At 38.6% G+C, this 144179-nt stretch overlaps 2 protein-coding genes across 3 annotated transcripts; one reads left to right on the forward strand and one right to left on the reverse strand.

Moving 5' to 3' along the window:
- Window positions 1-364: 364 nt before the first annotated feature.
- Window positions 365-70757, forward strand: HLTF (helicase like transcription factor). 2 transcript variants are annotated; one of them, XM_059920135.1, is made up of 25 exons: window positions 365-602; window positions 1812-2019; window positions 16157-16323; window positions 17542-17675; window positions 18227-18324; window positions 20269-20343; window positions 20501-20692; window positions 24058-24153; window positions 27458-27533; window positions 28843-28933; window positions 30514-30593; window positions 30679-30723; window positions 31769-31858; window positions 45561-45658; window positions 49615-49758; window positions 51168-51306; window positions 52279-52414; window positions 54651-54830; window positions 59406-59530; window positions 60015-60193; window positions 61503-61628; window positions 61945-62057; window positions 62393-62573; window positions 65995-66075; window positions 68448-70757. In XM_059920135.1, the coding sequence occupies exons 1-25, from the start codon at window positions 583-585 to the stop codon at window positions 68598-68600; spliced, it is 3027 nt and encodes a 1008-aa protein (XP_059776118.1). In that variant the 5' UTR covers window positions 365-582; the 3' UTR covers window positions 68601-70757. The 2 variants fall into 2 exon arrangements, with proteins under 2 accessions (XP_059776118.1, XP_059776119.1); XM_059920136.1 differs by having other exon boundaries at window positions 31772-31858.
- Window positions 70758-77689: 6932 nt separating this feature from the next.
- GYG1 (glycogenin 1) lies at window positions 77690-114960 on the reverse strand. The gene is made up of 7 exons (XM_059920137.1): window positions 114743-114960; window positions 112115-112250; window positions 110094-110268; window positions 109633-109795; window positions 94222-94348; window positions 80858-81077; window positions 77690-78553 (listed from the first exon to the last, which is right to left on the reverse strand). Exons 1-7 carry the CDS (start codon window positions 114747-114749, stop codon window positions 78380-78382), a joined length of 1002 nt encoding a protein of 333 aa, XP_059776120.1. The 5' UTR covers window positions 114750-114960; the 3' UTR covers window positions 77690-78379.
- Between the last annotated feature and the right edge of the window lie 29219 nt (window positions 114961-144179).

The raw sequence follows: 144179 nt of genomic DNA on the forward strand, positions 1-144179 counted from the left end.
ACTACATGTCACATAAGATCAAGGGAAAATTAGAGGTAGGATGGTGGTAGGACCTGAAGAATGGGGCCGAGGCTTAGGGCCTGAGGGAAACAGCGGAAAGGAGAGGCGTCGCCCTTTCTTTGAGACCGGGAATCAAACAGGAACGTGTACAACCTGAGCACTGCAGCCGGGCTCCTCGAACCGCGTGGCTTTCCCTCGCCCCTGCCTTGGGGGCGGGGAAGAACCCGGATGGAACCGCCCCTGCAGCCGGGACCCCCTCCTCCCGTCTTTGAATCGCTGAGCGGGGCGGAGTTGCTCACCCTTCTGTGCTCTGCTTGGTTGGTCTCCGTAGGCCCCTCCTCGGGATTGGGCGTTCCGGGTGCCAGTCACAAAGCGTCGCTGGCCTCTCACATTGCTGCGGGAAGGAGACGGCGTCGACGTCTGGCTCGGCTCGCGGCGTCCTACCTTGCTGAAGCTTGCTCTTGCTTCGGCCCTCGGAACCTGTCCCAGGCTTTTCGGCCCCGGGGCCTGGAAGGAGGCTTATCCAGGCGGCTCGAGAACGATTCCGGGCGCCTAAGTTCCTCTCGTCACCCACTCAGCGCCATGTCCTGGATGTTCAAGAGGTGAAGGGGGTGAAGGGGGTGAAGGGGGCGGAGGGGGTGGGGCGCCGGGGGTAACGGCGTGGCCGCGTCCCCAGATGAACCTGACCTTCCCCGCGTTTCCTTCGCCTTCCCCTTGCAAGCTGCGCAGCTGGTGTTCATCCCGCTGGCGGCTCCTATAGCCGCGGGAGAAATAAATGCAGAGTCGTGGCTGGCGAGGGGAGGCTCCTCAGGCGAGTCTCGTGCCAGGGCCTTGGGGAAATATCTGTCAAGGGCTGTAGGAGGCCTGGGGCTCTACGCTCCACTCCTTAGCCGGGGTCTCTTCTCGCCCTGTGCTTTATTCCACAAAACACCCGTGAGATACCCACTGTGCGCCGGGCATTGTGCTCGGCCGAAAGGGCCGTGTAAGACAGCCCCTGTCCCCAAGCACCTCACAATTGATGTGCATGCACAGACGTGCAAATACATATCTGCAGAGGAGTCAAAAGCAGGACGCGTGACGTGCAAGGAGAACGCAGGGGAAATAGCTTCTCTCCGTTCTTAGCAAAGTAGAAGCTTCCTGGAAGCCTCCCAGCCGACTTCCTCTTACTTTTCATTGTACAAATTGGTTTACATACCCGTTCCGGAAACAATTCTCCATCGGGGGGTTGAGGTTACCCTTAAACCAACGGTAGTGGGGGGCTTGAGGTCAGCTTCGCACGATGGCACCGTTTGGATACCTGAATAAAATAAGGGTTCTATTCGAAGGGAATTAAAGTAGTGGTTGCTGGATGTATTATTTGTAAAGTTATAAATGGCTTCGTGTAAAAAAGTTCAATATTTTCAAGTCTCTTCTAGCTCAAGATGTATTGTTGAAATTTTGGTGTATAATTAGTTACAGACATCACATATATTTCAGTTTAAGTAGGTGATGCAGACTAGGAAAGAGATTTGTGAACCCTTATTGGGGTTTTCACTTTGAATACCTGAGGGTAGAAGACACATTATTGAACAGGTAGGGTTTCTAGAAACCTCCGCCACTCCAGTTCTTGCTTTAACCAGAGGAATGCGATTAATCTTTATACAGCACCTCCCACATAAGATTTAATTTGTTGAAGTAAAATGTGAGAAAACAATTGGCCTTTAAATATAGTATGGTCTTTGAGAAATATTTGGTTAAATATTGTATTGTTTTTCTGTGTGTGTGGTTTTTTTGTTGTTGTTGTTTTTTGTTTTTTTTTGTTTTTTTAATAGAGATCCTGTTTGGAAGTACTTGCAGACTGTCCAGTACGGAGTCCATAGAAATTTTCCACGCCTCTCATATCCAACTTTCTTTCCTCGTTTTGAATTCCAAGATATTATTCCTCCAGATGATTTCCTAACGAGCGATGAAGAGCTAGATTCAGTTTTATTTGGAACTTTGAGAGGTCACGTAGTTGGACTACGCTATTACACAGGAGTAGTGAGTATAACATTAAATATTAAGTTAATGTGATATGATATGTTATTAACCTAGAAAATAAGGATTAGAAGGTGATATGTGCAGTAAATATTTACTTTAAGTAATTGAAATATATCTGGGCAAGAGATGAATACCTAATTATTAATATTCTTTTACTTTTATATCATGGTTATAATATACAAAGCATTGTTTCCTGTATGGTCTCATTTGATCATTACAGTGTCTCTGAGGTAGATAGGACATCTATTATCCCCTTGTAGAACTGAAGCTCAGGAAGGTTAAATGATTTGCTCAAAAAGCACAGATACTATGTGGTACATTTGCAAAATGATTTCCAAGTCAGTCCATTGCTTTCTCCTCTCCTGTCCCTTAGCACATTTCTACACTTTAATATTTTTAATTTAGGAAGATCAGTTCATACTAGATAAGGGAATTGTCTATTTTTAGGTACTTTTTTTTCTTCCTGTGTTTTATCTTTTTGTATCTCTATTCTCTGCATTGTGTGTGTGTGTGAGAGAGAGAACAGAGACAAAGATAGAGAAAGCAGTTGTCTTTGTCATGGTTGTCTTGTATGCCTCTGTGTTATCTGGGTGATATATCTCTAGTTTTATTTTTTTAATTATGAAAAATTTCAAACATGCATAGAAGTAGAATAATACAGTAAACTTGCATATACCCATGATCCAGATTCAGTAGTTAACAAGTTTTTTGCACATTAGCTTCATCCCTTTTTCTCTTTTTCTTCGGTATTAAATATTGCAACTGTATCACTTTACAACATTTAAGTGTGTATCTCTAAAAAAATTCAGGCATTTTCTTACATCGTTGTACTTAACAAAATTAATAATAATTTGCTATTACATCCAATAACTAATACATAATCCGTTTTCTTAATTGTTTAAAAATGCCTTTTTATTGTTAATTTTTTTGAATCAGGATCAAAATAAGTTAATAATAGTACCTTTGGTTGTTATGTTAGTCACCTCCCTGCCCTTTGTTTCATGTCATTGATTTATTGCAGAAACTGCATATATTGTTCTATGGAAAGTTGGATTTACCAGTTCTTCCATTCCCCCATATTTTTCTTATGGCGAAGCTTCTCAAATCATTTTTTGGTTGTCTGAAGTATATTTTGTGGGAGATTCCTTGGGAAAGAATTGTCTAGTGTTTTATTCTCTCATATTTTCTTTGTAATATTAGAGCTTCTCAGATCATTTTATGGTTGTCTGAAATGTGTTGGAGTGTGTTGTCTAGGAGATTCCTTAGGAAGGAACAATATTTCCTGAGTTTTGTATGCTTGTACTTGTGGTACTTACATGCTTCAAGGACAGTTTGGTTGAATATAAAATCCTTGACCCATATTTTCTCTCCACAATATCTTGGTGTTGTATAAAATGTTGCTGGTTAAAATTCTGTTGCCAATATGATTTCTCTCCCATGTAGATCAATTGGAATTATTTTGCTTGGATAACTAAAGGATATTTTTCCTTATTTTGAAAGTCCAAAAGTTTCATTAGGCAATGTCTTAGTGTTGACTGTTCTGTAACTTCGTTTTCTTCTTTTTCAGAAAACTTTAATTATGGTTTTAAATGTTTGTTTTGTTTCTGAGCTTGTTTTTCTTCAAAGGACTCCATTCTACTCTCTCTGTATTACATCTCCTCTGCATATACGTATGCCATATGTAAATGCCTATTACTTCCTCTGAAATCCTTTTTATCATATTTTTTCACTTTTCTGTTTTTCATCATTTATTTCCCTTACCATGTTTTTTACAAGATCTGTTCACTTTTGTGTTCTTTCTACTTTATTCTTTAATTCTGAAATAGTTTTTCTTTTCTAATTTTTTCCTGAAATCTGTCAGTTCTCAGTTCATATATCCATCTGTTCTCTAGCTCTCATATTCATTTCGGAACTCTCCTATTTTGGATTTGTGAAATTTTTTCAAAACGTAACATTGTTTTTAAATTATTTTAAACCATTGTGAAATATTAGATCATGCTTGTTATTGATCTTAGAACTATCACTATTTGTTGATCTTAGAATAATTTCTGTGACACTGGTAAGCTAATACAAATGTGATGAGCTGATTAAAACTAATCATTAATTTTTTAATTTTACAAAATGTATATTATTTATTTTATAAGTAATACACATTTATTATTTTAAAATGGCTAAAAGAAAAAGTATCAACTCTACCTGAATCCAGAATCACTGTTATAATGACAACTTTTGTTGTTATGTCTTCCACGCTTTACTCTAAGAAAATATATATGTGACTTTAAATCATATTATATATTAATAAAAATGAGGATCATATTATGCCTATTATAGTAATCACCTTTTTGAAAGTAAAATATTAGGAATATCTATTCATGTCATTACAGATCTTTATTGTACTTTTTTCTTGTTGGTGGATGTTTTGGAGTTCATAACTGGTAGAAATATAGTAATAAAAATTGAGGTATTTATCTTTGCATACTTTTTATTATTTTCAACTGTTTTTTTTTTTTTTAAGAGAGAAGTAGCTTGGTTTTGCTCAAGCAGAGTTTGTATTTATTTATTTATTTATTTATTTATTTTTGGCTGTGCTGGGTCTTCGTTTCTGTGCGAGGGCTTTCTCTAGTTGTGGCAAGTGGGGGCCACTCTTCATCGCGGTGCACGGGCCTCTCACTAGCGCGGCCTCTCTTGTTGCGGAGCACAGGCTCCAGATGCGCAGGCTCAGTAGTTGTGGCTCGTGGGACCAGTTGCTCCACGGCATGTGGGATCCTCCCAGACCAGGGCTCGAACCCGTGTCCCCTGCATTAGCAGGCAGATTCTCAACCACTGCGCCACCAGGGAAGCCCTATTTTCAACTTTTTTCCGCTTTATTGAGATGTGATTTATATATATATTTATAAATGCAAGTATTTTAAGTATATGATTCTAAGAGTTTTAACAAAGATATATACCTGATAATCACCATGCCATCAGCATATAGATCATTTCCGTCACTTCTGAAAGTTCTCTTGTATTCTGTTGCAGTCCTTCATCCCTGCCTCTGCCTGAAGAACCACCAGTCTGATTTCTATCACTGTAGATTAGTTTAGCTTATTCTAGAGTTTCATATACTTTTTTTTTTTGGCTGTGCCATGCGGCATGCAGAAATGTGGGATCTTAGTTCCCTGACTAGGGATCGAACCCGTACCCCCTGTGGTGGAAGCACGGAGTCCTAAGCACTGGACTGCCAGGGAATTCCCTAGAGCTTCATATACATTGAATCATATAGTATGTACTTTTTAAGTCTAGCTTCATTCAAACTCAGCATAATTCAGATACTTCTTGAGTAAATTTTGGCAATTCATATTTTTAAAGAAAAGTATCCATTTATATTTTCAAACTTATTGCCACGGAGTTTACATAGTAGTCATATACACGTAAAAATATTTTAACTATGTTTATGGTTATATTCCTGTTTTCATTGTTTGTGTTATGTATTTGTGTCTATTCTTATTTTTTATTGATAAGCCTTGATAGAGATTTATCTGTTTCATCTTTTCAAGTAATCTTTCTTGGATTTTTCATGATTATCATCTTTCTTTTTTTAAAAAAGTTTTAAATTTAATTTTTTTTTTTTTATATAGCAGGTTCTTATTAGTCATCAATTTTATACACATCAGTGTATACTTGTCAATCCCAATCGCCCAATTCAGCACACCACCATCCCTACCCCACCGCAGCTTTCGCCCCTTGGTGTCCGTATGTTTGTTCTCTACATCTGTGTCTCAACTTCTGCCCTGTAAAACGGTTCATCTGTACCATTTTTCTAGGTTCGACATACATGTGTTAATATACGATATTTGTTTTTCTCATTCTGACTTACTTCACTCTGTATGACTGTCTCTAGATCCATCCACGTCTCAAAAAATAACTCAGTTTTGTTCCTTTTTATGGCTGAGTAATATTCCATTGTATATATGTACCACATCTTCTTTATTCATTCGTCTGTCAGTGGGCATTTAGGTTGCTTCCATGACCTGGCTATTGTAAATAGTGCTGCAGTGAACACTGGGGTGCATGTGTCTTTTTGAATTATGGTTTTCTCTGGGTATATGCCCAGTAGTGGGATTGCTGGGTCATATGGTAGTTCTATTTTTAGTTTTTTGAGGAACCTCCATACTGTTCTCCATAGTGGCTGTATCAATTTACATTTCCACCAACAGTGCAAGAGGGTTCCCTTTTCTCCACACCCTCTCCAGCATTTGTTTGTAGATTTTCTGATGAAGCCCATTCTAACTGGTGTGAGGTGATACCTCACTGAAGTTTTGATTTGCATTTCTCTAATAATTAGTGATATTGAGCAGCTTTTCCTGTGCTTCTTGGACATGTGTATGTCTTCTTTGGAGAAATGTCTGTTAAGGTCTTCTGCCCATTTTTTGATTGGGTTGTTTGTTTCTTTAATATTGAGCTGCATGAGTTGTTTTTATATTTTGGAGATTAATCCTTTGTCCGTTGATTCCTTTGCAAATATTTTCTCCCATTCTGAGGGTTGTCTTTTCGTCTTGTTTATGGTTTCCTTTGCTTTGCAAAAGCTTTTATGTTTCATTAGGTCCCATTTATTTATTTTTGTTTTTATTTCTACTACTCTAGGAGGTGGATCAAAAAAGATCTTGTTGTGATTTATGTCAAAGAGTGGTCTTCCTATGTTTTCCTCTAAGAGTTTTATAGTGTCCGGTCTTACATTTACGTCTAGAACCCATTTTGAGTTTATTTCTGTGTATGGTGTCAGGGAGTGTTCTAATTTCATTCTTTTACATGCAGCTGTCCAGTTTTCGCAGCACCACTTATTGAAGAGACTGTCTTTTCTCCATTGTATATCCTTGCCTCCTTTGTCATAGATTAGTTTACCATACGTGCGTGGGTTTATCTCTGGGCTTTCTATCTTGTTCCATTGATCTATGTTTCTGTTTTTGTGCCAGTACCATATTGTCTTGGTTACGGTAGCTTTATATTATAGTCTGAAGTCAGGGAGTCTTATTCCTCCAGCTTGGTTTTTTCCCTCAAGACTACTTTGGCTATTCGGGGTCTTTTGCGTCTCCATACAAATTTTAAGATTTTTTGTTCTAGTTCCGTAAAAAATGCCATTGGTAATTTGATAGGGATTGCATTGAATCTGTAGATTGCTTTCAGTAGTATAGTCATTTTCACAATGTTGATTCTTCCAGTCGAAGAACATGGTATATCTCTCCATCTGCTGGTATTATCTTTAATTTCTTTCATCAGTGTCTTATAGTTGTCTGCATACAGGTCTTTTTCTCCCTAGGTAGGTTTATACCTAGGTATTTTATTCTTTTTGTTGCATTGGTAAATGGGAGTGTTTCCTTAATTTCTCTTTCAGATTTTTCATCATTAGCGTATAGGAATGCAAGAGATTTCTGTGCCTTAATCTTGTATCCTGCAACTTTAACAAATTCATTGATTAACTCTAGTAGTTTTCTGGTGGCATTTTTAGGATTCTCTATGTATAGTAACATGTCATCTGCAAACAGAGACAGTTTGACTTCTTCGTATCCAATTTGTATTCCTTTTATTTCTTTTTCTTCTCTGATTGCTGTGCCTAGGGCTTCCAGAACTATGTTGAATAATAGTGGTGAGAGTGGACATCCTAGTCTTGTTCCTGATCTTAGAGGAAATGCTTTCAGTTTTTCACCATTGAGAATGATGTTTGCTGTGGGTTTGTTGTATATGGCCTTTATTATGTTGAGGTAGGTTCCCTCTATGCCCACTTTCTGGAGAGTTTTTATCATAAATGGGTGTTGAATTTTGTCAAAAGCTTTTTCTGCATCTATTGAGATGATCATATGGTTTTTATTCTTCACTTTGTTAATATGGTGTATCACATTGATTGATTTCCATATATTGAAGAATCCTTGCATCCCTGGGATAAATCCCACTTGATCATGGTGTATGATCCTTTTAATGTGTTGTTGGATTCTGTTTGCTAGTATTTTGTTGAGGAATTTTTGCATCTATGTTCATGAGTTATATTGGTCTGTAATTTTCTTTTTTTGTAGTATCGTTGTCTGGTTTTGGTATCAGGGTGATGGTGGCCTCATAGAATGAGTTTGGGAGTGTTCCTTCCTCTGCAATTTTTTGGAAGAGTTTGAGAAGGATGGGTGTTAGCTGTTCTCTAAATGTTTGATAGAATTCACCTGTGAAGCCATCTGGTCCTGGGCTTTTGTTTGTTGGAAGATTTTTAATCACAGTTTCAATTTCATTACTTGTGATTGGTCTGTTCATAGTTTCTATTTCTTCCTGGTTCAGTCTTGGAAGGTTATACCTTTCTAAGAATTTGTCCATTTCTTCCAGGTTGTCCAATTTATTGGCATAGAGTTGCTTGTAGTAGTCTCTTAGGATGCTTTGTATTTCTGCGGTGCCTGTTTTAACTTCTCCTTTTTCATTTCTAATTTTATTGATTTGAGTCCTCCCTCTTTTTCTTGATGAGTCTGGCTAATAGTTTATCAATTTTGTTTATCTTCTCAGAGAACCAGCTTTTAGTTTTATTGATCTTTGCTATTGTTTTCTTTGTTTCTATTTCATTTATTTCTGCTCTGATCTTTATGATTTCTTTCCTTCTGCTAACTTTGGGTTTTGTTTGTTCTTCTTTCTCTAGTTCCTTTAGGTGTAAGGTTAGATTGTATATTTGAGATTTTTTTTTCTTTCTTGAGGTAGGCTCATATAGCTGTAAACTTCCCTCTTAGAACTACTTTTGCTGCATACCTTAGGTTTTGGATCATTGTGTTTTCATTGTCATTTGTCTCTAGGTATTTTTTGATTTCCTCTTTGATTTCTTCAGTGATCTCTTGGTTATTTAGTAACGTATTAGTTAGCTTCCATGTGTTTGTGTTTTTTACGTTTTTTTCCCTGTAATTGATTTCTAATCTCATAGTGTTGTGGTCAGAAAAGATGCTTGATATGATTTCAGTTTTCTTAAATTTACTGAGGCTTGATTTGTGACCCAAGATGTGATCTATCCTGGAGAACGTTCCATGCACACTTGAGAAGAAAGTGTAATCTGCTGTTTTTGGATGGAATGTCCTATAAATATCAATTAAATCTATCTGGTCTATTGTGTCATTTAAAGCTTCTTTTTCCTAATTTATTTTCATTTTGGATGATCTGTCCACTGGTGTAAGTGAGGTGTTAAAGTCCCCCACTATTACTGTGTTACTGTCGATTTCCTCTTTTATAGCTGTTAGCAGTTGCCTTATGTATTGAGGTGCTCCTATGTTGGGTGCATATATATTTATAATTGTTATGTCTTCTTCTTGGATTGATTTCTTGATCATTATGTAGTGTCCTTCATTGTCTCTTGTAGCATTCTTTATTTTAAAGTCTATTTGATATGAGTATTGCTACTCCAGCTTTCTTTTGATTTCCATTTGCGTGGAATATCTTCTTCCATCTCCATCCTCTCACTTTCAGTCTGTATGTGTCCCTAGGTCTGAAGTGGGTCTCTTGTAGACAGTATGTATATGGGTCTTGTTTTTGTATCCATTCAGCAAGCCTGAATGTCTTTTGGTTGGAGCATTTAATCCATTCACATTTAAGGTAATTATCGATATGTATGTTCCTATGACCATTTTCTTAATTGTTTTTGTTTTTGTAGGGTAATTGGGTTTGTTTTTGTAGGTCCTTTTCTTCTCTTGTGTTTTCTGCCTAGAGAAGTTCCTTTAGCATTTGTTGTAGAGCTGGTTTGGTGGTGCTGAATTCTCTTAGCTTTTGCTTGTCTGTAAAGCTTTTGATTCCTCCATCGAATCTGAATGAGATCCTTGCCAGGTAGAGTAATCTTGGTTGTAGGTTCTTCCCTTTCATCACTTTAAGTATATCATGCCACTCCCTTCTGGCTTGTACAGTTTCTGCTGAGAAATCAGCTGTTAACCTTATGGGAGTTCCCTTGTATGTTATTTGTCATTTTTCCCTTGCTGCTTTCAATAATTTTTCTTTGTCTTTAATTTTTGCCAATTTGATTACTATGTGTCTCGGCGTGTTTCTCCTTGGGTTTATCCTGTATGGGACTCGCTGCGCTTCCTGGACTTGGGTGGCTATTTCCTGTCCCATGTTAGGGAAGTTTTCGACTATAATCTCTTCACATATTTTCTCTGGTCTCCTTTCTCTCTCTCTTCTCCTTCTGGGACCCCTATAATGCGAATGTTGTTGTGTTTAATGTTGTCCCAGAGGTCTCTTAGTCTGTCTTCATTTCTTTCCATTCTTTTTTCTTTATTCTGTTCAGCAGCAGTGAATTCCACCATTCTGTCTTCCAGGTCACTTATCCGTTCTTCTGCCTCAGTTATTCTGCTATTGATTCCTTCTAGTGTAGTTTTTATTTCAGTTATTTTATTGTTCATCTCTGTTTGTTTGTTCTTTAATTCTTCTAGGTCTTTGTTAAACATTTCTTGCATCTTCTCGATCTTTGCCTCCATTCTTTTTCTGAGGTCCTGGATCATCTTCACTCTCATTATTCTGAATTCTTTTTCTGGAAGGTTGCCTATCTCCACTTCATTTAGTTGTTTTTCTGGGGTTTTATCTTGTTCCTTCATCTGGTATATAGCCCTCTGCCTTTTCATCTTTCTGTGAATGTGGTTTTTGTGCCACAGGCTGCAGGATTGTAGTTCTTCTTGCTTCTGCTGTCTGCTCTCTGGTGGATGAGGCTATCTAAGAGGCTTGATGGGAGGGACTGGTGGTGGGTAGAGCTGACTGTTGCTCTGGTAGGCAGAGCTCAGTAAAACTTTAATCCACTTGACTGTTGATGGGTGGGGCTGGGTTCCCTCCCTGTTGGTCGTTTGGCCTGAGGCAACCTAAAACTGGAGCCTACCTGGGCTCTTTGGTGGTGCTAATGACAGACTCTGGGAGGGTTCATGCCAAGGAGTACTTCCCAGAACTTCTGCTGCCAGTGTCCTTGTCCCCACGGTGAGCCATAGCCACCCCCCGCCTCTGCAGGAGACCCTCCAACACTAGCAGGTAGGTCTGGTTCAGTCTCCTATGTGGTCACTGCTCCTTCCCCCTGGGTCCTGATGCGCACACTACTTTGTGTGTGCCCTCCAAGAGTGGGGTCTCTGTTTCCCCCAGTCCTGTCGAAGTCCTGCAATCAATTCCCACTAGGCTTCAAAGTCTGATTCTCTAGGAATTCCTCCTCCCGTTGCCGGACCCCCTGTTTGGGAAGCCTGACGGGGGGCTCAGAACCTTCACTCCAGTGGGTGGACTTCTGTGGTATAAGTGTTCTCCAGTCTGTGAGTCACCCACCCAGCAGTTATGGGATTTGATTTTACTGTGATTGTGCCCCTCCTACCATCTCCTTTGTCTTTGGATGTGGGGTGTCTTTTTTGGTGAGTTCCAGTGTCTTCCTCTCGATGATTGTCCAGCAGCTAATTGTGATTCTGGTGTTCTCACAAGAGGGAGTGAGAGCACGTCCTTCTACTCCACCATCTTGGTTCCTCCCAGAACAACAATCTGTCATCTTTCTTTGGTCATTGATTTCTCTTTTACATTCTGTTATCCTATTTTCCTTAGGTCCATTTTATTTTATTTTATTTTTGCATTCTTGATTCGAACACTTAATTTTAATGTTAATAATAAAAGATTTTAATCTTTTAAACGTTCTTCAAAGTACGACATTGGCTGTATCTCCTATGATTTGTTATATAGTATTGGCATTATTCATTTTTAACTTTTTTAAAATGTTTTCAATTTGCTTATGTTTACATTTTTTATTTCTTGACCCATGAAAATCTTTATTTTATAATAAAGTAGATTATTTCTTTTCCATTCTATTCTAAAAGTATTGTTATAATTAGTCCTATTTCTGTCTTTTTGTTGTCATCTTAATCTTGTTTTACTAATATATCCTTTTTTGTCGTGTGCTTGGATCATGTTTTCTTTGTTTTTATAGTCTCCACATTTTGCCCTACTTTTTTTGGTTATATATTTTCTGGAATTTGCATATCTGGTTTAAAGAAGATCATGCTATAAGCATTGGCATGGGGGAGATGGTCTAGTAGAGAACAGAGCTATGCCTCACAGGATATCTTCAAAGAGGAATTATTAGAAATATTAGAATTATTAGAGAGGAATATTTGTCTGATAATCTGGTTGGTCAGGCTGTAGTCTCTTGAGTCAGTAAACAGATGCTGGGAGAGGTTTAAAGCAGCTTTCCTGTGTATTTTTCAGGCAGTTAAAAAAATTTAGGTAATTCACGTACCATAAATTTTATCATTTTTAAGTGTACAATTCAGTGGTTTTTAGATATTCACAAGGTTGTAAAACCATCTGCACTGTCTGATTCCAAAACATTTTCATCATTCCCAAAACCCTGTACCCATTAGTAATCACTCCATATTACTCTCTCCCCTTAGCCCATGGCATCCATCAATTTATGTTCTGTTTCTATGGATTCACTTACTCTAGACATTTCATGTAAATGGAATCATACAATATGTGGCCCTTGGGTCTGGCCTTCATTTCCGCCTTCTTTTGCGTTAAATATTTCCTAGTGTACCATAGTAGTTCCCTGGTTGTTTCTTTATTATATATTTTGAGTTGTTTTCTTAGTAGTTGCCCTTGGGAATTGCTAACATCTTAATTCATAAGAATCTAGTTTGGATTTATGGCAACTTAATTTCAATTGTTTATAAAAACCTTGCTTTGAGATAGTTCCGTTGTCTTCCTTCCTACTCCTTTATGCTGTTATCATACAAATTCTTTACATACATTGTATGTTCATCAGTACAGGTTTATAATGATTATGTCCTTTTAAATCAGATAGGAGGGAAAAGTTACAACCAAAAAATTTCATATTGTCTTTTATATTTACCTGTGTAATCACCTTTACCTGTGCTTTTTATTTCTTCATGTAGGTTCAAGTTACTGTCTAGTGCCTTTGATTTCAGCCTGAAGGTCTTCTTTTAATATTTCTTGTAGAGTAGGTCAGCTAGTGATGGATTCTGTCAGTTTTTGTTTATCTGGGAATTTCTTAATTTCTTCTTTATTTTTGAAGGATAGTTTTGCCAGTTACAGAATTCTTGGTTGAATTTTTTTCTTTTAGCACTTTGAGAAGTTGTCCCACTGTATTCTGGTCTCCATGGTTTCTGGTGAAAAGTCAGATGTTAATCTTATTGAGGATCCCCTGTATGTAATGAGTTGTTTCTCTCAGTTGCTTTCAGTGTTCTTTCCACAGTTTGAATTTGATGTGTCTGGGTTTGAATGTCTGTGAATATTTTTTACTTGGAGTTTGTTGAGCTTCTTAAATATGTAGATTAATGTTTTTTCATCAAATTTAGGAAGTTTTTGGCTATTATTTCTTCAAATATTCTCTCTACCTCTTTTTCTCCTCTCCTTCTGAGACTCTCATCATGTGTGTGTTGGTATGCTTGCTGTTATCCCGCAGGATCTGTTCATCTTTCTTCATTCTTGTTTCTTTCTGTTCCTCAAACTATAACTGTTCCTCAGACGTTATAGTCTCAGTTGACCTGTCATCAACTTCATTGATTCTTTCTTCTACCTGCTCATATCTGCTGTTTGAGCCTCTCTAGTGAATCTTAGACTTTAGTTAACTATGTAAATTTTGACTCCAGAATTTCTATTTGGCGAGACATAGTTCTCATGCTTTCTTTTAGTTCTGCAGACATGGTTTGCTTTAGATCTTTGAACATATTTAAAATTAAAACTTAAGTTTTTTTCTAGTAGGTCAAGCATTTGTGCTTCCTTATGGGTAGATGATTGATAGCTTTATTCCTTTGTGTGAGCTGTACTTTCTCGTTTCTTTGCATGTCTCTCTTGTTGTTGAAAAGTAGACGTTTTAAATAATATAGCAACTCTAAATCATATGATCCTGCAGTCCCACTCCTGGGCATATATCCAGAGAAAACTGTAATTCGAAAAGATCTGTGCACACCAATGTTTACTGCAGCACTATTTACAATAGCCAAGACATGGAAGCAACCTAAGTGTCCATCAACAGATGGATGGATAAAGAAGATGTGGTAATCTATACAATGGAATATTACTCAGCCATAGAAAAGAATGAGATAATGCCCTTTGCAGCAACATGGATGGACCTAAAGATTATCATACTAAGTGAAGTAAGCCAGACAGAGAACGACAAATATCATATGATATCACTTATATGTGGAACCTAAAAAAAATGATACAAATGAACTTATTTACAAAACAGAAATAGATCCACAGACATAGAAAACAAACTTACGGTTACCAAAGGGGAAACGGGGGGATGGATAACCAAGAAGGACCTACTGTATAGAACAGGAAACTATACGCAATATTTTGTAATAACCTATAAGTGAAAAGAATCTGAAAAAGAATAGATTTTATATATATCTATAAATTATATGTGTATATATGTATATGTGTATGTATTTATATACATGTATAACTGAATCACTGTGCTGTACACCTGAAACTAACACAGTAGTATAAATCAACTATACTTCAACTAAAAAATACTATATGTGATGATGAATGTGAAGTAAAAAAAAATAATTTGGCAGCTCTAGAAATCAGAGTCTTCCTTCTCCCCTGGATTGGTTGTTGCTGATTTTGGTTATTGTTGTTTGTTTAGTAACTTTTGCTAAATTAACCCTGTGAAAGTCTTTGTTGTGTCTGGCCACTGATATCTGTATTTGGTTACCTTAGTGGTCAGCTAATGATTGAACTAGAACCAGTAAATTTCCCAGTCTTTACTGAGAGGATCTGTGTGCATTTGGGGCACTCTTTCAACACTCAGCCTGGCAGTTGACAGCTCTGCCTTAGCCTTTATTTCCTGCCTGTTCAGAGCTTCAAGTTTAGCCAGAGGTGAGAGCTTAGGACCTTCTCAGGTCTTTCCTGAACATATTCACAGCCCTGGGCGTGCATACAGCCCTGTGCTTGCATTTGGCCTTCTAGATCTCCAGGAATATATTGGAGCTTTGAACATCTTATTCTCCGCTTTTTCCTTTTAAGCCCTTTGGTTATTGTTTTGTTTGCCCTAGCTGTTACCCACTGCCTGTAAAATTGTTTTTGACAAACACCCACCGAAGGGAGAACGTTTTAGGTACTGAGTAAGCTCAGAGGTCAAATAGAAACAGCTTTGAAAGTGGGGGTCTTCTAGGGAACCACCATACAGGTCAAATATTGACAATTCTATAGGAATAAATCTTAGAAAGATTCTGCTCCAGTGTGCTCACTCTGGTAACTGCTAGGCTGTACTAAGAAGTGCAGCAGGTTGTTATTTTTAAATGCTATCATGTAACTGAGAGCTGGAGATGAGACTAGGGCACTGATATTCAGCTGTTTTCTTGAATTAAGACCCCCCAGGTTTCTACAACCCTTTGGTTAGTTTCCAGAGTTCTGAAAAAGTTGAATCAAACAGCTTTTGCCAGTTTTTTCATTGCTTTTATGGAAGAGAATTTTTGGAAGTCCTTACTCTTCCATTTTCAATTATGTCACCCTCAGGCAATTTTTAATTAAGTGGAATCAGATAATGGCATGAGTTGAAGGCTGGATGTATTTTCTTATTCCAGTTCCATTCTGACTTATAAATAATGCCTTTTAACCCTTTGAGATTCTGGAGAATTTAGGCTTAGGAGCTGGCCTGCCTGGATTCAGATCCTAGCTCTGCTACTTATTAACTTTATGACCTTGGGCAAGTTACTTAACTTTTCTGTGCTTTAGTGTCTTCATCTGTAAAATGGAGATAATGATAACACCTACCAAAAGGGTTGTGACAGTTTTAAAAGTCAGTCTATGTAATGTACTTAGAACAATGTGTGGCACATAGTAAGCACTCAAGAGATTACCTGTTTTCGAAGTTATAATGTTGAATAATTTTAGATAATGTGTATCTGTTAGTTTTGATTGTATCTTTTATATATCAAGGATTTGTTAACTTCCAATGAATGTAAATTAGGAAAATATTGTAAAAGAATTATTATAAAATATGTTCTTTAATATTTCTATAGAAATATGAGTCCAAGAAAATGTGCATTTCTTATATGTGGTGTTATTCAGTAAGCATTAAAAAATGAATGGAAATCCCAGATAAAGTATGAAGAAAGGTATCATTATATGTTTATTATTTATAATAATATCTGTTTATTATTTTTATTAGGTTAATAATAATGAAATGGTTGCATTACAACGAGAGCCCGATAACCCTTATGATAAGAATGCAATTAAAGTAAACAATGTGAATGGAAATCAGGTCGGCCATATAAAGAAAGATCTTGCAGCTGCCTTGGCCTATATCATGGACAACAAATTGGCTCAAGTTGAAGGGTAATGCACTTTTGGAGTTCAGTTTTAATAATTGTGAGTTGTAGTGATCTTTGAATGTAAGGGTATGTAAAGTTGCCCTGACAACTTTTGTCACTATACCTTTAGTATGCATTCAGTAAATGTTTTAATTCTTCTTTCATCTGCCTGCACTACCCTAGCCATCAAATAGCTATTCCCTCACTTTCCTGGTAAATTATTACCATGGAGAAAAATAGACTTTGGTTCAAATATTAGAAAGTCCACACCATCTTTTAAGAAAAAAGCCTTTTTAAAAAGCCTTTTAGTAGTGCATTGATTTGACAAATTTGGAAGTGTTTGTTTAAATCAGGTTGTAAGCTGATAGAATGTGATCAGATGTAGATGAGTTTGGTTTTGCCTACACAGAGTTTAATTTTTTTTTCAGTTATTTCCGATATTCAAATATCTGGACATTCTACATTTTATGCGTATTAATTTTTCCCTAATTATAAAAAATTATTTATAAATATTTCTCTTGATAAATGGAAGATCTGGTAATGCAGGATACTCATTTCCACATGACATCATTTGATTGGAGATAAGTAGCAGCTGTTGCATTATCTAGGCATATACCTTCTTAGTTCTACTACCTGTTCCTTTTTTAAAACTCCCAGTCTCTTTGGTTACATTTTCTCTTTTATGCGTTTGTGTCTGTGACCTCAATTTTAGTATAGGTTGTTTAGGATATTAAAAGGTGAGTTTGGAAGATAAATACTTAGAAGTGTCTTCTCACTTATTTACTTGTTTTCTCCTTTCTCAGTTCATCAAGTTTTTCAGATATTGAGAGTAAACTTTCAGTGAATCCTGGATCAGAAATAGTTCTTGGAAATCCTTCCCCATTCTCCAAGAATGGGTTGCTACACTCAGTGGTTCTGTTAGTGGAAGCTCTGCCTTCTGAATTAAACTTGCTATTTTACTTATCTTATGATCTTCGTAATAGGCTAACTATGTATTTAAACACTTTTATCTCACCTGAGTTTCTTCTGGAATTCTGGTCCTAAAAACTGCCTTTTCTTCTCATTATTGTTGGTCCCAGTCCGTGTCCTTTTTCTTTCTAGTCTGCTCAGTTAGTTCCTTTCTATTTTACTTGCATGCAGAATTTGAATGTGGCAGTTATTTAACAAGATTTTTAATGAAACTTAAATGTAAAAAAATAACACTTCTAATTTCTCATTTTTTTTTCCTTCTTAATTATAATAGGGTAGTTCCTTTTGGTGCAAACAATGCTTTTACCATGCCTTTGCATATGACTTTTTGGGGAAAAGAAGAAAATAGAAAAGCAGTTTTAGATCAGTTGAAGAAACATGGATTTAAATTGGGTCCTGCACCAAAAAGTAAGTTCAGGGTTTAACCTACTATTATTCTGATATTGTTAAGATGCTGGAATTGTAAAACATTTATTCTCTTAAGTAATACCTTGAGTTTGGGTGGCTAAATTAATTATTGCTGAAGGCTCCAAGTTCTTTTTTTAGTAATCTTTTTAAGGAAATCCTTGAATTTTTTTTCTCTTTATTTTGAAATAACTATAGATTCACAGGAGGTTGCACACATACACAGAAGAATGTACAAGGAGGTCCCTCCCCTAACTTCCCCCAGTGATAATATCTGGAAATCCCTGATTTTAAACATTCTCTTTAATAAGTTACAGACAAAAAGAATCTCCCAATAGAGAATGAAAAAGAATGCTTTTTAAAAGTTTGTTTAAATAATGTGGAATTCTTTTAATGTATTTTTTGAATAACCTAGCAGATTTAGTTTTAAAATTTTTAAAACACATATTAAGGGAATTTTTAATTCAGCTTATTAGACAAGCTTTAAAAGCTATTTACTAAAAGATAATTTATTTCATTTGGTGATTTTATTCTTTTCATTTTGTAAATTATAGCTTTAGGATTCAGTTTGGAAAGTGGTTGGGGCTCTGGAAGAGCGGGACCAAGCTATAGTATGCCAGTTCATGCTGCAGTACAGATGACAACTGAACAGGTGCACTTCTGTTATTTCATAACTAAAAGTGAATAGTGAATTTTAAATGCTGAAGGTTGATGTTTAAAAATATAAGATAAATATGCATCTGCTAGTATTAGTGATGTTTATATTGTTATGGAACATGTAGAATAAATAAAATATATTGCAAATATTTATGTAGAAAGAAAGCAGTGATAAGGAATATATCCACATACATGCATTCATATATACATTGAAACACACACCTTGCTGTATACACCTGTGATGTTTTACTCTGTTTTGATGTTTTTGTATTATTTGAAATTTTTAAAATAGCCATAATTTTTAAAAAGTTGAAGCTTGAAACTTACTCCTTTCAGGAAGGTTGCAAATGCAGTGCTAAAAAAAATAGTTCCGGGGGCTTCCCTGGTGGCGCAGTGGTTGAGAATCTGCCTGCCAATGCAGGGGACACGGGTTCGAGCCCTGGTCTGGGAAGATCTCACATGGCATGGAGCAACTAGGCCCGTGAGCCACAACTACTGAGCCTGCGCGTCTAGAGCCTGTGCTGCGCAACAAGAGAGGCCGCGATGGTGAGAGGCCCGCGCACCGCGATGAAGAGTGGCCCCCCGCTTGCCGCAACTAGAGAAAGCCCTCGCACAGAAACGAAGACCCAACACAGCCAAAAATAAATAAATTAATTAATTAAAAAAAATAGAACTAGTTCCGAATCTCTGGCCTTAGTCTATTTCTTACTTTGTCTGCTTTGTGATCCAGGATACTGTTATGCTGGGTTAGTTTGGGGAAAAAAGGGTATAAAGTAAATTAATGCAGATCAATCTTACCAATTACATCAAAATTTTTTTTGTCTCTACTCATCAGTGTTAGCCTTTTTATATTCTAATTGTAGTTACTGTATTTTCCCTGCTCATTGCTAGAAGGGCTTGAGCCTGTGTCTGTCATTCTTTTTTTTTTTTTTTAATTAATTTTATTTTTGTCTGCGTTGGGTCTTCGTTGTTGCGCGCAGGCTTGCTCTAGTTGAGACAAGCGGGGGCTAGTCTTCTATGCGGTGCGCAGGCTTCTCATTGCAGTGGCTTCCCTTTGTTGTGGAGCGCGGGCTCCAGGCACGCAGGCTCAGTAGTCGTGGTTCGCGGGCTCTAGAGCACAGTCTCAGTATCTGTGGCACAAAGGCCCAGCTGCTCCACGGCGTGTGGTATCCTCCCGGACCAGGGCTTGAACCCATGTCCCCTGCATTGGCAGGCAGATTCTTAACAACTGCGCCACCAGGGAAGCTCTTGAGCTTGTGTCTGGTGGGTAAACCCCAGATTACCTCTCCTCACTTTTTAGATTTGGCCTGATTTCTTCTGGGCTGTTGATATGTATTTATTTGCTAATTTACAAAAGTAATTATATATATGTTACTGTACGATTGGACTAGATCAATTTAAAGAACCAACTAAAGATTAGCATAAGATTGAAATTATCCTAATATTTTGTAACACATAGCAAATTTCTGATTGCAGTAATAATCAATGAAATGTCATTTACTTGAAAAAGTCAAATATACTTGGTAGGATCTGTCAAAATGGTTTCAATACAGCTAATAGAATCACAGAATTTCAATGGCAGAAGGAACCTTAGAGACACTCTAAATCTAGTTCATCCCATTTGTTTTGCAGTAATAAGATACAGGGCCATATAGGTTAAGTGTCTTGCCCAAAGTTATATAAAGATTTTTTTGTGACAGAGCTGTGACTGAAACCCAGGACTTAAAACTCTATCCTATATTCTTTAGACTGTAACAGTTACCTAAAGGATCTATTTATTCTGCCATTATTGAGCAGTGTAGTATCTCAAAGAATTAATTTATTTTATGTACCTTTTGGTATTCGACTCTTAATTAAATGACCTGAAATCTCTGAATTAAGTGCAATTATTATTTTAATTGGTTTGTTTCATAATGTTTCTTGTTGCTGTTTGTTGTAGCTTAAGACAGAGTTTGACAAATTGTTTGAAGATTTAAAGGAAGATGATAAAACTCAGGAGATGGAACCAGCTGAGGTACTGAGCCAGTATTTTCTATTTAAACTATTTGGAATTTTAAAATACGGTATTAATCTATACATCTTTCATCACAAGGTCAACTTTTCCAGATTCTGCATGGGGTAAAAGAAGGGGCTTATTGTATTTCTGTTTATGACATTTCTTTTATTTATAGGCTATTGAAACACCATTGCTTCCGCATCAAAAACAAGCTCTAGCTTGGATGGTTTCACGGGAAAACAGTAAAGAACTTCCACCATTCTGGGAACAGCGAAGTGACTTATACTATAACACAATAACAAATTTTTCTGAAAAGGACCGACCAGAAAATGTTCATGGAGGAATTTTAGCTGATGATATGGGTTTGGTAATTATATTTTTCCTTGAGTTAATAACATTTTATTTTGTAACTAAGATTTTATATGAAGTAATTTTGAAGTAGATAGAGATGGGAATATGTTGGTGCCAGTTTGGGACTAGATATCACTGTGAGTGTAGAACATAATTTTTCCTGTGGTTTTCACTTAAAATAATGCTGAGGTTTTTTTTTTTCTTTTCTTTTCTTTTGGCTTGTTTGCCTAAGGTACAATTAAAATAATTGGCAGTAATGATATAAACATGTGTTTTTCAATTTTCTTTTGAAATTCAGGGTAGCTTTCATGGGTTTTCTTAAAGAAAATATATGATTCCTTACACCAGCAGTTTTTATACTTTTTGGTCTCAGCAACCCTTTATGTTCTTAAAAATTATTGAGCATCCCAAAGAGTGTTTGTCTTTGTGGGTTATCTCTATTACTATATCTATTAATATTTATGGTACTAGATACTAAAATTTTTTATTATTTTTAAAATAACAGTTAAAAAACTCATTATGTGTTAACAGAAATAGCGTATTTTTCAAAGAAAAGAACTCCAAGACAAAAGCAATTTGGATGAGAAGACTGGCACTGTTTTACATTTTTGCAAGTCTCTTTAATGTCTGGCCTAATAATTGACAGCTGAATTCTCATATCTGTTCTTTCATTCATTCTGTGTGATACGTTGTTTTTGTTGAAGAATACAAAGAAAATTAGTCCTCACGCAGATATGTATTTGAAAGGGAGTATTTTAAAAGCCTTTTTAGATAACTAGATTTTCTTTGCTACAAGAAAATTAAGCAAATATTAGTTTATTAAAGGTTAATAATTATAATGTGGAACTTTTTTGTTTTGGCTGCACCATGAGGGATCTTAGCTCCCTGACTGGGGATCAAACCAGTGCTCCCTGCATTGGGAACACAGAGTCATAACCCCTGGACTGCCAGGAAAGTTCCTATAACGTGGAACTTAAAAAATCATATCAATGAACTTTTTATACTTTGTTCCATTAAAATCCATTGGTGTAGCTTGCACGTTGAATGGATATTTTACCCATGCATGATTTTGTAACATTAGGTATTGCTCATTTGGAATATATTGGTTCACTGAGTTACACAGATCTGCCAAATGTTGATGCATTTCATTATACAATGTAAAAAAATTTACATTCATTGATACTACTGCTGATCTTATTAGAAAGGCATTTATATTTGGGAAGCTTTTCTGCTCATAGTGTTGGATACAAGTTTTCTAACATAATTTTTGCTTGAAAGCTCAAATTTTATCATTAACAACAAACACTGTCAGTTGTTTCCTTTGGCGTTGATAGGCTCATTTTATTCATTTTTTTCAAGAAAATGTGTGCCACTCAGTCATGAATAACTAGTTATCAGTCATTCTTTCAAGTTAAGTGGTGGTACTTGAAAGTGACGATGCATGGTAGCTAGTTCAGCTTGTAATTCAGTCTCACAAGTGATTTTTCTCTAGATAACCTTCATATTTTGGTATGCAAAAGAAGTATTTTGTGTACTTCCCATCTTGTTACACAGAATATTTAAAACGTGTGTACTTAAGAGGTGAGATTTGGTAAAATGAATGTGTACTGCTTTATCAAGAACATTCTTTTTGCGGGCTTCTTAGTTGCGAAGCGCCGGCTCCTTAGTTGCAGCACGTGGACGCCTTAGTTGTGGCAGGCAGGCTCCTTAGTTGCAGCAGGTGGGCTCCTTAGTTGCAGCAGGCAGACTCCTTGATTGTGGCATGTGAACTCTTAGTTGCGGCATGCATGTGCGATCTAGTTCCCTGACCAGGAATTGAAGCCAGCCCCTAGCATTGGGAGTGCGGAGTCTTATCCACTGCGCCACCAGGGAAGTCCCTCAAGAACATTCTTAAAGAGCATTCTTAAAGTGAAACTGTTTCTTTGGTTTGTCTTTTTTTTTTTTTTCTTAACTGGATGTGGCGGTTAAAAATACAGTGACCACTAATATAATGTAGTGCCAACTGCTTTGTGTCATGCTAAGGCAGCAGCAGTTTTACCCACCATTGCTTTTTGTGGAATTACTACAGATATCAACACAAGTAAGGTCTTAGTAGAATTATTAAAACAGTTTTGACTGCACATACTCCTGAAAGGGTCCTGGGGAGCTCCTAGGACCTGTGGACCACACCTTGAAAACTGCTGCTTCACAATGCTTTCAACTTGAAAGAGGTTTATTTCTATGTTGGTAATTATAAATTCAGCTATGGAAAATAATGAAAATTTTCATGTTTCTGTTTTTAAAAACTGCACAAGAAATATCTTGTCCTGTATGCTTTATTGGTAAGGTATATAGTCTTTAAGTCTTGGAAATATCTTTAAATGAAATTTAATAAAGTAATTATCTTATGTCCATACTGGGATTACTAATCATTTTAAGTTAGCTCTGAATTACATGGCAAGCAAGTAGTTGTAGTTTTGTGATAAAGTTATTAGTTCAGGGTTAAATGTGACATTTAAATGGCAGTCATTCAATAAAGTGACATTTCCTTAAAAACATACGTTTATGGAAAACTTATACACTTGTACTGCTAGCTGCTCCAGCTTAATTCATAGTAGTCAAAAACTGGAAACAATCTAAATGTCCACCAACAGGTGAGTGCACAAATAAGTGTGCCATGTATGCATATATGATGGAATATTACTCAGCAATAAAAAAACAATGAATTGCTAATAAGCATTTCTTTATATTACTCCATTCTTCTTAAGGAACAACGTACACCAGCTCAGGTCACCACATGCTCTGAATCAGGACTGGGCCTAAAATTGTATTGAGCAGAAGAAACTAAACAAAGAAGAGTACATTGAGTAATTCCATTTATATCAAGTTCAAAGGCAGGCAAAATTAATATATAGTGATAGAGACAAATCAGCCATTGTCTGGTACAGAGGTGGGGATATGGACTGCAGAGGAATACAGGGCAACTTCTTGGTGATAAAATTTTTCTGTATCTTAATTGTGTGGTGGTTACGCCAGTGTATACAGTTGTCAAACCTATCAAACCATACACTTTAAGTCTGTGAATTTTGTTGTATGAAAATTATACCTCAATTAAAAAAGGATTAAAAAAATAAAATGACATTTCTCAAAGATGCTTACAGGATTTTACACAGTAAATTATTTAATAACTCCTAATAATACGGCATGGTAAAGCATTTACTAACTTAATGAATGAAATAACTTCATTAATATGTATATTATTTAGTATAATAATTAGCATACTTCTGTGGCCCTGAATGCTGTTTGATATTTTCTTACTTGATTTAAAAATTAGTTTCGGAATGTTGTCTGGTCAACTGGGTTTCAGAATCTGACCATTTTTCTTTGTAAAACATTTTAAAGGGCAAAACTCTGACAGCCATTGCAGTGATTCTTACCAACTTCCATGATGGCAAATCTCTTCCTATTGAAAGAATTAAGAAAAATCAGCTGAAGAAGGTAAAGTATTAGTGTGTTTTTTCTAAAGTCTCTGGTTTATTGTAAAACCTTTTAATTTTGTCATTAAAAAAATTATTGCCAAAAAATTGATAATATCCAGTTTTTAGAGATACGATGAATGGCCTTTCTCGTGTGTTGCTGATAAGAATGAAAGTTTATGCTACATTCTTGAAGGCAATTTGGTAATGTGTATCAAAAGCCTTAAAAGTGTTTATAATCTTTGATTCAACAATGCCATTTCAAAGAAACTATCTAAAGAAGTTATCAGAAATGCATTTTTTCCAAAGAGAAAAATACAAGTTTATTTCCCCAGCATTATTTTAAAGGCAGAAAAGAAATACCTGTCAATAAGTTAACAGTTAAATTATGATACAACCATAAAATTTAATATTATGCAACTACAAAGTACTATTTTTGAAGAATACTTTCATGATCTTTTTTAGTTAAAAGGCCAGATATGCCTCTGTGTATAGAGTTTGAGTCTTCATTTTGTAAATACATATTTATATACGTCTAAGTGTAGTCACACATACTGTATGTGCCAAAATGTTAATAGTGATAATTATGTCCTAATGATGAGAGAATGGGTGACTATTCTTGATGCTTAATTTGTGTATATTTTTATATATAGCATATATATACATAATACATGTATATTCAGTTTCTAAGAATTAATAATGAATTAGTTTTGTAGGGAAAATAAATGTTATAAGAATGAAACGGTTATTCTTCATTCTCAGCTGAAAATCCAAAGAACTTAAAGTAGGAAATAACTAGGTGCAAGGTGTATGCAAAATATCTATTTTTTGGACTTTACTGTTCTTCTTATTTTTTACTTTTCAAAGATGCTGCATATCACTTTCCTGCAACTGTTTGTTAAGATTCTATTTTATTAATTTGTGCGCTTAGTTGCATTTCCTTCTTTGTACTTTTAGTGGGAGTTTAACTCTGTTGTTAATGTCTAAGATTCAGTTCCCTACCCTGAATAGTCCAGTGCTTTCCACGTCCGTCCTTTTCTTTCTACATTTAGTTATTAAAACTGAAGAATAGCACCTAAGACTACTTACAGCTTCATTGTCAATTACCAATTAAAAAATTATCTATTTTCAATAAGGCTTTCCCTTTTTCTCCAAGATCAGCCATGCATTTAACATGTTATGTAGTAGGAAGGTTTTAGGATATTTAGTTTGCTATATTAGTTGAAATTGAGGCTGAAAATGTGATTTCCAGCTAAGCATTTATTGCAACAGAAATTTCATTATGTCAGATAGATTTGGATATTCCAAGCTTACAGAGTGAAATGTTATTAAATTTCATGAGATTGGAGCATAGTATGATTTGATAGGTTGGACTTTATATGTATATCTTTGAACTCTGTGAAGAAAAGGCTTACTAAGAGTCATTTAATATGAAATGAATAATGTAAAGGACATCCTTTGTAGATAAACTTTTGAATTATTTTTTGCATACTATTTAATATAATATAAATGATTGTACTGATTATTGAATACTGGGTAGAATGATGAAAGGCATTTTTTTTTTTAAGTGACAGACCTTTTTTTTTTAATAAATTTATTTATTTATTTATTTGTTTTTGGCTGCATTGGGTCTTCGTTGCTGCGTGCGGGCTTTCTTTAGTTGCGCCGAGCAGGGGCTTACTCTTCGTTGCAGTGTACGGTCTTCTCATTGCAGTGGCTTCTCTTGTTGCAGAGCACGGGTTCTAGGTGCACGGGTTTCAGTAGCTGTGGCTCGCGGGCTCTAGAGTGCAGGCTCAGTAGTTGTGGTGCACGGGATTAGTTGCTCCACAGCATGTGGGATCTTCCCGGACCAGGGCTCGAACCCATGTCCCCTGCATTCGCAGGCAGATTCTCAACCACTGAGCCACCAGGGAAGCCATGAAAGGCATTTTTAGCATCAGTTTCTTGAAGCTAATGCTTTAAAAAGTTAATTATCTAAATAACTTCTAGTTACATATCTCGAAAAATGGTACATCTTGGATTTTTAATTTATTTTAGACTCATACCATTGGAAGAGGATGGATTTTCTTTTCAACCACATTTTTAGTAAAACATAAACTCTAATGAGATTTTGTAAGATGTTTAAATTTCTATTTTTTTAAAAACTAAAGTAAAATATCCTTTATTGGCCCTAATTCTAGGCAAAAATTACATTGTACTCCTGCTAACCAATCCCGAACACCACTCTGAGGTTTTGATTCAAAATATGACCTACCTTTCACAATATGACCTACCTTTCTTTTTATTTTTTTATTTTATTTTATTATTATTATTTTTTATAAATTTATTTATTTATTAATTTTTGGCTGCTTTGGGTTTTTGTTGCGCACAGGCTTTCTCTAGTTGCGGCGGGGCTACTCTTCCTTTTGGCGTGCGGGCTTCTTATCGCGGTGGCTTCTCTTGTTGTGGAGCACGGGCTCTAGGCACGCAGGCTTCAGAAGCTGTGGCGCATGGGCTTAGTTGCTCCCCAGCATGTAGGATCTTCCTGGACCAGGGCTCGAACCCATGTCCCCTGCATTGGCAGGCAGATTCTTAACCACTGGACCATCAGGGAAGCCCCTACCTTTCTTTTTACACTGGAAGAATTAATTTAATTACACCCAATTTTATTTGTCATTCCTACCTACAGAATCAAGTCGAGACTTAAAAGTAAGATTGGAGGAACCCTGCCCTACTAGGCTCAGTTGAAAATATTTCACAGAGAAGTATAAAATTTTACTTTTATAGAAGTTCTTGTGCTCATGTGCACACAGTTGCACTTTGAAACAAAGGAGAACACATGAAGGGAAAAAGACAAAGTCAGAATTGGCAGGGAAAATCCCTGATAGAGTAAGGGAGGAGGCATTCTGAAACCTGACTATTTCATCTACCCATTCTGGGAATTCCAGAAAAAAAGGATGTCAATGGCAGCCTCATTTAAGATCTATTAGGGACTCTTGGTTTGAAAGTTTGTAGTCTTAGAATTCCTTTTAATTCTAAACTAAATCCCATTTTGTGAATGTTTCTCACAGTAACTAATATGCCATTTATAATTGAGGTTTGCTTTTTTGTATTCCTTTTGAAAAGGTTAAGACAGACTAGTTTTCTTTTTTGAGATACCTGTGAAAAAATTTTTCATCAATTTGTACATTTTTCCTCTTAATGCACCTCCTTCCATTGCTCCAGAATAGGGTAGCAATTTAAGTAGTCTTTATTATGTAAAGTAAAGCAATATAAAATAGTATGCATTTTTAAGTTTACTTAAAACTGACAGCAGTACTATGTAAGAAATATGCCTTTTCATCCAGGAATGTAATGTTTACGATGAATCTATGAAACTTGGAGGGAACAATACCAGTGAAAAGGCAGATGGACTAATCAAAGGTAAACTTTAATTTTGAACATGACCCCATGTTTGATTTAGATTTTTCCAATTTAATGATGTAATTCCAGCTCTGGCTTAGTACTATACAAAAATTTCAGATCTCTTTCTAAGGAATCTCATGAGGACTGGTAGGAAAAAGTTCATTAAGGAAGCGATGCGATGATAGAATTGGCTTGGTAGCACATTAGAGGAGGAAAAGCATTTTTGGTTGAGGAAAAAAAACCCATGAAAGGGCGGTTAAAGTCAAGACAAAACACAGAGTATATTGCTCTGGGACCTCAGAGTAGTTTATGGTATTTATAATGTAAATGAATAACAGCAGAATATGCATGAATATGCATGAATAAACAGCAGATAAAAATAGAAAGATAGGTTAGAGCCAAATTAGCAGAGGAGAAATGAAAAGGGATCTATGGATTTAACAGTTATGTGGCTGGATTTAGCAGTCAGTGACTTTCATAAAATTAATTTCTTAAGATTGCTTAGAACAGAGCAAGACTGAAAATATTTTAAAATAAGACTAGTAGATAAAGAATTGTTAATAACAACTATGTGCTGTTATGAATTTTGCTGTGTTTCAGATAGGAGAAAAATAGTTGGAGAGAGAGGCAGAATTGAGGGCTTTCGGGGGGCGTCGTTTAAGAAGGAAATCCATGGATAGGAAAAGATTTTGTATACAATGGAGAGAATAATTTGGTGGCCTGTGGGAGGAAATGAGATCCAGAAAATAGGTACATGAGTTAGCATTAGACGGAAAGGAAGTAAGGTTGAGGAAAAATATAGATAATTGAGAGAATAAAAAGGTAGGAAAATTGATAATTTATAGAAGATGACATCTGATTTTCTTTGTAAAGTGAAGTAGGTCATCTGGGAGTAAAAGGAGTTTAAAATCTAGCAGAGGATCCAGTGTAGTACAGATCATCCAGGTGAGTGGGTAGGGAGGATGTGTGATAGGTAAAAGAGTTGCTAAGTGATACAAGGTGACCCTAACCCTAATACCACCTGTTTATTGTTCATTTTTTTTTCCAGCAGCTCTTAGCTGCCTTGGTATAGCAGGAAATTCAGCCAGTGTAGGAATTGGCTAGATGACTACAGGGGAAAGACTGGGCACAAAAAAATTGAAGGTACTTTTCAGTGAGAAAATACTAGATTAGGAAATTGTAGAGTACAGCTGGCTGATTGAAAGAATAGGAATGAAGATATTAAGAGTTGAGCTACTGAGTTGGAAAACCAAGGTTTTAAGGATACTGCTAGTCTAAGACAATTTACTAATACTCTGTATATTTGTCCTTTTTTTTGAAATGGAAGGATCTAGATGTAGTGGAGAACCCAGTATTTCAGATGTCAAGGGAAAGAATAAATATCCCAAGTCAGAATTCTCTAGCTCCCGCCCCAAAAGGTAAACTCTGTTATGGTTTAATTTTATGTAATATGTTTAAACTCCTTCTCCGTTTTCTTACATATGGGAGAGAGCTATGACCATTATCTCAGTTGCAGAGTTCTTTCACATACATTTCTTTAATTTGAAACTGCTAAAGTCACTGTGACTTAGGTAGACTGTTCTCATTTTACAGGTGAAAAAAAATAATATTAATATATAAAAGAGGTGAATTGGTAATTTTTAATAATCACTTATCTTTCTACTATTTTCCTATTTCACATAGGAAATGAGATCTAGCTCTTGGGTTTTTTGTTTTTGTTAAGACTTTAGAAGAATTTTCTTTATGAATTTGAGGAGTTGAGAACTGATGTATATTTATCGGATGGTTTGACAAAAGCATTCTTTGCTCATCTGAGTTCTTTCTCACTTTACCTTTAGTGGAAATAAGACATGATAAAGTTATTTATGAAGAGTATTATATTAATGTAGACTGGAGGGAGAATTTGAATAACACATAATGCCCCTCTGCTCTCCATTTGAATCTGTTAACTTTATAAATTTTATTTACTCTCTGAGGTAGATCTAAATACTTGGCTTTTGTGTTTTATTGTCCACCATCAATATCTGCAGGCATGACCTCAAATCTGAGTCCCTCTTAGCTATTCCACCAATAGAGATTTCAAAACTGGGGCTTTGTTAATTGTTCTCTATCTTTAGTACCTGTCTGAACTGAGCACAAAACCAGGACTCATCAGTTTCTCTCTCATCTAGATATCAAATCTTATAACTCTGAACTGACCATGAGTGTTGGTAACAGGGCACTGTTAGGTAGCCCAGATCAGATTAAAGGGTGTGGAAATAATGATGATATGGGAAAAACAACCACCAACACACATACTAAAACTAATACATATATACTTACTGTGCAACAGGCACTATTTTAGAGGCTTTGCATGTGGTAACACATTTTATCCTACAAAATGGATTGTATCTTTATTCCTGTTTTCCAAGTGAGGAAACTGAAGCTTAGAAGAATATTAGGTGACTTGCCTAAAGTCACATAGCAAATAAATGGTGGAATGGACATTTGAATCTAAGCAGTCTCTCTCCAGGGTCCATTGTTCGTAGGCACTTAACCACCATATTGTACTGTTTCTACACAGAATTTATAAAAATTTTCATTGTGAAAGAATTATATTTTTGCCTCTTAGCTGCCTATTTCATTATATTGGAGGGTTATCTTTGATAATCAGTCACTTCTTTTTTGTTCTAGTTTTAATATAAGTGTTTGAATTGAATTACCAAATACTGAACAAAGTGTTGAAGGGATTACTATCTTAGAATGGTTTACTTTCTCAAATTTATTTTAATAATAGTGATACTGCATTTTGTATAGTGAATGCTTTTGGCTACGAAAGCAAAATGCTTTCAGCAAATTTGACTTTCATTTGTCAAATAAAAAATTTTTTCCCCTGATATTTTTTCAAAAAATAAACCGGGGCAAGACAAAAAGCATTTGTATTACATTTATTAAACATAAGTTTTTATATCCCGTTTTGTTTTGGATTGATAAAAAATTTGTGTATACTTAATTTTAGGAGAAAAACTGCGGTACAGTACACTGAAAGCAGCGATTCAGAGGAAATTGAGACAAATGAATTGCCACAGAAAATGAAAGGTAATAGAAATGAGTTTGATTTGATAATGTGTCCTGTGTTTTAATTTCCTAGTGTGACCAACGTTATATTTGGTTTTGCTTTTAGGCAAAGTGAAAAATACACAGTCAGAGACTAAAATCAGAGAAAAAGGTATGTATATCTCAATATCCCCTTTTTTTTTTTTAATATGTATGTATTTATTTGGTTGTGCTGGGTCTTAGTTGTGGCAGGAGGGCTCCTTAGTTGAGGCATGCATGTGGGATGTAGTTCCTTAAGCAGGGATGGAACCTGGGCCCCCTGCATTGGGAGCATGGAGTCTTAACCACTGCACCACCAGGGAAGTCCCTTTCTCAGCATCCCTAATCTACACTTAAAGATTATTAAAGTAAAACCTCACTGATTTGTATCTGTCTGGCTTGGAATTCTTTAATAATAGGTCGTGAACTTGACTGCTTTTTACAGTTGAACTATTTATGCTTATCAAGGGTGTTAAATGAATGAAGCAAATTGAAAGAACAGTTTCAAATTAAAATTTAAGAGAATATATTTAAACCAACTTTAGACAAAACAAAGTACTTTCTACTAATAAAATGACTTCAATAAAACCTTTTTTGTATATGTATAAATTGTAGTTACTAAAGTAGGGTGAGACTGCCTTGTCAATATAGTACTACTATTACTGTTACTTAGCATTATACAGATTTACAAATATTCAGTGAGTATCTTTACTTTTTCCTTTATCTTTAAAACATACAGTTTACTTTGTTTTTCTCTTAATCTGATCGTGTTGTATTCCTAATAAGTTAAGAAATTGTATTGCATTTGGAAAATAACTCATCATCATTGACTGATCTGAAAATTTGGCAGCATCTTCATTAAAAGTTAAACACCTGTTTCATTGAAAAGATTCTCCTTCCACCTGGGAGCTGGATCACTTTGCTGCTTCTACTTTCACATCTCTTCCTCAAGAGAAGCAACAATGAATCATGAATGACTACATTTCTTCTTTGAGCTGGAAAGACAGTGTCAAAAGAGGCAATTTTGGTTACTAGAAATTATTTTTATTTAATAATATGAGCTCTTAAGAAAGTATGGAAGTGGTATTATATTTCCTATCCTTAGAAAGTACCTGTACTTAAGTACAGGAGAGAATTAGTTTTCAGATATCTTAATGATTCTGTGGTTTTCACTTCAGCAGGATCATCTAAGGTTAAAGAAGATGCAGAGTTTGCATGTGCACTTACTTCATCTACCCCTGCAACCAAAAAGAAAATGTTGAAAAAGAGTGAGTAAATCTGCTGGGTTTTTACCTTTTGTTTGGTTTGTTTTTTCTGTTTTTCAAAGAAAAAAATTTTAAATGACAAAAGTTATAAAACCATATTACAAGAAGTTAAGAAAGTAGAGAAAAGAAAAAAGACAATCTCATTTTTAAAAGTGCACTTTGATGTATTTTCCTATTCTGTTTTAGTTAGGTTAAAAAATATGATGGGAATAGGTCCCTTACTCATCTGAGTAGCATAGATATTTTTTTCTAATAAAGGCACAGAGCAATTTATGGCTGCTTTAAAACTTAATTTAATTTGGATTAATTAGAATTATTATAAAGATTTAATTTTTGGTATGAGAAGAATATGCTTTTCAATTAAAAATGTAAGTGATCTTTATTATTACTTCATATTTTGTAATACACAGGGAAATGACACTGCTTAAGAGTCTGAATATTTGAAATGGAAAGAGATTGAACTGTGGTTAAGGTGATCTGGGACAAGTTATTATATTGCTGCACCTTAGTATCCTCTGTTTTACATGTTAGAGATACAGCAGACAAAAGTCTATTTTCACAGAGCTTATGTCTAATGATGGGGGGGGAATATAAAATAAACAAATAAACACATAATTAAAATCAAAAAAATTTTTTTAATTGAAGTATAGTTGCTGTATAATATTGCCTGTTACAGGTGTACAATGTAGTGATTCACAATTTTTAAGGGTAATACTCCACTTACAGTTATTATAAAATATTGGCTGTATTCCTCATGTTGTACAGTATATCCTTGTAGCTTATCTTATACCTAATAGATTGTACCTCTTACTCCCCTACTCCTACACTGCCCCTTCCCTATTCCTTCTCCCCACTGGTAGCCACTAGTTCTCTACATCTGTGAGTTTGCCTCTTTTTTTCTATATTCACTAGTTTGTTGTATTTTTTAGATCCCACATATAAGTGATATCATATACAGTATTTGTCTTCTCTCTCTGACTTATTTCACTTAGCCTAATGCCTTCCAAGTCCATTTATGATGCTGCAAATGGCAAAATTTTGTTCTTTTTTTTTTTTTTTTTTGAAAACAGTTGTTTTATTTATTTAAAAACATTTTTTTTGGCCACACCACGTGGCTTGTGGGATCATAGCTCCCCAATCAGGGATTGAACCTGGGCCACAGCAGTGAAAGCGCTAAGTCCTAACCACTGGACTGCCAGGGAATTCCCAAAATTTCATTCTTTTTAACAGATAATATTCCATTGTATGTATATGCTACATCTTCTTTATCCATTTGATCTGCTGATGGACACTTAAGTTGCTTCCATATCTTGGCAATTGTGAATAATGCTGCTGTGAACATTGGGGGTGCACGTATTTCTTAGAATTAGTGTTTTTATCTTTTCTGGATGTATACCCAAGAGTGGAATTGCTGGGTCATATGGTAGTTCTATTTTTAGTTTTTTGAGAAACTTCCATACAGTTTTCCACAGTGGCTGCACCAATTTACATTCCCACCAATAGTGTACGAGGGTTCCCTTTTCTCTACATCCTCACCAACATTTGTTATTTGTGTTCTTTTTGATGATAGCCAGGCTGACAAGTGTGAGGTGATATCTCGCGGTTTTGATTTGCATTTCCCTGATGATTGGCGATGTTGAGCATGTTTTCATGTGCCTGTGGCCATCTACATTTCCTTTTTGGAAAAATGTCTATTCAGGTCTTCTGCCCATTTTTTAATCGAGTTGTTTGTGTTTTTGATATTGAGTTGTATGAGCTGTTTATGTATGTTGGATATTAGTCCATAATCAGTCATATCATTTGCAAGTATATTCTCCCATTTAGTAGGTTGTTTTTTTTGTTTTGTTGATGGTTTACTTTGCTGTGCAAAAGCTTTTAAGTTTAATTAGGTCCCATTTGTTTATTTTTGCTTTTATTTACTTTAGGAGATGGATCCAAAAAACACTGCTGTGATTTATGTCAAAGAGTGTTCTGCCTGTTTTCCTCTAGGGGTTTCATAGTATCTGGTCTTACATTTAAGTCTTCAGTCTATTTTGAGTTTATTTTTGTATGTGGTGTTAGAGAATGTTTTACTTTTTCATTCTTGAACATGTAGCTGTCCAGTTTTCCCAGCACCACTTATTGAAGAGACTGTCTTTTCTCCATTGTATATTCTTGCCTTTTTTTTATTGTAGATTAATTGATCATAAGTGTGTGGGTTTATTTCTGGGCTTTCTATCCTGTTCCATTGATCTATGTGTATGTTTTTCTGCCAGTACTATACTATACTTTGATTACTGTAGCTTTGTGGTATAGTCTGAAGTCAGAGAGCATGATTCCTCCAGCTCTGTGAAAATCACTGCTGCTGAACAGAAAACAAGAAAAAATGAAAAGAAATGAGGACACTTTAAGAGACCTCTGGGAAAACACCAAGCACACTAATATTCGCATTATAGGGGTCCCAGAAGGAGACGAGAGAGAGAAAAGGCCTGGGATGTAATAGCTGAAAACTTCCCTAACCTGGGAAAGGAAACAGTCATCCAAATTGAGGAAGCACAGAGAGTCTCATACAGGATGAATCCAAAGAGGGACATGCCAAGACATTTTGTAATTAAAATGGCAAAAATTAAAGGTAAAGAGAGAATATTAAATGCAGCAAGGGAAAAGCAAAAAATAACATACAAGGAGGGACTTGCCTGGTGGCACAGTGGTCAGGACCACTTGCCAATGCAGGAGACACAGGTTCGATCCCTGGTCTGGGAAGATCCCACGTGCTGTGGATCACCTAAGCCCCTGCGCCACAACTACTAAGCCTGCGCTCTAGAGCCCGCGCACCATAACTACTGAAGCCAGTGCACTCTAGAGCCCACGCACCACAGCTGCTGAGCCCATGCACCGCAACTACTAAAGTCCGCGTGCTATAGGGCCCGAGTGCCGAAACTACTTAAGCCCATGTGCCTAGAGCCCATGCTCTGCAGTAAGGGAAGCCACCACAATGAGAAGCCCGCGCACTGCAACGAAGAGTAGCCCCTGCTTGCTGCAACTAGAGAAAGCCTGCGAGCAGCAACAAAGACCCAACACAGCCAATAACAAAACAAAAAAACATACAAGGGAACTCCCTTAAGGCTATCAGCTGATTTTTCTTTTTAATAAATTTATTTATTTATTTATTTATTTTTGGCTACGTTGGGTCTTCGTTGCTGTGCACAGGCTTTCTCTAGTTGGGGCGAGCAGGGGCTACTCTTCGTTGCGGTTCACGGGCTTCTCATTGCAGTGGCTTCTCTTTGTGGAGCATGGGCTCTAGGTGCGTGTGCTTCAGTAGTTGTGGCACTCGGGCTCAGTAGTTGTGGCTCTTGGGCTCTAGAACGCAGGCTCAGTAGTTGCGGTGCATGGGCTTAGTTGCTCCGCAGCATGTGGGATCTTCCCAGACCAGGGCTGGAACCCATGTCGCCTGCATTGGCAGGCAGATTCTTAACCACTGTGCCACCAGGGAAGTCCCTGTCAGCTTATTTTTCAGCAGAAACTCTTCAGGCCAGAAGGGAATGGCATGATATATTTAAGTGATGAAAGGGAACAGGCTATAACCAAGAATACTCTACCCAGCAAGAGTCTTCTTTAGATTTGATGGGAGAAGTCAGAAGCTTTACAGACAAAAAAAGTTAAAAGAGTTCAGCACCACCAAATCAGCTTTACAACAATTGTTAAAGGAACTTTTCTAGGCAAAAAAGGAAATGCCACAACTAGAAACAAGAAAATTACAAAATGAAAAAGCTCACCAGTAAAGGCAAACATACAGTAAAGGCAGGAATCATCCTCATACAAAGCTAGTAGAGAGGTTAAAAGACAAAAGTAGTAAAATCATCTATCTCCACGATAAGCTGTTAAGGGATACACAAAACAGGTGTAAAATACGATCTCAAAAACAGTCATCATGAGGGGATTTTTAAAATGCATTTGAAATTAAGAGGTTAGCAGCTTAAAACAATCATGTATATATATAGACTGCTATACAAAACCTCATGGTAACTGCAAACCAAAAATCTGTAAAAGATACACACACAAAAAAGAAAAAGGAGTGCAAACATAACACTAAAGATAGTCATCACATAACAAGAAAAGAAAAGGAGAAAGGGGAAAAAAGACCTACATAAAGAAATCCAAAACAATTAACAAAACGGCAATAAGAAGATATATATCAATAATTACCTTAAATGTAAATGGACTAAATGTTCCAATCAAAACTCATAGAGTGGCTGAATGAGTACAAAAACAAGACCCATGTATATGCTGTCTACAAGAGACTCACTTCAGATATAGGGACACATACTGAAAATTAGGGGATGGGAAAAGGTATTCCATGCTAGTAGAAATCAAAAGCTCAAGTAGCAATATTTATATCGGACAAAATAGACTTTAAAATAAAGATTGTTACAAGAGACAAAGAAGAACACTACATAGTGATAAAGGAATCAATCCAAGAAGAAGGTAAAATAACTGTAAATGTATATGCACCCAACATAGGAGCACCTAAATATTTAAGGTATAATTTTAATTAGGAAGTGCTGTGAAGAAAATAAAGGAGGATAGTGAAATAAAGATTGACTGATGTATAATTGATTAACTTTGTTATAAAGCAGAAGCTAACACACCATTGTAAGGCAATTATACTTCAATAAAGATGTTTAAAAAAAAAAAAAAAAAAGATTTACTGAAGGTGCCTGTTTAAGAAGGTGATATTTGAGCTAACAAAGAAGGATGAGAAAGAGTTAACTTTGGTATAAAAATCAGACAATTAGGAATAGAAAAAATAGGTTTTAGATTACTATTGACCCTAACTTTAGAAATTTTAAGAAATGTGGGACTTCTCTGGTGGTCCAGTGGTTAAGACTCTGCACTTCCAATGTAGGGGGCATGGGTTCGATCTCAGGTCAGGGAAGTTCTGCATGCTGTGTGGTGTGGCCAAAAAAAAAAAAAAAATTTTATATATATATATATATATATATATATATATATATACACACACACACACACACATATATGTATATACATATATATGTAAAAGAAAAAGGAAATGTGGAATTTTCAACTGAGATAGAATGAAGTCACAGAAAAAAGTCCCCTTCTGTTGCAGACCCATAGCTGTAATACAAGAGAGTAACTTGAAAAATCATAGCCGTGATAGAACCAAAAAACCATATTTCTGGAAGAGAAGCAGAATAGAAACAAAAATCAGTGAGTGGGGATGGAAGCCATATCTTGTGGTAGATAGTGATTTCTTAAACTTAAGACATAAAAAGTCATAAGGAAAAGATTGATTAAATTATGCTGCATTTTAAATTTCTGTGCATCAAAAGGCACCATAAACAAAGTGAAGAATGATAAGGCTTAAGAAAAATTTATGATAAGTGTAACTTAAAAAGGATTAGTATCTGGAATATGTAAAGAACCCTTTACAAATCAACTAGAAAAAGACAGCCCAGGAGACCTTCAAGATGGCAGAGGAGTGAGACGTGGAGATCGCCTTCCTTCCCACAAATACATCAGAAATATATCTACATGTGGAACAACTCCTACAGAACACCTACTGAATGCTGGCAGAAGACCTCAGACTTCCCAAAAGTCAAGAGACTCCCCAGGTACCTGGGTACGGCAAAAGAAAACAGAAAAAACAGAGACAAAAGAATAGGGATGGGACCTGCACCTCAGGGAGGGAGCTGTGAAGGAGGAAAAGTTTCCACACACTAGGAAGCCCCTTCGCGGGCGGAGATGGGGTGGGCAGAGGGGACGCTTCGGAGCCATGGAGGAGAGCGCAGCAACAGGGGGGCGGAGGGCAAAGCGGAGAGATTCCTGCACAGAGGATCGGTGCCAACCAGCACTCACCAGCCCGAGAGGCTTGTCTGCTCACCTGCCAGGGAAGGTGGGGGCTGGGAGCTGAGGCTCAAGCTTCGGAGATCAGATCCCAGGGAGAGGAGAGGGGTTGGCTGCATGAACACAGCCTGAAGGGGGCTAGTGCGCCACAGCTAGCTGGGAGGGAGTCCGGGAAAAAGTCTGGACCTGTCTAAGAGGCAAGAGACCATTATTTTGGGGTGCGCGAGGAGAGGGGATTCAGAGCACCACGTAAACAAGCTCCAGAGACGGTCGCTAGCCGCGGCTATCAGCCTGGACACCAGAGACAGGCATGAAACACTAAGGCTGCTGCTGCCTCCACCAAGAAGCCTGTGTGCAAGCACACGTCACTATCCACACCTCCCCTCCCGGGAGCCTGTGCAGCCCGCCACTGCCAGGGTCCCGTGATCCAGGGACAACTTCCCTGGGAGAACACAAGGCGTGCCTCAGGCTGTTGCAACGTCATGCTGGCCTCTGCCACCGCAGGCTGGCCCCGCATTCCGTACCCCTCCCTCCCCCCGGCCTGAGTGAGCCAGAGCCCCCTAATCAGCTGCTCCTTTAACCCCGTCCTGTCTGAGTGAAGAACAGACGCCCTCAGGAGACCTACACGCAGAGGCGGGGCCAAATCCAAAGCTGAACCCCGGGAGCTGTGCAAACAAAGAAGAGAAAGGGAAATCTCTCCCAGCAGCCTCAGGAGCAGCAGATTAAATCTCCACAGTCACCTCGATGGACCCTGCATCTGTGGAATACCTGAATAGACAACGAGTCATCCCAAAATTGAGGCAGTGGACTTTGGGAGCAACGATAATATATGTTTTTCCTTTTTCTCTTTTTGTGAGTGTGTATGTGTATGCCTCTTTCTGTGATTTTTTCTGTATAGCTTTGCTTTTACCATTTGTCCTAGGGTTCTGTCTGTCTGTTTTTTGTTTGTTTCTTTTGTTTTTATTTATTTATATTTTTAATAATTATTTTTTATTTTAATAACTTTATTTTATTTTATATTATTTTTTTCTTTCTTTCTTTTTTTCCCCCTTTGCTTCTGAGCCGTGTGGCTGACAGGGTCTTGGTGCTCTGGCCAGGTGTCAGGCCTGTGCCTCTGAGGAGAGAGAGCCGAGTTCAGGACATTGGTCCACCAGAGACCTCCCGGCTGCATGTAATATCAAACGGCAAAAGCTCTCCCAGAGATCTCCATCTCAAAGCTAAGACCTAGCTCCACTCAACAACCAGCAAGCTACAGTGCTGGACACCCCATGCCAAACAACTAGCAAGACAGGAACACAATCCCACCCATTAGCAGAGAGGCTGCCTAAAATCATAAGGTCACAGACACCCCAAAACACACCACCAGACATGGTCCTGCCCACCAGAAAGACAAGATCCAGCCTCATTCACCAGAACACAGGCACCAGTCCCCTCCACCAGGAAGTCTACACAACCCAGTGAACCAACCTTAGCCACTGGGGGCAGACACCAAAAACAACGGGAACTACGAACCTGCAGCCTGCGAAAAGCAGACTCCAAACACAGTAAGTTAAGGAAAATGAGAAGACAGAGAACACACAGCAGATGAAGAAGCAAGGTAAAAACCCACCAGACCAAACAAATGAAGAGGAAATAGGCAGTCTACCTGAAAAAGAATTCAGAGTAATGATAGTAAAGATGATCCAGAATCTTGGAACTAGAATGGAGAAAATACAAGAAACGTTTAACAAGGACCTAGAAGAACTAAAGAGCAAACAAACAGTGATGAACAACACAATAAATGAAATTAAAAATTCTCTAGAAAGGATCAATAGCAGAATAACTGAGGCAGAAGAATGGATAAGTGACCTGGAAGATAAAATAATGGAAATAACTACCACAGAGCAGAATAAAGAAAAAAGAACTGAGGACAGTCTCAGTGACCTCTGGGACAACATTAAATGTACCAACATTCGAATTATAGGGGTCTAGAAAAAGAAGAGAAAAAGAAAGGAACTGAGAAAATATTTGAAGAGATTATAGTTGAAAACTTCCGTAATATGGGAGAGGAAATAGTTAATCAAGTCCAGGAAGCACAGAGGGTCCCATACAGGATAAATTCAAGGAGAAACATGCCTTAAGACACATATTAATCACATGTAATAAGGCACATATATGTTAAGACACATATATTAAGACACATATTAATCAAACTATCAAAGATTAACTACAAAGAAAAAATATTAAAAGCAAGGGAAAAACAACAAATAACATACAAGGGAATCCCCATAAGATTAACAGCTGATCTTTCAGCAGAAACGCTGCAAGCCAGAAGGGAGTGGCAGGACATATTTAAAGTGATGAAAGGGAAAAATCTACAACCAAAATTACTCTACCCAGCAAGGATCTCATTCAGATTCAATGGAGAAATTAAAACTTTTACAGACAAGCAAAAGCTAAGAGAATTCAGCACCAGCAAACCAGCTTTACAACAAATGCTAAAGGAATTTCTCTAGGCAGGGAACACAAGAGAAGGAAAAGACCTATGATAACAAACCCAAAACAATTAAGAAAATGGTAATAGGAACATACATATCAATAATTACCTTAAATATAAATGGATTAATGCTCCCACCAAAAGACATAGACTGGCTGAATGGTTACAAAAACAAGACCCGTATATATGCTGTCTACAAGAGACCCACTTCAGACCTAGGGAAACATACAGACTGAAAGTGAGGGAATGGAAAAAGATATTCCACGCAAATGGAAATCAAAGCTGGAGTAGCAATTCTCATATCAGGCAAAATAGACTTTAAACTAAAGACTATTACAAGAGACAAAGAAGGACACTACATAATGATCAAGGGATCAATCCAAGAAAAAGATATAACAATTGTAAATATTTATGCACCCAGCATAGGAGCACCTCAATACATAAGGCAAATGCTAACAGCCATAAAAGGGGAAATCGACAGTAACACAATCGTAGGGAACTTTAACACCCCACTTTCACCAATGGACAGATCATCCAAAATGAAAATAAATAAGGAAACACAAGCATTAAAAGGACACATTAAAGAAGATGGACTTAATTGATATTTATAGGACATTTCCATCCAAAAACAACAGAATACACTTTCTTCTCAAGTGCTCATGGAACATTCTCCAGGATAGATCATATCTTGGGTCACAAATCAAGCCTTGGTAAATTTAAGAAAATTGAAATCGTATCAAGTATCTTTTCCGACCACAATGCTATGAGACTAGATATCAATTACAGGAAAGAATCTGTAAAAAATACAAACACGTGGAGGCTAAACAGTACACTACTTAATAACCAAGAGATCACTGAAGAAATCAAAAAATACCTAGAGACAAATGACAATGAAAACATGATGACCCAAAACATATGGGTTACAGCAAAAGCAGTTCTAAGAGGGAAGTTTATAGCAATACAATCCTACCTCAAGAAACAAGAAACATCTCAAATAAACAACCTAACCTTACACCTAAAGCAATTAGAGAAAGAAGAACAAAAACCCCCAAATTTAGCAGAAGGAAAGAAATCATAAAGATCAGGTCAAAAATAAATGAAAAACAAAGAAAACAATAGCAAAGATCAATAAAACTAAAAGCTGGTTCTTTGAGAAGATAAATAAAATTGATAAACCATTAGCCAGATTCATCAAGACAAAAGGGCGAAGACTCAAATCAATAGAATTAGAAATGAAAAAGGAGAAGTAACAACTGACACTGCAGAAATACAAAGGATCATGAGAGATTACTACAAGCAACTATATGCGAATAAAATGGACAACCTGGAAGAAATGGACACATTCTTAGAAAAGCACAACCTTCTGAGACTGAAGAAATAGAAAATATAAACAGACCAATCACAAGCACTGAAATTGAGACCGTGATTAAAAATCTTCCAGCAAACAAAAGCCCAGGACAGGATGGCTTCACAGACAAGTTCTATCAGACATGTAGAGAAAAGCTAACACCTGTCCTTCTCAAACTCTTCCAAAATATAGCAGAGGGAGGAACACTCCCTAAGTCATTCTCCGAGACCACCATCACCCTGATACCAAAACCAGACAAAGTTGTCACAAGGAAAGAAAACTACAGGCCAATATCACTGATGAATATACATGCAAAATCCTCAACAAAATACTAGCAAACAGAATCCAACAGCATATTAAAAGGATCATACACCATGATCAAGTGGGGTTTATTCCAGGAATGCAAGGATTCTTCAATATATGCAAATCAATCAATGTGATACCTATATTAACAGAGTGAAGGAGAAGAACCTTATGATCATCTTAATAGATGCAGAAAAAGCTTTTGACAAAATTCAACACCCATTTATTATAAAAGTCCTCCAGAAAGTAGGCATAGAGGGGACTTATCTCAACATAATAAAGCCCATGTATGACACACTGACAGTCAACATCATTCTCAATGGTGAATAACTGAAACCATTTCCACTAAGATCAGGAAGAAGACAAGGTTGCCCACTCTCACCACTATTATTCAACATAGTTTTGGAAGTTTTAGCCACAGCAATCAGAGAAGAAAAAGAAATAAAAGGAATGCAAATCAGAAAAGAAGTAAAGCTGTCACTGTTTGCAGATGACATGATACTATACATAGAGAATCCTAAAGACGCTACCAGAAAACTACTAGAGCTAATCAATGAATTTGGTAAATAGGAGGATACAAAATTAATGCACAGAAATCTCTTGCATTCCTATACACCAATGATGAAAAATCTGAAAGAGAAATTAAGGAAACACTCCCGTTTACCGTTGCAACAAAAAGAATAAAATACCTAGGAATAAACCTACCTAAGGAGACAAAACACCTATATGGAGAAAACTATAAGACACTGATGAAGGAAATAAAAGGTGATACAAACAGATGGAGAGATATACCATGTTCTTGGATTGGAAGAATCAAAATTGTGAAAATGACTATACTACCCAAAGCAATCTACAGATTCAATGCAATCCCTATCACACTACCAATGGAACTTTTCACAGAACTAGAGCAAAAACTTTCACAATTTGTATGGAAACACAAAAGACCCCGAATAGGCAAAGCAATCTTGAGAAAGAAAAACGGAGCTGGAGGAATCAGGCTTTCTGACTTCAGAGTATACTACAAAGCTACAGTAATCAAGACAGTATGGTACTGGCACAAAAACAGAAATATAGATCAATGGAACAGGATAGAAAGCCTAGAGTTAAACCCACGCATATATGGTCACCTTATTTTTGATGAAGGAGGCAAGAATATACAATGCAAAAAAGACAACCTCTTCAATAAGTGGTGCTGGGAAAACTGGACAGCTACATGGAAAACAATGAAATCAGAACACTCCCTAACACCATACACAGAATAAACTCAAAATGGATTAAAGACCTAAATGTAAGGCCAGACACTATAAAACTCTTAGAGGAAAACATAGGCAGAACACTCTATGACATAAATCACAGCAAGATTCTTTTTGACCCACCACCTAGAGAAATGGAAATAAAAACAAAAAGAAACAAATGGGACCTAATGAAACTTAAAATCTTTTGCACAGCAAAGGAAACCATAAACAAGATGAAAAGACAATCCTCAGAATGGGAGAAAATAATTAGTCCTTTGTGAGTTGCAAATGAAGCAACTGACAAAGGACTAATCTCCAAAATTTACAAGCAGCTCATGCAGCTCAACATCAAAAAGCAAACAACCCAATCCAAAAATGGGCAGAAGGCCTAAACAGACATTTCTCCAAAGAAGATATACAGATAGCCTACAAACACATGAAAGAATGCTCAACATCACTAATCATTAGAGAAATGCAAATCAAAACTACAGTGAGGTATCACCTCACACCAGTCAGAATGGCCATCATCAAAAAATCTATAAACAAAAAATGCTGGAGAGGGTGTGGAGAAAAGGGAACCCTCTTGCACTGTTGCTGGGAATGTAAATTGATACAGCCATTATGGAGTACAGTATGGAGGTTCCTTAAAAAACTAAAAATAGAACTACCATACGACCCAGCATTCCCAGTACTGGGCATATACTCTGAGAAAACTATAATTCAAAAAGAGTCATGTACCACAATGTTCATTGCAGCTCTGTTTACAGTAGCTAGGACATGGAAGCAAGCTAAGTGTCCATCGACAGATGAATGGGTAACGAAGATGTGGCACATATATACAATGGAATATTACTCAGCCAGCGAAAGAAACGAAATTGAGTTATTTGTAGTGAGGTGGATGGACCTAGAGATTGTCATACAGAGTGAAGTAAGTCAGAAAGAGAAAAACAAATACCATATGCTAACACATATATATGGAATATAAAAAAAAATGGTTATGAAGAACCTAGGGGCAGGAGAGGAATAATGACACAGATGTAGAGAATGGACTTGAGGACACGGGGAGGGGGAAGGGTAAGCTGGGACGAAGTGAGAGAGTGGCGTGGACTAATATATACTACCGAATGTAAAATAGATAGCTAGTGGGAAGCAGCCACATGGCACAGGGAGATCAGCTCGGTGCTTTGTGACCACCTAGAGGGGTGGGATAGGGAGGGTGGGAGGGAGACACAAGAGCGAGGAAATATGGGGATATATGTATATGTATAGCTGATTCACTTTGTTATAAAGCAGAAACTAACACACCATTGTAAAGCAATTATACTCCAATAAAGATTTTTTTAAAAAAATTTAAAAAAAGAAAAAAGCCCAATAGGGGACTAGACACTAAGAATATAAATGTACAGTCCATGGAAAGAAAAGCTAAATAACCAATAAACATAGGAAAAGATAGGCAGACTGAATCATAGGGTAAATGCACATTAAAGGATCAGTGAAATTATGTCTCATCCATCATATTTACAAATATTAAAAAATCTCAGGGAATCCCTTGGTGGTCCAGTGGTTAGGACTTTGTGCTCTCACTGCCAAGGGCCCAGGTTTAATCCCTGGTCTGGGAACTAAGATACCACAAGCTGCGTGGTGCAGCCAAAAAAAAATATCTCACAGTGTCAAATATAGGCAAGTTGTGTAGCAACAGGAATGCACAGTGGATGGAAGTGTAAATTACCATGGAGAGCAAGTAGGCCAAATATAATGAAGCCCAAAGATACATGAGCTAGAACTGTCTTGATATCTGCTAGGAGATATGAAAAAATAGTTTTCATTACCACATTATTTTAGTGAAATATTGGAAATAATGTAAGTACTGTCCAATAGAGGAATGGAAAATAAAATTGTAGTGTGTCCTTCCATAGAGTGAGTGTTGTCCTCACAATATGGCAGGTGGCCTTCCCCCAGAGGGGGTGATCAGAGAGGGAAGCCAACTAGAGAGAGGTAGAGAGCAGCTGAGACAGAAGCTGTATCTTTTATAACTTTTATAATCTCGGAAGTGATAACTATCATTTCTATTGAGTGTGGGAGGGACTACACAAGGTTGTGACTGTCAGGAAGTAGATATCATTGGGGCCCATCTTGGAGTCTGGCTACCATATTAACTGTAATACAAATTCAGAAAACTGCATAAAACAAATGTTAACTTTAATAACTATGAATAACCTAACGAGTATTAGGAGATATTCCACACTTCCTCTCTATGCCCCTTCCCAGTCACAATCCTCTGCCTTCCCCCATAAATAATCACTCTCTGGATTTTCAGTTGTATGAAGTGGCGGGGTAATATCTAGTTCCTCTTACTTCATTATGACTAGAAACAGAAGTCTTTCATTTTAATTCTTCCTCATTTCTCTTCATAGAGGCACATTTTTGTCATATCTGTATTGACTTTGTGTATGTTTGAGGAAAAAAGAAACAGCTGAAGTATGTATCTTCTTTCAGGAGCATCTGCAGTGGAGAGTTCAAAGAAAAGTGATACTGAAGAGAGACCAAGAACAACACTGATCATCTGTCCACTTTCTGTGTTAAGCAACTGGATTGTAAGTCTTCACAGCCCTTTAAAAACATGTAATTTATATTTGTCTGACACTATTAAAAAGAGTCTTTCATTGCAAGAAATATGCTTGGTCAGCACTTTATATTTAAATTGAAGTAATTGTTAAGTGAATTGGGATTATATTTGCTGAATTGAAGTAATTTTTCTTTGAAAATTTATAGTAGAGAAAGAAACATTGTCAGTTGCTGTCATAAGATTTGGCTTGTACTTCTGCCTCTTCCATTTCTGTCCCCCAAAGTGTATAATTTAAGAATACACCTTATTTATGAACTGTCGGAACCTCTTTTTTAAGAACACCACTAATGGTAACTTTTGTTTTTATAACAGCTTATAACATTTAGTGAGCTCCTATGTGCTCAGTTTTTCCCTAAACTCTTCTCATAGATTTTCTCATTTAATCTTCCCAACTATTATTCTCATTTTCCAGGTGACCAAATTGAAACACAGAGAAATTAAGTAACTTGCCTAAGGTCATCCAGCCAATAATTGATGGAGCTGAGATATAGTCTCCAACATTCTGACTCTAGAGCCTATGCTTTTAAGGCTACCACCAGAAAATATTGTCTTTTTTTTTTTTTTTTCTTCTTCCTCCAGATTGCTTTTCTGTTCTAAAACATTGCATTGGAATGGAACCTCTTTATGTGTTATGTGTAGGAGCAGCTTGGTTCTATTTCCTTTCCAGTTTGAGCTTCAAGCTGCATGTTATAATGAAATAATGACTCTATTGGAAGCATTGTGAACATAAAGACCACTGGATGTGAACTTCCATTCTTGCCATCTCCAAGGTTATCTGCATCTCTCCTGGCCTTTCCTCCTCTAATCTCAGAGGTGGAAGAGGTCCTACTCCTTGTAAGAGCAATACCTTAGTCTATACATTAGATTCCTTCTCTTTCTGCCTTTTCATTTTGTATGTTATTTTTCCCCTTGCCTGGTTATTCAGTCTCTCTCCACTGGCTCTTTCGTGAAACATACTCAGATCTTTTACATTTTTAAATACTTTCTCTTGATTATGTCTCACCTTTAAGTTGCTACTCTTCTTGCATTCACTGTCATAACTCTTGGGGTTCAATTTCCACTTTATGCTTTTTTTTTCTAACTCCTTAGCTCATTGTAACTTGCCTTCTGCCACCAGTTCTCTAAATTTCCTTGGAAAAAATTAGTAGTTATTGTCTAATTGTCAAATTCTGTGACCTCTTTCATATCTTCTTGACTTTTATGTAGCTTTGCCTTCTTTGGCTCTTATCTTCTTATTATAAGTTTTTGGTGTTATTTATTATTTTTCTTAATTACACTGTCTTCTCATTAGTGTCATTTTTCCTCTTAGGACCAGGATGAGTTTTAGTTCTCTTTTGCTCTTTTTTTTTTTTATTCCAACAAAGCTATGCTATTTCTTTTGATGTGTGGTCCATTGCTGGAAAGACAGTACATGGGTACTTGAATAGCAGTTTCAGGGTGAGGTTTACAAGTATTAATGGAGGTATAAACAAAAGAACAGTGATTTTTTAACTGCTTGGGGCCATGGATATGTATTTTTAAGATCGGTAATTAGTATTTCATTATAATTTTATATTTGGAAAAAAACCAAAAGTTTAGTATATAAACTTAAGAAAGGAAACCTTGGCAAAATCATGCCTACTGAGGTTATGGAAAAACTGACTTTTAAAGGAATGAGTGATGGTTGAGCATATAGGGGTAAGAATTAGAATTTTGCAATCTCTCGACAAGCTGCTCTCTTCCAAGCCCCCCGGTAACATAACCTAGCACCGTAATAAACAAGCTAGAAGTGCCTTATCTTCCCTTCTTTGTCTTCAAACATGGGAAAGAATCCAGTTAAAGGAGGAAGATACCAATCCCACTTACACCGCATAATTTTTCTGGATATTTGGACAGATTATTCATCCTCCCAATGGAAAATTAAATAATAATACCTATTTCATTCTCACAGACACACACACACACGCAACCAGCACAGTGACTAGAAACTCAACACTATAGTTCTCTTTCTCCAAAAGAGTTAATTTTCTTTTATGTCAAGTCTGATCTTTCCACAAATGTTCTCTCTTTCATTTCAAGGTAACCTGTTGATTCAGTTTTCTCATACTGTTCTCTTTCTCCTTTCGTTTTCCACCAGATTTCTTGAAAAATTCTCTGCATTTTCACCTTTACTCTTTCATGTTTTATCCTCTTTTCTGTATTTTTGCCTTTATTGTTTCAGATTTCATTCTCTCTTTAGCCCACGGTAAGTCTGGTTTTTGCTCCCACCCTCCATAGAAACTCTTTTTGAAGGCCTTCAAAGACTTCATTGTTGCCATGTCCAGTGAGTTCCCTTTTTCTTTTCCTCTGCCCTGACTTTGTTTCCCTTTTATTACTTTTTGTTATGTGTTATTTTGTAAATCTTTAATCCTTTTGGTAAAGAGAGGGAATGAACATAAATTACAAATTAAAAAATTGATCTTGTATTCATGCTAGAAACTTTGATATTCTTCGGGCCCCTGCCCAAGATTTTGTCTGCTATCCCAATTTTCTGACCAGTTTTTCTCTACCTCTTCCTTCCATGCTTCCTATGTAGTCTGCCTTTTTCTCACTTAAAGCTTTTTTTTTCTTTTTGTATTATGAAAATTTGTAATGAGATCTCCATTAGTCATCTAGATTCAAGAATCAAAAGTTTACCACATTTGCTTTATTATTTTCTTTGCTGGAATATTTAAAATCATCTCTCAGATGTCATGTCTTATCTCCCAATAGAAGCATAAGCTGTGCTTTTTAAATATTGCTCCCTGCAGGCTTTTCCCCTAACTGGTTTCCTCATTGTATTTGTTCTCCTTAGAAAATCTTATTCATTCCTGTAGCTTCATGTACTGTCTACTGATAACTTTAAAGTCTGTATCTACACCTGCATTACAGGCCAGTATTTAAATTTTTGTAGTATATTTCTCCAGTCAGATGTTCTATGGTGACCAAAAATTTTAAATGTCTAAAATAGTAATACTCATTATCTCTTTCTCATCTTTATGCCTGCTTTCCCTTCTTTTTTTAAACTTCTCTGTATCTTTATCACACAGTTCTTCTGGTAGTTATTTTAAGTATCAGAGTCTTCTTTTGTCTTCTCCCTTTTCTTCATATCCCATATTTAATTAGTTCTCAAGTCCCATCAGTCACTGTCTTTCACACCAGTCCTTTCCATTCTGTTCTTACTTTTGCCAGTCTTGTATAGGTCTTCATCATCTTTATCATTTTTCATCTAATAGTTTCCCAGCTGTGTCTCCTTAGTACCTTCTGTCTCTTTCTAATCTTTTTTTTTTTTTTTTCCTGCTCAGAATCTCCCAGATCTACTGTTTTCTTGAGTTAAAAAAACCAAAGCAGACAAAAAATTCTCAAGTTTTTAAAACTGATCATGTTGTCAAGGAGGACAGGGACCAGGTCTTATTTTTCTCGTTAGCTGTACCACCTTTCTGGTTGATACCTGGCAAACAGTAGGCCTATAATAAATGAACGAAAGTAGATACTGTGCTTGAATCTCTACCTACATTCATGAAAATATTGCCTACTGTTCTTTCAGTGTTTAATTTTGATAATATTCAGTCACTAAATGGAAGCATTCAAGACCCTTTTTGTAAAATACTAAACTAAAAAAAACTTACTGTTTTAAAAAAGCTTGGTTGCTTTTTCCTTCTAAAAATGAAGCAGCTGCCCACTGGTAGGGACAGGCAAAATTTATATAATGTATTATTATTGTATATATGTCAGTTTCCCTGGCAATAAAATAACTAGTATTGTTATTATCATTGTTGTGGTTTTAGTTTAGATTGCATGAAACTTGTTTTTATGCAATTGTAGTAGTTTGATTTGTGACACTACTGCCAAGACAGTACATTTTATACACATATTGAACCTGACACTAACCTACTTATTATTAAAATATTTCTAATTTTCTTTTAGGACCAGTTTGGACAACATATAAAATCAGATGTGCACTTGAATTTTTATGTTTATTATGGTCCTGATCGTGTTAGAGACCCAGCCTTGCTTTCGAAACAGGATATTGTTTTGACTACATATAATATTTTAACTCATGACTATGGAGTAAGTATGTTGACACCCAGAGATTTTCGGAAGTTGAATTTAAGTAATTGCTTCAGGTTTCTAAAGTGTTCTAAAATTCAGGCTTTATACTCTTCCCTTAATATATAGGAAGTAAATAGGAAATTTTTTTAAATAAAATATTTTATTAAAATTAATTTTACCTATATCTTGTTACTTTTTAAAGTGTGGCTACTGGAAAATTTAATATGACATCCGTGGCTTGCATGACATTCCTATTCGACAGTGCTGCTCTAGACCCTTTTTCCAGAAGCATTCATGTGCATACATATCCACATAATTTTGTATATAATTTCAGGAACTGGTAGGAGTGCCCTAAATCCCATCCATGGGTTCTAGCCCCAAATTAAGGATCTCTAAATCAGGAGTTTCACAGGTTTCTTCAGGTGCGGCATTTACCACACTATCTGCACAGATTTACCACACTGTACAGATGGGGAAACTTGAGCATCAGGCTGTCCTCCCAGCCCAGCAGCTGAGCCCAGGGACCCCGTCTGCTGGGCTGTGGGGCTGCCTGGCCCTCCTGTACTGGTGTGGAGGGCTGGCACTGGGGGTCACCTCTTGGAGGGTGATGCTGCAGCTCTGCCTCTCTAGTCCCCCCAAGAGGAAATTGTTTTTTAATATATTGCCAAAAAAAAAAAAAAAAAGAACAAGGTTCAACTTCCTTTAGATAATAATTTAGGAATATTTTATATTTAGAACACTTAAATTTTAAAATCTGAATTGTAATTAAGCGTATATAGCAATTTGCAAATGAATTCTTACTTTTTCTGATATTCTAGAATATTGTTTTCTGTCATAGTGATTTGATAATTGTTTATCTCAATTTAAAAATAAGCTTTTTTGTATCTGAAATTTGTTTCTCAGTTCATTTAGAATTCTAATTGTTGTTTGCCTATAATTCCAGTTGTTAAGTTAAAATGTTTTCCAAAATACTTTACTATAAAAATTTTAGTCTTTAGGTAAGAACATTAACTTTTACATAAAAGTAATTATGTTATATTCAAATAATTCTTTTTACTGACGATTTTTATATCATCATATGTTTGAATCTGAGGCAGAATAAGAATAGCTCAGTGTTTTGGACCAAGGTCTCATCAGAGAGCTAGATTACCTGGGTTTGAATGCTAGCTCTGCACTTCATAGCTGTGGTACTTTGAGCAACATACGTCACACCTTGGTGCTTCAATTTTCTCATCTGTAAAATAGGAGTAATAATACTTCTTAAGTTTGTGAACGTTTAATAATTTAATATATGTAGTGCTTAAAGCAGTACCTACCACATAGTAAGTGATGATATTAAAGAATAACAACTCATATTACTTATCAAATTACATAAAGTATTATTTTACTTTCCTGTGTTTTTAATTCATATGAAACATTTATTTCAGACTAAAGCTGATAGTCCGCTACATAGCATAAGGTGGCTAAGAGTGATCCTGGACGAAGGACATGCCATACGAAATCCAAATGCTCAGCAGACAAAAGCTGTACTTGATTTAGAAGCAGAAAGAAGATGGGTATTGACAGGTAATGATAGCATATACTTTAAAAAAAATGAATTCCCAAATATGTATGGTTAAGTTATGAGGTAACTTTGTAAACTTCAAGTGGATATAAAGTCTCTCCCAAAAATCAATTATAGAAATCATTTAATAAAACATTTTGACTTTTTTTTATAGCTGCCCATGATATAGCAACATTTGAATTATAGTTCATTTATGGAACAGTCACTAGACTTATTTTTGAACTTTGGAACTCTAGACACTTTAATCCTCCAATTAGAATCTTGATTTCTCTGCTTCCCATCATGGAGTTTGTTTGCTACTCATGAACCTGTACTGGAAGATGGGGACGAGAATATAAACTCAGATTAGTTTTTTTCTTCTTGCTAGTGCTGCTGATTTAAAAATCAAATAAGCAAATGTTCTTGATAAGGAGAAAGTTGAGTTTACGGGGTCTGTGGTCTTTTTGTTAGTATGGCAAGTGAGAGCTAAAAATCAGAGCCAGACTGTATTTTGAGATTGTGTATATGTTTAACAAAGGATTATAGTCACAGCTTAATAGTTAGTGGGTCTGCTTAGAACGAAGTGCCCATTTTCTTTTTTTATTTTATTTATTTATTTATTTATTTATTTTTGGCTGTGTTGGGTCTTCGTTTCTGTGCGAGGGCTTTCTCCAGTTGCGGCAAGCGGGGGCCGCTCTTCATCGCGGTGCGTGGGCCTCTCACTATCGTGACCTCTCTTGTTGCGGAGCACAGGCTCCACACGCACAGGCTCGGTAGTTGTGGCTCATGGGCCTAGTTGCTCCGCGGCATGTGGGATCTTCCCAGACCAGGGCTCGAACCCGTGTCCCCTGCATCGGCAGGCAGATTCTCAACCACTGCGCCACCAGGGAAGCCCTAGTGCCCATTTTCAAGTGTTGTCTCCGTTGATCGGGCTGGTGGATATTTTGATTGTGTACTCTGGCTATAGAGTTATAACAGTTTTCTGTTCTTTTTAGGCACTCCAATTCAGAATTCTTTAAAGGACTTGTGGTCTCTTCTTTCCTTCTTAAAACTTAAACCATTTCTTGATAGAGAATGGTGGCATAGAACAATACAGCGTCCTGTCACAATGGGAGATGAAGGAGGACTTAGGTAAGTAATTTCAGGACAACTGATTAATATTAGCTACAAATAATTATTAGCAGCTTGAAGCAGTTGCCACTTTCATTACTATTTTAACCTGACTGTTGGCTTTCCTCTCCAAAAAGTGTTTACAGCTTAATGTCTTTGACTCTCAAAAATCTGATGATTCTTGTTTGGGGGATAAAAATTTCTACCTACCACTAAAAGGTTAACCCTCCTTTCCCCTGATTTTAGTCAAAACTGTGAAGGAAGGCAGAGCTATATGGTCTTTGTGTGTTGCTCTTACCCTCAAAACCACCATTAATAAATTAAGCAGTGACAGGAAAAACATTATACGCTCAGAGAATCCAATATGCACTAAATTTTCATAACTTATCTTGTATAGCAGTGGTCCCCAACCTTTTTGGCACCAGGGACCAGTTTCATGGAAGACAGTTTTTCCACGGATGGGGGCAGGGTGGGGGATGGTTTTAGGATGATTCAGGCGCATTACATTTTTTGTGCACTTTATTTCTATTATCATTACATTGTACTATATACTGAAATAATTATACAACTCACCATAATGCAGAATCAGTGGGAGCCCTGAGCTTGTTTTCACTTGCTACTCACTGATAGGGTCTTGATATGAGTCTGCAGGCAATTGATTTATTATGGTGTCTGTGCAGTCAAACCTCTCTGCTAATGATAATCTGTATTTGCAGCCACTCCCCAGCGCTAGCATTACTGCCTCAGCTCCACCTCAGATCATCAGGCATTAGATTCTCATAAGGAGCACGCAGCCTAGATACCTCGCACACGCAGTTCACAGTAGGGTTCGCGCTCCTATGAGAATCTAATGCCGCCGCCGATCTGACAGGAGGCGGAGCTCAGGCGGTAATGCGAGTGATGGGGAGCGGCTGTAAATACAGATGAAGCTTTGCTTGCTCATCTGCTGCCCACCTTCTGCTGTGGGGCCTGGTTCCTAACAGGCCACGGACAGGTACCGGTCCATGGCCTGGGGGTTGGGGACCCCTGTTGTATAGCTTTATATAGTGATAGCCGAATGATGTGGTAATACAGTGGCATTAACAAGAGTTTTACAAGACAGAAAGTTGTTTCTGGTGGAGATAGATAAAAACTCAACTTCTCATAAATATCAACTTGCTGATAGCCATTTTGAAGGTACTAGGCTAATGTTCAAATTTTTTGCCTGGAGCAGTGGTTTTCAGACAGAGGGTTTAGGATTCATTAGCATTTGTGAAATCATAAAGATGGCAGCTAGCATTATAGCTGTTCATTAAAGAAAATGAAATAGAGTAGAAGATTTAGGAAAATAGCAGAGTGCATCACACACAGTATTGTTTTGTGAAATGTTTGTTTCTGTTATATGTATATGTGTTTCTGTATGTTTGATGGATGGAGTAAAATACGTTTCTTACTGTGGGTTACAGTGAAAAAGATTCAAAAGCCACTAACCTAGTTTGCAGTACTGTCTACTTGATTCCTCAGAACCAACTATTTAAATTCTGATTTAAGAAATTGTATTTATAGTTCATTGTTAGGAAAAAATCTTTTTTTAAAGAGTTGCTTCCTTTTTTTTTCTGATATTGAGAAGAGATTTTAAAGGTTGTAGAATCTAGAAGGCATTTATCCCTCTTCTGAATTGTCACATCATGTTTTAATTTTTATTTTTGGCACTCATTACTTTATAAAAATTACTTATTTATGTACCTTGATTTTCATATTACTGGAGAAATTTTTTGAAGATAAGATCTTACTCATTGTATGTATTTATGATGTTTAGTATAATGCCTTGCGCTTAATAGGTACTTTTTAAGAATTTGAGTGTCAAACTTTGGGTGGTGTAGTTGACAGAATTGAGAAGTAAAAAGAGGGTTAGTGATTAGAAAAACGGGGAGAAGAGCTTCAGAAAAATAAGGACAGGATAAAAGATTAAACTGTGACTGGTACTGAATTGAGGTCAAATTTAAATGTATTTTGTTGCTATAAATTTCTCTTTGTAGAATATGTCTGCCATTATAAGATTGGATAAAACCTCAAACAAGCATTTTTTTAAAAAAAATCTTTAAGGTTAAGATTTTTTTTAGATTTAGATTTAGATTTTAGATTTTTTTTCTTTAAGGTTAAAATCTCTAAGGTTATAGAACGGTAATAGATTAAGATATTCTTTTTTTGTTCTCATTGAATTATTAACTTATGAAGAAATAAAAAGTTATGTGATTATTTCTTTTATTTTGATTAGGCGTTTACAGTCCCTAATTAAAAATATTACACTTAGAAGAACAAAGACAAGCAAAATTAGAGGAAAACCTGTTTTGGAGTTACCAGAACGTAAAGTATTTATTCAGCACATTACACTTTCAGATGAAGAGAGGAAGATTTACCAGTCTGTGAAAAATGAAGGCAGAGCTACTATTGGAAGGTATGGAGAAAGAAAGTCATTTTAGAAATTAGTTTTTATTGTCTTTGTTAACTTTAATTGAATAGCATTTTTTAGGTATGTTAGCAATAAAGTCTTATTAAGTGCACTGAAGTATAATTTGTTTTTTTTAACTATTTACTTTTTAACAAATTAATAGTTCAACTGAGTGAAATAATATTATAATTCACCAGGTAAGTAATTCCTTAAGTTAGGAAAAACGTTTACGTGAAATGGCAAGTCTTGGATTGCTAGTCAGAAGACCTTGCTTGCTTCTATTCCTGGTTCTATGTCATGGGAGAAGATTAAAAACATTGAGAGAAGTATATCTAGAGAAAATAAACCTATTAAGGACTAAAACTTGGGGGAACGTTCCACATTAAAGACATAGGAAAATAAAGAGGAGCCACTGGAAGAGATTCTGTCAAGGGGAGATGTATGAAGAAAGTAGAGAAACTGTTACAGAATTCCAGTAAAGACTGTAATCAAGAAAGAATATATGGTCAGTAGTGTCACATAGTGCAGAGACTTAGTAAAGGCTATTTACAGTAATTTGGTGATTCAGAAGTTACCGGTATAAACTCCCAGAATGGTTTCACTAGAATGATGAGATATGTAGCCAAATTGTAGGAGTAAAGGGATTGCAAAGAAGTAGCCAGCTGTAGGGGTAGACCATTTTTTCACGAAGTTTGTCTTTAAAAGGAAGAAGACTGGTAGATAGGATTGACAGTTGGCTGCTGGATCAATTGTTTGATGGTTTTATTTGTGTAATTGCTTTGAGAGTAAGAGAACATGGAAGAGACTACAGATAGAAAAGAGAATAAAACAAATTGGTGGAGAAAAATAAAGCCTACTATGGAGGTAAATAATATCAAGAGTACAATCAGTGAACTATGAGACAAGATATGTACAGAGTAAGGCAGTGGGAAGTTGAGGAAGGTAGACTGGATTTGCAGCCATTGCAAAAAGTAAGGTTTTTAGAGGGGTAGACAGGCTCCACGTGGTATTGGATCTATGTAAAAGTTAAATCAGTAGGACTTTCCAACCACACATGGAAATCTGGAACTAGGAGCTGATGAAGTGTAGATTAAAGGTATTGGGGATTGGTAGGTGAGAAATTCTAGTCTAAGCAAGAGCATGTTTGATGTGAACGCATGAAGGAACCAGAATGAGTAGGAGACAAGTGAAGGCAGGACAGGGTTGAGAATATAGGGGAATCTTCAAAACATAAGAACTTCAGTGAGGTACAAAGCAGGTTTAATAGGAATTAGGAATATTGAGAAAGATTGTTCTAAGCAAGCGATTTCAGAGTTCAAAATCTTGCAGTGGTGATTCAAATTTCCTTCATATTCATTCTTTCAACCAAAATTTATTAAGTGCCTGTGCGCCAGGCACTGTTGTACACATTGGGATACAGCAGAGTAAAGCAGAAAAAAATCTCTACCCTCAAGGAGTTTATATTTCAGTGGGAGGTAACAGATTAAAAAATTAAGTTTTATGGAAAAGAAGTAAAGCAGAGAAAGGAGGTAAGGGAGCACTGAAGCTGTTTTTATAGGGTATTCAGGGAAGATGATTTCACTGAGAAGGTGATATGTGGGAAAAGATTTAAAGGAGATTGGGGTTGGGGGGCATTTCTGGCAGAGGGGAACAGCAAGTGTAAAGGCCCTGAGCTGGGAGCATACCTGGGGAGCTTGAGCAACAGAGAGGCAGGTGTGGCTGGATAATGTGAGCAAGGCGGAAAATAGTGATGATGTCAGAGAGCTGTTGGAGTGGGGGTGGATGACAGTTACGTCACGCATTGTGGCATATTTGAAGAACTTTGGCTTCTACTGTTTATGAGATTTGGGAACCTTTGAAGGAAGGGTTTTGAACCACGAGTGACTTAATTTTACTTACATTTTTAAAGGATCACTGGCTGCTGTGTTAAGACTTACATTGTAGAGTCAAGGCATAAGTAGGGAGAACAGTAGCAAAAATCAAAGCAAGAGATGATGGTGTTTTTTTTTTTTACTACAGTAGTAGTGATGAAGGGGGTGAGAAATGCCCGGATTCTGTTACATTTTGAAGGTAGAGCCAACAGAACTTGCTGATTGATACAGTATGGGGTGTGAGAGAGAGGAGTGAAAGATAACTGCAAGGTTTTTCACATGAGTGGCTAGAAGGATGGAATTGCCATTTGCAGAATAGGTCTATAGGGAGGAGCAGAGTTTTTTCAGGGAAGATGAGAAACTCAGCTTTGGACACATTGATTGTGTGATGCCTGTGTGATTTCCAAGTGGAGATGTCACATAGTCAGTTGGATATGAGATTAGAGTTCATGGGAATGCTCTTGGTTTGATATAAATTTGAAAGTCACCTGTGTGTAAATGTTAATTTTAGCCGGGAGACTGGATAAGATCACCAAGAGAGTGAGTGAAGTTAGAGAAGAGTTCTAACAAGATAGGAGTAGCTGGTGAGGTAGGAGGAAACTTCTACTTCGGTATCTGGCACTCAAAAGAAATTTCTTAAACTGAAATATTCATTTTCAGTGTAAGAAGTGATGCCAGGGAATAATTAGACTATTGGTAAATGTTATTCTGTTTGAAAAGGTTGAAAAAGAGTAACTTTATTGAAACTGTGTTCTCAGAGAAAAAATGTTATTTAAAAAAATCTTAATAGGTAATACATTTACTAACATTTATTGAGCACTTACTACATGTTATGCATTCATCTAAGAGTTTTATGTGTATTAATTCACAACAATCCTATTAAGTCAGTACAGGGATTACCTACATTTTACAGATGAAGGATCCGAGGCACAGAGCAGTTAGGTGACTTACACTGTGTCACACAGCTAATGAATGACAGAGGTGGTGTTTAAATTCAGGTAGTTTGGTTCTAGAATTTGTAAGTTCAGTCTTTATATTGCCTATTCCTTGCATTCTTGAATACTGAGAAGCATTTGTTGCCATAATACTACTCTTACTAATAATATCAGCAGATACATATCATTTACCATAGTCCAGCACTATTCTAAATGCTTTGCATGTACTAACTTTTTTAATACAACAGTCCTGTGAGGTATGTATTATGCCACTGTTACAGCTGAGGAAGCTCAAGACACAGGTTGAGAAACCTGCCCAAGTTTTCACAGTTAAATTGACAGAGCCAGATTTTGAATTCAGACAGTCTAGCTCTAGAGTCTGTCCTCTTAACCATTAGGCTATATTTCTCCTATTGCCTTAATACTTAAATATCAGATTGCCTTGCTATATAATTTTTGGATCACCCATTCTTTCTTCAGAACCTGTATTGTCTTTGTTCTACTGTGTTTTATATTGAATAGTTCCATGGAAAACCTTGATTTTTATTTTATTCTTTAAAGTCCAGCAATTTCACCAGGATCTCTGTTGATTTCTTTATGGAACATGTGGTACCATTTAAATCTGTAGATTCCAGTCTTCCCCTGCACCCCCTTTTGGGAAAGTTTTCTTAAATACTGTTTCCTGTTCCATTATTTCATTTCTCTCTGTGTATGCTGGATATTCTTTTTTTTTCCAGAGGTATCATTTTATTCTAATCACTTACATCTTTCTGTTTAATTTTGCTTTTCTCAATCCTGTTTCCCACATTCTTTCTTATGTTTTTATCAGTGGCTAGTCCCTTTTATGCTGGCTTCCCTGTGGCCTCCTCGGATAATTTACTTTTCTCTTTCATACTTTTTAGCTGTACCAGCTCATCTTTGGTCTCTGTTTTGTTTTACCTTTTCAAGTTTTGTCTCAGCTTTAAGCTGTTGGTGTTTTTTAGGAGGAACTGTTTTATTGAGTGGTGTTAAATCATGGCAGCATTCTTGGTCATAATTTTTATTTGCTCTATGGCAACATTTTTCTGGTGAGTTTTCTTTCACTGCCATTTGTTCTCTCCCTTGCTCTTTGCTGATTGTTACTCATATATGGATGTCTTGAGTTCTTTCTGGACTAGCTATTTGCAAGAGATTGATATGAAGGGACAGGAATCATAGCTGTATCCTCGACTAGCAGGAAATATATCCTTATTTAATTATGACTCAGGGTTACATGTGAGTTCTTTCAGATTTTACTTGTGCTCATAAAACAGAGATCAGAAACTTTAGGGTTCCTTACGATATGGAATGCTGTGGTTATAGTCTTTTCTGAAAACACAGTAGGGCCACGTGTTTCCTTATTCCGCTTGCCTTCCCTCCGTCTTGGTATAAACTTGTCCAGGGACGTTCAAGCCATGAGCCACGCACATAAGAGATGGTGATTTTCTCCTTAGGGCATGCTGTCTATTTTGAAGAATTGTGCTCTGGCAGGTCTGCTTGAGATCTGCAGTCATATCTCTCAGTATCTTCCTTTTTGACTTCTACTGCAGTTGGCAGCCATTTCTCATATACTTTGCTTTATTGTTACAAATCTCTCCTGGTTTCATTAAAGATAGAGTTTACTTTTCTGTTTTCCATTCATGTTTTGAAGTGATTTCCAGGGAAGAAGCAAACAATGCCATTTTTGTTGCACTGTTTTAGAATAGGAAAGATTATTGTTTAGAGGCCTTCATAATATTTAACGTTTTTACCTCTAGGTATTTTAACGAAGGGACTGTCCTTGCACACTATGCAGACGTCCTGGGTCTTTTGCTTAGATTGCGGCAGATTTGTTGTCATACTCACCTTCTTACAAACGCAGTGTCTTCCTGTGGTCCCTCAGGTAGGTAAATGTGGTTGGTTTACACATCATATTTATTAGAGATATTTAAATAAGAATGAGAAGTTTTTCATATGGCCTAAATTTAGTTTATTTGTCAAATGGACATTGATTTTAGAATAGGACTCAACTAGAAATATACTCAAGAACCTCTCAACAATGAAATGGAATGTTAATGAGGTTTCCAAGGATTTCCAGTGATAGTCTTAGAAGAAAGGTTCAAATTGGATCAGCCTTTTATTCTATGGTAGTACCCGCAGATGGTGTTACAATGATGTTTCTGTGTAAGGTATGTTATGTGAAGCTTCTGAATTTTTCTTAAAATTTCAAATTTAAATCATGCCTTTTGCCTGTGATAAAAATAAATAAATAAATAAAAAGACTTAAGACTACCCAAGCAAAACTTTTCCCTATATAAGGAAGATTAAGATTGTCTAGTCATATTACGAGTCTTGCTCTGAAATTAATTTTTCAGCCTTTTCTCTAGGAAATGATACACCTGAAGAACTACGAAAGAAGTTAATAAGGAAGATGAAGTTAATTCTGAGCTCAGGTTCTGATGAAGAATGTGCAATTTGCTTGGATTCTTTAACGGTTCCTGTCATAACACATTGTGCACACGTCTTTTGTAAACCCTGCATTTGCCAAGTCATTCAGAATGAGCAGGTTAGTTTTATGCTGAGTACAAATTCAGTGTTTGATGGAGTAGTGTTGCAGTGTTGAGTGTAATGAAAACCCAAGTCCAACAGAGACTATAAAGAGTTTTGCACTTGGATTTCCTAGTGCACCTTTTATATATAGTTAATTTTATCAGTGTTTTAATAGATATGTTTCGTATAATTAAGCCCTTTTAATATAAAAAGACATTTTTTGGAGGGATATTTCACAGTCAATATTTTAGTTCTACTAACTCTTTAGATCATCTTTGTCTAAGAAATAGATTGATAATGTGAGACACAAAGGTAATTTAAAATTTTCTAGTAAAACAGATGAAGTTAATTCTTATAATGCATTTTTATTTATCCAGTATATCTAAAATATAGAAAATTAATGAGATACCTTACATGATTTTTTAAAACTTAAAGTGTTCAAAATTCAGTGGTATTGTGCACTTACAACACATCTCAATTTGTCTTTACCACATTTCAACAGCTTAATTGCCATGCATGGCTGTTGGCTACTATAGCTAGGTAGGTCTAGATTCGTGTGAAGTGGAATAATCCTTTAAGCAATCCTTCTGAGGTATAATTTTTTACAACTTTTTATTGAGATATAATATACATATAACGGAAAATGCACATGTCATGATTGTATAGCTCAGTGAATTATGAAGTAAACAAATCCATATAACTACTACCCAGATCTTCCTGTGTTCCCTCCCAATCATTACTCTCTCCCTCCTCTCTAAAGGTAACTCTACTATACTGACTTATAACATTGTTTTAGGTTCAGAATCTTTTTTACTGTAATAGTATTTGGTATGTAGTTATTTTAGGTATAATCTTATTAGTATGCCTTGGTACAAAATGGACGCAACAGATAACTGCTTTGAATGAACCTGATAGGACTTATCAGATCTGGACTGGCTTTATAGGCTATTAAGAAGGAAATTATTCTTTTTTCTTCTAAAGAATAGTTCTATGCTATATTGTAATTAGGTTCAAGAAACTTATTCATGGTTTCTTTACTTGTCTGAAAATAGTATAATATTTATTGTTTCAAGCTCTTGCTGCTAGTCAGGATCACCTACTTTTGCTCTCTTTTTTACCAATCCCACTTACTACATTAGAACATTATATCTGCCTGGAGTTCAGCATGTACACATTTATCTCAAATGGATGAATGTAATAAAAGGTTTAATAAAATGCTGGCTATTAGGGAAATAGAATTTACCATGCCTTTTAAAATTTTTAGGCAAATTTATATTTCTGTTCCTTTGTTAAATGTCACTCATACTTTGTTCTTTCTTATATAGCCACATGCTAAATGCCCTTTATGCAGAAATGATATACATGGAGACAATTTATTAGAATGTCCTCCAGAAGAATTGGCATGTGACACTGAGAAAAAGCCTAATATGGAGTGGACATCCAGTTCGAAGGTAAATATACATGTGCAAATGTTTGAGTATTTGTTTTATGTTTATATAAAGAAATACCATATTTAGAAATAGTAATTCTGCTTTTAATCCTGTCATTTGAGTATTATACTCTGTCGGTGGTTACTGGCTTTTTGTTTCTTTCTGCTGGTGAATTTGAGAGGCGAGAGAAAGCGTTCAGATTATGATAGTATTTTTTTAGTCTCAATTTTTTAAAAAATTGGTGGTCTTTTACATTTGTATTTTAGGGAGATAATATGGTAGGACCTTTCTCTTCCAATTCAAAATGGAATCTAATGGGTGTCCTAATTTTTTTCAGATTAACGCTCTAATGCATGCATTGATTGATTTAAGAAAGAAGAACCCCAACATAAAAAGTTTAGTTGTTTCTCAGTTTACAACATTTCTGTCTTTAATAGAAACACCACTCAGGTAAGTTCAACAGTGTTTCTGACTTGGAGCAAAAGGATTTTATATAAATGTTTTAATTTGGATAGCAAAAAATCATTATGTATGTTTTACTCATTTCATCTATGTAAAATAACAGTCAGTAACAATAAAGAATACTTCTGAGAACTTAGAATTTTAAAGATTAAGTCCTGAGTTCATAGGAAAAAGGTTGACTGCAGGGCCTGACATACTAGTAGATGATTAGTAAATATTTGTCAGCAGAAATGAGTGAAAGAATTGGTTGAATGAAAAGATTACAATTACTTAACATGTTTTTATAGTGTAGTGTTACTTGTCTCTTTTGTCCCCTCCATTAGAGCCTCTGGATTTGTGTTTACTCGTTTGGATGGTTCTATGGCCCAAAAGAAAAGAGTTGAATCAATTCAGTGTTTTCAAAACACTGAAGCAGGATCTCCAACTATAATGCTTCTATCCTTAAAAGCAGGTGGAGTTGGTTTGAATCTTTCTGCAGCTTCTCGAGTATTTTTAATGGATCCAGTAAGTAGTTTTGTGGACTTTTTGGTATGTTACTACTTCTTTAAAAAAATAAAAATAAAAACAAAAAACTATTTGGTAAATACCTTTATAGTTGTAACTGATTGTGAAAATTCTTAGGCAAACTTTAGAAATAGACAATAACTTAGTAAATGTGTTTTAAGGGCTTTCTCTTAAGTGCTTTACATGTATCGACTGAAATTCTCACAACATCTCTATGAGATGGATCTTGTTACTATCCGTATTTTACATGTGAGGAAACTGAAACATTAGAGAAATGAAATAGCTTGCCCTATCACACAGTTAGTAATATACAAATCAGGATCGGGGTCCATGTTTATAAGTATTATGCTGTGCTTTTCTACTGCTCTTCTATATACAGAATAAGTTTCTATTAACTCTAATGCTTTAGGGAAGTGTTTTCATTGATTTGGCCCATGAATAATGAAATCTTACTTTGTGTCAGGGAATCTTACTGGCACAGGGAATCTGGATATAAACAAGATAGACAAAGTAGCCACCATCATGGTGCTAATAGTCTCAAGCTTTAACATGCATAAGAATTAGGAAATGCAATTTGACCTCTGTCTTCAGATTTAGGAGTTCTTGGATGAGACCCAGGAAACTGCATTTTTATATAGACCATAGGTGATTCTAGGTGCACATGGTCCAGCATCACAGTTTTAGAAACAAATACCATTAATGGAACGCTTTGGGTAAACTTCAGTGTCTAATACAGTGTAATTACTGTGCGCAATACAGGTCTAGGGGTAGAGTGGGAGTTGAAATTCACTCTGAAGTTGACACATCAAACTGTGTGACTTAGAGGTGCATCCACATAGGAGCACTTTTTTTCTGATTGCACAAAGGGGCTTTTTGGACTGGAAGCACTCTGAACTAATTCAGTTTCTAATTTGCATTGGGTACCGTTTGGGCTAGAGGCAACCCTGTGCTGTTTCTGTGCATTCACAGATCTAAAGTTTGTGGTTTTAGCTTGCTGCCTGAAACTCAGAAAATTCATAACATAAAGAAATTTTACTAAGATACAAATTTTGAGTTATTCTGGTTAGGCTATCTAGTTGAAGCATGTACCTGTTACCAAGGCTTTTTTTCCTCACCTGAGGGTAACCTTTCCAGTAATATTACAACCAGAGCCGTACTTAGGCATTCATGGGTTTCATGTTAATGCCATCGGGATGGCAGTGGTCTGTCGTATTTTCTTGCCTTAGTTCTGTGGATGAAGTTTTAAATCTTTGCTAGAGTTTTAGTATTACGGTTATTATAAAAAATATGCATTGTAACTGCAGGTTAAGTTACATGTTAGCTAACCGGATGATAATTCTAGAAGCTGATTTTTGGAACAGATTCCCAAATTATTATTTTTTGGTTATAATCTTAGTACTTCATAAGGAGGAGGTTGTTAATACAAAATACAGTAATTAGTATTGTAAAGTTGACCAGAGACTAAACTCTTTAACAGTTATACTTATAGAAAACTTACGGAATGTTTTAGCAGTTTCATAGTAAGTTGGTTGTTTTTCATTGAACATTTCAAGTTTTCAGATATTGTTTCTAACTTTAAAACAAAAGCCAGGTCCTAGAAAAATAAGATTCAGTTAAAAAAAAAAACAAGAAAAAACAACATTGCTCATGAAGATTTTTACCTCTTTGTCGAGGATTATATAAATGTTAAGATTTATTTGATGTATTTTGATGTTTCATTATGAGCTTTTTTTCTTTTTTCATTATGAGCTTTGATAAAGTTAATTGCTTCCTTCATCACTACATATGAGAATGGGAGCTATCAGTTTTATATTATCATAAAGTAAATTTTATTATACATTTAGTCATACTTGATGTATACTGCCGTCTCACCATGAGGTTCCTAGACAAAAGACAGCAGAGAGGAACATTTTATCTGAGCTCTTAGTATAATGGTTTCAAAATGGGTCCAATTGTAAAATACAAAATATTCACAGAATATGACGTCAGTTTTAGAAACTCATAAGCTAAATAAGTCCTTTAAATCTAACTTTTATACTGAAAAACAATCCCCAAATCAAATTACAGCAAGTTAATAGTAGAATCTCCTTTTCTCTCCATCTCAAGGGAACTTTATTTTTTATTTTTATTTTTAAAATTTTTTTTGGCTGCGTTGGGTCTTCGTTGCTGTGCATGGGCTTTCTCTAGTTGCTGCGAGTGGGGGCCACTCTTCGCTGCGGTGCACGGGCCCCTCACTGCAGTGGCCTCTCCTGCTGCAGAGCACAGTCTCCAGGCACGTGGGCCTCAGTAGTTGTGGCTCGTGGGTTCCAGTGCACAGGCTCAGTAGTTGTGGCGCACGGGCTTAGTTGCTCCGCGGCATGTAGGATCTTCCTGGATCAGGGCTCGAAGCCCTGTCCCCTGCATTGGCAGGCAGATTGTTAACCACTGCGCCACCAGGGAAGTCCCTCAAGGGAACTTTAAAAAGAAGAAAGTAACTGCCTAAGTTGTACTATAAACTTGTCATCTACATATGAATTTATGATTTTGTTTCTATTTTCAGTTGGTACTTTGCTGTATAAATGTTCCTTTTCTCCAAAACACCCTGTTTTCAGCTTCAAGAGTCATCCCATAGTTTAGTTTAAAACTTAATGATCCCTACCCTGACAATTCATGATATTATTTCAAAACCACTTGACTCCTATCTTTCTAGACTGAAAAGCTCTATATCTTTTTTGCTTATCTTCCCTTTTCAGTGCTTCATTGTTTGATTCTTCACCTTAAGACAGTCCCCATGATAATGCCAATGTTAGTTAGCTAATGTTACTTTTTTAGTTCAATTTTGAAGTCAAACTGATTTCAAGTATAGATACTGAAAACTGTATGGCAGAGTCTTAAATAATTTTTAGGACTTCTCATTACTCCTGAAATCTTTTTTTGTGCTTTTACATAATGAAAGGAGGAAAATGAAAGAAAGAGAACCAAACACCAGCAGAAAGGGAGAAAACTTTTTCATAAATGGACTCAATTACCTATCTTTTCTGATGTAAACTAAGTAATTTAAGAGAGCGTATAAACTTCCTCTGTTAAGCAGACATAGTTTGATTGTAAATTGGGTGGAGGGGGAATGAGAAAGACATTATTTGATTAATCAGCAATCATTTATACTGTGTGCTTTCTAGGTATCAGGCCCTGTATTAGATACTAGAAGCGGTGTAGTGAAATGACAGGGGAGAGAATACCTGCCTATCATAGTAGTGATTGGGGGAGGTAGTCAGGGGCTGTGTGGACTTTTTTGTCCCGAGAGCATTTATAATGTCATGATCTGAATTCATTCAGAAAGATTTCAGTCAGTAAAAGGTGAATGAATAATACTGCAACAAAAGGACTTGTGCAGAACACTCACAGATCAGGGTGGTAATTATTCAACTCATGTTCTTATTAGGCCTGGAATCCAGCTGCTGAAGATCAGTGCTTTGACAGATGCCATAGACTTGGCCAGAAGCAAGAAGTTATTATCACGAAAGTGAGTTTTTAAGACATCTATTTTAAAATTAGGTTGATAAGGTTTTCAAAATTATACAAATAAGGCATGAATATATTGTAAAAGATTGAAATAGAATTATGCAGCGCAAACGATGAAGATCATCTTTATTCTGCTGTTTAGAAGGAAGCTACCCTACCATCAATAGTTTAACATGCTAGTCAAAGTTTTTCTCTGTTTACATACATTCATACTTATGTATATGTGTAAATTTCGAAAATTTATTTTAGGATAAATGGGATCATACTTTATTATTTTGCAGTCTGTGTTTTTCCCCCCTGAACAGTATATGTTGGAGACTACCCTGTAAGAACATACAGATCAAACTTACTATTATTCTATCATGGTAGACAGGTAACATAATTACATCTAATTTATTTAACCAGTTCAATTTTTGCTAATAAAAACACTTCTATAATGAGCATTATATTATATGCATCTTTGTGCATATGTACAAGTACAGTACTTCTTCAGGATAGGTTAAGAAAACTAGAATTCTGGATTTAGAATCTTATTAGATAACTGTCAAGTTGTTTTCAAAACAGGCTTTATATGATATATGAGAATGATGTAAATTTATGCTTATGAGATGGTCAAAAAGTGACCTTCTAATACTCATTTACCTAAGACCTTTTGCATATTTGACATATCTCTTGTTAATATTTTTTTCTTGCTTGTATCTTTTGCCCAGTTTTCATAAAGTACAAATATAGTTTTATAGTATAAAGGACTTCTTTATAAATTCTGATTTTAAATGTTTTATGCATGTTGGAAATTTTTTATTCCAGGCTTTTGCTTATCTTTGAACTTTATGTGCTTTTTGTCATGAAAAAGTTTAGAAATTTTTATCATTTAAAACATATCAGCCTTTTTCTTTGTATCTTATGGATTTTGAGGTCTTTCTTAGAACAGAAGGCTTTTACCTTCAAACTTTAAGAATGAATCTCCTGTAAATTATGTAAACTGGGAGTAGTACTTTACAAAAATATCAATAAAAATTGCCGTACTGAAAATTTGGTGGGAAAAAAAAAGAATATCCTGTACTTCTGATTCTTTTGAAATATTTTACCTTTTGTTTATGATTCATGATATGGATCTAACTTTATTTTTTTCAAATGAAGAATCATTTGCTCCATTACCATGTTTTTGGAAAAGTCCATGCTGTTTTTCTACTGATTTGAAATGTCACTTTATCATAAACTAATTCATGGGTCTCTTTCTGGACTCTGTTCTGTCCATTGATCTCTTTTCCTATTCCCAGGACAATATTTCTTTAATAATTACTATGGTTTTATAAAGTATGCTTTGATATCTAGTAGAGCAAAGTGCTCTCATTACCCTTCTTTTTGAAAATTGTGTTGGTTATTAATATTATTATTTACTCTTGAATTGAACTTTGGATTTGGGTTACCAAATCCCATTTAAGAAATCTTGTTTGGGATTTATTGAATTTATGATTAATTGGAGAACTGTCTTCTTTATAAATACAGAGTGTTCCCATATAAGAACTTAGATAGTATCACTCTCCGTTTTTTTAGGTCTTTTATGTATTTTGGTAACATTTTATAACACAGCTTGTATTACAGTAACTGGGACCTCTTGTACGGTGTTGAATAGTAGTAGTCACAGTAATCATTCTTGACTTGTTCCTATCTTTGTTGGGAATACTTTTATTGTTTTACATTTAATATGTTACTCTTGGTAAGTTTCTAGTAGATATCCTTAAATAAGGTTGAGGACATTTATTTCTGGGTTAATGAGGATTTTTTTTTCAAGTCAAGGTTTTTATCAGGAATAAACGTTGAATTTTATCAAATGCTTCTTTAGCATCTATTGAGATGATCACTTTTTTTTTTCTCTTAAATTTTTAATGTTATAAATTATATACCAGATGAAGGCTTGTTCTTTCATTTCTGGGAAAATCTTATTTGGCTTTTTAAATATGTTACATTTATTTTGCTAATATTCCAGCTTCAGAGTTGCCTATAAAGTTTGCTTTTTGTGTGTGTTGCTCTTATCTTGATGATGGAGTTATAATATGTAACTTATGTCCTTACAGGTGTATTCTTTATACAGGAAAACTATATTGAGTGATAAGGGAAAATGGTGCTCATCTCTAGCTATCATATCATGTTCTAAATATTCTCACTGTATATTGAGAAAAAAGGGGGAGTGAAACAGTTTCTAATAGATTATCATTGACCATTTTTGAAAGCTACGTAATACTGTAAGAAAGCAGGTTCTTTTAAAGTATCATTTTCATCATGTCTCGATTTTTTTTTTTTAATTAAAGAATTCAAGTATTGTGACCTAAAAAGTACTTAACCAATTTAACTTTGTTTTTCTTTTTAAAGTTCATTGTGAAGGATTCTGTTGAAGAAAATATGCTGAAAATACAAAACACAAAGAGAGAACTTGCAGCTGGAGCCTTTGGAACTAAAAAAACAGATGCTAGTGAAATGAAACAAGCTAAAATTAATGAAATCAGAACTTTAATTGATTTATAATTTGTGGGACTTGGTAAGGTCAGTTTAATTAGATATATACAGAAGTTTTGGAAATGTGAAAAATAGTTTTAGAAATGAGTTCTAGAGTATATCTTCTAAAAGGAGCATATCGTTTTATATTAGTGAAGAGGTATTACTAATACATAATCTCCTTCTATATATGAACCTATTTTTAATGATATTTCAAATAGCAATAAGTTCTGTTATATACTGTGGCCTAAAATAATTTTTTGAGACAAAAAGTTACTTTTATTCCACTTTTCATATTATCTATGCTGAGTATTTTCATATATCTTCCAAGTACTCAGCTTTTTCATATTTCAAATAAGGTCAAACCTTTTATACTTCTGACCAAACAGTTATTTTCTGTGTTGGACACATTTGGTTATTCACCAAAGTCTCCCATTTGCGAAGCTGTGGATTCGCAGTCCACGTAAACGATTAATATGTGCACAGACGATACAAGAGATGGATTTTATTGGACCTTCAAAAACCATATTTGCATTCCAGAACCTTAAATGAGAGACCAAAGTCCAGGTTAGCAAGTTACTTGGTTTTTTTGTTTGTTTGGCTTTGTTCATGTATGTGTATGTATGTGTTTTGTTTTTGTTTGTTTGTTTTACAGTGTCATTGAGATAAAATTCACATAAGTGATTTGCAATTTTATGTTCATGAAAAAAATTGGGGATTGCGTTAGAGCACTATTTTCTCCGTTTTAGTCAGGTGGTACCATTCTTTTTGTTTAAATGTAACTTGATGTATTAGTGTGTAAATACAGTCTGTGGGGGTGAGAAGGAACCAGTTCTGCCCAATTTGATTTGAATATTTAAATTATGGAATTGCTGAATAGATATTTCTATATATAGATAATTCTTATTTATGTAGCTTTTTTAAAAAAAATAACTATAAATTTTTATAATTCAGAGGACTACTATATGTGAGAGGCATGATAATCTGGATGGAAGTTGGGCTGGATGACCTCCAAAATTGTTTCCACTTTTAAAGACATCTTAATCCCTGAATGGAAAATTTTCTTTGTTATTGTGTTTAGAATCAGAATTTGATTTTGGAACTTAAGTAATGCACCCTTACATCTATCTGTAGAATTAGTCATCTTTTTCCTACTTTTGTTAATAATCAAACTCACGGTAGTTGCCACAGAATCCTGGATGACTCTTTTAGTCACATTTAAAACAAACTATAAATTTATCAGTCAGGTTAGGTAGTCAGTGCTATTTTTTTCCTTAAGGGAATCTTTTTTTTTTTTTAATCCAAAGAAAGAAGAAATTAATTACTATAATAGGAGAAGCTTCATGTTTGATGATACAAATTTAAGAACCTTATATTTTACTTACAGTGTTGGAAGTGACTTGACTGAAAGATAAGAGGAGATTGGAGGCAGCGTTGTATTCTAGGGCACACATCTTAGATTTAGCACATACCTTATCAGCAGCAAAATCTTTCCTTCTCTGTGCCCTGTCCTTTGCTCCAAAGGAACAGTGGATTAGACAGCAGGAATCTTCCCAGTCCCTTTTCTGTTCGGCAGCAGGTGAGGTAGAGGGCTGATGCAAAGGACAAACAGACCTTTCTGCAGGGATGAGAGTGGAATAATAACTTGAGGTTGGTCCACTAGCATAAGAAGCAATAGGGAAGTGCTTTACCTTGCAGGACTAGCATTACACAAAAAATCAGGTTGATCAGGATCTCATAAAATATGATATGTGGGTTCTCTATATACCAGTACTCCAGTGAGATTAAGTATAAGAAGAGTGTGCAGCAAAAACACAACCTACTCTTCTTGCTTACAAAGGCAGAGCCTTGCAAACTCACTGTAAAGGTGAAGACTTTGCTTGCTTCTTTACCCCAAACATTTACAGACTTGTGTTTTTAAACACATTCATAATGATAAATTTGGCAAGTCATTTAAAAAATACCTTTCTGGTTTTGTATAGTTCCATTAAGTGGTGTTTGTTTGTTAAATAAAAAACAACAAATTCATCCTAAGAAAATATATAAACTACTGGAATGAAAAGTTCACATTATGTTTATGCTGTTAACTCTGTTTCATTACTACGTAGAATAATAGCTTTAGAAATATCTTGAAAATATTGTATTCCCACTTGTGGTTCAAACTGGATTTTGTTTTAAATTTAAAATTAATAAAAGTGAAAAATTACTAGCTTCCTCAGTGCTGTAATTTTAATGAGTACTTTTTCTTTAAAGAACATTTAATCTTTCTTTATAAATCTCACACGTCTGTTAAGATGTCTATATTATATAATTATTTTTTACTGAGTACATAATAGTACTATGAGCAGCTGAGAATAATTGACTCATATTCCTACCTCTTTTTAATTTTACTAAATTTCAATTTAACTGGTTGACTCCTTGTTTAGAAATCAGTGTATATATTTTAAAATTTTATGTTAAATGTCTTGATCTTCTTAAACATTGGTTTCGATTATTTTTATTTCCCCATCTGCCAGAAAAAAAGGAGTTGTGATCATAGCTATGTATAGTGGTATACTAGATAACACTCTCGATTATAGACTTTGTCCTAATTACAGCTCCAGGATTGGAAATAATCAAGAAAATAATCATCTTATGTTTAAAACCAGTGAGTACCAATAAAATTATACTCAGGCAGTGCATGTTTTCTGTTGGCATTCATTGGTGTGTTTTTTATTCATTTTATTTATATGCTTGCCAAAGTTCTGTTCATTAGTATTTGGAAGGAAGATTCATTAAAAACATGAGGACAAATGATATGTTTGGCTTATTAATAAGAATTCAAGTGCTTAACCTTAAGTTTTCAACTGTATTAACTTTAAAATATTTGCAAAAGGTGAAATACAACAGCTTTCCTTCATTTATTTTAATTCACCCATAAGTATGTAGTAACTTCCTTACAAGTTCTACGTTCTGGAATTTGGTACCTCATTTTTATGGTACTTATGAATAAAAAGACCCCAAAATTCTGATAGCTGTGAATAATGGTTGGGATGCTTCCCTACAGTAATGTCTACTTCAAAGGGGAAACGGTTGATTAGAAATCCTGTAAGCAGAGGTAATGTTTTCTTCCATGTTAATATATTCATAGTTATTGTGTGATAATAAGGGAGAACGGTCTTCTAGATGAAGCCATAATAATTTACTGCTTTTGAAAGGGTAGATGATATCTTATTCCCAGTCAGATCTTTTAATGGTTAAAATGGGATTTAAAAAAAAAAATCTCTTTTCCAGCTCCCTACGCAACCTTCTTGATCAAGAATTTTCTGACAAATTTAAACCTTTAAATTCTACCTTTAAATATGAAAATTGATTTCTACATGAAAATAATACAGTTCTAATAATGTATGTCATTCAAATGTACATGGAACAGGACACCTCCATTAACCTGAACCAAGTTATAATAACTAGGCTACACTGGGACTTCATTTAGAAGGACAGCAAATACCAAAATGACTTCTTAGATTGGTAGATAAAACAAATTCTAGGGCATGTCTTTGCACTTTTGAAAAACGCAAAAATAGTGCATCTAGACTATTCCAAGAGGGTATTTAATGTGATAGATGTGATATTAAAAGTCATCAGAGAGATTATATATTAAAACATGTGCTCTATTTGCTAAAGCAGAGATACGACTAGTGTTTTAGGAAAGTTTCCAGTAAGTCTGCCATCTTTCAACATTCTAGTTTATTAGAAAGGCAGATAAAATTAACTAGGATACAGTTTCCTGAATGTTTAAACGAATTTACCCTTTTTGTTAGGGTAGGCAAGGGCTATTCCCTAATAGTACATTGTAGGATTTAAAAAATGTTTTCTTGGCACTGGTATCAATATATTGATAAAGGTAAGTTAAATGTTTCATGAGAAATGGTCTAGTGAAGGACACTTCATATGTTTCTTGCAGGTACAGGTGAAAGCAAGAATTAAGATAAACATTGATTTTATGCATGAATCATAGACCTTGATCAAGTTTGGAGCTAATCCCCAAAGGCATGGATCTGCCCTTTGTGTAGGCAAATCTGACTTACAGTCAAAGGCTATTATATCCACCATTTTTCATGGGATTAAAAAATAAGGATATATTGATCACCTCCACAAATGTATGTTCTTGTAATCTGAGTTAATGTTGCCTATTTACACATCCTACAAAGTGACCCTTGGTATTTTAGGCTCCCTGGAACAGATTTTGCAGTATAATTGTGCAACTTTGCATGGAAAAGTTAATACTTCACCTTAATTAAGGAGTATCCTTGGAAGATCAGGGAAGGAAAAGGAATCTATCTGTTAGTCTAATTCAGTGACTTCTCAGCCTCTTTTATGCATATTATATGCTTTTTCCTATGGTAAATTTGTCAACTCTTTCCTTCCAAAAGTTAACAGCCTTTACTAAATACTATTTAAAATAAATTACGTAAGCCTTTTCAGTTTAGAGCTTTTCTCTCTTACGTTGTATAAAAAATAGGGACACAAAAAGTTAACACCAGATGATATGTTTAATTCTCCTCCCCACCCCCCAGTCTGATGCTTTGATATCTTTCCTCAATTTAAAAAAAAAGGCTTTGAGTCTTGTGATCTCTTGTGATACAGATGGAGAGTTCCAAAATACACTTACTTGTTCAGATTGCATATTACCTGGCCACAACAATAAGGCGATATTAGGTATCTGAAGACTAGGTTTCTGTTCATCTCAACCAGGGGCCCAGAAGCCAAAGAAGGCTTCTGACCACCTAACATAACAGATTTCAGTAAATCCATATACTTGACTCAGTAGAAAAGAACTAGTGTTCAAAGGCCCTGTTATTGAACATTTGCCTCTTTTCCTATTTTTGTTTTAGGCAGACAGTAGTGAGCAGTGGTAGCTGATAGACTGGACATCAAGAAACTTCAAAAACTTAAAAGTGAACACAGAATAAGTAAATCACAAGAGTTGAGTGGCTTAGTATAGGTGTCTGGAGCCCTTACCTCTAAAGGGATGTTGACCCTGAATACATCACGGTATCGCAGCATAGTCATATAACAGAAGTTTTCCCTCTTCTGGGCCAATGAAACAACTGTGAAAACAGGATAATTCAGTCTAGGTTTTTTTTGTTTTTTTTCCTGTATAGGCTTTTAAGATACAAAGTCTATATGTTGTGAAGCTGAACTGTGTCCAAGCCAAAATTCAGGACAATTCCATCCTTGAATTTTCTTACCCGTTTTTATATTACAATTTCAGGCAGCCTATTTAGGAAAGCATTTGTAAAAGGTATTTCCCACGTTCTATTTCAAGGCCATTGTCCTTATCCTCAGAGCAAGCAAACTGAAAGCTTTTCTATTATTTGTGTTACTTCCTAGATTTCTGGCATTTATATTTCTGGTTATATACAGAGGTTACTCTGATCTCTGCCCATTTCTCTGATCTCATTGTCTGTTTTGATCATTCATTTATTTAAGGCAGAGCATAGTTTTAGAGTTAGAGCATACACAAATCTGAATTAAAGTCCTTTGCAGATTATTTACCTTTCTTATTTGATTATCTGCAAAATGAGAATACTGTATATACATTATAGGACTGACATGAAAATTAAGCTATAAATACCTAATAAATATTGTCTTTCCTCTTTTTGCTTTCTTACAGATTTTCACTTAAAGGAGATTGAATTTCAGCATCAGAAACTCAGAGAAATAAGTTACCAAATAACATACCCAAGTATAAAAATAGTAATCTATTTGTAATAATAAGCAGAGGGAAAAAAAGCAAACTGTGGCAGACTATTTTATTTAAGGAGAAGCCAAGTCTTACTTAGCTTAATGCCCCAAGTTTCATTGACATTAAACGGTAGACATTATACAATTATATTTATAGATGTTATTTATGAGAATGTTTCCTACATCACTCCAGGAGCCGAGTTTGTCCTCTGGAAAGCCTTTACTGATCAGCAGTTGAGTCCCCTGCTGTGTAACCCCCACCTCACCTTTCCATGCGTCTTCTGCTAAAAACCCTGACTCCCTGTTGTATGTAGTGTAAACACTTTCTGAATGTATCAAGTGGTTCTCAAATGTCATTTGGGTCGCAGTCATTGCTTGACAGTTACTTGGAGTAGAGATACTGTGACCTCAACCAAGGCCCATTGATTCATAATCTATAGTGATGAGACCCAAGAAACTGTACTTACAAGGTGTCCAGTGTTTTTCAGGAGCAGCCAGGTTGGAGATGCAGTTGCTCAAGCCTCTAGTTTCAGTTACTCCTTTTTCCTCTCTCTTCATATCCAATCCATCAGCAGCTTCACTGCCTTCACCCTGGTGGAAGGTATGTTGGATTACCACTGTCTTTCTCCAAGACCACTACAGTAAACTAACTTGCCTTCCCATCAACTCTTGTTCTCATTTAAGCTATTTTCCACCAGCTGCAGAACCAGTGTTTTTAAAATGTAAATCACAAAGGTAAGACAATTAGACTCTCTTTAAGAAGGACTGGCAATGAGTTGAACAAACTGTATTAAAATTCATTAATTCATAATGATACTAGAATAAACCCCATCAAAACCACCTTTGGAGGATACTGTTAAACCAGTTCCTTATTTTATATACTAACTAGTGAGTGAAGGGAAAGAATCAAGCATTTATCCTGCCCTTTTAATAGAAACAACCTCAGGGTAACCAAATTACTGATGGATGGAAGTATATAGAAATATTTCAGCTAATAAATGAGAGTATCACCACTTTGCAACCCCAGTGAGATACTGTATCTAGGCAATGATCATCAATGGCAGTTAATATCATAAGATAACTGGAGGTTTGGAAGTACCTAACAATATATAAAGTATTGCCCCCCCCCCCCAAAAAAAATCACACCTTAATCTGACTGGCCCTCTAAATCAGTTTATGAGAAATACAAAATACAAGGAAACATGTCAAATTGCAATCAGTAAAGTGAAGAATGTGGGAGACAGGACAAATCATCTGGTTTCTTCAGTAAATAAATTGCAAGGCAACAACAAACAAGAAGGGAGGGTTAGGAAACACAACGGAATCAGATGTATATCAACCAATTGCACTGTATGGGCCTTACTTGGATCTTAATAAGATCAAAGTGGAAATAAAACACAAAATAATGGAGGACATTTGGAATTAATAGTTTCTTGGTGAGATAATTTTCTGAAGTCCTTATGTTTTAAAGATATATGGGAATATTTCATATGAAATCTTTTATCTGGGATTTGCTTCCAAATAGTCTAGTAGGGGAAGAGTTGGTGGGGATACAGATGAAACAATTGTTGAAATTGGGTGATGGGGGTTCTTTATACTATTCTGCTTACCTTTGTATGTCTCTATAAGTCCCCATTAATAAAAAGTTAAATATAAATTACATTAATAAAACTTCAATCAATTGCTGTTGAATTTAAAATAAAATCCAAAGCCCCATACCTTCACCTATGAAGCCACTGCATACCTCTCCATCCTGTTTTATAAGCCTTTATTTCCACCAAGTTCTCGCCTGCTCGCACAATTTCCTCTGAAGGGAATATTCTTCGTTCTCCTCACTCCCTGTTGGCTACCTCAGAGCCTCTCTTTCTGGCTTAATCATCATCTTGTAGGAGGTCTTTCCTGACTGCCCTAAAGCTGGACTTTCTGTTGTCAGTGTACTTTATTTAGCATAATTTGCAATTATACATGTTCATTTCTCTTTCAGTCTGTTTCCTACTGGAACATAAGGAACTATGTCTGTCTTGTACACTCCTATATTTCTAATGTCCATCACATGTGTGATATGGTCAGTACTTAAGTGCTTGTTCAATGAATTATTGTGTTGTCTGTCTTAAATATATATGTCAACTCAAATTGTGTTTGATGTGAAACTAAGATGACTGAATTAATGCTTTGGTAGATGTAATTTCTGGAATACGCTCAAGTATTTCCTTGAAATCAGATACATCTTTATGACCATTGAGACTGTGAAAGCAACGGAGGGCTGAAGTGAACTTTAAAATTAGGCACAAATCGATTGTCCAGAAATAAAGACTCTATTTGTATGACTTGCAAATTACACTATAATGAATTTAATTTCAGTTTAGCCAGATTTTTCTATGCACTGGATTCTCATTGGAAGAGTTCAGCTCATACCTCTCAATGCAGAGATTCTTGGACTAGGAGTATCTTGAGGGGTCTTTGTACCATGGCACCTGACACGCAGAGGCACTTAAATCTCTGGTAGTGCTTCATGTACTTTGAAGATCACAGCAACTCATTTTCCACAGTCCAAATAATCGTAGCTTATTTTATCTTCAGAAATCGTTTGTCATTTAACAGTTTACAATTTTAGGTTAAGTCCTCAGGTTCTTCTTAAGCTCTTCTGGTAGCCAGCCTCCAAGGTGGCCCCCCCCCCCCATACATTCTTGCCCTCCAGGTTTCCATACCCTGTATATTCATTCACACCCTTATTGAATAGGGCTGACCTGTGTAACCAATAGGCTATTGTGGAAATAAAAGAAGGTGATCTTGAAGATTAAAAGCCACTGCGGCTTCTGGCCAGTTAAACCTCTAACGTTTCTTGTCATGGTCTCTCTTGCTTTCTTCAAGAGAATGACTTCTGATTACTCACTTCAGTTTTAAAACGACATTTTAGATCATACCCTTCACTAGCTTGCCATCCTTGCAACCTAGAATCACCTGTACATTGAATAAATATGCTTTATACTTCTATCATTCTAAGCCATGGATAAAAATGCTAGAAGACATTGGGTCTGGTACTGATTGATTGTAACAGTCCTGAAAGATTGAGTATGTTTAGAGACTGACAATGAACCTATGATGATTTTAAGGTTACAATATTCTAAGATTTGAATACCCACTTCATACAGAACTGTGGGTGACAGATTAATTTGATCTCCCTTTCCTCCATCTATTAGATCCATCATCATCACTGGAGAACACTAGATGCAGATATCTCTTGATATCTAGAAACCAACTTTTAAAACATATATTTCAGTGTCAAGTTTTACACTGGTTTTTAAAACACAAATTCTACAAATTATGAAAAATTCCCTAATACTTTTTTTTCAAGGGGAGTGGGTGCCCTTAATTGAATTAGACAACCAAGATATGTCAATAAATCTTTATTTTTCATACAAGGTGCCACTGTAGGTAACCATCACACTGCTGTTTTCAGATATACAGAACTGAACAAAAGCATTTTAGCATGCCGCCTTACTGTACATAGAAAACTGGTGAACATCTTCAGACACTAAGACTAGGAAATAAAATGGGTTAACACCATTTGTTGATATGCTTATGAATCACTCAGCAGTGTTATTATAGGTTGTCTTTACCTGAAAGCAGAATTACAATCACTCTGGCAGCCTCTGGGCGATTCTAAAATGCAGGTCTAGTGAAGGGTACAACAAGCAAGCAAGAGACAGGTACTGTGTCCCACTCTGAAGGGAGACTGGTTTGGAGCCTGGCTTGGCACATTTTAAGAGTTGATACAGCCATCTTAAAAGCTTAAGATTTGAGTTTCCCTTACCACGTATGTTGGCAATCAGCATAATTGAGAATTTCTGGAATACAAGCTGAGGGTTAAAAAGCAGAACTGTCGTTCATATAACAGATTTGCTACTTAACTTTTGCCCAGTTCTCACCAGTTGTCCTGCAAAACCCTCCACCCACATCTGATGGATTTTAATGAAAGCCTCTAGCAACTGTAACAGACCTTTCTTAACCCAGCTCTAGATACTAAGTATCAGTAACAAGTGCCTGTGAAGTGGATGTGTCCACGGAAAAGGGCAGTGTTTCTACTGGAGGTAAGTGTCAAGCTTCCTCTTGATGTTGTCAAAGGAATCTGCTCCCATGTAATCAGCCTGGCCCTGTTCCCACCGCTCCTTCCGTTCTTCTGAGGATACAAAAGGCTGTGCCGTAGCTGGGATCTCCCCAAGGGACAGCTGTGATACGGCTCCTGAGACATTTTCCTAGAAAGGGGAGAATAATCAGAGACTCCTTTAGAGCTGAAAGACCATTTTAAAGAATGCAATAAACTGAAGAAGGTGAGAAGAACCAGGATGAATTATCATGCAAGGTAGCAAAAACTGAAAAGTATTACATGAAACAAAATGAGACACAGAAATACAAGGATCATGATATTTTTCCTAACAAAATGAAGACTTCTTGACTCGGTGAAAACATAGGGAGAACAAATTAATTGGGTAGGGTTAATGTTTAAGTTCTGCATACCTTTCTACAGAAGCCACAAGAGAAAGCCAGTGTATAGACCAAGTCTGAAAGCTGCAACAGTTCATTAGAAAGTGTAAGATGGATGGACAAGGGAACACAAGTCTCACGATAAGTTCTTGATCTGTGTGGGCTCAGAAAGGTTGAGAACTTAAACGAAATGGTACCTCAGAAGCTACACTTCAGAAAGAACCTAAGCAGAGAGCCGCACCACATACACAGCTGTCACATTATAGAAGCGAGGGCTAAACGGTTTGAGCCATACACCAAATTTATCTTCCTGTTCAAGCTTATTACCAAGTAGTATCTATTCCTGCAGCTTCTGTTAATTAGCTTAGTTTTGAGTAAGTCTTCATTTCCCATCTTCACCTTCCCTTGATTCATAACCCTCAGTCCTCGGGTTGTGGAAGGAACAAGGTAAATGTGCAGGAAATGGAGCAAACCTACTCTGCATTAAATTCGATTCTCATTACACACAGGTAGGCAGTTAACTTCAATAGTATCATAAAAGAACATCAAAGTTAGCCTTCAGAAAGCTCTCAGGTGTGATAGTACTGGAAATCTTAGAGAAAAAGGCAGGCAAATGAATACACACAGGTATTGTTTTTAACAGAGAAAATGGTAGAACAAAATGTTTGATTAGCTGTTTTTGTTGCTATATAGATGTGTAGGTATAAGTATATATGTATGTATTTAAATATCCTGGAATTCCAAGGTGTCTGGGTAGATTCCACGGGATGATACTAGAGCTGAGGCAACGTCAGGTCCTTCCCTCGAACTAGTCCTGCCTCTGCCTTCCGCGTGCCGCTGGAACGACACCAGGAGCCTCTTGCAGAGTCCTCTGCTCACAGCGCTCCTCGTAAGGACAGCAGTCTCTCAGACCTGGGCGCGAGTCCCAGTTCTGCTGCTGACTAAGGGAAGGTACGTGACTGCTTTAAGCCTCAGTTAACTTTAATATATAAAAAGGGGATGTTAACAAAAATAATACTTACTTGACAGAGTGCTTATAAGGGTTAAATAAGAATAGACATCTTAAGCATTTACTATGTACCAGGCAATGTTCCAAGTACTGTATAAGTATTATTTCCTGGTCCATATAAAGCAATTAGTGTAAGAATGTAAGTGTTAGTTATTTTTCCCTTTCTCCTTTTTATATTTTGGCACAAGTGCTCATAAGTGAAATGGCTAAAATCTATACCATAGCAAAGAAAAGGATCTCTTATAACCTTATAGTCTCTTGTAATTATAGCAAGGTAATTAACTGATCTGTTAAGACTTGATTATAATTTACCCATTCGGTTTTATTCTTTCTATCTTAATATGTAACATAAAAGTTTAATTTCTCATCCTCTTCCAAGTCTTCCAAAAGAACAAACCTCAGAGGAAGACCTTTAAAGTCAGAATTGTTACTGTAAATGTTAATGTCATCTTCCTCTTACAGAGAGATTTATTTTTCAAGATCCAGTATAACCAGAGGAGTAAAACATGGCAAATCAAAATAATCCTAGAAAAGTATTTGCTGTATGTTCATGTTATTGTGATTTTCACTTGGAATATATTCTTCTACACGGATGGCAAAAATAAAATAGGTATATTTAAATACTTGCAGTTTCTAAAACATGAAATGGGGCGTTCTTTGTTTTTGTAAACCACTATTTTTTGGGGAATAATCTTACAATCTTAGGACAATGGGCTAAGAATTTTATAGTTATAACATATGGGTATATATATATATATATATATATATATATATATATATATAATATCTATCTATCTATCTATCTATCTATCTATCTCTCTATCCATCTAAACCTCTAAAAACCTTTCCTGTGCTCCCAGGTCTAATGAAATTTGCCACAAAATCTACTTCTGCTCTGATCTTTGCTGGTAATATTTCTCCACTCTAAGATGGACATCGTTTTCTTTCCACAAAGTCTTACTTTATCTCTTTGTTCAAAATACCACTGAATATTCCATCTCTACTAGTATACCAAGTTTTAAAAAATACAGCATCAAATTACCTGAAGGAAAAAAACAGAACCTACCACGTGTACGTATGAGCGGGTGTCTTTGACAAGGCCAAACTGCTGAAGCAGAGGTAAAACGCTGGTAGTGAAGATGTCCCACCACAGGTTGAGAAACTCTGGATGAGTCACAGTGGGATCATGGGACTCACTTCTGACACTTTTTGTTTGAGGATCGTAAGTATAATTCCACGGTTTGATTCGTCCTAGGAAATGCACAACTTTGGCATTTGCACCAAATCTGCCAAGAGAGCACAAGTTGAGACGGTTAGTGCATTCTGAGCTCTGACAGTTCACCGTCCATCCTGCAGCGGTGGTTGGAAAAAAAAGCTGAGCTCACTGAAACAAGTTTAGACTTCTAAAATTATTCAATTATATGTTAAATATACACAAAATCCCAAAGTAGCAGTGGGTCAGCGCAACAACCCAACACTGATCCACCGTGGATACCAGAGGTACAGCCACTGGTTAAACCGTTTGATATTACCTAGTAAAACTGAAAATGCTCACACTCTACAACCCAGAAGGAAGCTCAGCTCCTAGGCACATACCCTACAGAAACTCTTACATGTGTGCAGCAGGAAACATAATCAAAATGTTCACAGCAGTAGCACCGTTTGAAATAGTCATAAACTGGAAACAACTGAAATGACTACACTTTAGATTACTGTTCAGCAAGCGTTCATGCCTTTTCCCAGTCTCTACAGGGGGAGTACACTTTCCTGCCTGACTGATATTTGCATGTTTGCATGACTTGCTTTCACCAATGAAATGTGGGCAGGGTGACAGTGTGCCTTAAAATAGCGTTGCTTGTTTCTGTTCAGCCTCCCTGAGAAGCTACAACTTCTGCCAGCGGAAGAATGTACCCTGGGTAGCCTGCTGGTTCCAGAAGAATGAGACAGTCACAACAGATGTGGATCAAACCTGTGGCCTAGCTCCAAACTCAGCTGAGATGATCAGAGCTGTCCCAGACTATTCAATAACATATGAGCAAGAAATACATGCTGATTGTTGAATGTCACTGAAATTTGATGGTTATCCATTCTGTTTTTGTTTTAAGGACAACTTCTGGTATATTCGTATCATAGAATACAATATAGCAGTGAAAATGAATGAACTGTAGCTACCCAGATCACATAGCAAAAGGATGACTTTTTAAAATATGTTGAAAAAAAGAAATTATACAAATACAAATTCAAATAGAAATACATACATATGAATCTACTTACATAAGGACAAAACAAAAAAAAAAGTACTGTTTAAAGAGTAGAAAACTGTAATCAATGTAAATCTCATGATATTGGTTATCTTGGGAGGAAAGGGGAAGCTGTGATGGGAAAGATGAAAAGGGGCTTCAAAGATACCGGTTATGTTCCATTCCTGAACTTGGGTGGTGAAGGTGTTTTAAAAACTGAACATTTTTGTATATCCTCTTGTATATACACTATATTTCACTAAATACACAACACATTTTTTATATTATCTCATAATATAAAAAGAGTAAGACTTAAGAATGGTCCTGTTCTGGCTGGGAGGAAATCTATACATGTAAAATGAAATAATGGTAAAGGTGAATACAAGTGCCAAAAGGAAGATGGGAACAGTGAGTGCCCTAGGAATTCAGAAGCAAGGAGGTCACTGAAAGCTAAGGTCAGTGGGGCAGGAGGTGCTGAGATAGAGGATGTGACTGAGATAGAGGTAGAAGCAAGGAGGTCACTGAAAGCTAAGGTCAGTGGGGCAGGAGGTGCTGAGATAGAGGATGTGACTGAGATAGAGGTAGATAGAAGCAAGGAGGTCACTGAAAGCTAAGGTCAGTGGGGCAGGAGGTGCTGAGATAGAGGATGTGTAAAATTTGTCCAACAGATAGGAGCTGGGTAGCTGGTGCTAATACAGGGAATTGTAGGCAGGGGGATGCAGGTATCAGGTGAGCATGTGTGTACCAGACCGAGTGTCCTCCAATGAGAGCCAAAGAGGAAGCTTTGATAGGGAAAGGTAAAATGGGACAGATCCTTGGGTGTTGGGCTCAAGTGTCAGATTTTAAGTGGAGTTATCCTATAGGCAACCGAAATATTTGAGCATGACGTACAGATCAAAACAATGCAAACTCTATTCATGTAACTTTTCTTATCTCCTAAAGGTTTTTCTGTTTTTTGTTTTGTTTTTAATGTCACAGACCTGTTATATAGCTATCATTATCTGACAGTTTACTATGTTTGGGGCCCAAATTCTTTCAGTACACATTTGGGAATAATAGTCCTGCCAGGTAAATTTTACTAATGTGTTAAATGGAGGCTCCTAGAGGCTAAGTGAGTTGCCCAGAGCCATACGACTATTTAGTGGCAGAGATGGGATTCGGCACAGTTTTGCCCCTCTCTTAAACCTAAGCTGTTACCATCCTACCATGCTGCTACTCCAAAACCATGCAAGAAAAAGAGAGCTTACTGTAAATTTCCTCCTAAGGATAACTAACTATCCTCCAGTGCATTTCTTTTGAAGATGAAGTGGATACTTGATATCCCCAAGCTTACTCTCTATTTTATACACGTGGTATATTTTACATGCACACACATACTTGTGCACATATACACACAAGAACTCTCAGTGTTATCCTTAAAAGGATAAATCATAATGCTCAAATCTGTGCATAGAGAGGGCTGTCAATTAAATAAGCAACTGTTACGTGTAAGGCACTATGCTGTGGTCAGTGTGCAACCCTGAGAGGCTTTATCCAAACATGGAGATGAGGCATCTACATAAAAATAAGAAACGGTAGCACAAGCACGGCAACAAGTCGGGGCCAGCAGGGCAGTGCTGACATGAAGGGCTATGGACATTCCAAAGCAATTACTGCAGGTGGAGGTTTTCACAAGAGGCTTCAGACGAGGCTGAGGAAGATGAGCAGGATTAAGAGAAGGGCCTTCAACAAACGTTCCAACGGTGATGGGGGAACCCAGCCCAGAGACCTGATACCTGCGTGCTGGTGGGGCGGGGGGGGGGGGGGGACGGGCGGGGACAACAGGCCCTGCCTCTTCCTAGTGGTACACGTAAGCCTAAAACCAGAACAGAGCACATGTGAAAGAGGAGGTGCCCCTTCCAGCCCCGCAGACACCCACTCCTCCTGCCCTGACTTCCCTGCCTGGAGCAATAACACTTGTTTGCGTCTCCTTTATTAACTGACCAGTAAGTCTCAACCCATGACCTGCCGAGCCTAATTTAAACGTCACACGCAGTCATTACGTGAGAGCCATGAGAGGTAGCAACACTAATTAAGATAAAACATGAACATAGCATGAACTTTACTCCCTTCCAGCCCACTCCCCTGACAGTTCACAACCGCTTAAGCAGTGGGCATCGGAACAGCTAACCTGTCTTGAGTACTCACATGTGCCAGGCACTGGTTAACATCTGCATGGTTTACCTCAGTCAATCTCCAGAAACAACTATGCGAGGAAACCCAGGCAGGAAGAAGTTAACTTGTCTAGGATCACGTGGCTGGTGAGTGGCAAGGCTGGGATTCCACCCAAGCAGGCTGGCTCCAGAGCCAAGGTTCTCGTCCACAACTAGGCTGTACTTGTGAGACACTCCCAGAATTATAAGGACATCATCTGAGAGTGTCATTTGTTACTCCACGGATTAACTCCCTGCCTACAGACGGTCAATATCAAAGTTGGAAATGAGCCCTGGAAACACCCCCAGTACAGTCAAGGACAGAGAAGCAGAAAGTAATTAATAGGAAAGAAAGCTACAAAGCAAACAACTTAGCACTGTCTGAAGACTGTTCTCAGAGGGATACCGTTGGCACAAAGTTTAGGGGGGAAGGGGGGAAACAAGAGCAAGAAACAGGTGGTGGTGCATCTTAGGACCCACAATTGGACTGTGCTGGGCAGTGTCTAAGGGCCTTCCCAGAGTGAATGCAGAGGAAGGGCACACGGTCCAATCCACAGTAGAATGCCACCGCAAAGCGGCCAACACGCCCGCACCGCAAGACGGCCCGGTCTCTGCGGGAGGCGGTAACGCACACCTCAGCCTCTGGCTCTGTCTGTGCCCCGAAGTGGCTCAGGGGCCTCTGCCACCTCCCTGGGTACTGGCCTCGTGCCGGGCGCATTCCTCCCCACATGGCCCGTGGCCTTCTCCTTGCATGTCAACAGGAACACCACTGCGGACGGTCCACACCCTGCATTTCCCTGTGGCTCAGGCCTGGGCTCTACCTTCATGAATCCATGATGCCTGAGTGCTTCTTTAATGCTAAATCACTGTCACCTTCTGTGGCCAGGGGAAGGAAGGACCCCCTTTCTCAAAATTACCTTCTTTACCTATTCCACCCTAACAATGTGAAAAATTCTATCAATTGGATAGTCCTTTCATCGACCGAGCAGTCTTGGTTTTAAGAAAGTTCTTTTTTTTTTTTTTAACATCTTTATTGGAGTGTAATTGCTTTACAATGGTGTGTTAGTTTCTGCTTTATAACAAAGTGAATCAGTTATACATATACATATGTTCCCATATCTCCTCCCTCTTGCGTCTCCCTCCCATCCTCCCTATCCCACCCCTCTAGGTGGTCACAAAGCACCAAGCTGATCTCCCTGTGCTATGCGGCTGCTTCCCACTAGCTATCTATTTTACATTTGGTAGTGTATATATGTCCACGCCACTCTCTCACTTTGTCCCAGCTTACCCTTCCCCCTCCCCGTGTCCTCAAGTCCATTCTCTAGTAGGTCTGTGTCTTTATTCCTGTCCTGCCCCTAGGTTCTTCATGACCTTTTTTTTCTTTTTTTTCTTAGATTCCATATATATGTGTTAGCATAAGTCTGTGAGAGGTAGAAACTGAGGTCTCAAAGGGTTCTAAATGTGGGTAGAACTGCCCTTTCTGCTCAAAGGCAAGGAATTCCTTGGGTGCCAGTAAGATGGGGGGAGGGTGGGGAGGGTTAAGAGGTCAGCAGAACTGTGGCAGGCTGCACGATGTGATGTCCCTTCCCGACAGCTCCCCAAATCCCAGCAACAAAACAAATCGCAAAATGCACAGAGTGAGAGGTTTCTCGAGAAAATGACTGGGGCCAGGGTACTGAGGGGCAGACCAGGAAGAGCTCGAGGATTCAGGAGGCTGACGGCAGAGAGGTGCACGAGGGAGGGAGTCAGGAAGATGCTGGGGGCTTAGAGGCATCAAGCAGAGGCTTCAGATGTCACGGGTTCAGGCTACGGTCAGCCCTATTTCTGCAGAGTAAGGAACAGGAACCTGTTTTTTAGGTACTGAGGCGTTACCTGAACCTAAGTGCCATCGACCTGACAGACCTGCGGGAATGAACAGGGGTGGGAAAAAAACAAGTTTCAGAGCAAGGACGCTTTATGAGAAGAGCAGGCCTGGTGAGTCACTGCATGTGAAGGTTTTGGTCAGCCCAAGGGCCCTTTGAGGCTGGGAAGAAAGGCAGCTGCTGAGTGGGAACCACGGAGCTCAGACAGAAAGGTAGGAGGAACTGAAGACAGACTCGGCAGCTGTGCAAAAGGCAGACACCCAGTAGGGCACCCCTGGTGATCGCCTAAGACTGCCCTGGGCTCCATACCAGGGGCAGCCTTATTAGGCCTAACAACACTGGCCGCCACGTATGAAGGTTTATGAGTTACACAGTTTATCTAACTACGCTGTCACTATACAAACAGAATGGTGTTTATTTACACAACAAAGTAGCCTGAACATCCTGCTCCATTAGCTTTCATAATAAAACACTTTGTTTGCCAAAAAGATGAGCAAAAGGTCTTAGTTTTTCCATCTAGAGTTTCCATTAACCTAGATATGGATTTCATGTAATTATTTTTGTCACAATCATGTTCCCTGAGGGATGTTTTTTAAAATCATTTTCTATCACTTCAATCAATTTATTTTTTAGTCATTTATGAAAAATACAAAATAACCATGTCAAAATGAAATAAGTAAGAGCACAGGTCATAAGTAAAAGGGAAAATTACTTCTTGCTTAAAAGAATAATTTAGCCTAAATGCAAACCGGGGGTGGAGCTGTTTCTCAGAGAAGGGTAACCCAGGATATGACTCTGGTGGTATCTCTCTCTCTCATCAAAGGCACGACAGTCAGAACTTATGTCACCTTTTTAGTCAAAAGCAAAGCGGCCGATGAACAAGAAGGGGAAATGCTGACGTCAGAAGATTAAGTTCGACTGACCTCAACTCTCAGCAAGGATAACCGGAAGATTCACTGACTCACTGCCTGATTTATCCACCAAATTTTACCAGCCAGGAAAAAAGAAGTCGGGTACATATCACAATTGTCTCTAAATTACTAAGAGCCATTCATTCTGACCCACTAATGGGGATTTGTCTCAGCTTGCATACATCTCTTAAAATAAGTGCTCTAATTTTAACTTGATAGAATCTCAAAAGTGACGTCCAGATCACAAGACATAGTTTGAACCCAAGCCAGCAATAATAGTGCTTATGTTAGCCGTTAAAATAATCCTTGTGACCTGGTGTTACCAAAAGATCAGATAGAATTTTCATGACTAGTTTACCAGTTGAGAAATGCAGCCGGTAACGTGTGGATGAGACTACAGAACCGGTCAGAGCAGAAAAGGAACTAATCCACAACAGTGCACACAGGAGCAGTTTTAGTTCTCACGAAGCTCTCTGTGTGCAATGTTCAATCAGGTACCAAGGAAGAGAGATGCAGCACTACTGGTGCGACCCTTCCCTGGGAAACATGGCAGCCATGCCAAACATCCTCTGCCCATTTCAGTGACTCATGTTCTCTGATCCGCGGCCACTCACTCTCGTACCTTCTCAGGCTCCCTTTTATACACGAACCTTTCCCCACAGCCAATCAGCCACCTCTCCTCTCTCACCAGAAAATTCCTCTTCTTACCCACTCACAGTCTAAATCAAGAGTCATAAACCCAAGTGCTCAAGGGGTGGGCTGGTCATGCAGAGAGTGGACCTGGTGAGGGGGGTCCCTGGGGCAAGTGCTTTTCCTATCAGCAGAAGACAGCTGCTACCTAGCAGCAAACAACGGTGGCCTCCAGGGACCCACCTGGTTTTTCCTTGCCTTTCAAGCTAAATAACCCTCCCAACTGTGTCCTGGAAATCACAAAAACAACAGTACTCAAACCCAGACTTTAATAACCTCAACTTGGACCTAGTCAACTATGCCAACCTACCAGGTTGGCCTCTGGTCACAGAGTAGCAGGGAAAGCCTCATGATGCCAGGCCACTAGGGAGACTTTCCCAGGGGTGGTGTGTCGTCCTTAGTCTCTCCGGGCTGACTGCTCGCTCATTCATTCACTCATTCATTCAACCAAAAAAATACAGCCACCTACCTGCATCTGTGCCCACACAACCAACCTAGCTCTTACCTGAAGCCAGCCTCTCCACTTGTGCACTAGGACGCATCCCCTTTCACCTAGTCGAGGACGTCACTCAGCAAGTCTCCCTCCAGATTTCTGCATTACTAGTGCTCTCTCCCTCCCTCCTTGATCATTCCCATCAATACAACAAACATGCTGTAACTTCTCCCATCTTTAAATAACCACCCCCTCTCTTGATCCTACACCCCCATCCAGCTACCAACCCACTTCCCTTCTCCCTTTTAAAGAAAATGCTTCAGAAGAGTTCCAATTCTCCATTCTCTTGGACCTGCTGCAATCAGGCTTTGTCCTCCACCGCTCCACCAGGAATGCCCCTGCCCAAGTCACCGCTGACCTCCACATTCTAGGTCCAGGGCCACCTCTCAGCTGTCCTCTTACCTGACCTATCACAGCATCTGACACAGAGGGATCGCTTCCCCTTCCTGAAACGTTTTCTTGCTTGGCTTGTGCAACACCTCACTTTGCTGGGTTTCCTCCTGCCTTGCTGTTCTCGGTCTCTTGTTCCTGTTGCTCCACATTTCCCTGTCGCAGGGCCCAGTCTCCAGGACTCTTTTCTATCATAACCACTCTCTTGGTTATATCATCTTGTCTCCCGGCTATAAATATCACTTATATGCTGACACTTCCATAGCTAAGTCTCACCCAGTCTCTCTCCTGAACTCCCAACTCCTGTAGCTACTTACCTCTTCCACATTTTCACCAGGATGTTTAATACGCACCTCAAACTTAATACACCTGATACATCTCTGGTCGGTCCCTGCCCCTGCGAACCTGCTTTGCTCACAATCTTCCCCATCTCAGGAAACGGCAGCTCCTTTATTCCACCCGCTTAGGTCCCATACTTGTAACAATCATCTTTGACATTCTTCTCCCACATCCCACCAAAGGTCTGACTTTTCAAAAGAGCTTGGAAATCTGCATTTCATGTGAAATTGCCTCATTTTTAAGCATAAACAACTGAGAAAATAAAGAAAGAAAACTATGCAAGGAAAACGAAATATATCTGTGGGACAAATAGAGTCTGCGGCCCACCAGCTTGAGACCTCTGTGGAGGGTGCGTCTTCCACTCAATCCCCACGCCTTTTCCCCTCCCACGAACTCCCTCTCCTGCTGAGATGGCATTTCTCAACCCGACTCCTGCCCATGAGATGTCACTCCTCATGCCCTCTGTGCCTATTGTCAGACCAGCCTCTGAAGGCTGGGATGGCTCTGACGTGGACGCTTCCCCCTTCGTGATGAGGACCCAGGTCGGGAAGCAGAATAGGCAGCATCAGTAAGATCTGAGGACAGGTGATCTGATACATGCTTAGAGGTGAAGTCACAATGAACCAATGGCCATGCTGAGAAATGGGGCGCCTGGGGCCTGACAAGCATCACTAACACCCAGAAAGAGGAAGAAGACATCCGTGAAACCACAGACTTGATTCTTCAACACTCAAACCATGATGGGACGCAATCAACCTGCATTTGCCAGGCTGATTAGACTACAACGTCCTCATTCATTTTTGTGGTCCTCAGTGAGCAGAGATGTGAGGCACCCTCTACATGCTTCAGGTTGAATGAACAGTGGCTGGACCAACAAATGGCTGAAAAAATAAAAGCTACACAAACTACAACTCCTCAGGCCTTTAGGTGAAGACGTAGGAGTGTGAAAAGAAATGAACACAGAAAATGTATGGCTTCAATGACAATAGTCCCAAAGAGAGATTAAGCCAAGGGTGTCTCAGGGATCAAGGAAAAACAATCAAATCAGAAACACACAAGAACAACAGAAATTAGGACACTAAAGGTTCAATTTCGCTTTTGGAAAATATTGATTTTAAAGAGGTTTGATAAGGTCTAGTGAATAAGCCACATTCCTGGGAAAGAAATAATAGATATGAATATCCTCAGGAACGTTTAAAGCAGTAAACAAATGGAAAAAATATATTTTGGGTTTCTAGATCTAGTGTCTGAGATTCTACCAAGCCAGGTCTCAGATCATATTTAAACTCAAGTAAAAGAGTAAGTTAAAATATTTATTTGGAAATTATTTGGTAAATCAAGCTTTGTAGTCAATCAATTTGACCAATTAATTTGTATGGCCATTTGAGGCAATACCAGAGAATTCTTTACCTTTGCTTTAGGCCCATTTATATAGCATGATATGACATAAACAGCTTTTAGTCAGTGGATTTAACAGAAAGTAAAAATGGAACTAAATGGCTGATTTCAAAAAGACTAATGAGATTCTGCCTAACATTATGCACAAGCCAAATTCTATGCTACATGGATAAAACAGGCCCTCCAGATGGAGAAAACATAAACAAATGAATATTAACTAAGAAGCTGCTATTTCCCAAACATTATGCTAGGCACTTTCAGAAATATTACTTCATTAACAAATGCATTTATGAGCTTGTTTCTCAACGCATATATTACTAACTAACTGAAAAGTTACTAAGCCAAGCATTTTAGTTCTCAAATTAGGCTGTGTTAAACAGGATCTTCTATTACAGAAAATATTACTAATTTTGTTTTTCAGAAGCTATGTTTGAGTATCCACTCAAAGTGCTAAAACTAATAAGTGTGTTTTCCTTTGTGTTTTGTTCTGTCCAAGTGGTATGCAGAGAAAGGCTTTAGATATGCTATGTCCGTGGCTCCAATTCATGTTAAATTTGATTCATGTCAGGCCATCCTTTAGCAGAAACTTCAGGTAACAGCAAGAGGCTACGCCGGTCTAAGATATCCAAGGAGCTAAGATTCTGGGGCATCTAAATACTGTCCTGGTGATCTCATGGCACATGGCTGCTAGAAGTTGGTGAGGCAAATTCTCGACTCCTTCTGCGAAGCCTCTAAACCACTCCTTGGTCTCGTTCTACCTGCCACCACCTGTGCTATCCTGGGGGAGGCCAGCACACCACAGAGCCACTCGGTCCTGGAGGCCGCCAAGGTTACCCTGAGCCCCACAGGGGGACTGTGAATTCACGCTGAGGTCCCAGCAGTGCACAGGGCTCTTGGTTGAATAGCCATGGCAGCCCAAATGTTCATGCTTAAAATTTTTGGTTAACTTGAATTTTATGTTAACTCGAAACAAAAAAGAAATGTAACTGTCTGCCTTTTCAGCCCTTCCCAACTGTAAAAGAAATGTAAGGAAAAATGTCTCTGGAGACAGATATCTGCAAGAAAAACAAAAGGAGTCTCTGGCAAAGGGAAGGGAAACCGAGTTCTGTGATCTCGTTTCCATATTCCTAAATAGGCAGCAATGGGGTGAGGCCAAGGCATCGCTTTGAGAAGCTTCATCACCAAACTGTAAGAGCTGACACCCCCCAGGGCGAGCTGCACAGAGGCAGCATTAACTCCCGTCAGGCCACACGCCAGCTGACGTGTAGCTAATGCTGGAGCTGCTCCTGACCTCCCAGTGCGTCATCTCCACTACGGTTACATGGCAGTACACCAAGCAGATTTCCAAAATACGCACTCATTTCTTAAGCCAGGAAGAAGAAACCATCCTAACCATTTCGCTGGGAAATTCACTTAGAGGATATAGAAACTGGGTTCCTGAGAGAGGGGGCCGAGGTTCCAGCAAATAAGTCTGTCTTGCCCCCAAATAACTTAACTCTGCTCCACCTGCTTCTTGCTCTTTGTCAAAATAAAATAAAGGCAAGCAGGGTCTGTGCAAACCAGGCTATCACTAAAGGGACAATATGTTCAACTTCGGTAGTAAGGTGAAAATCAGAGGGAGTCCCAATGAACCACAGGGGAAATGGGGCCACATTACATGAAAAACACGAATCTTTAAACTCTATGTCAACGCTGTTTGGGAACTGAGCCCAACAGGGAGGATGTCAGATTCACGTCTCCCCAACAGAGTCGTCTCAGCACACAAGCTCGCCGGGCAGACTGGAGTGGAATGAGGGGTAGAAATGCTCACACCACTAATGAGTCTACCTCCTTTGCACGTTCACCTTTTTGCTTGCTCAGCTGAATCTAGTCAATTAAATTAAGCAACTGCCCTCTTATAGACTAATTCAGTTCTAGAAGGTCAAGCTACCACGGTCTGCAGGAAGGCTGTTCAAACTGGCAGGGTTAGTTATGAGGCAATAAGGATCATAAAGAATTTCAGGCCCATAGAGACTATTACACTTAGTGAAGTAAGTCAGACAGAGAAAAACAAATACTCTATGTTATCACCCATATGTGGACTCTAAAAAAATAATACAAATGAATCTATATCCAAAAGAGAAACAGACTCACAGACACAGAAAACAAACTTATGGCTACCAAAGGGGAAAGGGGAGGTGGAGGGACAAATAGGAATTTAGGATTAACAGATACAAACTACTACACATCAAAAAGATTAGCAACAAGGATATAGTGTATAGCACAGGGGATTATACTATCTTGTAATAACCTATATTGGAGTATAATCTGAAAAAAAAGTAACTGAATCACTCTGCTGTACACCTGAAACTGAAAAAAAAAGAAAAAAAGAGTCAGGCCACAATTCCAAGCAAGACAGGCTTGTACTTTAAAAGGCCGAGGACCAGAGGAGAAAATAATGCTTCTCCTATTCCATCCCCTGATAGCGAATCCCGTTCTGCTTGCTTTACACAGACCACAGCTGGTATGTTTGAGAGTTTGCCTGTTTTGTTCTGGAAAGGGAAGAGAATCAAGAGGCTGTAACATGTCAGAGACATATGCCAAGACAACTGGGAGGGAGGAAAGAACACAAGATACTTGTCCTCTTTATCTGGGGGATGTTGACAGAGTCTGCCCACAAAAGAACTGAAAAGGAAACATTTCTGCCACAAAAAGCCAGGCATGCTCGTTAACGGTGGGGCAAGGCTTCTGGAGAGGACTTTGGATAATGAAATAAGAGGAGTGAGAGGCCCTTTGTTTTCTGCTCACTCGGCCGTGTGCCCATGCGGGATGGAGATCAGAGAGCCCAGCCCAACACAGCGAACAGCGTCGCTGCTCACGGCTGTCTCTCAGGATCCATCTGACAGGTTGGCCTCCGCTCACGAAACCTGAATCATCTTCTTGGTTCCACACAAATGAGTCAGAGGCTAAAGGACAGGGCCCAGGCCCTCACAGTGAGACAAGCGCTGTTACTAGGCTCTATCAGTTGCTGAATTAGAAATGCACCAGGAACGGTGCAAAATAAGCATGCTGCCAAAACCAACATACATCCACCGAGCATTTTATGCGTTTGAACTCACTCCATCCTGACAACCCGACGAGGAAGGGACTATTTCCCGCCTCATTTTGCATACCAGCAGACCTGAGGCCCAGAGCCTAAGCCACACGGTAGGGAAATGGTAGAGTGAGGACACGTGCCTTGCCTCTCTGGCTGAGGGATCACTCGTATTGCTAGACCACCTCCCAAACACAGAGGACCCATCACTTGCTACCTACTAAGGGTAGGCCAGGCTCTCTTCTTACCTCTTCACATGAATGCCTCACAATAACCTCTGGAGGACACTGAGGCAGAGGGTTCAGCGACAAGCCCAATGTCCACTACCCTGCAAGTTCAGTAACTAGTGAGCACCCAGGAAGTGGCTTCTTCAGGATGTCAAGTGAGGCAGCCCAGCTCCACAGGCCCTGCTACTGACCTTGACACCACACTGCTGCTAGCATCTTGTGTCATCCGCACCACAACCACAGAGGGAGCTGATCACACCCTCCTCTTACAGAGCTGAGGCTCAGCAGGTGGCATGAGGCAGAGGCTGAATTTGTCCCCAGTCAGTGTTCTTGATCACGACACACAGATGATTCATCAGAGGGCCAGGCCCCCCAGGAACCGAGGGGAACCTTGTCCCACAGGCAGCTAAGTGCCCTCTGGGTTACTCCGAACATAAAATGATGAATAACATCACGGCCTCTTCCCATTACAGTCAAGTTTCTTACAAGAGAAAAGACTTCCCCCAAAGCCTTCACCTGTTATTGCCCAAAGAATGACGAGGCACCCCAAAAATCTTAAAACCCCAGCCCCCTGCCCTCACCGCCCCCCAAGACAGTTAAACCCTTTGCACTTACGCTTTAAATGCTGGGAGGTAGGAGTATATAGAAACGCTGCTTAGGTTATAAATAAATGGCAGGTGTTTTCTGATATCTGCTGTTGCCCAGCTGCTAAAAAACGTGTTCAGTAAACCCTGGTCCCCACCTGGAAGAAAAAAATGCATTACAGGCACAGACTTCAAGGACAGGTCAACAATTTTATAGGAATATATAACTGGACCTTTACAAACAGGTACTAATTCCTTTTTTTTTGGCCACGCCACACGACTTGTGGGATTTTAGTTCCCTGACCAGGGACTGAACTGGGCCCTCAGCAGTGAGAACACGGACTCCTAACCACTGGACCACCAGAGAATTCCCACTAATTCTATTTTTAAAATAATAAATTCCATGTTAGACCTCCTAAGGATATTTTAGCGGGTGGCCATTTCCCTAAGTTAATTCATTAATTGAACAAATATTGATTGAGCAGCTACTACGTGCCAGACACGGCACCAGGCACTGGACAGTCAACCATGACAGCGACACGGTCATCATGTCTATGACGGTCTGGGGGGAGTGGGGGTGGCAGGCATTGCTATCAGCGAATCCAGTCAACAACACCATCGCAAACGGGGATGAGGGCAGTGAAGGAAAGTACCGGCTGCTACGAGGCACGTCCAAGTGGCCTGAGGCCAGGTCTGATGGGCCGGGAAGGCTTCCACAAGGAAGCTGTATTTAGGCCGAGATCTGAGGGGGGCACAGGAGGGCTTGACAAATGCAGGTGGAGAGAAGGAGGGCAGACAGTGCTCCAGGCCGAACACACAGCACCACACACCTGAGGTGGGCAGAACATGCAGCTACAGAAGGAAGACCTGGAAGGCGGCCTGGGTAAGTGGACTGCAGAGCGGGGCGGGGGTCGCCTGGCACCAGGCGAGTCTCTGAGAGGCAGGCACCGACTAGACCACACTGGCTCAGATTTCACACTTCATCCCCAGTTAAAGATTGTAGACTTTATGTTAAGAGCAATGGGACAGAAAAAGAAGTCAAAAGCCAAAGAGGGCCAACTGGGATAACTCAGTCTGGGATACACTCTGGAATTGTTTCTGGAGCCCCCAGCGTCGATGGAAGGCTGATGGACGGCAGGCCACGTCACCCCGGCACACCCTCCGGCTGCCGACCACGCCTCCGGGCAGATGGAGGTCGGTCCTCACTGGGCCAGGGTCAGGGTCGGCCACTACCACACTGCACAATGCTTGCTCAGACCTGGGGGAAAGTGAGGACCACGGCCATTCATTCCAAAGAAGTAAAAACAATAAAAATCTGAACAGCTAAGTATCTGACCTCAATCATAAATATACAAGTAACCAAACAGTCACTAAGCCACCTCAAAACACATTCCCCCATGTAGCCCACGTGCTTCCCGTCTTTGGCTTACAAGATTTCAGGAAACACGCACAGAACCAGTCTCCTGTGCAGCGGAACAACAACTCGGGATTGCGGGTGTGTGTACGTGTGTGTACATGTGTGTACATGTGTGTACATGTGTGTAGGGGGGTGGGTGACAGGCAAGGAGAATCCTGCTCTTTCAAACTATGAGGCTGGTATAACTGCACAGTTACTTCCCTCCTTGGTCTGCTCCGCCCTGAGACCGAGTTTCCTTTCTAAACATACAGCAGGTCCAACTGGCTGTCATTATTATTTGGTTTTTCTTGGTTTTGAAAGAGACTTTAAAAATCTGGAGAGGTATTTAGTGTTTGGAACTAAGCAGTAAGATTGGGGCATTAGGTTTAAAGTCCAAATGTGCCTTACCTATCCTCTGTGTAGCCCATCCTTTCCAAATACCCTCGATCAACTCTATGGATCAAAGGCATTCACTGAACAAATGTCCATGGGGTGACCCTTCTGTAAAAGGAGGCTCTGACAGGTCCACATTCCTCAAGGGACAAAGAGCTCAACAGAGGATCAAGGTTTCACCCTTGAAAATTCTGAAGGACAATAAAGATGGCATCAGGATATGCTTTACTTGTTCAGCTATATAGAAGATTCCAGCTACACAGACAAATTAACGTATTTTGAGACATAGGATATTAAAGCCAAAACACAATACCACTCATCAGAGGCTTACTTTGGATTCTATGAAGTCCTCCAGATGTGGGCACAGACACTGATGGCTGAGGTACAGAAGCCTAAAGTCCTACTATAATAATTTCCTTTTACACATAAACATCAAAATAATGGTTGAGGAACTGTTCATAGCAGCTTTATATGTAATAATGCAAAACTGGAAAGAGCCGAAGTGTCCCTCCACAGGTTTATGAGTGTGACACCTCCATACAACTGAATATTACTCAGCAACAAAGAGGAACAAATTACTGATACCGCAGCAGCTTACATGGATCTCAAGAGAATTATGCTGAGTGAAGAACTCCCTTCCTGCAAGGTTACATACTGTTAAGATTCCATTCGTACAACATCCTTCACATGACCATATTATGAAGACAGAGAACGGATCTGTGGTTGCCAGCAGTGAGGGAGGCGGAGAGGGAGAGTGGAGGCCACGGCTACAAAAGGATAGCAAGAGGGACCCCTGTGATGGAACAGTTCTGTACCTTGAGGTGGTGGTGGTCACACCAATGTACACATGTGAAAAAATTGCATGGAAAACATATACACACACACAGACACCAATGAATACATGTAAAACTGGTGAAGTCTGAATACGATTGGTGGGCTGTACCAATGTATCAATTCCTGTTGGGGAATTACAGTTATACAAGATGTTACCATTGGGGGAAACTGGGTGAAGGGTATATGGGGTCTCTCTATACTGTTTTTTACAACTGCATGTAAATCTACAATTCTCTCAAAATAAAAAGTTTCTTTTAAAAGTCTGAGGATTAATGTAGCTAAAATGCAAAATACCATCAAGAACTGTTAGTCATTAGATTCCAGATTCCACAAGGACAGAGATTATGGCTCTTTTTGCTTACCACTGTAATTCTAGCAGATAGCAGAATGCCTTACAAATGGGTAAGTTATTTGTAGAATGAATGCAAGAACCGTGAAGATGTTTGTTAACAGCAGAAAAGTTGAAAACTTTAATATTCCACCACAGAGGAATGGTTAGTACACTGTGATACTCATTACTCACTGAATATTATTCAGCCACTAAAACCAGTGGTTTTAAAGACCATCAGCCCACTGCATAATATACAGATATACAATGACATATATCATGATTATAACTAAGAACAAAAACATTCCTACTGGAAGAAAATAAACAACAGTAATTGTGTGAGGGGACTGGTGTTAACAGATGTTCCCTCCCCCTGACTTTTCCTTAATATTGTTATGCTATTTTTGTAATTCTAAAATATTAATAATACAATTGGGGCAAGAATGAGAATTGTGCCAAGACCGTTTCTTTCCAAACATCTGCACTTATTTATTTTCATTATGAAATATCTTATCAAAAGAAAAATGTAAGTGTAGGTTATAAAGCATACTAATAATAACACTAAATATCCCCAATATCCAACTGAAAAACTCAAACATTACCAATACTGTTTCAATTCTCTGTGCGGGCTCCGTAATCCCATCTCAGAGCCCCCCACCCCAGAAGTAACTACTTATCATGAATTTTGTCTGTAATTATCTTGATTTCCTTTATCACATGTGTGTATCTCCAGACAATATATGTATTTTCACTTGTTTTTGAACTTTGTAAAACTGGGCATCATACTATGTATTTTTTTCTACTACTTGTTTTTTCCTGCCACATTTAAAGACCTTTTGAAAATTAAGCATTTCCCCTTAAAATGACTACCGACCTCATGTAAGGCAGTGAAGAAATCTAATTCCATGATGGTTGGAATAGTAGTTGTAAAGCAGAACTTCCCAGTCTGACAGGGTGAGCCTGGGAAACAGGAGTCAGAGCTGCTGATCCCTCGGAGCCCCTGGCTGGCCAGCCACAAAAAGCTGTTCCCTTTCACCCTCAGGTACCCTACAAATAGCATCAGTCCCTCAGCCGTGGGCCACGGCAGGGCTGAGCAGCACTGGTAAGACAGGAAACCAGCAAGAAGTGGAAGAGGCAGGGCGGGAGACGTGTGAATCACTGGTACACATTCCACTGGCAAGTCCTTCAACGCTCAACAAGGACCCTGCCTCGGCAGGGCACAGAACATACAGACCATGAAACTTCCATGGCCACTGACCTCCATCATTATGTGACTACGAAGGATCACCATTTAGCCAAAACTTGTGGATTAAAAATAGAATTAAATACCACCTAGAAGTCTGTGGCTTCTTAAATAATGTTCGAATTCAGCATTCTAACCGTCTTTTTCCAAATACACAATTCTACATCTCAAGGTCAGGCAAAACAACGTTTTCGTTTCACTAAAAAAAATCTGTGTGGTGTTATCAATCTCCTCTCTTTAAAAGTCCCTAAATTAGAGCACAATTTAAAGCAGAATGCAAATCTAAGCACATCTGTGCTACAAAACATACAAGGATGTCATGAAGGCCGCTGCGTTTTCACTACGAAAACCCCAGGACTTTTGTCTAGTACATTCTAGTCAGGCTTCCAGAGGCAACTTTATTTATCTTGACAGGTTAAGACACTTTTAATCTCAATCAGCTCAGAACCAACGAGCAGGATAGCAGACATGACAGCCGCTGTGATCCCGCAGGCGAGGGTGTGGCAACACAGGTGAGAGACAGAAAGGAAATGGAACAAGAGACACATGGCACCTGTTTTGCAACCAAAAGCAAATATCAGATTCCGTATCTTCCTTCCCTCAGGCTGGCCAAGTGCTAGTAATAACCTTACAACCACCTGGTATTTTCCAGGTCTTTTGACCAGAGTCATGAACCTGGTAAACATGGACATATCACAGTATTTATCAGAAACTGTGGCCATTATTTTATGAGACAGAAATGGAGTTGAGTGCTGTTTTTTAAATTTGTGCACTTGTTCAATGCTTACGTAGTTTGTGTGCTTTTCCACAGTTTGTTGGCAGCTGGCTTGCCTACTGTGGATAGCAGGGAGGGTGGGTCAACTTTGGTTTAAACATGAACCCTAGTTTCTCAGCCCCAAGGAAATGGTCCCCTCAAAGCAAAGTTTACGATCCAGGAGCAGGGGAATCACCTGGGAGCCTGATAGAAATGCAGAATGGTAAGCCCCACCCCAGACCTACAGAATCAGAATCCACATTTGAATCCCCAGGTGATTTGTTTGCATATTAAACTCTGACAAGCACTGGTCTAGAGTCTTTTAGAGAATGACTCCTTTTTTATTTCATTATATCAGAGAATATAACTCTCAGAAATGTCATTTATACAGAAAATGTCTGAGGATATATAAATTAGGTGTAGGCATTATAGGATGATGACTAAGACAGGTTCCAGCTCTCAAATGGTTCTCAATCTAATCGGGGGTAGAGGAGCATAAACCAAGCAAAAGTAATTTAAAGCAAAATGTGCTTAATACTATAAGAGAGGTATAGACAAGTGCTGAAATGAAAATGTGACTCACACCTTAACACTGACTTCCTATAATATGGTTGGCAAGTACCATCACTCCGGCCTCTAGACAGCATGCCAAGTATACTAAGTTACAGTTCGTGAATGGCCCAGCGCTTGGGGATATTTCCATGAGGTTTACTAAGGATCATCAGATTAAGCCCAGGTGCCTCATGGAAATCCAGGTACTTGGAGCTCTGGTCTCAGCAACACTGCATCTCACTGGCCTCAATCCATTTAAGCCAAGAACAACTGATTTAGTTTACCATTTCATGTTACAGCTTTTGTTTCTCACCTTTAAAAATACATTTTTAATAATCAAGCTATTAAATAATAATATAGATGCAAGGGAACACTTGTTTGTGGTTTAAATTTCACTTTCTCAGTTTAAGGCAGGTCCTCCTAGTCTAGAGTCTCTTAGCACTCTGAATTTTTCAGAATCATGATTACATAATTAATTGTACGGTCTCATAAAATATATACAAGCTTTATAGAGGCAGGGATACAATCTGTATTATTTACCAGTCTATTCCTGGCCCTTAAACTTAGTATCTTCACCAGAGTAGGAGCTCAAATGATTTTTTTAAATACTACAGGAATGGATTATAGAAATAAAGACACGAGTAATCATTTCTAAGAATACTTCCAGACCCACAAAACAATATGAGACTATCAACTGTGCTGCTGATTTAAAAAGACAAAGTAACTCAAGAGACAGAGAGAACAAACTAATGGCTGCCAGTGGGGAGAGGGAAAGGGAGGGGAGCAAGATAGGGGTAGGGGATTAAGAGGTACAAACTACTATGTATTAAATAAATAAACTGCAAGGATATACTGTACAGCACAAGGAATACAGCCAATATTTTATGATAACTATAAGTGGAGTATAACCTTTAAAAATTGTGAATCACTATGTTGTACACCTAATACTTACATAATATTGTAAATCAACTATATCTCATTAATAAAATAAAATGCATCCAATAGTTTAACAATTAAAAAAAGACAAAATATTTCTAGACATTACAGTTTAGCAGGGAGGAACAGCAGCTGTAGAGATAGAAGACATAAGCTTCCGTGTCTTCATCTCTAAAATGAGGAATTTATCAGCTGCTGTCTCTACTTATTCAGGGGAATGAATTTTAAGTAATTAATCTGTAATAAACCCAGTGTAATAGAGATTTTCCTGTATCCCGTATCATTCTCTGATACATTTTCGTGACTGTTGCAGTGTGGGGTAACTGCGAGAGAAGGGACAAAACGACACTCACATAACCCAGCCACAGCATCAAGAAAGACTGTCTGGTCTAGACCTGGCTCTGCCACCAGCTCAGGGATACTGGGCAAGCGGCTGTCCTAACTGTTTCAACACTGGGTGCCCAGTAGTAGCTATACACCAGGCCTTCAATAAATATGTTGAATTAATATATTAATAAGTAAATGAATGACTACTTCACAGAACTGTTGAGGAATAAATGAAGAAGTAAAATGACCAGCCTAAGAGCCTATAACACTTTAGTTCTTCCCACGATCTCTATTTCTCACAAGGTTCATGATCTCTGCTGGTTACAAGGCTAGAAATAAACAGATGGCTAAAAAAAAAAAATAAATACTCAAGGGTACGAGATAAAAATAGCTCTTAAAACTTGTGTGTACTCATTTATTTTGCTACTACATGTTATGATTTTTGCTTTTCATCTTTACTTATTCAAGATACTACCCAAGCTATCAATTAAATGATAGAAACCCAAGAGAAGAGAGTAATTTTCAAAGCAATTGATAAAATAGTTTAAGGGCCACAAGCAGTCTAGTGTGTGGGCAGCTGGGAAAGCCTACCATGAACACCTGTCAGAGTGGAACCTATCAAGTCAGGGAACCAGGTGAGACACACCTAAATGTCTAAGCTCATTTGGTTTGAACAAGACAAGTACTATCTGGGAATACCTCTCTCCTTCATTCCTTTTTTGGGCAAGTCCAGCTTGAATCCAAACTAATTGCAAAGATTAGAGGAGGTAGCACTGGGGTCAATTTTACACTTTAATAGATAGCACCACCAAATATTTTCTGTTAAAAATTATTTTAAAACTTTATTGTACTCTCCTGGTTTATTACATTTCCAAGCACAGGAAAAAAATGTTCAGTTTAAGGGTCTCAGTGACCACTTAGAGTTAGAATACGTAACACACAGTTTTAATGACCTCACAGCGGATCTTAGATTCTGCTGAAAGAAAACCATACCTAATATTCTGCAGAAAACGATACCTAATATTCTATCACCAATTTACTCTGTCCTATTTTTTTTGAAAACTCAACTATAGACCAAAATTTCATTACTCCAGAAAAAAAAAGTTTCGAGTATTTAGGTTACACTAATGAATTCCAAGATTTTTAAAAAATGGTTACTTCAAGTTGGAAAATATGAATTCCTCTTTTTTACTTAGGTTTTTAAAACTAACATATGCAAATGAAATTTAATAGACAGCAATTTTCAAGCACTAAACTCTTCAACTGTACAGGCACCTTTAATTTAGGATACCCTGGAGTCACGGGGCGAAAGGAAATAAATCTCAACTTGCATTCAGATTGATTTCTTCAAATGAAGAATCAAGTGGATCAGTTTTGTTGCACATGAGTATGTGGAGACAAGACTGCTGACTAGTACCTACGAAATCTTGACCTCTTGCCTTCTCACTGCTAAATCCTGAAGTTGACCTTATCTTGTCAGTCTATAAAACGTTAGTGTATATATTTCCCAATAGCTATTGTACAACTTTTCAGGAAACATGTAACTTCGGTTATGAAATAAGTGCCAAGATAGTTTGCAAATATTAACAGTATAGGAACTTAGACACTTCATTGTGGGAAATTAAATGCCAGCCATAAATTAGGTATGAAGTCACTAGTTTGAAATTCTGACACTCTAGATATTGAGGAAGAAAAAAGAGATGTCAAGGTACCTAGCATGATCTGCCACATTAGGATTATTCTCTTGGCCAGAGGCGAGGGTGGGGTGTGATTAGAGGGCTGGTGATTAGAAGCCTGACAAGCCACATTCTTTCACATTAGAAGGGTTGCAGAAGCAGCTGCAAATACTCAGCCATCGGAAGCCCGGTGGCTTGTCAGCGGACACCAGGTCCCATCAGTTCTTGTTGCATGTATGCAGGAGATTAAGCAGGACTTGCAAGACATTCAGACTGAGATACAGTCATCTGCGAACAGGTTTTCTTTAGTATCAGTCTAAAAATGCTGGGACTTAAGACCCCTGTTCAGTAAAACTGGGGGTGGGAGATGGTGGGGAGATACTGTGCATATGAGAAAATGTACGGTAAGGAGAAAGGAAACACCTGAAAGTGCTCGTCTCTGTGCCTTTGGCATGACATCTAAACAAGATAGGGCACTGCATTGACAGTTTGAAGCAAAGCAAGCAAAGCACCAGAAAAGGATGTCGCTTACAAAGAAATATTTTATTAAGTATAAGTCCAACAAGTCTTTATGTCACACAGATATGGATTCAATAGGATAGTAAATCCCTTCAAAGAGCAGCAAGCTCCCATGGTACGCAGCGCGCTTTCTCTGATGAGTAGGTAAAGCTTCTCCGGAACACATCAAGTGAAAAAAAACCTTTCATTTAAGAGCTGCTGCTTTATTTTTCAGTTGAATTTAAACGCTATATTGAGAATAACCAAAAGTTCCTATCTGCATAGTTGAATTTTCAACTCCTTCAACTAAGCATTTCTACTAACAGAAAAAATTCCAATCCTTAGCCACCAACGAGCCAGTAAATGGAATACCTTACAGAAGGGCCAGCTCCTGGAAACCCGGCTGCTGAATAATGAATGTGCTAGCAGGCACAGACTCTCCCAGTGGTTTCAGATTCTGGCTGAAATAGCAGGAAGTGCTTTCTAGTTAAGCACTTTTCACATGTTCTTGCTTCTTAACAACGAATTCATCAACTCCTCTAGTACCTCTTGGTTCTAGAACAAGGTACACGATCCAGGTTGGTCTCTACCAGCTAATTAATTAGTTCTATATTCTGAAATTGTAACCTGGGTACTTGATCACGGCACACTCCTGTTTGGTATCCAAACTCTTATCTTGCAACAATAAAATCGAATTCTCCTTAGGCAATTACAATCGTGTGGATTTTAGGCAGCTGGATCTACTTTAGAATGTGATTCACTTACTGGAGCTGAGAATTTACACGGAATTTCTGGCAGGATTATACTACCTTCCTTTAAATTTAACGAGAGGAGGTGAAGAAAGCCACACTCTGACAGGAAGGTTAGTGGACTTCCGCTAAAAATACTCCTACCTCCCTTCTATGCAAAGGTAACTATTTTCATGGGAGCAGCAGAAATAAGGAATACATGTTTTGAGCTCAAATACCAATATAGCTTTCACCCCTTATACGAAAGGAAAATAGGAGCTAAAAAACAGTCAGGAAAGTGAAGAAGTTACATTTGGCCGTAATCACAGTGAACACTCAACACATTACTTCTTAAGGTTGCTTAAAGTAAGCATGCATTTCTTGCCGGATGCTACCATTCATTACGGTTCAGACAGTCCTGCTCACCGCTTTAGGGCATGGAAGGACTTGACAGGGAGCAGATGTTCTCACTACTGACATCTTGAGCCAGATAAGTCTTTGGTGCAGGGGCTGTCCGTGCACTGTAGGATGTTCAGCAGTATCCCTGGCCTCCACCCGCTAGATGCCAGTACAGCCCTCCCCACTCACGTGTGACCACCAAAAAAGTCTCCAGACATTGCCAAAAGTCCCCTGGGGGACCAAATGACCCCAGGTTTAGCACTACTGCTGTAGAGTACAAACTAACGGAACAGTGAAGCAAGACTGAGACTTAAATTTCCTTGTTCTTTTCAATGACATTTCAAATAGCTGCATATCCCAAATCGTCAAAACACTAAACAGAATTCAATTTCTGTGAACAGCAACAACACAATTTCATGTATAACTAAAAATGTTTTAACCTCCAATCTCTTAATTTCAGCAATCTGACAAACTTTTAGATGTACTCTTTTAATTCAAAAAGTGTAAATTTGAAATTTTGATTTTTAACTTTACAACTAGTTAATGGAAATGAATCTTCATATCTGTACCCAGGGCTGAACCTTGGGTCATCTGAGGATGGCTGTTCCTGCTAGTTTTGAAAGATTTACTCACTTCAAATCTCATATCTGCTCTTGGAGAGGGAAGGGAAAGGAAAGAAGCCCCCGGTACCTGGCATCTGCTCAGGGCTCTGGCCCACCCCCATGCTCCTCACCTGGGCTTCTGTCACAATGTCAAGTATCTAATAGTGAGTCACTGCTGAGAGGGCATCTCCTTAGTGCAAATCCTTCTTCCTAGATACAACTGGGTCTTTTCTTGACTCAAAAAATTCATCAACATTAATTTTTAAAAGAGCTTATTTTGCATACTAACCACCAGTATTGTCTCGTTGTGTGTGATTTACTGTTGTTGTTAAAAAAAAGTGGCTTATTCACAGTTTCAATTTCATTGCTTGTGATTGGTCTGTTCATATTTTCTATTTCTTCCTGGTTCAGTCTTGGAAGATTATACCTTTCTAAGAATTGGTCCATTTCTTCCAGGTTGTCCATTTGATTGGCACAGAGTTGCTTGTAGTAGTCTCTTATGATGCTTTGTATTTCTGCAGTGTCCATTGTAATTTCTCCTTTTTTATTTCTAATTCTATTGATTTCAGTCCTCTCTTTTTCTTGATGAGTCTAGCTAAAGGTTTATCAATTTTGTTTATCTTCTCAAAGAACCAGTTTTTAGTTTTATTGATCTGTGTTACTGTTTTCTTTGTTTCTATTTTATTTATTTCTGCTCTGATCTTTATGATTTTTTTTCCTTCTACTAACTCTGGGTTTTGTTTGTTCTTCTTGCTCTAGTTTCTTTAGGTGTAAGGTTAGATTGTTTATTTGAGATTTTACTTTTTTCTTGAGGTAGGCTTGTATTGCTATAAAATTCCCTCTTAGAACTGCTTTTGCTGCATCCAATAGGTTTTGGATCATCATGTTTTTGTTGCAATTTGTCTCTAGGTATTTTTTGATTTCCTCTTTGACTTCTCCAGTGATCTCTTGGTTATTTAGTAACGTATTGCTAAATAAGGTATAAGTTTCCAAGACTGAACCAGGAAGAAATAGAAAATATGAACAGACCAATCACAAGTAATGAAATTGAAACTGTGATTAAAAATCTTCCAATAAACAAAAGTCCAGGACCAGATGGCTTCACAGATGAATTCTATCAAACATTTAGAGAAGAGCTAAAACCCATCCTTCTCAAACTCTTCCAAAAAACTGCAGAGAAAGGAACACTCCCAAACTCATTCTATGGGCCACCATCACCCTGATACCAAAACCAGACAAAGATACTACAAAAAAAGATAATTACAGACCAATATCACTGATGAATATAGATGCAAAAATCCTCAACAAAATACTAGCAAACAGAATCCAACAACACATTAAAAGGAGCATACACCATGAACAAGTGGGATTTATCCCAGGGATGCAAGGATTCTTCAATATATGCAAATCAATCATTGTGACACCATATTAACAAACTGAAGGATAAAAACCATATGATCATCTCAATAGATGCAGAAAAAGCTTTTGACAAAATTCAACACCCATTCATGATAAAAACTCTACAGAAAGTGGGTACAGAGGGAACCTACCTCAACATAATAAAGGCCATATATGACAAACCCACAGCAAATATCATTATCAATGGTGAAAAACTGAAGGCATTTCCTCTAAGATCAGGAACAAGACAAGGATGTCCACTCTCGCCACTATTATTCAATATAGTTTTGGAACTCCTAGCCATGGCAATCAGAGAAGAAAAAGAAATAAAAGGAATACAAATCAGAAAAGAAGAAGTAAAACTGTCACTGTTTGCAGATGACATGATACTATACATAGAGAATCCTAAAGATGCCACCAGGAAACTACTAGAGCTAATCAATGAATTCGGTAAAGCTGCAGGATACAAAATTAATGCACAGAAATCTCTTGCATTCCTATACACTAACAATGAAAGATCAGAAGGAGAAATTAAGGAAACAATCCCATTCACCACTGCAACAAAAAAGAATAAAATACCTAGGAATAAACCTACCTAAGGAGGTAAAAGACTTGTACTCAGAAAACTATAAGACACTGATGAAAGAAATTAAAGATGACACAAACAGATGGAGAGATATGCCATGTTCTTGGATTAGAAGAATCAATATTGTGAAAATGACTATACTACTCAAAGCGATCTACAGATTCAATGCAATCCCTATCAAATTACCAGTGGCATTTTTTACAGAACTAGAACAAAAAATCTTAAAGCTTGTATGGAGACACAAAAGACCCCGAATAGCCACAGCAGTCTTGAGGGAAAAAAACCGAGCTGGAGGAATCAGACTCCCTGACTTCAGACTATACTACAAAGCTACAGTAATCAAGACAATATGGTACTGGCACAAAAACAGAAATATAGATCAATGGAACAGGATAGAAAGCCCAGAGATAAACCAATGCACCTATGGTCAACTAATCTATGACAAAGGAGGCAAGGATATACAATGGAGAAAAGACAGTCTCTTCAATACGGGGTGCTGGGAAAACTGGACAGCTACATGGAAAAGAATGAAATTAGAACACTCCCTAACACCATACACAAAAATAAACTCAAAATGGATTTGAGACCTAAATGTAAGACCAGACACCATAAAACTCTTAGAGGAAAACATAGGAAGAACATTCTTTGACTCAAATCACAGCAAGATCTTTTTGGATCCACCTCCTAGAGTAATGGAAATAAAAACAAAAATAAACAAATGGGACCTAATGAAACTTGAAAGCTTTTGCAAAGCAAAGGAAACTACAATCAAGACAAAAAGACAACTCTCAGAATGGGAGAAAATATTTGCAAATGAATCAACAGACAAAGGATTAATCTCCAAAATATATAAACAGCTCATGCAGCTCAATATTAAAAAAACAAACAACCCAATCCAAAAATGGGCAGAAGACCTAAATAGACATTTCTACAAAGAAGACATACAGATGGCCAAGAAGCACAGGAAAACCTGCGCAACATCACTAATTATTAGAGAAACGCAAATCAAAACTACATTGAGGTATCACCTCACACCAGTTAGAATGGGCATCATCAGAAAATCTACAAACAACAAATACTGGAGAGGGTGTGGGAAAAAGGGAACCTTCTTGCACTGTTGGTGGGAATGTAAATTGATACAGCCACTATGGAGAACAGTATGGAGGTTCCTTAAGAAACTAAAAATAGAATTACCATTTGACCCCTCAATCTCACTACTGGGCATATACCCAGAGAAAACCATAATTCAAAAAGACACATGCACCCCAATGTTCATTGCAGCACTATTTACAATAGCCAGGTCACGGAAGCAACCTAAATGCCCATCGACAGATGAATGGATAAAGAAGATATGGTACATACATATATACAATGGAATATTACTCAGCCATGAAAAGGAATGAAATTGGGTCATTTGTAGAGATGTGGATGGATCTAGACTGTCATACAGAGTGAAGTAAGTCAGAAAGAGAAAAACAAATATTGTATATTAACACATATATGTGGAACATAGAAAAATGGTACAGATGAACCGGTTTGCAGGACAGAAAGAGAGATACAGATGTAGAGAACAAACATGGACACCAAGGTGGGAAAGTGGCGGGGTTGGTGGTGGTGGTGGTGGGATGAATTGGGAGATTGGGACTGACATATATACACTAATATGTATAAAACAGATAACTAATAAGAACCTGCTGTATAAAAAATAAATGAAATAAAATTCAAAAATTCAAAAAAGAGGGCTTCCCTGGTGGCGCAGTGGTTGAGAATCTGCCTGCCAATGCAGGGGACACGGGTTCGAGCCTTGGTCTGGGAAGATCCCACGTGCCGCAGAGCAACTAGGCCCGTGAGCCACAACTACTGAGCCTGCGCGTCTGGAGCCTGTGCTCTGCAACAAGAGAGGCCGCGATAGTGAGAGGCCTGCGCACCGCGATGAAGAGTGGACCCCGCTTGCCGCAACTAGAGAAAGCCCTCACACAGAAACGAAGACCCAACATAGCCAAAAATAAATAAATTTAAAAAAAAAAAAGTTAAAAAAAAAAAAATGTTAAAAAAAAAATTCAAAAAAGAAAAAGTGGCTTATTATTTATTATTTTAGAGACTGGCATAAAACAGAGGCATACCTACTAATCAATTTACCCAAATTCTCCAAAGGATGGGAGGCCCTAAATCACAAATAGTCAGAACCTTTCTATATAAACATATAGCTATAGATACACTTAGGCGTTAAGGAAAATGGATGGTGACTTTGCCAATGTTCTACTCCTTAGCCTTGCAGACACCACTCTACGTGATGCACTGCCTTATAGAGAGTGACAATTCGGAGACAAAGATTATTCACAGAGTCTTTCTATCTTCTTTTTCAATGCCTCCCGAAAGAATGAGAGCCTAGGTTTATTCCTCAAATTTCCATGGAGACAATACTGGGTCCTCCTGTTAGCGCTTGTACTTAAGTTTACTCAGGTTTAAAGATAGTTGTTGAACTTTTTGAATTGTGTAATAGTCTTTTGAATTCTTGAATAATTATGGTTCATTTATCATACTCTAATTTAGACACAGGAAGGCCAATGAAAGGCAAGTCTTTGAAACAGCCTATGTACCATGTACCTATAGGAAAAAGATACACACACACAACACACAACACTATTTCCCAGAACAACACAACTTCAAATGCTTGCCACATCTCATGTATCGCTATCTTCCAGACACAAGGAACCATAGCAACTCCCAGAGAAGAGCAGCCCCTGGAAGATACTCACAGCTTGTCAGATATAAAGAAAACAGATACATACCATCAAAACTACCTTGCTCGGAAGCAAGGTGCAACAGCTGATTGTATGTTTCAACTGAAGGCTGATAAACAAAGACTCCAGAATTGAAGCAGTCAGGCCACCCTGGGTCTGGTGCCGCCGACAATTCTTCTCTCTCAAAAAGATCATCGATATTTGCTAGGACCTGATTCAAGGGCAAGGGGGCAGGGAGAAGGGAAAGCATTTCAGAACTGTTCTGCTGCGGCATACCCTTCTTAAGTTCTCCGTAAGTTATCCAACACAAAAGATGCAGTCTGTTGCTGGTCTTAACTATTCAGATGACAGCTGTGAGGCAGCCGGGTCCTACTCTCCTTCAACACCTGACACTTTTTACAACAGTGGTTTTATCTGAACTTTACTGTCAAGTCTTGACAGCATTCTTCAAATGCCTAACTGGTCTCAGTTACTATATCCATCTTTCCAGCCATCAAAGCCATACTCACCAGAGTATCTGCATCCATGAATACACATTTTGAATACTGTGTAAGTGACCAGCAGTGGAGTTTAGTTAACGTGACGCCCAACTCAGGCCTCTTCATTAAGGTTAGATGAGCAGAATCACCACTGTCCAAGACATCTACCATGATGACTTCATCAAAGATAGTCTCTAAAGTTTTCCTGTCAAAAATAAAATCCAGAAAACAGCTCTCATCATCTCTTCAGAACAAGTGACCCATTTAACATAAGACGGCGTTCTATTTAGCTTATCAATTGCGAGAGAATCTGTTACTTTGGTATATTGCCATCTCTTAAATATGTCCTAATTTACTTCAGGACAAACTGTGTTAATTTGCATGTGCAGTTAACGTCACTAAAACAATAAGAACTGCTTACTGTGAGGATGAACCTCTTGTCTTAAAACATTATCACAGAAGTTTTCTATGTTTTACTGTACCTCTGAATACCAGGCAAATTGTGAAATAGCTTGTAAAAATGTGACTGATGTTTGGTAATACATCTTTTCAACAGCCTATGCTTTAACAATAATATTTTATTACAACGGGTTCTTGCTGACCACTGAATACTTTTACAAATGATGCTGAGTTAAGGGCATATAATATCTGCACTGAAGCCTATAACTAATAATTTTTGCCAAAGCAGTTGACAGAGAACTGCCTGAAGCTGTGTCCTAAAAGAAGTTAAATGACTCAGTTATTCGGTTTCCATTTTTTAGCATCGCATACAACCAGCATTTATTATGTGCTTTGCACTCCTGGCATGAGAGACTCACTTTAGTTTGTGAGGTACAACATTTCTCCCTGCCCCAAATTAACTAAAGATATATTTTAGAAAGCAAGCCTGAGGTGAGGTTAAGTGGGGTGTACTTAGGTAAGACACTAAACTCAGCACAAGGAAAAACATATGATAAAGACAGGCCATCACTGAAAGTTTATAAAAATATCAAGCATGCAGAACAAAACTGGTAATGTATTATCTGTCTCCAAAGCTGTACAAACATATGTTCTAGTTCACACAGTAAACTTGATCTCTGAAAGAAATGGTGGCACCATTTACCACAGTAAAGGGGGCTTGCTTTCTAAGACTATATCCACCTCCTTACACGATTCTCACTAAATAGACTACAGATTAGGACATACACCTAAGAGACAGTTTTGGGGGGGCATTTTCCTAAATTACCCTTTAGGAATAAGGTTCTTAGCGTGAGAGATATATGTATGTATGTATAATGCTTCTTTTTCAGAGGTCCTTGGCATGGGCTTACATTTTTTGAAAAAAGTCACAAAAAGAGCATTTTCAACTTCTAAAAGGGATAGGAGAATGCAAAAATAAACACAATACAGAGCTGTTAGTGTGCCCAGATATTCTTAAGTAAGTTAGTATTAGAATCAAGGTAGTTCATTCAGATACTTCAAAATTTAATTCCAACCAATTAACATGAACTAACCCAGGCAAAGAACAGCTTGTGCCCCTCAGGGTGCTCTCCTAGCAGGACCCCTAATTCTGAGAGCCCTCTGGCAAATATTCTAGTCTATTAAATTGTAAATAAAGATCTTTAGGTTACTAATGTCAGTTGGGGTGGAGAAAACCGCTACTTTCTTTCAAAGTCACAGGAGGTTTCCCCCATTAGAAACAGGAACAAAGTAGTCCCTGCTGCATCTGGGGAAAGGCATGCAAGTGAAGCGTGAGGACATGAAGGGCATGGCTGGACTGAGTCACTCACTCGGATTACCCCGAGAGGACCTGCCTAAGGGAGAGCCCTACTCCTGGTTGGAATCAGTAAGGGCAAGGGCCAGAACACCACCTCCCAGAGGGAGCTTGGTTGGAACATCTCCCAGGAGCCAGGAAGAGGTTTTAGACCCAGGAATCCTTCACTCAGCAACTCTCATGTTTCTCCACCAGCACGCAACCCCTGGAAAGGGTATGGCCTCAATGCCCACCGATGCCAGAAACAGGGGAGAGGGATGTCCGAGCCCCACCAACAGCGGGGCAGCGAGGTCCTCACCTCATGGAGTCCGAGACCTGTGGGGTGACGAGCACGGCCAGCCTCCTGGTGGTCCTGTGCTGTTTCAGAGACGAGCCCAGGACCAGGGCTCCTTTGGCGTAGGCATCGTTTGTGGTCAGTGTCACAAAGGCCTGATCTTAATACAAGGAAAACGAACACACATTCATTATACTATCCTACCTAGAAAACACTACCCCAGGACCCTTTTCAATCAATAATTTGGCAGAATCAGCTCCTCTGAGATCAACTTGCTGTATTAATAAAAGAGCAGCCTCTTGTGGGGGGTTAGGGTGAGAGGGAGAACCCAGTGTCCACTATAAGAATGGCTCAAGACCATTCTTTAGCAGGCAATCTTTGGCAACCTTCAAGAGGCTGACAAAGCTGTAAAAATTCAATCCAATTTAGAGTCCAGACATGCTAAATTCTCAGACTAAACAGCAGCTTAACACCCAGAGGGTGAACCTCAGGCAGTTAACAGGTAGTGAAGAAGAGATCAAGAAGTGCATTTTCTGTTTCTCCTACAAGGTACCATAGACAGTATTTTCAGCCAAGCACAAATCCAGCCAACAACCTCAACTGAGAGCATCTGAAAGCAGAGGCCATATTCTTCATTCTGGCGCTCACATGTTCCACGTCTCAGGCTTTTTCTACTGTTTCCTCAACCTGGAGCAAAGACTCCATGGCCATCCAATCACCACTCAAGAGTCACTCTGAGTGTCTCTGAAACATCACCTCCCCCAAGAAGCCTTCCCTCCTTGATGCTTCTATCTAAATTGTGGCCCACCGCTGTTAAATGGATTTAGGGACCACCTCACAAGCTCTAGCAAACCTGCCTCCTTTTCCTTGGAGAAGCAAGCAGTACCCCTACCCTGTACCCTGGGGCACCTCAACACACTCTCTCTCTCTCACACACACATTCAAAAATCAATCTCCAATAATCATTTAGTTGCCAGGACCAGGGGCAAATGCATGAATTCTCCTTCCTCCTGAATAAGCCCCACCCTCGCAAGGCCACCAGCCCAGCCTTTAGGATTTCTCCAGCCCTTCCCCGGGGTGATTCTGGAGCACGCTGCCTCTCCAAAGGGATTTTAACATTAGCAGGTTGGTGGGCATCCAAACATACGGATACTTAGGATCAAGCTCTGCCAGGGCTCACTTGGGGCACTGCTGCCCAAGCAGGGAGTTGAGCCATTCTGTCATGAAGTCACTCTGTTTCCGTCTTAGGTTTCCTCATTCTCTCTTTGCCCATTTTCCAAAGTGGAGGCTGGGGGCAGTGGACATTCATTCCATTGAGAAGTGAGAGGAAGCTGTGGGTTGTCAAGTGGGCCAGCACACTCCCCAGCTGCAGATCTGAGGGCCATCTTCACACGTAGTGTTGAACTCTCCTTTAAGTTGTAGAAAGTCTGGTGTGCCCTCCCCCGGGGTCACTGGCTTCCCAGCCAGTCACGCTAGGAAAGCTCAGAACAGGGCCCCCTGTCCCTTGACATACCCATCAACTTGTACTTGTTCCTTCAACCCATCATAAGATGGCAACATTTCACTCAGCCTGTCCCAAGGGCACTTAATCTGGGGCATAATGAAGGATGTTTTAACACAAAAACGGTCCTGATTCCAGGGGAGCACGGAGACAAGTTTAATAAGTAGGGTTCAAGGCTTTCAGGAAGCTAGGATATGGATGATTTCCCAGATGAAGCGGGAAGCAGGACAAATGCTTAGGAACAGAGGCTAGAACGCCAGACCTAGCAAAGGAACAGGAAAGACCAAGGACGACTGGGTAGGAGGTTCAACCTTCCCAGAGACGGCCAACCCCGGGTTACATCTGCAACCTTCCCGCAGTTCAATGGCTGTAATAACCCCACTGTTTGCCTCAACAGCACAGCAAGGACCAGTTACCTCGGGGCCTCCGGTCTTCGGGGGGCAGATTCGCCGTGCGCCCGGACACCTTGCAACAAGTGGGCCGGCGCCCTCCCACCACGCCGGGCCCGCTCCCCGGGGGCGCTCGCCGGGCTCCGGCTTCCCGCAACCCAGCCCCAAAGGCCTAAAAATAGGCTCGGCGTGGCGGCCAGCGCCGGAGAGGGCGGCCGAGGAGCCGGGCCGGGACCACCGGCGTCCCCGCCTCGCGCCTGCCCCTTCCAGGAGTTGCTGCCCGCGGGCGGTGGGGGGCGGCGCCTCGCGACCCCGCCGCGCTCCGGGGCTCGGGACCGGCGCCCCGGGGGAGCCGGCTCCCCACCCCCACGCAGCCGGCCGCAGCTGCTCCGCCCGCTCGCCCGCCCGCCCTTCACGGTGCGCGCAGGAGGAAGGGCAAGGAGACGGAAGCAGGAACGGGGGCTTCGGAGGAGGGCCCAGGCGCTGCCTGGCGGGCCCCCTCGGCTGCGTCCCCGGGCTCTAGACGGCCGCTCGGGCCCCCGGGCCGGCGGGGCAGCGGCTGACGCAGGAAGCGACACGCCCGGCTGCGGCCAGCCTGCAACTTTGCGGCGGTCCTCGTCCTGCTGGGAGATCCCCCGGGGCGGAGGGGCGGGCGTGGGGGGAGAAGGGAGGCGGAGGGGCTGCGAGGGGCCGCGCGGGGCGAGGAGTCCGGCGTCCCGGGACGGCGGCGGCGGCGGCGGCGGCGGGCGGCGCGGCGCATACCTGTCATGGTGCTGCCGGGGGCGCGGGCGGCCGCCGCAGCCGCAGCCGCAGGTTGGTGGCTCGGAGAAGCCGGGCGCGGGGAGTAAGCGCGGCCGGGGAGGAGGCGCGGCGGGAGCCGAGCGTCCGTCCGGAGCGCTCTTATAGCGGCTGTCACGTGGCCGCGCACGCTCCCCGCGCCCCCGGCATCCTCCCCGGGAGGCGGCCCCGGGACTGCGGGACCCGGGTCCTCACTCAGCCCTCCCACCCCTGGGGCTGGGCTCTGGGTCCATCTCCCCAGACCCTCTGGTCCTGCTCCTGCTCCTGCTCCCGTGGGGCACCTGCCTGGACCGCGGGCTTCCGTGTACCCCCGAACCGGGGGTTTGGAGGGGGACTTTGGGGCAGAGTGTGGCATCACTGGGACAAACTCCCGAAGAAGCCAAGGGTTAGGAAACCTTCCAAAAAACCCCAGATCACTCTAGTTAGAATAACTCATCTGAACTGCTTGAATTAAACATAAAGTTTAATTCCACTTTCTTCACCTCGAATTCCAAATCAGCCTCTGGAAGAATTTCTTAGTGTTCTCACAACGGTTTTGTGGCCTTAACCAAAAAAAAGAATAAATCTTCATTATGTTAGATTCTCGAAGTCCTCTGCATCAATTAGATATTTAAGTGTTTTCATTTATTTCTCACGTTAACTCAATGAAGTAGGTTCTATAATCCTCATTTTACAGATGGGGAAACTGAGGCACAGAAAAGTTAAGTTACTTGTCAATGGTCATATCATGTAAGTGGAGAAGGTAGGATTTGAACCATGGCAGTTTCCTTACAGAATTGACTTTCTTCGTGCAAGGCCATGATACCTCTGGTACACTGGTGCCCTAAAAGGTTAGTAAATTCTGGTAACTGTGGTTGGGTAATACAGTTGTTTAGGTTAATGCGTTTCACAAATCATGAAAAGGTGAATTTGTCATTTTTCTAGGAAGTTGAGAAATAGCTCTCTGATGTGATCACACCCTTCTCTCCCCATCTCTTCTATCCAGCCCAAACACACCAGGAAAGAAGCAGCTAGTACAATTCTCTGCAAACAGTAGTTGCTCAGTAAATGCTGAATGGAAGCCAAACAGGAAGTTGACAGCATCAGTTGAAATAATGAAATAGATGCTTTAGAATAAGTGATTTATTTGTAAAGGTGGAATTGCTATTCTCAAACCATTTATATCACTGTTTCTTCGAGTGTAAGCCTGGACCTCCTACATTAGAATCACTTGGGGCACTTGTTAAAACTGAAAATTTTTGGTCCTAAGCCCAGACCCCTGAATCAGATTCTTAATGGTAGAATCCAAGAATCAGCATTTTAAATGTCACCCTCTGGGAGACTCTCTTGAATCCTTTCCCCCTTCCTGATTATGGCAATGGAGACCACTGATTCACTTGGGAAGACCGCCTGGTTACTTGGCATTATAAACTTCCTTTGCAGGAAGTGGAAATGTGGGGCAAAGTTGCAGTGGATGGGTTTCCACTTATTCAAGGCCTGTAGGCTTAGAAGAGTTGGAGCTCTTTAAGGAATATAAAGGCTATAGTTGAATCGCACCTGTCTGGGGAGAGGGAAAACAAGAGTGATGCTTCCAGGTCTGAATTGCTTTTTCCATACTGATAAGTGGACCTGAAGGAGTGAGGTTTCCATCTTTCACCCAGGAACCCTCCAGCCATCAGTGGCCCTTAACCACCTGCTTCTTGAAGTCTAAGTATCCAGGCTGGCTTCTGCAGGGTGTGGTGCTGGGGCCAAAAGGGCAAAGCCTGGAGGAAGAGCTGGGGACAACTAGAACTGGCAAGCTTCCCTTGGGAACGAGCTCCTCTCTGCTCCACCCCACAGTGTGTTTCAGTAAAAGCGGTCACCACAGCCTCCTTTCCTGTGTTTCATGTATATTTACAGAAATGGAAAGTTTACAGCTTTTACCACATTGAGTCAAACAGGGACATTTCAAGGTTGCTACAGTCTACTCTTGCATGTTGTCTTAATTGATATTACTATTGGTGACGTACTGACCGGTTTTCCTGAGGCTGTTGCACGTTGAGCTTCATAAGGTATGAGATCAAGGCCTCTCAAAATATAGTGTGACCACGGATTGCCTGGGGATTTTATTAAAATGCAGATTCTGACTCAGTGGTTTGGGGTGAATCTCTCAGGTGATGCCCAGGCTGTGGACCAACTCTGAATAGCAAGGTGTTCGAACATTCTGGATGATAAGGCTTTGCAGGTAGTAGATAGATACTACCTGTAATACTACCTCAATACATGTTGTACTGAGACAAATGTTTGAGATTTTCATTTGTTTATTTTCTCCTGTGAAATTTAAACTTGTAGAATTTCTGGTTTGTTTTTTTTTTTAATTTTTACGCTTTATTTATTTATTTTTGGCTGTGTTAGGTCTTCGTTTCTGTGCGTGGGCCCTCTCCGGTCGCGGCGAGTGGGGGCCGCTCTTCATCGCGGTGCGCGGGCCTCTCACCGTTGCGGCCTCTCCCGTTGCGGAGCACAGGCTCCAAACGCGCAGGCTCAGTACCTGTGGCTCACAGGCCCAGCCGCTCCGCAGCATGTGGGATCCTCCCAGACCAGGGCTCGAACCCGTGTCCCCTGCATTGGCAGGCAGACCACTGCGCCACCAGGGAAGCTCGAATTTCTGATTCTTAAAAGAAAGATTTAAGTTAAAAAAAAATCTGTACTCTACATGAGTACACAGAACTATTAGCCATTTAAATCTATGCTAAATGCATAGATTCAGCATGGTTGGTCCAAATTAATTTTTAGTTGGCTTTGGAATGCATTATGTAATGTTTTGGCAGGATACTTACCTTCCTAATTATGTTTTGTTTAACATAATGCCGAGATCGGTTTGCATTCCCTCGAGCACACACACTAATTGATGGTGGGAGCAACTGACCTGGAAATATATTCCAGAGGAGGGCAACCTGCTGCCCTAAGACACAAACAGTTCCCACAGACAGCCCATGAAATAGATATACCACATCTGGCCAGACACAGGAACTAACTAGTTAACTAACTACTTAAAAATTTGCCCTTAATTGATAACAAACAAAAAATCCATACCTGGAATTGTTGCCAGTGATCAGAACCCTGATCATTTCTAATTGGATGCTTAGTTTCAAGAAATATCATCCTTGGAGGCCCAAAGCAGCCCATTCTTTGCTTGAGAGCTGGAATCCCAAACTCCACAAGTTGCAAGGGCCTGGTGACTAGTTACTTTGCCTTAAAAAAAATCTTTACTGAGATATAATTCACACACCATGAAATTCAGCCGTTTAAGGTATACAATTAAATGGTTTTTAGTATATTCACAGATTTGTGTTAAGTATCACCACAATCTAAGTTTAGAATATTTTCATCACCCAAAAAGAAACCTATACCCACTTGCAATCACTCCTCGTTCTCTCCCTTTCCCTCAGCCCTCAGCCAACTACTAATCTTTCTGTCTCTATAGATTTGTCTATAGAGATTTGCCTATATGTGGTCTTTTTTAACTGGCTTCTTTCACTTAGCGAAATGTTTTTATGATTCTTCAATGTTGTGGCATGTATCAGTATTTCATTCCTTTTCATTAAGGAATTTCATTGCCAAATAATATTTCATTATATGGATATATCACATTTTAGTTATCCATTTTATGGGTAAACATGTTGGTGAACATTTTGGTAGTTTCCACTTTTTAGCTATTATGAATAATGCTGCTATGAATATTTGTTTCCAATTTTTTGTGTGAATATATATTTTTCTTTCTCCTGGATATATAACAAGAGTAGAATTGCTAGATCATATGGTAACCCTATGTTTAACATCTCAAGAACTGCCAGACCGTTTTCAAAAGTGTAGATATCATTTTGCATTCCCACTAGTATGAGGGTTCTAATTTCTTCACATCTTAACCAATACTTGTTATCATCTTTTTTATTATGGCTATTCTAATGGGTTTGGAGTGGTATCTCACTGTGGTTTTGACTTGCATCTCCTTAATGACTAGTGATGTTGAGCATTTTTCATGTGCTTACTGGCCATTTGAGTATCTTCTTTGGAGAAATGTCTATTCAAACCCTTTACCCATTTTTTAACTGAGTTGGTTTATTTTTGAGTTGTAAGAGTTCTTTATAAATTAGGAGTTTGGGATTAACTTATACACACTACTATATATAAAACAGGTAAACAACAAGGACCTACTGTATAGTGCAGGGAAATATACTCAATATCTTATAATAACCTATAGTGGAAAAGAGTCTGAAAAAGAGTACATGTATATATAAAACTGAATCACTTTGCTGTACACTGGAAACTAACACAACATTGTAAATTAACTATACTTCAATTTAAAAATCTGGAAAAAAAAGTTCTTTATATATTCTGAATACATATATATCTCTTATCAGATATATATTTCATGCATATTCAGATATATCTTATATGCATATGTATATGATTTGCAAATCTATCCTCCCATTCTGTGGGTTGACTTTTCTTGATAGTATACTTTGCAGCACGAAAGTTTTACATTTCTACATAGTCAAATTTATTTATTTTTCTTTTTTGCTTGTGCTTTTGGTGTCATATCTAAGAAACCATTGCCTAACCCCAAATCATGAAGATTTACCCCTAAGTTTTCTTCTAAGAGTTTTATAGCTTTAGTTCTTAAATTTAGGCCTGTAATCCATTTTGAGTTAATTTTTGTGCGTGGTGTGAAGTAGAGGTCCAGCTTCTTATATTTATTTATTTATTTTTGGCTGCGTTGGGTCTTAGTTGTGGCATGCAGGCTCTTCGTTGCGGTGCACGGGCTTCTCTCTAGTTGTTGCGCACGGGCTTCTCTTTAGCTGTGGCGCATAGGCTCCAGAGTGCGTGGGCTCTGTAGTTGCAGCACAGGCTTAGTTGCCCTGCGGCATGTGGGATCTTAGTTCCCCCACCAGGGATCGAACCTGTGCCCCCTGCATCGGAAGGCGGATTCTTAACCACTGGACCACGAGGGAAGTCCCCATCTTCTTTCTTTTGCATGTGAATATTGAGTTGTCCCAGCACCATTTGTGGAAAAGACTATTGTTTCCCCTTTGAACTGTCTTGGCACCTTTGTTGAAAATCAGTTGACCATAAATGTGACAATTCTATTTCTGGACTCAGTTCTATTATGTAGACATATATGTCTATCCTAATGCTAGTTCCATACTTTTTTGATTTCTGCAGCTTTGTAGTAAGTTTAGAATTGGGAAGAGTGAGTTCTCCATTTTTATTCTTTTTTCAAGATTGTTTTGGCTATTCTGGGTCCTTTGCATTTCCATATGAATTTTAGGATCAATTTATTAATTTCTACAGTAAAGGAAGCTGGAATTTTGATAAGCTTGTGTTGAATTTGTAGCTCAGTTTGTCAACTTAATGACTTAAGCCTTCTGATCCATGAACGTGGGATGTCTTTTCACTTACTTAAATCTTTAATTTCTTTCAACAATGCTTAGTATTATATTGTCTTTTAAAACACATAACAAAATCAAACAAGTCAGGCCCGTTAGTTGCATAAATCCCACAGGCAGGGCAGTTGATTTTCATATCTGCTAGATACTCTAAATATATATTCTTGACTAAAATCTGATTATCGCTGAACTTTATACATAGAACAACAATGTTCTGCCCCATCATAGGACAACCTTTGCAGAACTTCACTTTGGCATTATTAGTAGTAATAGCCAACACATACCTGACACTAAGCTTCTTTTTTTCTTTTTCTTAGTCATCTTTTTTTTTTTTTTACTGTTTCATTTTTTGTTTTTATTTTTTAAGTTTAATTTTTTTGTTTAATTTTTATACAATGTTTAAATATTACTTTCCATTTACAGTTGTTACAAAATATTGGCTCTATTCCCTGTGTTGTGCAATACATCTCTGAGCCCATCTTAATAGTTTGTGCCTCCCATCCCCTCCCACTACATTGTTTTAAAATGAACTAACTAGTGGATGACAAAGCCTATAAGTGCAAAGGGCAGCAAGAACTAAAACATGTTCTCCCCAGAGTGACACATCCCTTTCTCCTCACTACAATACCTGACATGCTTTTGGAGTTTCCAGGCTTTCTACTCAAAAGGCTACCTGCTTCCTCTTGAACAGTCTTCCTGTGCTACAGCCCTGCATAAGCTTCTTATACATATTAAATCATTTAACCTTCCCAACAATCTAATGAGGTAGCCTCCAATCCCCACATTAGAGGTGAGGCACAGAGCTTGCCCAACATTATACAACTAGTTATTTGTAGAGCTGGGATTGGAACCAGGTGGCCTGCCTCTCCAGTCTACTAACTATTACTAACCACCATTTGGCAATGTGTATAGGTTGCGCACTCCTCAAAAGCTTCAAAAGGATATGTGTATAGTGAAAAGTAACTCTCCCCTGCCACCTTTCCACCCCAGTTACCATGTTCCCCTCCTAGAGTGGCATTATCTTCTTGACTTTTTCTGTGGCTTTAAGGATGGCACAGAAAACTCACTGTTGTGGCTTTTCTTATGGGCTCTTGAAGATGTTTGTTGGTGTCTCACACTTTCCTCTTTCAGAGGATCCATGGGAAAATTTTCACGTTGGTCTTGGTATCAGAAAGAGTGTTGCACTCCTTAATACTTAGTTTTTTCTTTATCTTATAGACATTTTGAGTCATACCAATACGTTTCCCTCTTTTTTTAGGCCACTTAGAGGCCTAGAGCAAAATTTGTAACTACTTCCCGTAGTTATTTGGCTCTTCACCCTGCATTTATTTGTGCTTCAACATTTTTTCTCCATTATTACCCTGCCTGACTTGTTTATGAAGTTGCTGAGATCCTTTGGAAGTGGGGAAGGAATGTGGAATTAATTAGTAAATAATTAAATGATCAGAGGTTTCTAGTGGGAGTAGAGCAGGGAAGATGAAATTTCAGCTCAATCTGGGTGACTCTGGAGGTTTTTGTAGTGATTTGTCAGTAAAATGAAAATTCCATAAATTAGAGAGACAGGGTTAACTGATCCACACATGGGAATAACCTTCTGTAATTAGTTTAAAATCTTAAAAAGACAAAGTAGTTGCTTGATTTTTCATTCTTACTTTTATCATTTATTCTACCAGTAATATAATAAAGACATGATAGTGGTTAACAGGGAAGGATAAATTTGTCCAGGTTCTCAAATATATTTCAATTTTTTTTACATTTCGAATTTCAAATTTGGAACATTTCAAATATTTTTCACCTTTCAAGTTTTAGTCACTGTATTTGTGATCTTTTAGTTGGTTGATTGTCCTATAAATTAGCTAGTTATAAGACTGAAAATTAAGAGAATCTCTTTGGCAGTTAACTTTTCTTTAAAATGCTTTACGATGGTATAATTTATATACAGTGATTTCACTTTTTAAAAGGATACAATTCAATGAGCTTTGACAAGTATATACAATCATATAACCATCACCACAATTACCTCCAAAACTTTCCTTTTGCATCTTTGTGGTCAATTCCATCCCCCTACCCTGGCAAACGCAGCTCTGATTTCCATCCATATAGATTTGCTTTTTCTAGAGAAATGCAATCATACAGTATGTAGGTTTTTGTGTCTTGTTTCTTTCACTTAGCATAATGCTTTTGGATTTATTCATATTGTTGAGTTTTAGTGGTTCATTCCTTTCTATTGCTGAGCGGAATTCTTTTGCATGCATATACCACAGTGTATTTATCCACTCAGCAGATGGACATTGGAGTTGCTTCTACTCCGGTTTTATGAATAAAACTACCGGGAATATTCAAGTATAAGGAGTGGGATTACTGGATTGTATAGTATGGTATTTTAACTTTATAAAGAAACCATTAACTTTAAAGGAATGGCAGTTAACTTTCAAAGATCACTGCCAAATTTAGATACGATCATGAAAAATAGAAGCTACTGTTTTTATACAAATCAGTTATGTCTTAAGATGATCTTATGTCCATTCATAGTACACTGAGAGAAAAGGGGACATACGTCCCCATGTGTATTACTGGAGATTTAGTTTTTCTAAGCATGCCAGAGCCATCTGCTTTTACTTGTGCAGCATGCGTACGCGCAGGGCCTCATCTGAGAAAGATTAGAAAAGACGACCCCAAGGTTCATTACAATCCAAAGTCTTAGTGATCTATCAACTGCGGGGGTTTTGCCTGAGGAGCAGAAAACATGGAGAGAGAGAACATTACCGAACCTCAAGGTCACAATATACATTATAGAAAGTACTCTCCTGAGGATTGTATCATTTGCTCCTCAAAACAGCCCATCAGGTAATCCAGCTAGATACATGATATTTTCACAAGCCCCCCGGGAATCTAGCAACAGTTTTATTCTTCTTTTTTAAAAAAAATTATGCTTTCAGTTTTAAAAAAATCCTAAAGGCTGTAACAAGTACCCTCACCCAACCCTGAGATGTCTTCACATCACTGAACTACACCCCACCCCTCAGGCTCACTGCATCTCCGATTCAATCTCAGCCCTCTAAGGTGAGGGTGAGGGATGTATATTGAACACAATGCTTGAAAACAAAAAATTTTATTTTTTTGTTTTGTTTTGTCTTTTTCTTTTCCATCAGAAAAATTACTTTCTTTAGTTCATGCAGAATTATTGTTTGTATATTACAAGTGACATAACTGAGACACGGAGAACTTAGCAGATGGTTCAGGGTCATTTTAGTAGAGAGTTGTAAGTCTGGGTCTTCTTAAGCTGTGCTACTTCACTGAAATTTAAGTGGGAAGCAAAACATTCGTCAGAATTTAGGACCTCAGAGATACTCATTGCCAAAGTAGGCAATCAGTATGTCAATAAGTTCCCACCATCTGCTTCTTCTTTTGATGTAGAGGAAATGAAGGAATGAATGGGGCACTGGCTTTTTGAAGAAGAGCTCTAAGACTCTCTAAGAAGAGGAAAAAAGGCAGAAGTAGAAGAAGATGGGTGAATGCAAGCAGGGGTCTGAGAGAGGCTTCTATTCCATGGGCAGGCGGAGAAGGAGTTGGGTGAGAGTGTAAAAGAGCAAAGAAGCCTCCAAGGTCATGAAAAAGCTGGTGTCAAAGGACATAAGTTATTTCACTCCCTGTAATTCCCAAGCAGCTCCCAGAATAGACCCTGCCAGTTACTCCTGGTTCCAGGGAGAGGTCATTTGATCAAAGGCTTAATGATTTCTTGGAATGTCCTAAAATCCTGAAATATCTCCACCTGTCTGAAATTCTTTTTATGGAGGACAAATATTTTACATACAGTTAGAGAGAAAATAAATTCTGGTTGAAGGAGGAGAGACACTTATTCTGAGAGCTAATTAGTATCAGGCACAGTAAAGAATAAGTACTACATATATGATCTCATTTAATTTTTCCGACAGCCTGTGTGGGAGATTAGTAGCTCCATTTTGTACACAAAAGTGATGAAACTGAGAGGTTAAGAAACTGTTTACCTTCAATGTGTGAATATGCCTTTTATGAGCCAGTAAATAAGACTCTGTGTCCAGAGGTATTTTTGTCATATATAAGTACACTTGGTTTCACTTGAAATGATCACTGAAGATTTTTGAAAACAAACTTCTTAATAAAGCAACACATTTTCAGAAGATACATTGATTGAGGAATCGCTATTTTGCACATAAAGCAATTATAGTAACATCTAATTCTTGGAACCATGAATACCTAGTGCTGCTGTGGTCGTTTGTAAATTGAAAAGGTGTTTATGTAGAAGTAGAAATTTCCTCAGTCCTGGTACTAAAACTTTTTAAGGAATATTTAAGTTTTTGTTCTAAATATGTATGTTAAGCATTTTTTCCAGTAAGGTGAGAACAAGTGACTTTTTATTATTCTGCACAGATCGATAAGGTCCTTGAGCTATAAAATACTAACTCACTTCTCTTTTGAATTACATGGCTCTTAAAGCTATGCACCTGGTTGCTTTCACTTTTGCTTCTGATGTACTTTCAAGTTCATTATGACCAGATGAATGTTTGTTTCCCCAAACATTTCAGCTTTTGTTCTGTTGGATGACTGAGATAATTTTTGATTTGGATTTAAACAGCTTTAAAAATTTACTGAAGCACCCACCGTGTTAACCTTCATTGGTAAGGGTTTAGGACTCACAGTCTCCTAACATCTATATTCTGGAAACAGATTGGCAATCAATAATTTCCGGATTTGTGGGTAAACCGGCTCCATGCTGCATAAACTGACCTTGAACTGAAGATTTTTCTCTGCCAGTTTGCAACAGGAAAACACCTCCTGCAGCCCAGGATCTTCCTTGAATACTACAGAGCAAAAAGCTGTCACCAGAATTTGATACTACACCTCTCCATTGCCAAATAGGATACTCCAGCCAAAACAGTTCTGTCACAGTACATCATTAGGACTCACCCGGCTTCTGGCCTGGCCAAAAGCTTAGGAGGGATGATAGTATATAACCTCCCTAGGCCTATCAGAAAATCAGCATGTGAGCTCCTTGGCAAGTTCTGTTGGTGTCAACTGAGGGCAGCCCTTTCTGGAGGCAAGTGGGTTCTCCCAAACGGAGATGACGCAGAGCTGCCTAGCCACCTGCCCTAAAGTGATACTCCTTTATGATTCTGGTGTGTTAGCTTAGATGAATTCATCAAGAAAGTGTGTGACTACTGTATGTGAAACTCACAAGGGGATGTCTGTAAGAAAGGCACTACACACTCCAGGGACAAGCAGAAGAATAGCTTTTATCAAAGATATTGGTTCTAGAAATTTGACCAACAGACCTCCTAGACAAATAGGTTCTGAAAGAAATAGAATTTGTCTAGAAAAGGTGTTTAGATGCTTTTTGAGGTCAGGAGAAAAATGTTTCAAAGGAACAGAGGCCCTGAAGTTCCCAAGGAATATGCTCAGCTAGTAAGGACAGCTGGGTGTTTCTGACACACTGGTGACACAGACAGCACAATATGTTCCCTGCCCACAGAATCTTCTGGATTGTAGGCTTAAAAGTTAAGGCCTTAAACAGCATATAAATAATCAAGACTAATGGCTGATGTTTAAGGTGAAGTTTAAATAAGAAAAAATGGAAAGCAGAGGTTAATACAGTAATCCACATTCGTTTAAGATTTGATTTTTCTCTTTTGGAGATTTTATAGGATTTTCTTTATATTTTTGTTGGTTTCAAGAAGATTGAAAATTGGGTCCAGACTTTCAGGGTTAAAATAAATAGACCACTGTGTAATTGTCTCAGTTAAAAAAAATATATATGAAAAGAGTTAAGTATTTGGAGCAGTATTTTAATACTGAAATGGATTTTTTAAAACTGTAAGAAAGGGATAGAGTAGGCTATTTATTATTATTGTAAATGTACTTTTAATTATTTTACTTAATTTTTGAATAGGTAATTTTTTTTAATGGTTCAAAATAAGTATAAAAAGGTCTATGGTGAAAAACCTTTTCCAAGCCCTGTCCTGCTTTCCACAGGTAACCATTTCATGTATATATGACACCCCACATTTGTATGCGAATGGAAACATCCTATACATCTCCTTAAGTGGTACCTTGCGAGGGAGTGGCCAAGCTGGTGGGGTAGGAAGACCCTGAGCTCACTTCCTCCCATGGGCACACCTAAATTACAACTCTTTACAGAGAAACTGTTGATGAGAAAAACCTAAAGACCAGCAGAAAAGATCTTCTATAACTAAAAATATAAAGAAGGAACCAGAGTGAGACGGGTACGAGGGGGTGGAGACATGGTACAGCCAAGACCCATACCACTGGGTGGGAGACCCACAAATGGGAGGATAATTAAAATTGCAGAGTTTCTCCCCAAAGAGCCAGTGGTCTGAGCCCCACATTGGGCTCCCTAGCCTGGGGGTCCTGCACCAGGAAGACAAGCCCCCAGAACATTTGGCTTTGAAGGCCAGTGGGACTTATATTGAGGACAGCCAGGGCTGTGGGAAATAGACTCCACTCTTAAAGGGCGCACACAAAATCTCACACACTCAGGGACCCTGGTAAAGAAGCAGCAGTCTGAAAGGAGCCAGGGTCAGATCCCCCTGCCGACAATGGAGAGCCTCCTGTAGGGGCAGAAAGCAGCTGGGGCTGGCCCTGAGGACACAGACAATAGCGGCAGCCTTTTTGGGGTGCTCGTTATACCATGAGGACACTGGTGCAGACAAGCATCATTTAGGAATCCTCCCTCTAGCTTATCAGCACTGGGCCCAGCCCCACGCACCAGCCTGTGAGCGCCAGTACTGGGACACCTCGGGCCACGCAGCTAGTCAGGCTGAGAAACAGCCCCGGCCACCACCTAAGACCCTCTGAGCGCACAGCCACCCTAGGACCTGGCCCTGCATACCTGCACTGGCACTAGCCCCCAGCCCCCAGGGCCCTGAAGCCAGAGACCCTGGGACCCAGCCCCACCCACCAGTGGGCCAAAACACCTACCCCAGGACCCCAGGGCCCTGCAGCCAGAGACCCTGGACCTAGCTCCACTCACCAATGGGCTGGCACTAGCCCCAGGACCTGGCCTCACCCCTAGTGAGTGGGCACCCACCCCAGGACCACCACAGTTCCTCAGCCAGCTGCCCCAGGATCCAGTCCCACCCACCAGCAGCCAGCAGCCTCCATATAGGGCAGGGCTTGGCAACCAGCTGGACTGAGGGCCGGCCACAGCTACCAGACTGCCCACAGTAGTCAGCCTGCGACAACAGAAGGACCCACACAGCCTAAAATGCGGGGCACCCCTAGAGCATATAGCTTTGGTGCCCAGGGGGGAGTGTGCTGCTGGGACATATAGGGTGTCTCCTACAAAAGGCGGCTTCTCCAAGGTCGGGAAGTGTAACCAACCTACCAAATATATAGAAATAAAAACAGCAAATTAGGCAAAATGAGGCAACAGAGGAATATATTTTAAATGAAAGAACAAGATAAAAACCACAGAAGAAGAACTAAATGAAGTGGAGATAGGCAACTTACCTGATAAACAGTTCAAGGCAATGACTGTAAAAAAGCTCAAAGAACGCAGGAGAAGAATGGACGAACACAGCAAGAAGCCTAACAGAGTTAGAAGATAGAAGAATCAAACGGAGCTGAATAATACAATAACTGAAATAAAAAATACACTAGAAGGAATCAACAGTAGGTTAGATAATACGGAGGAACGATCAGTGAGGTGGAAGATAGAATAGTGGAAATCACTGAAGTTGAACAGAAAAAAGAAAAAGTAAAAAGAAATGAGGACACATTAGGAGACCTCTGGGACAATATTAAGCATACTAACATTCTCATTATAGGGATCCCAGAAGGAGAAATGAGAGAGAAAAAGGGCCTGAGAACATATTTGAAGACATAATAGCTGAAAACTTCCCTAACCTGGGAAAGGAAATAGACACCTAGGTACAGGAAGCACAGAGAGTCTCAAACAAGACCAACTCAAAGAGGACTACACCAAGATACATTGTAATTAAAATGGCAAAAATTAAAGATAAGGAGAGAATATTAAAAGCAGCAAGGGAAAAGTAACAAGTTACATACAAGGGAACTTCCGTAAGTCTATGAGCTGACTTTTCAGCAGAAACTCTGCAGGCCAGAAAGGAGTGGCACAATATATTTAAAGTGATAAAAGGAAAAATCCTACAACCAAGAATACTCTATCTGACAAAGCTTTCATTCAGATTTGATGGAGAGATCAAAAGTTTTACAGACAAGCAAAAGCTAAAAGAGTTCAGCACCACCAAATCAGCTTTACAAGAAATGTTAAAACGGGGGAGTTCCCTGGTGGTCCAGCGGTTAAGACTCCACGCTCCCAATGCAGGGGACCCGGGTTTGATCCCTGGTCAGGGAACTAAATCCCACATGCATGCCACAACTAAAGAGTCCACATGCATCAACTAAAGAGTACACATGCCGCAACTAAGAGCCTGCATGCCACAACTAAGAGCCCAAATGCTGCAACTAAAAGATCCCACGTGCTGCAATGAAGATCCCAAGTGCCGCAACTAAGACCCGGCACAGCCAAATAAATAAATATTACCAAAAAAAAAAAAAAAAAGAAACGTTAAAGGGACTTTTCCGAGCAAAAAATAAAAGGTCACAACCAGAAAGATGAAAATTACAAAAGGAAAAAGCAAATATACAGTAAAAGTAGTAAATCAACCACATATAAAGCTAGTAGGAAGGTTAAAAGACAAACGTAGTAAAATCATCTATATCCACAATAAGCAGTTAAGGGATACACAAAACAAAATAATGTAAAATATTATGTCCAAACCAGTAAATGTAGGTTGGCAGGGGGGAGTAAAAATGCAGGGTTGTTAAAATGGGTTTGAACTTAAGAGATCAGCAACTTAAAATAATCATATTTTATATAAATAAAATACATATATATAGCTATATATAAACCTCACACAGTAACCACAAACCAAAAATCTATAAAATCTGTCTGTCTATCTATAAATCTATACCCACAGAAAAAAGAAATGCAAACATAACACTAAAGATAGTCATCAAATCAAAGAGAACAAAAGAAGGAACAAAAAAAACACTACAAAACAACACAAAAACAATAAACAAAATGGCAGTAAGTACATACCTATCAATAATTACTTTAAATGTAAGTGGAGTAAATGCTCCAATCAAAAGACACAGACCCACATATATGTTGTCTACAAGAGACTCACTTCAGATCTAAAGGCACACACAAACTCAAAGTGAAGGGATGGAAAAAAGTATTCCATGTAAATGGAAGCTAAAAGAAAGCCAGGGTAGCAATAAGTAGACAAAATAGACTTTAAAACAGAGACTGGGGACTTCCCTGGCGGTCCAGTGGTTAAGACCCCATGCTTCCAATGCAGGTGGCTTGGGTTTGATCCCTGGTCAGGGAACTAAGATCCCACATGCCTTGCAGCACTGCCAAAACAAAAAAACAAAAAAAACAAACAAAGACTGTAATAAGAGACAAAGAAGAACATTACATAATGATTAAGAAATCGATCCAAGAAGATACAATTGCAAACATATATGCACCCAACATAGGAGCACCTAAATACATGAAGCAAATATTAATAGACATAAAGGGAGAAATATTGTACTATTATACAAGAATAGTAGGGGAATTTAACACCCAACTTACATCAATGAACAGATCATCCAAACAGAAAATCAATAAGGAAATGCTGGCCTTAAATGACACATTAAACCAAATGGACTTAGTAGATATGCATAGTATATTCAAACCAAAAGCAGCAGAATACACCTTCCTTTCAAGTGCACAAGTGATACCTTGCTTTTTTAAAAATTAATAATCTTTATGTCTTAGAGCAATTTTAGGTTCACAGCAAAACTGAACAGAAAGTACAGAGAGTTCCCATACACCCTTTGTCCCCACTCCCCCCACCACACACACAACCTCCCCACTATCAACATCCTTCACCACATTAGTAATTTGTTACAATCGATGAGCCTACACTGACACATTATTATCACCCAAAGTCCACAGTTTACATTCAGGTTCACTCTTGGTGTTGTACATTCTAGGATTTTGGACAAATGTATAATAACATGTATCCACAATTGTAGTATTATACAGAATAAATTCACTGCTCTAAAATTACTCTGTGCCCGGCCTATTCATCCCTCCCTTCCTCCAATCCCTGGCAACCACTAATCTTTCTGCTGTCTTCATAGTTTTGCCTTTTCCAGAATGTCATATAGCGGATTCACACAGACTTTTCAGATTGGCTTCTTTCACTTTGGAAAATACGTTTAAGTTTCCTCCATGTCTTTTCATGGCTCAATAGCTCATTTCTTTTTAGTGCTCAGTAATATTCAATTGTCTGGATATCTCACAAATTATTTATCCATTCACCTACTGAAAGACATCTGGGTTGCTTCTAAATTTTGGCAATTATGGATAAAACTGCAATAAACATCTGTGTGCTGGTTTTTGTGTGGACATAAAGTTTTTCGTTTGGGTCAATACTAAGGAGAGCAATTGCTGGATCATATGGTAAGGGTACATTTAGTTTTGTAAGAAATTGCCGAACTGTCTTCTAAAGTGTATATATCATTTTGTATTCCCACCAGGAATGAATGAAAATTCCTCTTCCTCCAAATGCTCACCAGCGTTTGGTGTTGTCAGTGTTCTAGATTTTGACCATTGTGATAGGAGTGTAGTGGTATCTCATTGTTTTAATTTGCATTTCTCTGATGACAGATGATGTGGAACATCTTTTTTCATAGGCCTATCTGCCATCTGTATATTTTCTGGTGCAGTTATCTGTTAAGGTCTTTGGTCCCTTATTAATTGGGTTGTTTGTTTGCTTATTGTTTAGTTTCAAGAGTTCTTTACATATTTTGAATAACAATTCTTTATTAGATATGCCTTTTGAAAATATTTTCTCCCAGTCTGTGGCTTATGTTTCCATTCTCTTGACAGTGTCTTCCACAGGGCAGAAATTTTTAGGTTTTTTTAAAATTATTTGCTTTATTTATTTTAAAAATTTTATTTATTTATTTATTTATTTATGGCTGTGTTGGGTCTTCGTTTCTGTGTGAGGGCTTTCTCTAGTTGCGGCAAGCGGGGGCCACTCTTCATCGCGGTGTGTGGGCCTGTCACTATCATGGCCTCTCTTGTTGTGGAGCACAGGCTCCAGACGCGCAGGCTCAGCAATTGTGGCTCACGGGCCTAGTCGCTCTGCGGCATGTGGGATCTTCCCAGACCAGGGCTCGAACCCGTGTCCCCTGCATTTGCAGGCAGATTCTCAACCACTGCGCCACCAGGGAAGCCCAGAAATTTTTAGTTTTAATTCAGCTTATCAAGGCACAAAGGATTGTGCCTTTGGTGTTATAACTAAAAAGTCTTTGCCAGACCCAACGTTGTCCAGATTTTCTCCTTTGTTATCTTCTAGAAGTTTTATAGTTTTGTGTCTTTTAAATTTAGGTCCATGATCTATTTTGAGTTAATGTTTGTGAAGGAAATAAGGTCTGTGTCTAGAATCTTTTTTTTTTTTTTTTTGCATGTGAATGTGCAATTGTTCCAGCATTATTTGGACCATACTTGTTTCCATTGTAGTGCTTTTGCCCTTTTGTCAAAGATAATTTGACTATGTTTATGTAGGTCTATTTCTTTATTCTGCTCCATTGATCTGTTGGCCTATTCTTTTGCTGAAACCACACTGTCTTGATTATTGTAGCTTTATAGTAAGTCTTAAAGTCAGGCAGTATCAGTCCTCCAACTTTGTTCTTATCTTTTAATACTAAGTTTGCTATATGGGCTTTTTGCCTCTCCACTTTATAACCAGTTTGCCAGTATCCACAAAATAACTTGCTGGGATTTTGATTGAGATTGTATTGAATCTATAGATCAAGTAAGAAGGACTGAGATTTTGACAATATTTAATCTTGCTATGTGTAAACATGGAATATCTATTTATTTAGTTCTTCTTTGATATCTTTCATCAGAATTTTGTAGTTTTCCTCATATAGATCTTACACATATTTCGTTAGATTTATACCTAAGTATTTCATTTTTGGTGGTGCTAATGTAAACGGTAATGTGTTTTTAAATTCAAATTCTACTTGTTCATTGGTGGTGTATAGCAAAGTGATCAGCTTTTGTATATTAACCTTGTGTTCTGCAACCTTGCCCTATTTTTTTGTCAATTCTTTCAGATCGTCATCTGCAAACAATGACAGTTTTATTCCTTCTTTCCCAATCTGTATATGTCTTAATTCCTTATATTGTCTTATTGCACTAGCTAGGACTTCCAGTATGATGTTGAAAAGCAGTGGTCAGAGGGGACATCCTTGTCTCATTCCTGATAGTGGGAAAGCTTCACACTTCTCACCACTAAGTATAATGTTAGGTGTAGGGTTTTTCTCAGTTGTTCACCATCAAGTTGAGGAAGTTCTATTTCTAGTTTACTGAGGGTACCTTGCTTTTCTCCTTAATAATATAGTTAGGAGCACTTTCTATTATGGACATTAAGAGCTGCTTTATTATTATTATTATTATTACTTAAGCTGCACGGTCCTCCATTGCATGGATATACTACAGTTTATTTAACCTGATTGCTGTTGATGGGTATTTAGATTGTTTCCACATCTTTTGTTAGCACAAACAATGCTTTAGTGACTAACCATATACATAGATCATTTTGCATGTGTGAAGATTCCTAAAGTTGAAATAGCAGCTAAAATCATATGTATGCATTTGTTACTTTAATTACTAAATTACCCTCTATTGGGATTGTACCAGTTTATACTCATACCAGTAATATATGAAATATTTAAAAAGTTGTATCTCAGTGTAGTTTTGATTTGTATTTCTCTTACTATGAGCAAGGTTAAGTATATCTTCTATCTCTTTTTATATTTAAGAATCATTTATATTTCTTTTTCTTTCTACATCCTTTGCCTATTATTTTATTGGACTGTTGGTATTTTTCTTAGTGAGGTATAATAGCTCTTTACATATTATGGAGATCGTTCATTTGTCTGATATGAATTTCAATTGTGTGTATATGTACAGACTGTTTTAACACAGAGCAGATTCTCTGCCCCAGTGGTGTTCAAACATAAGATCACTTGATAAGAGTTTTATAGCAGGTATTCTTGGATCAGATCTCTGGAACATACGACTTTTAAAGTACATTGTAGGAACTTCCCTGGTGGCGCAATGGTTAAGAATCCACCTGCCAATGCAGGGGACACGGGTTCGAGTCCTGGTCCAGGAAGATCCCACATGCTGTGGAGCAACTAAGCCCGTGTGCCACAACTACTGAGCCGGCGCTCTAGAGCCTGCAAGCCACAACTATTGAAGCCCTTGCACCACAACTACTGAAGCCTGGGCACCTAGAGCCTGTGCTCCGTAACAAGAGAAGCCACCACAATGAGAAAGAAGCCTGCACACCACAACGAAGAGTAGCCCCCGCTCGCCGCAACTAGAGAAAGCGCACACACAAAAACGAAGACCCAATGCAGCCAAAAAAAAAAAAAAAATTAAAGTACATTGCCATTCTCAGCTTTTATACTTTATTGATCAAACATTGCCTTTTTTAGACTAGAAAACCTAGGTCTGGTTAACTATGCACTCTCCATATAAAGCAGCTTGTTTTAAACATAGTCTACTCAGCATCTTCTCAGAAGACAAAGCCTGAATACTTGGTAACCACACATTTGTCCAGTATCCAATGACCTGCACCTTTGTACCCTTTTCCCTAGAAAAGAAGAAGCAGCTGTGGCCTATCACCTTTGAGTATTTTGGCCAGCAGCCTGGCACCTTGGAAATTTATCCAGCATGCTTTTCAGAGGTATTTAGACCCTTTTGGGAAGAATGCAAAGTCATGAAAGGAAACCAAGAACATTGAAGATTTATGCCTCTTGTGTAATTTGGCTGTAAGAAACAAAGCCAGTTTCTGCTCAGCACTTCCTGTAAGATGAACTGAAAACTGCAGAGAAACATGTTTAAAGATAATTAATACATTTGTATAATATTTTTGTCAAATCACTCACATCACACGTTTTAGAGGCAGCTTGAAAACATTTTGCACACTAAAAGAATGAAAGCATTTTATATATATTTCCTGGAGGTGGTAGGACAAGAAGAGTCCTGGGTTTCTGAAATCCCTAGAAGATGATTCTGCATATACTGCACATAGCTACCAACTGCTCAAAATCAGCGAGGCCTCATTTGGGATTTTGGACATGTCAAGAAACAGTATGGGGCTGATTGAAGTAAATGGCAAAGAGAGGTCAGCAACTGCTGAGGACTTTTGTTCAAGGTTCTTTTTTTTTTTTTTTTTTTTTCAAGTTTAAGAGCAAGACCTCGCTAACTTAGAGTGATTAAAGCCAAAACTTTTCTAAAAGGGATGAAGTTAGTTTAGGTCATATCGAACAGTTTGGTACTTCAGTTTCTTTCTCTTTTTTTTTTTTTTTTGGAAAAGTTTTCCTTCTCTCAACTCTTTCCTAATTAGCTTTTTGACCCCTATAACTCTGTCCCTCATTTTTTTTCCCCCTTCAAATTCTATTCTCTCCTACCTCCAAGCGAGTCTAATCAAAGGAATACATTCTTTACTTCTTTTTTGTTTTCTTTCCTCGAGGGCACATCACTTGTGTTTATGGACAACCTGATATTCAAGAAGGATGAAATCTGGATCTAAAAGAGGTGCTAGATGCAGCAAAGTGCACAACTTTGACCACAACCCCTGATTGGGAGGCGGTGGTAGGGAAGGCCAAGAGTGAACTCAGTGACTCTGGGCATTTCTCATGGCTGATCTGGAGCCTCATGAGGTTGTAGACAGAAGCGGATGTTCTGGGAAACCATGAACAAGCCAGGTCCTGTCAGGATTCATGCAAGTCAAATAATGGTTGGATCCACTATACTTGGCCAGCCATGGAGAACACCCCAAGACACCTCACCTGTTAGGTACCTGGCAGAAACAGTCAATCTTCTCTGTCAGTTAAAAAATGAGGGGAGTGGGTGGGAAGGAGTGGGAGAGAGAGAAAGAGATTAAAAAGAAGCAGCATTTTTTTCTTACCAAAGTTACAAGACCTCCAGGTTGAATTCACAATAAAGACATGGAGGAGAAAGTTCAAATGGATATATGCCACGCATGGCATTAAAAATGAAGCTTAAACATATGCAAACAGCATGTCGACTGTAGCTCTGAGATGGGGAAGCACAGGCTCTGGGGTGAGAAATAAGCTTGTGCTGAGAAACCATCTGGGAAAACAGACTAATTTTAATTGAACCAAGCTGAGACCTCTAGCATTTCCTTCCAATGAGATCCAAGCTGCACAATGACACAAGCTGATGTTCAGTTGTGGAGATGCCCGTGTGTCCTCGCCTAACAGCTGTCACGGTAAGTCCACGCTGCTCCTGAAAGCTAGATAATTAACTGCCATTTGCTTTGAAGTCCATGGAAAGCTGCTTCCTACTGTGGTACATTTACAGCTTCTACAACTGCTGTGTCAAATGTTCAGTGCCTCCACCATGTCAGTCCCACTAACTCCATTAGATGTTCAAGTTTCTGAAAGGTATTCAAATCCCTGAAGCTGCCATGTGAGGTCTTTCAAGACAGATGTTTAAAAAAGTGACTTTTTAAATCATTAGATTATTAAATAAGTTTGCCAAAAACATGGCTATAAGTCACGGATGTTTGTAGCTTTTTTTTTTTTTTTTTAATCGAGGGAGAGCTGTTTTCAAAGGGATCAAATTTGGGAAGAGTGGATATAGAATTGTTAAATCTATAGAATGGTCCAGGTAGTAGCATTACACTAAGAAACATGAAGAAGACTATGTCAGTTTATTGTTTTTTTAAGAGCTTAATAAGGGGGCCAAATTCACTTCTCTCTACCTTAGAAGTTTCCAAATAGGCTTTGGGAAAAAATATATTTAGAAAAAGGTTCAGAGTAAAGTTTCAGAATGAACCTAAGTTTAAACTAGTGTATGTATGCATTGAAGGTAGCAGGGAATAAAGCACAACTGAATGAACATTTTGATTTATTTGTGTTCCATGTATATCTCTCTGTGGCAATGTGACAGTTGGATCTCTGTAAAGGACTTTGGTCTCTAGATATTAATCATTCAAGCCAAAGTAAATATAATTTTACTCTGAGACTGCTACAAAGGGAAAGGAATTAATGTGATATTTTAAAAGATAATGTTTCACAGCACAATTTTGAAATAGATTACTAAGACTTTTAGTGAAATTACATTAGTTGATTCTATATACATTACACTGTAGTAAGAATACACCAGTGTTTTCATGCTGAGATTACTTGGTAGGGTTACCCAAGGGTAATTGCCAGTTTGGGTTTATCTTTGTAGTAAAAATCAAATGTGGACTGCATCGAAGCAGAAATTCAGGACTTAACCTGCTCTGTAGAAATCATCTGCTCTTAGCAAAGCTTCATAGTTATTTTTCTTTTAAATTTATGTTGTTTTGCCTTTAGGGAATTGATGGAAAGTCATTGTGAGTGTTTTTGTGGATAAAGTTAAAATTGTTTCATTAAATGTTAATGGACTTAATAGTCCAGTTAAAAAGAGCCAATATATTAGCCTGTATTAAGCACTTAATGCTGACATGGCTTATGTTCCAGAATTGCATTTGGGCCTGTAGAGCTGAACATCAGATGTGAGCATAGGTTAGGAATGGGTTTTGTTCCTCTGCCATAAGGAAATAACCATTCTGTTTATAAATGACTCATTTTAAACAAAGCAACTATTTCAGATGCAACCAATTGGTTTATTTTGGCCCAAAGAAAGATTCGGACATCTATTTGAATATTAGGAATGCAGCATGGCTCACTGGACTTGACAAGAGAATAGAACAAGAGTTATATACAATTTCATAATATGTCTCTAACTTTCTTTAGCGCCTTCACTATCAAATAAGCTAACAATGCTATTGGGAGGAATTATCGATTTTAAAGTATTTTGCGAGTGTGCAAGAGATTTTTGCTGATTGTTTTTTTGGAAAGGAAACTTATGCCATAGTAAAGATATATATTGAAAAATGAATTTGTTCTTGGTTGATTAAGAGATTTAAAAGGCCATTTCCTCCAGATTAGATGAGAATAATTATTGCTTGCAGTTTTGAGCAGTTAAGGATACATTATGCAGAGTGAGCAAGGAATGCAGTCTCAGCTTAGCCCGCAGTTCCACAGGACCTCCCTTATTCTTGTCTTCAGGGATCACAACATTGTGTGTCTTTGGATACGTCGTTGTCAGCTCTTTTGAAATGAGACGACACTCGTTTTAATATAATCTTAAACATCTGGAAATAGAAATACTTCATGGTTTCACAATACATGAACCACATGTAGTTTTGAACCATATGGACTCTATGCAGGCTGAAATGGTCATACACGAGGGCTTCCCTTTCCTCCTCCTACTTTATAAAATGGTGGGGAATTCAACAACGAGATCGCAAGATGGTATGAAATGAAAGCTTTAAGAACTTTCATTCATTCATTCAACAAGTATTTTTGAGCACTGACTGTTTTCGTTTCCCACCCAGAGAAATGTAAAATCAGCACAAAAGTCTACAACTGTCTTTAGTTACAAAAATTCTAGTATTAGAGCTATGAATTTGTCCAAAAGAATTCAGAATAAACAATATATGCAAAATGATGACAGAGGTAGAAGGGACAGAGAAAGAGCTTGAGGCTAACCAATGGGTCCTCGAGGAAACAACTGAATTCTCTCAGCGTTAGTGTCCTCAGCAAATGAGGGCTGGATTGGTAACTTGAGAGGCTCCTTCTCACTCAGCAATTCTGTGGATCACAAGAGAAATCACCGTCAAGAAGAATAATAATAATCCCAGTACAACAGAAGAGATTGACACTCTGGGTCCTCCCAGGGGCATGAAGTTTTCTAAAATTCTCTGGTTTTCAGATGCTTTGAATGTATGTTATACCATTGTCTAATATTCAAGCACTTCGAAAACTGCTGGGCACTTGATGAATACAAGGTATATTTCTCGAAATATCACAATTCTTTAGGATGTAAGACACAATCCATGGGTAACTTTCTAAGCTCAAGTCTCCACTTTGACTTTCTTTTATAGGCAAATGGGGGAAGCTGATAGAAGGAACATAAGGTATTAAAAATTAGCCAAGCCTGCATGGTCATTCATCTATTGCTTGAATTTTATATAGTTAAGTTACCTTTAGGAAGCCATGATAAATCTACTGCCTTCATGACCTGAGAATGTTTGGGTCTTTGACAGCTTTTACATGGTAACTCAAGAATTTTGCCAATATCAGAGCCTTAAAGCCAGTCAGTTATGGGCACACAACAGGACAGATCTAACATTTGTTTCTTTCGTTTGTCAGGTACTTTTTAAAACTTTTTACATGTATTAACTCATTTAATCCTCATAGCAATCCTCGGGTAGGTACTATTATTATTCCTGTTTCATGGATGAGGGGATCAAGCCACAGAGAGGATACAAGACTTGGCCTAATATCACTTAAATTGTAAATGGCAGAGCTGGATTTGAACCTATGTGGTCTGTTTTTAAGGCTCATGCTGATGTCTACAATTAAACAGCTACCTTCCAACATGACTACTGACGTGCCGTATCGAGAGTGACACACGCTTAGTAACCAAGTGTTTAAGCCAAGCACTGCTGAGTTGGAGACAGGGCCAGCTCTCAGGCATAAAAGGCCAGGGCCTAAGACCCAGGGTAATTTTAGGCACCCAAGAAAACGTTTTAATTTCCTCTAAAATCAGAAGGAAAAAAGAAGAACATAATCGAGCCTGGATCATGTTTGTTTATATTGGCATAGCCATAATTTATATTTTCTATATTGAAAATGTGCCCAGGAACATCACAGTGTGGGCCCGATGGAAATAGAAGTAGGTGGGTGTGGACAGAGCTGCTATTTGCAGGCCCTTCTGGAGGCTCCTCATCTGGTCCCTTCCTCTTCTCTGCAGGCTGGTACTCAGGCAAGCCACCGCCCAGCCCATCTTTGGCCAAGCTGCTCAGCTGCTCAACACAACATTAGACCTTTGGCTTCTCCTTGAAGTCCCCTCCCCTCCCCACCCCATCCTCTGCCTTGGTCACCAGGTGGATGCCAGCTCTTTTCCCTTCTCTCCCGCTCTGTACTGAGGCAAGCTTGCTACCACCTTTCACTGCTGGCCTGCAGGTGGGCCTGGTCTGGTCTGTATAATGTTTTAACACATGAGAGATAGTTGGCAACATTAAAAAAAAAATTGGGAGGTTTCACATAAAAACCTGGATTTCTGTCTTCTCTTGAAAAATCAGAAGGCTTAGTAGCATTGGGCCTATATTACACAGCTCCATTTGGCTGGAGCTGAGTGGAGCTATTTGCTTCAGCCCCTCCTAGCTCTGCCTGGCCCTGTAAACATGGGAATTTCAATCTTTGCACTTAGATATAAATGACAGCTTAAAACATTATCTTTCCTCAAAATTCTTGCAGGTTTACAGAGAAGGAAGGAAGCTGTAGAGATTATACAATGATAATGGAATTGAGGGCCTCAGCCAGCGGGAAGACATGGAGGACATCAGGGCTTCAGCATTTCACGTCAGGTGAGGCCTTTGCTACTTTCACTGTGAGAAAGGCTTGTCCTGAGCTTCCCATGAATGGTGTGACCAGAGCAGCCTGGCTTTGCAGGGATAAAGGTAGGTGGAAAGTGAGGCAGGGGAGGCAGCAGAAGTTGGTGATTTGCCACCTAACCTCACCCACCCTTCCTGCCATGCTTCGTCCTGGTGAAACCAGGTAAAATATGAACTTAATAAAGAATTCCTGCATCTTATTTTTTAACTTTATTGTGATGATTATTATTTTGAAAGACAGAACTTCAAAGAAGCTGGCAGGTGCTAACTTCAAAGAACGCATGTAAAATACTGTCCAGACAGTTCAGTTCCACTGGGCGACTCTGTGCAAGGCCAGCAGGCATCCAAAGGTGAAAAGAATTTTTACTTTAGCTTCTTGTTGGAAGCCCTTCTATTTAAGAATGAGATTTTATATTTTCTCCATAACAATGCAGCCTTTTTAAACTTTGCCTATGTTTTTATTGGCACCCATGTGAGCTTTCTGTGTGGGCAAAATATTGCTGTTGCCCAGCTTTTGACATTGGTGCTGAAGAGTGAAGAAATGCAGCTTCTCATTCTCACTTTTATAAGGCTCTTCAGATCTATTAGCTGAACTCCTAGAAGCCCAGGTAGGCATGTACAGTTTTCATATTTGGTTTGACCGCGTCGATAGTGTTACTCTAGAGGGTTTGTCATTACATACACTCAGTACTTAATATAAATATATGAGGTATCTGATTACTTAGCTAGTTACTGAATATAGGGGGTGAACAAAATATGATTTTGTGACCGTGCCACCTAGTAAGAGGAAGATGACCTTGCCCTGAACAGCCCCTTCTGCCTGCAGAAAAAGGAGGGCTTCAAAGATACAATATGATCATTGTATTTCATTTGTCTTACCTAATTCAATGCCTGACATCCCAGAAATCTTTCTTTGTTAATATTTATTGTCCACATAGTATATAAATTATGGCTTATACATATATGGCACTCAAATGATGCACAGGATGTAGAAGACATGGTTCCTGCTCTCGATGAATTCAGTCAGTGAGCCAGGACCAAAGAAGGAAGCAATGGGCCTTATATACCGCTGTATATTAAGCACTAAATTGTATGGATGTATGTATACATATATGAGTATATTTTAAGCACATTAAAAAATTTTGCCAATCTGATAGGTGAAAAAGTGGATCTTACTATAGTTCTAATTTGGACATGCTTTTACTTATAAGGTACCTGGCTGGGGTGTGAGGGATGCAATGTTATCTAGGGAAGTGAAGGGTTTCCCAGGGCCAAGCTCTCAGGGGAGGGCCCATGCCCTTGAACTTATTTGTTTCCACCTGTGGACAACTGGTTCACAGAGAGACTTTAACTGTGGCAGGAACCACCCAAGTCATCTCCAAATCTGAAGGTGCCTGAAAAAGCGGCATCCACTTATCCTTGCCTGTGGATGGGTGGGGTAGGGCCTTTGGTGTATCAGTTTAGACCTATCTCCAGGACGTTGCCAGGTCCCCGGACCTCACACCAGTGAGGAAGTTTGTCCTGAGGTTTACCACAGGGCCCCAGCTGTTTGAGAGAGGAGGCAGTCTGTTTTGGGCTCGGCCATTCAGGGTAGGCTAAAGTGGGTCTTAGGCTGGGTTTCAAGAGTTGAGAGTGAGGACACAGAGCACGGCATGATGGCGGAGGTCACTGGAGTTAGCACATTGGGAATGGAGTTATAGAGAGATGGAGTTTCAGCCAGATCGAGGCAGGGATGGGGAGAGGTAGGCTACGGAGATTCTGCTTTATCCTTCAGGTAATGCTAAGACGTTTTTATGCAAGGGAGGGGAAGACATGACAAAAGCAATGCTCTCGGAAGATTAACCTGGAAGCTTAGAGTGATTAGAAGCTGCAAGAGGCTGGAGGGCCGGTTAGGAGGCTCTTGAATAATCCAGGCATCAAGTAAGTAGAGACTGAATTCAGGTGAGAGGGGAGGGAGAAGCAGGGAGGGGTGGTTTTAGAGAATCATTGTTTAGCAAAGATAACTGGATACAGCTGGATCAAGGAGAGGGCGGGAGGAATAAGAGGTAACTGCAGTTTATCTGCCATTTCCAACCCGGAAGGGACTAAGAACTGAGAGTCATGCCTTGTCCCTCGTCCCATCTTGCTCACTTTCTCCAGCCACAAAGATCTCCTTCCTGCTCCTTGAACAAGGTGAGAATCATCCCACCTCAAGGCCTATACACTTGCCAATTCCTCCATCCTGGACACTCTCCCCCCAGATATCTACCTGGTTTGTTTCTTCACTTTCAGTCCCTACCTGACCCTCATTTACGTTACCTTTGCAAACATTGGGATTTTCAACCAATACTCTAAATATGAAAATATTACTCTCCCCAAAAGTTCAGAGATGGAGGGCTTAAGCTATAGAGATTGCTAAAATATGCCCTCATTAGAGACGCCTTTCCTGACTGCTCAACCCCCAGCTTTCCTCTTATCCTGCTTGATTTTTCTTCATAGCATGTTTCCTCAGCTGACTGTGTATTATGTATTTAGTCATTGGTTTAGTTATTTTCTGTTTTTTCTTACTAGGATGTAAGGGCATATGGACAGAAACTATGTCTCTGGTTTTAGTTTTGTTTTTTTAACTCACCAGGTAAATACAGTGTCTGGCACATAGTAGGTTCTTAATAAACATATGCTAATTAAGTAAATGAAACAGGAGGCTAATTTGGGGAGAAGAGGAGGAGGAAGATAACGAGTTAGTTTTTTTTCCTTTTTTCCTTCCGCTTTTATTGAGATATGATACTGAGGTATACTGATGCAGCACTGTAAAAATTTAAGGTGTATAGCATAATGATATGACTTACATCATAAAGTGATCATCACATTAAGCTTAGTAAATATCCATCATCTTATATAGGTACAAAGTTAAAGAAAGAAAAAAATATTTTCTTGTGAGAACTCAGGATTTACTCTCAACAAATTTCATACATAACATACAGCAGTGTTCATTATTTTTATCATGTTGTACATTACATCCGCAGTACTTATTTCTCTTAAAACTGGAAGTTTGTACCTTTTGATCACCTTCATCCAATTCCCTCTCCCCCCACCCCTTAACACCTCCAACCACAAATCTGATCTCTTTTTCTGTGAGTTTGTTTGTTTTTGAAATATAATTGTCCTACAGCACTGTGTTAGTTCCTGATGAGTTAGTTTTAAATGTGGATCGTCCTAGAAGAAATGATACTTTACGTGGCAATTAGCAGGATTTCAAAGCTGGGGATGCAGCTCTGCGCCCTTTGTAGATCCATCTTCTTTCAAAGCATCGGGACAGCCCCCTTAGGACAGTCCCATTCTCTGGGTGCCTATCTCAGTGGTTTTCACCTTCCTTTAGGAGTCCATTTCTGCCACCCCCCACCCCCCGCCCCGCTTCCCCATGTGACTCACCTTCTCCCTGAGAGACGGGAGAGAAGAGCTTTGGAATAGAGAGGGTGGACCTGGATGCTGTTAATTTTCTGAGAGGACAACCTTGAAACCATGTTTTCTCTCTTAAGCTGTCCGTCAAATAAATATCTGATGCTTTCTAGGAACTCCAAATCAATATATGGCAATGTCCTACTACAAACTTTTTGAAATATACTTGCTATAGCCTGTAATAATCCAAACGAGACCATAAACAAAAACAAGGCACACCTGTAGCTCATTTGTTCCCACTGTTTCAATTGCTCCGATTCCCACTTTTGCCCGGAGCAAATTAGGATCACCTGCCAAACTGACTTCTGATTTAATGAAGTAGCTCGTGTACATTCATTTGGCTCTCCAAAATAATCCCTTTAAGAAAACACATTTCTCCTTTTCAAATGTAGTTCAGCCTTTTCTTGCTATGAACCACTTTCTTTTTTTTTTTTGAAATATAAGTATACACATTTTAATTTATTTTTAAGACTATTTATATTTTAGAATCAGGACACGTATATGTATGACTAAACAGCATGGCTGACACGGGCCAAACTCACACTGGTAAGCTTCCAAGAACCATCTACTGTGCTGACAGCAGTACTGGTGCAGGCAGACGGAGAATAAAGATTAGTGCTTGGGAGCGCAGTAGTGATTATAGGGCGGGTAAAGAAGGAGCCTCATCGTGGATGCTATAGCAGGATAGCTCCCCAGTACTGACATGTGCAAAGTTTCAGATCTCCACGACAGAAACGGCCCAACCCATCCAAACAGCCTCCCAACTTGGCTGGCAAGTGCAGAGCGTGGAGGAACTCAGGCACAGGGGTCACAGGGATGGGGAACTGGACCCAGAGAAAAACTGAAGAAGCAGAGTTCAGACAAGTATGTGTGTTCATACACATACTCCCACAGCACTGCCCTATATAACAAAACTGTATGCAATTTAACAAACGTGCTCCC

The sequence above is a fragment of the Balaenoptera ricei genome, chromosome 4 (assembly GCF_028023285.1).
Source record: "Balaenoptera ricei isolate mBalRic1 chromosome 4, mBalRic1.hap2, whole genome shotgun sequence".
Lineage (NCBI taxonomy): Eukaryota > Metazoa > Chordata > Mammalia > Artiodactyla > Balaenopteridae > Balaenoptera > Balaenoptera ricei.

Coding starts and splice junctions, on each gene's coding strand:
- GYG1 (XM_059920137.1), bottom strand. Junction 110,269..112,114: donor CAGGTCTCGGACTCCATGAG/GTGAGGACCTCG, acceptor TATTTTTGACAG/GAAAACTTTAGAGACTATCT. Junction 78,554..80,857: donor CCCGCTCATACGTACACGTG/GTAGGTTCTGTT, acceptor TCCCCTTTCTAG/GAAAATGTCTCAGGAGCCGT.
- HLTF (XM_059920135.1), top strand. CDS start 583: ATGTCCTGGATGTTCAAGAG. Junction 54,831..59,405: donor GGCAGAGCTACTATTGGAAG/GTATGGAGAAAG, acceptor TTTTACCTCTAG/GTATTTTAACGAAGGGACTG. Junction 62,574..65,994: donor GAGTATTTTTAATGGATCCA/GTAAGTAGTTTT, acceptor TGTTCTTATTAG/GCCTGGAATCCAGCTGCTGA.